This window comes from Siphateles boraxobius, unplaced genomic scaffold, assembly GCF_051911475.1.
Source record: "Siphateles boraxobius isolate OS27281-9 unplaced genomic scaffold, OSU_SipBor_1 33, whole genome shotgun sequence".
Taxonomy (NCBI): Eukaryota; Metazoa; Chordata; class Actinopteri; order Cypriniformes; family Leuciscidae; genus Siphateles; species Siphateles boraxobius.
This window is the reverse complement of record NW_027508953.1, coordinates 2104697-2248875: the sequence shown is the minus strand read 5'-3', so window position 1 is coordinate 2248875 and position 144179 is coordinate 2104697. Positions and strand designations below refer to the sequence as shown.

Sequence of the window (144179 nt, the reverse complement as noted above, 5' to 3'; positions counted from 1 at the left end):
GTATTGCGTTAGCTGCCGTGCTTGTGCTTGGTTAGTTCGCTTCAGTCGTTTTAACCTAAAGAACTCTCATGACGGGGTGCCCAATATATAGCTCTTGCCCACGCCCATCTTGGCGCGCTCTGGCGCGCGCGGGCGCGAGGCGCGCTCATTGGTCGCGCATTCAGAGTCGCCCCGTCATTGGTTCGAGCAAGTTGCCGCAGCACAGCCAATGACCGAGCTCCTTCGCTCATTGCTGTCTGCTGTGCAGCTGCAATGCGTTTTACATAAAGACTTCAATATTCTCGAGAAAAGGAGTTTTCCCATAACGTGAGCTACTTACGCAATACTCGTTCCCTCCTCTCAGGGAACCGAGGTTACGTTAGTAACCGAGTCGTTCCGTCAATCAAACGGTTGTACCACCCCCCCCCCCCCCCAGCGCGCGTGACCCCCTTCGTGCGCATACTCAAAGCTCGTGATGCATGCGCATCTCGTCAGTAAAGCCGGTTCCATGATAGTAAATCGTCATTGCAATCTCTCGCGCATCTGAGTTTTCGCTCGTGCATGATTGCGCGTCCATGTTCTTCGAATGGGTGGAGTCAGAGCCAGCGTTGGAGGAAAGCAAGTAGGACCATTTGAATTGTGTATTTTCAAAATCTGCCGGTAGTTTTCCAAATCACATACCTCACCTTTAATGTAAACATATTTTGCTATGAGTTATTGATCACATTTTTCTCCAGTGTAGCTACTTCATTGTAATGAAATTGTGTTTTCCTCTTTTGTGCAGTTTTAATACACCAACACTTTACCTGTTCCCAAGAAAGTGGTGGCTGAAACGTGCAGTAAGTGGACTTTTTATAACTTTTCACATCAAAAGGGAAGACTGTGCAACACTTTGTAATACCCATTTGTAAGCCTGTTTATTGGTCCAATGAGGGTTTCCAATAATACAGGTGAAGGTCTTTGCGTGTTACTGTCTTTTCTCGTGGCAAAGTATTTCTGGTTAAATGCAATACATTTTCTCATATGTATTTACTCGTTACTTCATCTGACTCCATAAATGAAAGGTTTTAATAATATCTGTGCCTCACTAAAAGTGAGCGAATGTTTGACTATTCCGTTTAACTCTTCAATGAAAACAATGTCAGAGTCAGTTAAAATAATCAAATGTAACAATTTATTATGTCAGGTAAATGTATCATGCCAATTTCATAATCAATTCAAAGATAATCGATACAAAACATCAAATGCTCTGGAATAGAGAGAAGATGCAAACCCGACTTTAAGAAATACATGAGGCTGAGAGGTCTTCCTCTCAGCCTCACGGACCGATCTGAAGTACAGAAAAGGCCCCGAGCTCTCGCTGCGTTTCATTATATACCCAGACCTCATTTCAGATCTAAACATCATTCACAGTGGAATTTTACCTGCTAGTAACCATTTGCTAACAGTGAGACATTTGCATTCAGAGGTAGCACCTCTGGGTGTAGGGAGACCCTTTGTCTAGAGGCCAACACCTCCTTGTGTGCTAGTTATCCATAAAATCTCAAAAACCTTATTACCCTTTGTTTTACTTATTTGGAAATAGGACATTTGTACCAGTCGCACTGTGACATTTTAAATGATACTAAACATGAAAATACTCTGTGATAATCATTCACATTAAAACTACATTTTCTTGGGTGCATTCAGGTGGGGGTGAGGGGAGATGTAGATGAAGTTGGTTCGGAGGTGAGACTTTCGTCTCAATGGTGCATGAAGGCCAGTTCAAATGGTAATCTCCAGAGAGGTCCTTTTGTCCTCTCAGTGTCTGGTCACCCCCGAAACAGACTGTCTGGAATTTCCTAATTTATCAATTCTTACACATTTGTTTCCATTGCACAGGACGGTGAAGAAACCCTCTCAGATTATTGTCCTTTGGAGAAAGTATCTGTAAGTGCATAATAACTTCACTTGATTTACACTTGTGTGCCAATTATTTCTGACTGCAATATGAGTTACAGGAGTTCACATCTACTGAAAGGCCTACAGAAGAGTCTGCACATAGAAGTGATACAGAGGTGGGCAGTGTTGTACTTTTCCTTTTTATTTTATTTTATGAGGCAGGTGTTGACAGGTGTCGACAGGTGTCACAACTTAGGCTATGTTCTGTTAGATGTGTTTTGACTACTTTTTGTTTAATTATATCTCTAGGTAATGAAGATATAGCCTATTAACAAAAATAAATCTTATATATAATAAATTATATAAAAAAACGTATAGGCCTTTGGCCAACATGGCTTGGTTGAATTCTAATGTAGAATGCTAAGTATAACACACCGCCATGAAAAACAGAGCGTTGCTATGGACGCAGGATTACAGAGACAGAACGGACTATTTTCTTTAGCGGAAGCAATACAATCGTTTTTAAATCAATAAACTCCTTTTTAAATCAATATGTTGTGCAGCTCTGCCCAAGGTTATTATAGTTTTGCTTTTTTAAATTAGTTTTTATTTTAATATCGTTTTCAAATTTGCTTTAAATTTCAGTTTAGTTTTAGTTAGTTTTATTAATGGTTTTGTTAGTTTTAGTTTAGTTTTTATTTTGCAAACACATTTCTATTTAGCTTTTATTTTATTTAGTTTCAGTTTTAGTTTTAGTAATTATAGTTTAGCAGAGCAAACAGAACACTTGCAGTGTAGACCAAAGCGAGACGCTTAATTTCAGCAAAGTTTAATGTTTGCCCAGATTACAGTTAGCCTAACTCTTGTAGGCTACATCTTCACATCTTAATAATAAAAATAAAATAATGGTTTGAGATTGAACAAATCACCAAATAAATGGAACTTAAAAGTATACAAGAAAAAAATATGAAAAATTCAGACAAAATAATTCATATTAAAGATGAAATCTTGTTAAACGTGCCTAATTTACTCATTTTCAGCTGTAAATGTGGCAGAGTGACCACTGGTACATAAAAAAAAAAAACCCAGCTCAATTCATCTGACTACAGCCAACACAACCTGCTGTGAAGCCAGTGTGATTAAATAATGAAGTATCTATGCAGTGTGTGAGTGTGTATATGTTTTTCTATCCTGGTGGGGACTTAAACCTGAATACACACAGACTCATGGTGACTCGTGTCACTGTGGAGACCCACATTGAGGTACACAAGGCTATAAATCATACAAAATTAGTTTTTTGTAAAAGTAAAAATGCAGAAAGTTGTGTGATGGGTAGGTTTAGGGGTCAGGTTAGTGTAAGAAGACAGAATAGTTTGTGCAGTATAAAAACCATTACGTCTATGAAGAGTCCCCACAAAGATAGTGCACCAGTGTGTGTGTGTGTGTGTGTGTGTGTGTGTGTGTGTGTGTGTGTGTGTGTGTGTGTGTGTGTGTGTGTGTGTGTGTGTGTGTGTGTGTGTGTGTGTGTGTGTGTGTGTGTGTGTGTGTGTGTGTGTGTGTGTGGCCTGGTAAACCCTACATTATGGGGACAAAATGTCCCCATAAGGATGGCAATATCTGAAATCCTTGTTCGTGTGGGGACATTTTTTCATCCCCATGAGGAAAACAGCTTATAAATCATACTAAGTGATGTTTTTTGAAAATGTAAAAATGCAGAAAGTTTTCTGTGATGGGTAGGTTTAGGGGTAGGGTTAGTGTAAGGGAATAGAATATACAGTTTGCACAGTATAAAAATCATTATGTCTATGGAAAGTCCCCATAAAATATGGAAACACTACACTAGATAGTGCACCAGTGTGTGTGTGTGTGTGTGTGTGTGTGTGTGTGTGTGTGTGTGTGTGTGTGTGTGTGTGTGTGTGTGTGTGTGTGTGTGTGTGTGTGTGTGTGTGTGTGTGTGTGTGTGTGTGTGTGTGTGTGTGTGTGTGTGTGTCCTGGTATTCCATACATTGCGGGGAAATGTATCCACGTGGATATTATTAGCAGTTAATGTTTTATAAAAACAAAGATAATAACAGCACCTTTCAGCGAGTCAACCTCCATGCAAACATGACATCTCACACATAGTAGCCTAGAACATTAAAGGTTTTTTGTGCTTGACGAACTTGTTTTGCTGTTGCACCCGCGTCTCGCAAATGAAACGGCATTCTAAAAATGCTGCGCTCAAGTTAAAAGAAGTCCAACTTGCCTCTTATTACCTTGTGTTATTTCCCATTCCACTGCAACAGACGCATCCTTTATGAACAGCGCTCAGCACTAGCCATGTGTTCTACGTTACGGTCCTTCATTGAACGCGTCACAGCAGGACAGCGGTTAATCGCCTAACTTCACGCGTATGAAGCGCCATATCAGGCACAGGTCAGATTTTCCGCCAAAGTAAAGAGCTTAATAACGAAAACTATTATTTATTTTTGCTAATTATTATTTTATTTCAGTTAGTTTTTCAGTAACTGTTGTTAGTTTCGTTTAGTTTTAGTTTTTCATTTATTATGAATTTTTAATTTTATTTCAGTTTACGAAAATGTTTTTTGACCAATAGTTTTAGTCTTAGTTTCAGTTTTCGTTTACGAAAATAACCTTGGCTCTGCCACTAGGTTGGTCCAAGGTCGTCATCAGGCTGGAGGTCATCAAAATCAGGCTAGAGGTCATAATCAGGCTAGGGTTCATCATCATCAGGCTGGAGGTCATAATCATCAGGCTGGAGGTCATAATCATCAGGCTGGAGGTCATCATAATAAGGCTGGAGGTCATCATCATCAGGCTGGAGGTCATCATAATAAGGCTGGAGGTCATCATCATCAGGCTGGAGGTCATCATAATAAGGCTGGAGGTCATCATCATCAGGCTGGTCGTCATCATAATAAGGCTGGAGGTCATCATCATCAGGCTGGAGGTCATCATAATCAGACTGGAGGTCATCATCATCAGGCTGGAGGTCATCATCAGGCTGAGTCACATCCACTGAGAAAACAGAGAATATAAATCACAACTTCACAATACAGATATTCAATAATGATGTTTGTAATATTTAATCAGTGTTTAATCATACTGTAGGTCAGTGATGAAGCTGTGAGTATGTGAATGTAATATAGTGTAAGTCAGACAGCACACTGTACCTGCGTACTGCTGTATCCTCTTCACATCTGTAGAGACACACGTTTATGTGTGGAATTACAGATGAGATTTAAGGTTATATTTAAAGAATTGTGTACAACAAATTTTTTTATCTAATCAATGTGTGTGTGTTTTCAGCGCTTTTTAGAGCTTCAGGCCTGATATTTCACACACATCCCTCTTCTCGTAAAGAACAAATCTGCCTCTTAAACACATGATGTCTATTCATTTTATTTTCTGCTTTTGTGGTTTTGGTGAAACATTTAAAATGATTCTCTGCTAAATTGATTTGCAAAATGTATTTATGTACAACTGTTTATGAAAAACCCTTAGTAAATATATTCAAATATATTGATGGAACAACAGAAAGGACAAACAATCTCAGAGTTAACTAAATATTAATGTTCGTCTCTACAGTTTCCCCTCTATACAGTTTTATATGTTTTCTGAAATCAGAGCTGAAAATGACCTGAAGAACTGTGAGCTGATGATAATAATGTGACCATTGAGTTTGGGACACAGAGATATTGAATTATTTGTATATATTTTTTTTTTTATCTAAGTATGTCTATTTATATTTATGCATGTACATAAGTGTTTTAATTACTTAAATGTCTTATAATGAGTTCCCTTTCGAGGGAACTCGTGATGCGTCAACGACGCTTTGGGAACGCCCCCAGCGTGAATGCGTCTGAAGCATCTATGTCAACTAGTCCAATGGAAAGAATGATCGTCACGGGCGGGTAACGTCATGACCAGGAAGAGATAAAAGCACATCCGGTGAAAGCCGGCATTAGCTTCTGTTGCCTCAGCAATCGATCTGTGTTTCTGTCCGTTATATTTATTGTTGTCTGTTATATATATACAGTATAAATTTGGAAAGATGGAGAAACAACTATAAAAGCTCTATGCTTCTCCCTGCCCACGTTATTTAACGGGTGGTGACACACACAAGCTTTGTGTGCGGTATCAGCCAGAGCAATTGGGCGGTCTATGGCAGCCCTGGTGGCCACTGAGAGGCACCTCTGGTTAAATCTTGCGGAGATAAAAGAGAAAGATAGAGCTTTTCTGGTCTCCTTCTGGTCTCTTCGGCAATGCAGTAAATACGGTCGTCGAGAGATTCCAGGAGGTTAAGCAACAATCTTAAAAATTTCTCCCTCGCCATGTCCAACCCCCTGGGGCTGCTATGGCGTGAGCAGCCTCAGCCGTCCAGCTCCTCATATCGTGCACAGCAGAAAGAGAGTGTTTCGTCTCGTGCACCTCCACAAAAACACTGGAAGCAGAAGCAACACTCTCAGCCGAAGCCTTCGAAGTCGAAGCCGGATTTGAGGACCATTCTTCAGGCTAAGAAGGCTTCGGCGCAAAAGAAAAGGTCCTGTGAGGGCAGCCCCAACCGGGGTGGAGCGGTGTACACCTCATAATATGGTGCCCGTTCCACCTCGGTGTCCTCAGGGGACCATTCTGCCAACCCCGCCACCCTTGGTGCTTCGGGGCACAGTGGTCTCCAGCGAACGTCTGGTGCAATGTCAACTCGAAATTGCATCAGACATATGAACCCTCTGAGGGGGGTTCAAAAACAGTCAGTTCGGGTAGTTCCTGCCGGTATGTTTCAGGTCCCCGAGCTGAGTGTCTCAATTACACCAGAGGCCAGCCTCGAGAGCAAGAGGTGAAAGAGGTGAAAGCTCTGTTAGCAAAGGAAACTATAGAGCAGGTGTATCCACCCGACAGGGAATCGGGTTTTTACAGCCATTATTTCATTGTTCCAAAGAAGGATGGAGGGTTGCGTCCCATTTTAGATCTTCGTCTGTTGAATCATACAGTTCAGAAACTCAAGTTCAAGATGCTGACACTCAAACAGATCGTGACTCAAATCAGATCCGAGGACTGGTTTGTCACGATAGATCTGAAAGACGCATACTTCCATGTCTCCATCCTTCCTCAGCACAGGAGGTTCCTGAGGTTTTCTTTCGGGGGCAAAGAATACCAGTATCGGGTACTTCCATTCGGTCTAGCTTTATCACCCTGCACATTCACGAAGTGCGTAGATGCAGCTCTGGCCCCGCTCAGGCTGCAGGGCATACGTATTCTGAATTACATAGATGCCTGGCTGATTCTAGCAGAATCAGAATAGTTGGCGGTTCGGCATCGAGGTGTCATCCTCGCACATATGCAGAAATTGGGGTTGAGGCTCAACGCCAAGAAGAGTGTGCTTTCTCCATTACAGAGGACCACTTTTCTTGGTGTGGTATGGGATTTAGTCACGATGCGAGCCGTTCTATCGCCCGCTCGTGTAGCTGCTATCTTGACAGCCACAAAAGAGCTAAAGCTAGGCCAGTCACGCACTGTGAAACAGTTCGAGAGACTGTTAGGCCTCATGGCAGCGGTGTCCAATGTGATAACCTTTGGCCTGCTGTACATGAGACCTTTGCAGTGGTGGCTCTGGACCAGAGGGTTCTCCCCGAGGGGAAACCCACTTCGTATGATCAAGATCATGCGGCGGTGTCTCCGCGCCTTGGTTATATGGAGGATACATTGGTTCCTGTCCCAGGGTCCGGTGTTGGGAGCTCTTTGTCATCGAGTTGTGATCTTGACAGATGCTTCTCTCACCGGCTGGGGAGGGGTAATGGAAGGCCGTTCAGCTCAGGGTCTGTGGAGGAGTCATCATCTCTCTTGTCACATAAATTGCCTGGAGATGATGGATGTCTTCAATGCATTGAGACATTTCCTCCCAGACCTGAGGGACCACCATGTGCTTGTCCGGACAGACAACACATCGGTGGTCTCTTATTTAAATCGTCAGGGGGGTCTGGGGTCACGTCCACTGTGCAAGTTGGTGCACCAGATCTTCCTATGGTCCCTGGGGAAGATACTCTCTCTGAGGGCAGTGTATATTCCAGGGGGGCAGAATATGGGAGCAGAAGTCCTGTCGAGGCAGGAGCTGAGGCCAGGGGACTGGAGACTCCACCCCGAGGCGGTGGAGAAAATATTGGAGTTTTACGGCCAAGCAGAAGTGGATCTATTTGCGTCTCAGCATACGACGCACTGTCCAATTTGGTTCTCCCTTACTCACCCAGCCCCCCTGGGGCTGGATGCTATGGTGCAGACGTGGCCGGGGCTGCGTCTGTACGCATTTCCCCCTGTTGCTTTGCTCCCAGGAGTTCTGGAGCGAGTCCGCCAGGACTGAATAAGCCTACTACTAGTAGCACCACGCTGGCCAAGCCGAATTTGGTTTGCGGCCCTCATTCATCTTCTCGACGGGCCCCCCTTGGAGATCCCGATCAGGAGAGACCTTCTGTCTCAGGCAGGGGGCACAATATTTCACCCCCGGCCAGAGATTTGGAAACTATGGGTTTGACCTCTGAGGGGCTCAACTCATAGAGAGTGGTCTCTCAACCGAGGTTGTGGAGACCATTCTAAGCTCCAGAGCTCCTGCTACGAGGAAACTTTATTCAATAAAATGGAAAGTTTTCACTTCTTGGTGACACCAGCACCAGTGGGATCCGGTTAACTGCTCAGTAAACAGAGTACTCGAGTTTCTGCAAGAGCGTTTGCATGAGGTCTATGTCCTTCCATGTTCAAGGTTTACGTGGCGGCCATTGCGGGTTTCCACGCCCTGGTGGGTGGTACATCTCTGGGTATCCTGATTACGCATTTCCTTCGTGGCACTTTGAAGCTGAGACCTACAACTCGCACTAGGGCGCCGGCTTGGCTTCAGGCCCTTTTGGTTTCCCCCACCTGCCTTGAGTTCGCACTGGGGATGGTCAAGGCATTCTTATATCCTCAACATGGTTATGTTCCTAAGGTAACTACCATTATTCCAAGGCCTATTGTGCTACAGGCTTTCTGTCCTCCTCCGTTTACTTCTCCGGACCAGGAAAGGTTGAACCTCTTGTGCCCAGTGTGAGCACTGGACACATACGTTCATCAAACTTCTCTGTTTAGGAAATCTGAACAACTATTGGTCTGCTTTGGATTACCCAAGAAAGGTCTTCCTGCTTCTAAGCAGACAGTGAGCAAGTGGATAGTCAAGGCTATTTCTCTTGCATATGAGTCCTCTGATCAACCTTGCCCTTTGGTGGTCAGGGCTCATTCTACTAGGACTATGGCGGCTTCTAAAGCTCTAGTATCTGGAGTTTCTCTACAAGACGTTTGCAATGCGGCGGGCTGGTCCTCACCGCTCACATTTGTCAGGTTTAATAGCCTGGACCTGGATGCTGCCCCAGGGTCTCAGGTGCTTAGTGCTTATTGTGGTGTGACAATAGGCTGACACTCTGGCATTTGAAAGTCTGGCGATTTGGGTATTCTCGTTCCCAATCGTCGTTGACACATCGCGAGTTCCCTCGAAAGGGAATGTCTCAGGTTAAGACTGTAACCATAGTCCCCGGAGAAAGGAAACGAGACGATGCGTCGCCCTGCCATACTTCCTGCATCCCTGTGATCGGCTTGTTTCAGCTATTTCGAAGCTAATGCCGGCTTTCACCGGATGTGCTTTTATCTCTTCCTGGTCATGACGTCAGCCCCATGACGATCATTCTTTCCATTGGACTAGTTGACATAGATGCTACAGACGCATTCACGCTGGGGGCGTTCCAAAACCATCGTTGACGCATCTTCTCGTTCCCTTTCTCAGGGAACTATGGTTACAGTCGTAACCTGAGATGTTTGCATTGAACAGTTGAGCTGCATTATCTAGATTCTGGGTGGCAGTCGAGAGAGAAGAGTTACCATGACAACTGCAGAAACCTAAAACTAAAGCCCCGTTCACACTACATAGACAAAGCGACATGATACCATTCATTTCAATGGGGAGCAGGCGATTTCCGACAGCGACCGTTGGCGACCGGATGGGACGTGTCTGGCGACGCGACAAAGTTGAGATCTGTTTAACTTTATGCAAATGAAGAGCGACTTTCGGGAGTGACAACCAATACGCTTATTTCACGCAGCCGTTATTTTGAAATCGAAAGCGAGGCTCCGGTGGGAAGAACCCCGGAAGTAAAGATAAACAACAATGTCTTGGACTACCAACCTGAAGCTGCTGCCGCGATTTACACTATTGGATGTTAATATCCAATATAGGATATGTATATAGTTCGTTCCTGCTTCTTTTTTTACTTTCTGAAAAAAATGTTTTATTTATAAATGAATTTCTCTGTATATAGTCTAAAGTATGAAAGAAATGTATGTACATTTTTAGAATAACTAATTTCTACATTAAACACAACAATACGCCATCGCGTTCACGATCTCCTGTGATTAAAGGCGACACTGCCGGTTTTCTTCCCACCGGAGCCTCGCTTTCAAATTTCAAAATAACGGCTGCGTGAAATAAGCGTATAGGAGTGGAGCGCGTGTGATCCTTCTCCGCTCATTGGATGTCATTCATAAATATTACTAGGCAACCAGTAGTGGGAACGCCCACTAGCGACCTCATCGCCAGCCACTGGCAACATGCAGCGACAAAGTCGCTTGTAGTGTAAACGGGGCTTAAAGGGATAGTTCACCCAACAATGAAAATTCTGTCAGTATTTACTCACCCTCATGTTGTTCCAACCCCGTAAGACCTCTGTTCATCTTCGGAACACGAATTAAGATATTTTTGATGAAATCTGAGAGCTGGATCACTCCTCCATACTCCTCCATAGGCTTCTTCAGGGATTGAAACATGCCAGCCCCGAAAAGTCATTAAAGACGACTCATTAAGTGACTACAGTGGCTCAATCTTAAGTTTATCAAGCAGCGAGAATACTTTTTGTGCGCAAAAACAAACAAAAATAATGACTTTATTTCAACTATTCATTTCCTTCTCTGTTGGCCTCTAGTCTGTTAACTTAGTGTATAGCGTAGAGCTACGTCACAAGTAGGCTCACTATTGGCCAACGCTGGTAATGTGGGTGATGCATGTGACGTACAACAACAGTAGCTTACGCTATATCACTAGTGAACTGACTCGAGGCCCACAGAGAAGGAAATGAATAGTTGAAATAAAGCCGTTATTTTTATTTTTTTGCGCACAAAAAGTATTCTCATCGCTTGATAAACTTAAGATTGAGCCACTGTAGTCACTTGAACTATTTTAACGATGTCTGTAATAACTTTTCGGGGCCTGCAAGTTCAATCCCTCAAGAAGCCTATGGAGGAGTGATCCAGCGCTCAGATTTCATCAAAAATATCTTAATTCGTGTTCCGAAGATGAACGAAGGTCTTACGGGGTTGAAACAACATGAGGGTGAGTAAATTCTGACAGAATTTTCATTTTTGGGTGAACTCCCTTTAACACTCGTCTCTCTCTCTCGTTTATTGTTAAACTTAGTTAAAATCACAACATTTCATATCACGCTGTAATTTATATACTTTAATCTCCAATTAATTTGTTTCAGTTGATAAACTATTTTATTAATATTTTCTTGCTTATGTCATAAAGAAGTCCATTAGAGTACCACTTACCCGAGTCATTTACCTGAGATAATTACCTGAGTTCAGCCAGTTGTGTGAAAGAATTAAAGCATTTGTGCATATTGTTAGGTTTTCTTTCTCTATTTATTTACTTATTAATTGTGATTTGTTTTAAGCATTTAAATGTATTATTTATATGTATTCATATTTGTTTCAATGCATTTATCAATACTGTGATTTAAAGTCTTAAAGACTCTGAAATAAAATATTTATCCTCAGAAAACACAGATGAACAATTGAGTAACTACTAACTCATCTACTAACTACTAACTCGTCTCTCTCTCATTTATTGTTAAGTTTTCCACTGCTTACAGTCCCTGTAACACACATGATAATACACTTCTCTTATTTCAGCTTGATCAGACTCATTCTTCATTACTGATGCTGTTTACAAAAAACACTGCAGCAACTTTTGAGTTCAGCTTGGAGTGAGAATTGGGGGGAGCGATTCAATTTCAATCTCAATCTAATATCGATATATACATGGATATATAGTCCATGTTAATTTTATATACAAGTAAAGTTATATAAAAATAAAAATATAATTATTAATTAATATGTAATACAGTGCTTTTTTAATCCTCTCTGGAGTACATTTTCTTGCCGGCTATAGTTTATGGACAATGAATGGCTTTTCGGAGGTAAATATTATGTGACATTATTTGATTGAGCGATTACATGAGACGAGACATTTCAGTAAGTTGTACTGGTTCTTTCAACACCCTCTGATGTTCATTCATATATATTTTGCACTGAAACTACTGTAGTATTAAAGAGGAAGAGATGATCGGTTCATGTGCCGCTTGAACTGAGGCTACAGCAATATGTCACGTCATTTTATACAAAATGGTATTTATTGTTTGAATTTCGTAATAAAACGTACACAATTTGAAAGCTAAGACTTTGTTTCATATAAAAAAGTAACCTGCTCTGTCTTGTGTCTGTGTCCTCTCTGCTCCACAATGGGTTTTTTTTTTCACTGTGTGAGAATATGGATGTGTGCGTGAGAACAGAGTCAATTGCGTGAGACTCAATCTGAATGCCTGAGAGTTGTCAGCCCTGACAAAAAGAAGATAAATATATGCATCTGTACGGTGTATTTGATATTGCTGTACCAGTTAGCGTGAGTTTCTCCTGTAGAGAGTCCTGCAATTTAGTCAGAGCTCTCCTCAGAGTCTCCTGACTCTCATCAGTCTTCACACTGATCTCAGACCAGTTCCTGGTGTTTCTAGAGCTGCACAGAGATGAGTAAATCTACAGCAGGAGAGAGGAGAAATCCTTCAGCATGGGGAGTGTTATGGTGTCATATACTGCATTATCATTGATCAGAGAGATGTTGACAGACCTTCAGGAGGTGGAGGTGATCTTCAGTGTGTGAGAGCTGCTCCAGCTCGGTGTTTCTCATCTTTAACTCAGTGATCTCCTGCTCCAGCTCTTCAATGAGCTCTTCCTCCTGTTTTTCTGCTGCTTCCTGCTGCTCCTCCATCATCTCCAGCAGTTCAGTCTGACATCTCTCAATGGAGCGGATGAGATCAGTGAAGAGCTCCACACGGGCTGCTTTCTCCTTCTCTGTGTTTCTCTGATCAATCAGGACAATCAACACATTATTAGTTGTGTTTGTTAAGAGAACAATCACTGTTATTATTTCTCATACTCTCAAACTACGGTTTTCAAAATCCCTCATTCTGCACCATTTGCACTGAATTATTCCTCAAATCGTGTGTCTTGTTGAGGAGAGATGTGTTATTACTTTACTAAGTGATCAGGGAATCACAGACGTGTCGATATTCAGACCAGCAGAGCGACCGTGAGTGTGAAACTGCTTTTATACAACAATTTAATAAACAATTCAAACAACAATTCAATAAACAATAATAGGTATTTAAATTAATTTAATTATATTATTTTGAACTCACTTTTCTGACTTCTGCTGAGTGTTTGACGTCTTGAATCTTCTTGATTCTGTCCTGGATCTTCTGCTGTGTGTCTTTCTGTGTCTTCATCAGTTGAGTCTATAGACAGAGAACAACACACAATATGTTTTCATAACCGATTTATTTATTAATGAACATATGATTCCTCATGATAAGAGCCCTTTAAAATCAGTTTGTCAGTAACTTCTACCTTCTTCTCTTCACTCTCCTCTTCTAAAGAAACAGTGTTGTGGTTCTTGTGCTCTGCACGTCACACATCGGACACACACACGTCTGATCATCTCTACAGAACAGCTCCAGAGGTCTCTCATGTTTCTGACATATATAGTCCTCCAGATTACTCACAGGATTGATCAGTTTGTGTTTCTTTAAACCTGCCACTCTCAGATGAGGCTCCAGGTGAGTTTCACAGTAAGAGATCTGACAAACCAGACACGACTTCAGGGCTTTCAGCTTTCTTTCCTCACAGACGTCACACAGAACTTCATGGTTTTTTAGAACTTCAGGTTTTTTCTCAGGACTTTTCTTTTTATAGTGATCTACAATCTCTCGGAGTGTGGTATTAATCTTGAGATCAGGTCTGTGCTTGAATGTTTCTTGACAATATGGACAGTTGCAGGTCTGGCTGTTGTCCCAGCACTTATTCAGACAGGTCTTGCAGAAGTTGTGTCCACATGGAGTGCTGACTGGATCAGTGAACACGTCCAGACATATAGAGCACTGAAGCTCCTCAGTCAGTGGACCGCTGGAGGAAGACATCGCTGGAGAGAGAAATGATGAAGATAAATCTACTAGTCTAAAGTTTGGACACACATTTGACTTTTTTATTAGAATGGCTTTTGCTTGAAGGACTGAAATAACAATTATTATTATTATTATTATTATTATTATAAATGGATGAGTGGACAGTGAAGGAAAAGACTCAACAACCCTCCTGTAAACTCATTTAATAATGTTTATAAATAATCTCATGATGCACCTCATGAAGTTGGTTGAATGTAAAGAATGTCTAGAGATAAAGAGTGACGACTTTGAAGAAACTCAAATATATGAGAGATCATGTACAGTCAGCTGGTCATTACTGCAAAATGAACCCAGAGAAAGTGATCAGGCCCTAATGTGAAGCTCATTACTCGAACACTTACTGTGCCAAATAAATAAATACACAGAGCAATATTGATTTGAAATCTTAATTTTAAATGATTTTATTATCTGCTACTGTTCACTCCTGAACTGTACATATGTAATAGTATATGAGAAGACTGTAAGTCAATCATGCACTAATTCATTCTTTTTCTGTTTTATTTATTTATTTGTATTTACTTACATGGACGTATATCCTCAATACTCTGTCTCCTGTTTTTTCTTGCTTTTGTTGATGTTGGTGAAGATTCTGCCATTGTTCTTCCCTCTTCGTTTTCAAGAATAGAAATGTTATTGAATGATCAAAGATAGAAACATCTAATGTGTATTTGGTCACTGAGTTTTAAATGAAATCTTACCTCGAGTCCAATTTAGTGTTATTTATTCATCATAATATTATTTCAAGTCAAATTTATATCAAATTGGTTAAAATGAATGTAAGAATTCATAGTGAGGGAAACACAATCATTCATTTTAAATTCAGTAAGAAACTCATAGACCTGGTGTTTAGATTAACTAAAGTATAAGTGATATATTTTCCAACAAAACTACATATCTATGTATGTACAGTATTTTTAAATTAAAATAGATACATCTCTCCACAAAATACATTATATAGTCAATTGTAGTTTTGGTCTAGTTTATTATAAATGTGATTTTCATCTGCAGTTTAGATGGTTTGTGTTCAGTGAATCTGCAGCTCATTTACTTCCTGTTTCTTTAGTCTTTCTGTCCTGTGACAAAATGACATAAACCCCAAACTTTGCTTTACAACCAATCAAAATGACACACTTATAATACACTTCTGATACCATTTCAGTGCAGTAAACAACTAAAGTAGTTGAGTATTTGATATTCTTAAACCTGATTCTGTTCATCGTATTCCAGTTCAACATAAACCTACTAAACCAGATCACTTCCATTAGAAACCTGTTCAGCACAATCTCTCTTATATGTTTTCTCTTACCTGTGAGGATCAGATGTGTCCACAACACTCTTTGAACGGATCAGTAAATTCTGTTGTTTAAAGAGGTTGATAGTTTCAGGCGTCCATATTGTTGTAGATCAATTTAGTTTCACTTTCTCTGAATCTCTCTGAACTACAGTGATGTCAGAGCTCCTCCTGTATTCACACATTTACATCCGTCCCTTTATTCTGTGTGTTTGGTTCAGGTGTGTCTGTTTGTATTGGGACTGGTGTTTCTATCAGGTCCTAAAGAGGAAAAATAGCAGACTTACAAAAGCTTGATTGTTTGGTGATATCTGTGAAGAGATTCCAAGACAAATGCTGCTCAACCTATAGATGTTTCATAAAGTCTGATAAATTAATAAATGTAATGTAAATGTAAATGAAGTCATAAGGATCGTTAGTCAATCGGTTGCTTTCATGTCTGATATTTTATGGGACAGGTATGACCCTCTCGTAGAGGCAGGGTTCAGTCGATCTACACTGAGAAACACTGCCATGATTTCACAAAATCCAACTTAAAAGGTTCACAATGTCTCAAAGAAAAGAAAGCAGCAGTAAAACGAGTTTCTCAACATGAAGATTATCTCAGAGTTTGAACTAGTATTAATAGTTTTAATAACATTCATCAAGATGCTTACAGTCCAAATTATTTTTAATTCAAGAATTGGCCATCAAACAACACATCATTGTCTTATTTCAGTTTTATTCAAAACAAGAGGGTAAAAAACAAAACAAAAAATAATGTCATGACCAACTTTTTACATTAGCTACACAAGTTTAACAAAAAAAGTGATGGATATCCAAAAGCAGGAGGGAAAGGTTTGGATCCACTGATGCATCATCCATGTAACATCATAAATAAAAAGATTCCAGCTTTATGAGCAGTTCTGGAACCTCATGTTTGCAATACATATCATGCAATAACAGGATCTGAATCCATCAGACTACAAATCGCATGAGAGCTTCACTACGGTCAGGGAATAAGCAAACACAAGTGGAGAAATGCAGGAGAAGATCCAGATGTTCTGGAGCGGAGAGAATCAGGATTGAAGAGGTTTGGTTTGTGTGAATGTCTGTGAGTGAGACTGAAGGGATCCGTTAGGCCGAGTAATCCTGCAGAATAACACAAATCTATTAAACTATTACACGGGAAAAAAGATGAGCTAATATGTGTCAAAGCTTCTACAATTCAAATGTACATTATTTTATTAAGAAAAGATTTCTCAATATATTAAAAGCAGCAGGATAACATCAGAATGTGCAAATACTGTCGTGTCATCACCGATTGGTCTGAAGTGACATCATCTGGCACATTCCAACATATTAATCAGCAAATTTTTAAGTTATTTACATGTGTACGAGAGAAGTACATCTGAACTTACCGCTCTGGGTTTCTTGTTCATCTTCATGTCAAATCTGTGAGGAGAAAACAAATTAACTCCATCATGGCCAGACAAACTAATGAACACATTTAAAACCCTGCATGCAACTAACTAAAAAACCCAACATGTCTATGAACTCCGCAAGCATGCAGCTGAAAAATAAATGCAAAACCTAAACAAAACTGCAGCAACATCTGTGAATGACGAGGCAGAAGCAAGCAGCACAGCATTCATCCACGCGACGTGGACGGCCCTACGCAGCCAACGGACAGAAGACATGGGACTGAGAAACAGGAAGTAAAATTGAGACTTACTCAAAGTCATAATCAAACATGCCAGAGGGGCTGAAGGGGGCAGCATTAGGAAGGAAGAGCATCAGAGGTTAGTGCACTACACCGACCAGCACATCAATCCCACAGTGGACTAGATAGGGTGTCAACACCTGGGTTTATAAAGCATCCTCTATAGGGCATCAGTGAATATCAGACCCTAACTAGTGCTCATCTTATATAATGGGAAATGATCCTGGATGCAAACATTATCTGCTCCAAGGCAAACCACACATGACAAAATCAAGATTTGCCATCATTTGTGTGGCTTTATGACAGAATTATACAGTAAATTTAGTTCTGGAGTTTACTTTGTACAACAATAAAGAAAATTTCAAAAGGGTCTGAATAGTTCATATATCATATTGAACATTTAAAAATATATATATAATTCTACAGGCCAACGGACAAGATTTACCCATGAAAGTCACATTTGAGGTTCATTTTAAACCCAGTTAATATCAAACCTTCCAAAAAATATCTATAAATACAGTACAAAAATGGGCTGTATATACTCGTTGAAAACTAGCTTCTCGAAATCTTCCTTCTGTCCATCTAATACAAACACAGCTTCAAACAGTGAAATTTGAGTGTTTCATTCTCTAATCAAACCGGCCGCTTATACGTCTGAACTGGGGACCAAAACAGCATTAGATAAACATTAAGACAGAGTAAGAGTCAAATCCATAAGAGAGGAAAGAACAAAAGTAAAAGAAAGGAAAGAACAAAAATGAAACCCCTCCCATTTGGGAAAAGAGGCGTGGCTATCATAATCACTGTGAATATGTCAATTTATAACTGCTACCACATCCAATCAGAGGAGTCCATAAGACATTACATCAAACATTTCACAGCCTGTTCTGAAATAGCACTGGACAGACGAAATGAGGTCATAAATAAATAACCATCTTATATCCTGGACCCCAAGGGCATGCTGGAGATCAGGTACCTGTGTCTGTTCTTGTTCTTGCGTTTCTTGTGGCTGTTGTGGTGGCTTCCAGAGGAGGACGAAGCGGCTTTCTGGGGTTTCAGGTCCTGTAGGGCTCCGTCTGCCTCCTCTGTGTCTTCCTGACTGGGTTCGTTTTCCTGGTTCTGGAGGTCCGGGGACGTGTCACTCTCTGTTCCGCTGCCTGGCTCGCCTATAGGAGCAGAAGAAAAGGAAAGTTTACAAACATAAAGTGATTGACACATCAGGCCACTAAATACACTGAATCAAAGTGACTTACAAATCATGCAAAACAATCGTCAAATTGGCTGTTTCTCTTAAAGGCACACTATGTAACTTCCTTCTTCCTTCATCATCAATCCATCTTCCAAAAAGTGTTTTTGTCTTACTCTATTAAGCATATTGTAAGTGTTTATATTTTAGACCTGAAGGGAATGGATTCGTGGTAAATTTCGTACATTAGTCACTCTCCCGTCATATCTCCCGTCAGAGGTTAGATTTTCGCAACGAGCGGGAAAGGTTGACATGGAACAGCGAAATCCCAAACCTCTGAGAGCCAGCTAGTAAAAAGACAATATGACAAAGCTCGTAATAAAACAAGAATCCACATTTGCTTGGCTTTTTGGAGATGGTGATAACTGATTTGAAATGTAAAGGTGTTTGTATTACTTAACAGGTGAGTAGGTATTTTATTGAACAGACAAAATGTCATATGTAGCTCTCTAACAGAGTTCATTGTAAAGCCTTATCTATGGTGAAGGGTCACTTCATTATGGTTGTTGTAGCGCTGTGCTGTAATTTATTTTCAAGGAAGTACCGTGTCTATTAATGGATAAAGCTACAGTAACGTCTTCTAGTCAGCTTGAGATCCTTTCCTTCTAAACTGGTTATATCTCTTAAGACTAGTAGTTAGGGCTGCACAATTAATCGAATTTCTAATTGCGATTACGATTACGGATGCCACGATTACGTAATCGTTCAAAGCCGCGATTACAAAAGAATCTCTTTGCACACTCTGCGTGTGTGTGTTTAGAGCATAAATATGTTATGAGAGGCGAATCACGAGCCGAAAGGGGAATTGCTACAACAGAAACTAACCCCTACCTTTCATTATGCACATTACTCAAAACAGCCGTGCAGATTCACACACTTGCCTGAAGTGGCGCTGTGCAGATCGATCGGTGTATGACATAAAAATACTGCGAGAGCGTTTCGAAAGCAAGTCGAACACACCTTTTAACTTTTTGGACTTCACGTGCACATTCTGAATGTTCATTTGACGATACCCATGATCACTGCTAATACACAAAAATGCTGCCTAGGTAGACGATGAGCCTATGAGGGAGGGTAATCCCTACACACACAGCTAGGGCTGTCACTTTACGTTCGAAAATCGATTGCACAATCGATCGGACCAACCAACACAAGTTTCGAAAACGAAAATAGGGAATCGATTTTAACTGCCTTTTTTAACCAAAAATGTGTTTTAGGTGGACAGATCAATACAGTACACAGAACATGTAGGATATTGGGAAATAACAATGTCTTTTCTGTTAACCAAATGCTTTTTAAATATTCGCCATTACTTCAGTGCAAGTGAACAAGCGCGCCGTTATTTGTTGCTTAGTGATGTGTGTTAAAGCAAGCCAGAAATGCGCAGATTCTGCCCAATACGCTGTATTTAATATATCATGAGGACTCACGAGTTGCGTATTTGCGCTAAATCCACGCAGATTTGGCTTACACAAACTTTCCCAGCAAAGTGAGTAAACATAGAAACATGCCAAATTGGCTCGTGATATGACAGCGTTACCCGCCAAAGTTCATTTTTATCCGAATTTGGCGGGTGTTCATTTCAATCCTTGAATGTTGCACTCCTGTTTGTCATTGTGCAAAAAACTTCACGCCAATAAATCATCAGAAATATTGCTGACTTGTGCGCGTCTCGAGCGCCCTCTTTAAATTTGTCCTAATGCCTGTTAGTTGTCTGTGGATTTGCCAATATTTGGTGTTGAAAATGGAAACGTCTTTAGACATGGAAAAATCGATTTTACAATCAATTTAATGAACACATATGTCTCAAAAATCGAACAGGATTTTTTCATAAAAGTGACAGCCCTACACACAGCTCACTAGGTTTGAAAACACAGTCCATTTAACAATAAATGAAGATACACGACTGATTGAAATTTCTTGCAGACACAAGAAGCACGAGATTCTACTCACGTTTTTCACTCATATGATCAGGAATCCCACCAAGAGCACAAACAGCCTGTGTAAGACAATCCACAAATAAATAATGAATTTAGATAATTTGTTATTATTTGTTAATATTTCTTTAATATATATTTCTAAAATACTGACCGCCACTGATGTGACAGAGGACTTGCTGAAAAGACGCTCCGCTTCCTTGAACTTCCTGTTCCTCCGATCAGTCTTGCTGTTGGAATTCCTAAAGCAGAAGAAAGCAGATGCTGACCTGTACGCCTTTAAGATTTATACATCATTAAACCACATGAATTCACATCACACTTACTTTTGATTGGTCAGATATCTGTCCCATCCTCGAATGATGTTCCCGTACATCTGAGTGTCCTCCAGGTAACTGCCTTCAAATGCATAAATCTGTCTTTCCAGATTCACCAGAGTCTCCTGAGAAAAATACATGCAAAATCTTTAGAGTGTGTATTTATATATATATATATATATATATATATATATATATATATATATATATATATATATATATATATATTCTGTACATACTGCTCTAAGCTACAAACAAAATCAAGCTAAATTGCCGTTAAAAATTATTTTAGCTGCAGCTGTCAATCATACATGACCTAACAGTTACATATGATCACATCGTAATAATATTAACTTCACTGTGCAGTTATACGTTCTTCGCTCATTGTTGAAACTATACAAAATAAACCTCAAGCTATGCACAAGTGACATGTCTTTAATGTTGTATATCTGCAGTATGTTGTGCATCAGGAGGCGCCATAACAAAAGCGGCTAATACAATTAACGTTAGCATGTTCACATAAATATACAAGCTATACAGCAATTATGTAATTACAAAATGGAATAGTCTTTTTGATATATGAAGTACAAATATGATAATCTAGGACTATCTGATTATTAAATACAAACACACATGCAATAAATAATGCATCTGTACAAGTCTATTTTAGTCTCGCGTTAGCATCCTTTTCACAGATACGGGTATTCCAGTCAATATACGCATTATTTGGTACCGGATCAAGATCAATTTTGGTATTTTGGATATTTAGAAACGTGTATAATTACTGCAAGCTCTTGTTTTCTCTTGACCAGCTCGGAAAGCTCGCGGCGGGTATCGGGGATCTGCGGTGGAGTCGCTTTGGCGTGCATCATCGCCATGATGGAACTGAACTGCTCAATGACCGAGAAGAGCTGATGCGGATCCATCTAACTGCAGTACTTCACATATCCTCCAGTCCGACAGGGGACGCTCGCTCCCCTCCAGAGCAGAATTCGACTCAAATAAAATGAGCAAAACCTGCAGCAGTTCCTCCAGGATTTTCATATTAGATTTTTTAAAAATAGCAGTTTTCGATTAAATCACAAGGTATGTGATTAACTATGACTGAAGAGGTTTGTTTACCGTTGGCATCCCTCTAAATGTAAGTTCTTTAGGCCTTTTGGGTTGGGTATGATCAGTTTTATGCCAGGGAAATATAATAATAATATCCTGACAGTGTGCTTATACAATTGAATCGCTAATAATAATGTCAATTATAATGTCTAAGAAATATAACATGTATCATATGTCATACTCATTGAGAATACATACAGCTACATCCTTTCCATGTGACGTATTCTCTTTGACCAATGAAACACAGACACTAACGGGTAAGCCACGCCTTCGTGATATTTTCTTTTTGCGTTCTTTTACTTTCTAGGCAATAGGAAATTTCTACGCCTTTAGCTAAATAACATTGAGCTCGCGTGCTCGCCCCGCACAAGATCTCGCTCTTTCTCCCGCTTTTTGACGTTCCCGTCATTTTACACACAAGTATATCCAGTAGCCACCAAGCGGCGACAGAGTGTTTGTTATAAAAGCAACTAGCCTTGCATTTACCATAGACAGTTAAAGAAAGGCATTTACAAATGTAAAAGCCTGCCTTTAGTATAAGATTTAGGGAGGACAATGCAACGAAAATAAGAAAAACTAGCATATTAATAAAATATTTAATTCATATGAATATAATTTTATACCTAATGGGGGCGTAAAATTGTAGAATTTTATAAATCATTTAAAATAGTTTATTTTTAGATAGTTTTGAGTATTTTTATGTTTGTTTGTTAAGCGTTTGGGAATTTTTTTTTGAACCCACAGCGTGACGTTTACACGTTGCCATGGCAACAAAGACTAAATCCGACACGAACTCTTGAGCGAGTTCATCTACAACATGAAAACAAGAGCACAGGCTTTTCTCTCGATGTTTAAACCGACTGGTGATAATTAAATAAAGACTTTTTTCTGTTTGAGAACTGCATGATCAGGGAAAGGAAGGCATGGGTAAATTACACAAAGGACTGAATGAACGTGAGTGATTTATCTCTAGTTTCCTTAAATCTGCTAAAGAGTTTTTTTATTTTTTTACTGTATTCTTATTCAGAGTAATGTATCCGTTTCTATAGTAGGTCAGGGATGTCGTTCATCCATTCCCACCAAGTACCAGACAGTCATCATCAGTAATGAAGAGAAGAAAGGCTTTTCCTCACAAACAAAGAGGTTTCAGGATCACCTGGTGAGTTTCATAAATAATCCAACTCTCCCACATTCAATTAAAAATAAAAATCAAATTCAATTAAAATATCACTATCTATCTATCTATCTATCTATCTATCTATCTATCTATCTATCTATCTATCTGTCTGTCTGTCTGTCTGTCTGTCTGTCTGTCTGTCTGTCTGTCTGTCTATCATTTCAGAATGAGAATCCAGGTCCTGGTTCATATGTGTCAGACGCAGCGGCTGAGGGATGCAGTCCTTCATTCTCTAAGAGAGGAACAGGCAGCTTTGCATCAAAAGTGAGACCCTGATCATCAGACAATTTAATTACTGACTTTTCTTAAATTAATCAATGCACACAGAGTCTGTTTAATCATTGTGTAAGGTCTTAAGTCTTAAACATTCAAAATATACTTTCATTTTTTAGACATTAGGCATTGTATATTGTTTAATAGGTTAATTCCTTGCAACTCTTTGAAATAAGATATAATGAATTTACTGAATGATATCACTGGCTGTTTTTGCTTCTCAAGGCTGGTCGTGTGCCCCGCAGCTTCCCGAGGATACGCCCAGGACCTGATGCTTATAACCTCCAGACGTCTCTACTTCACAAGCACGATTTTAACAGAGGAGAATCCAGAACGTTCCGTCTGCCTCTCGCAGTAAAGAGGGAAACGCAAAAAAGTGAAAATCCTGCACCAAATCAATATGATGTATGTATGTATGTAGTATCATTGATTATAGTGTCACATGATCCTTCAGAAATCATTCTAATATGCTGATTTACTGCTCAAGAAACACTCATTATTATTAATGTTAAAAAACAGTTGTGCTGATTCATATTTTTGTGGGAACCATGGTGCATTTTTTTTCAGGATTCTTTAATGAATAGAAAGTTCAAAAGAACATCATTTATTTGGAATAGTAACTTTCAAAACGTCTTTGCAGTGACTTTTGATCGATTTAATGCGTCCTTGCTAAATAGAAATAATAAATTATTTAAAATATGTTTCTGTCTCTAAACTTTTGAATGGAATTTTTTTTTTTTTTTTTTGCTCTCAGGTGTTTTATAGTGTCGTGAACAGAAATTCAACCGTTTCGGCTCAATGTGCATTTCGCTCCAAAACCAGACGTAGTGCAATTTTAACGGACAACTTTAAAGGACCTTCTCCCTGTGAGTAACTCCGTTTTAGATGAGAATAATTAAGTTAAAGGTGCAATCCAAACTGTTTTCAATCCAAATTGTCAACACTTCAGTAATTAAATTTGAGGTTAAAAACAACATTATATTTGAAAGCATATGAATATTAATGAGTGTTGTCAGCTTTTCAAGGGTTTGAATGTTCCTTTGCATGTGCATGTAATTACAGCCACTGTACAGCTGGAATTATGGGTTGTATTTTAAATTCAGTAGTGAAATGCGGTATAGTATTCATTTGAAAAGATGAGATATGCCCTGCTGTAATCACAATCAAATATTGTAATGCTATTACAGTAATCTAGTTATTCATATGTTCATGTTTAAAGCTATCTACTGTCAAACAACTGTAAGATATTACAGATTATGAATCTTTCTATCTCTATCCTTCTTCTGAAGGCCACTACAAAGTGAGTGAGGTTTTGGTCCAGAAGTCTCCTCTAGTTCCTATCTCCTGTTTTAAATCCACCACTGCCCGGATCCAGCCGCCAGTGAGAAACAACATCCCCGGTCCCGGGACCTACAACCCCTATCAGCCACCAGAACCCGTGAAGAGAACCGTTCTTCCGTAAGTGTTCAGTTACACCCGGACTGTATTAAACTTAAACAAATCAAATACATTTTATTTTATGCTCTTAAAGGGACAGATCACCCAAAAATGAAAATTCTGTCATTTACTCACCCTCATTTTTTTCCAACCTGTGTAAATTTCTTTCTTCTACTGAACACAATAAAAGATATTTGCTAACACTTTAGTATGGGGAACACATATTCACTATTAACTATGACTTTTGCCTCAATAAACTCCTAATTTACTGCTTATTAATTGTTAGTAAGGAAGTTTTTGTAGCATTCAAGTTTAGGTATTGAGTCGGATTAAGGGATGTAGAATATGGTGACGCAGAATAAGGCATTAATATGTGCTTTATAATTTCTAATAAACAGTCAATATCCTAGTAACATGCACGCTAATAAGCAACTAATAAATAGTGATAATTGAACCCTAAAATAAAGTGTTACCAGATATTTTGAAAAAATTAAGTAACCAAACAGTTGATGGACCCCATTGACTTCCATAGTATTTTTTTCCCCAAACTATGAAAGTCAATGGGGTCTATCAACTGTTTAGTTACTGACATTCTTCAAAATATCTTTTGTGTTCAACAGAAGAAAGAAATTCATACAGGTTTAGAACAACTTGAGTATGAGTAAATGATGAGAGAATTTTCATTTTTGGGTGAACTATCCCTTTAAGAGCAATAATGCACTGGTGGAACGTCTACTATAATAGAATGACTTTTTGGCCATTTAAATAATGCTTGCAAAGAATTTCATTAGAATACACAGCTACTTTTGAATATATCTGACATAAAACAGCTGCTTTTATCATTAACTAGTTTTCAAAAGCCATATAAAGATAATCATGATATCTCAGATGGCTCATTCTTCACACTGGATTAAGCTTTTTTATGTTTGTCACATAAAATGATCAAAGTTGTATCGCTGTGCAGAAGGAGACACTACTTAGGATTATCAGCGCCACCTCTGATACCCGCCAAAGACCCACCCTTCCCCGGCCCGGGACACTACGACATAATGAACAACAATCCTCCAGCCAAACACCTCGTGTCCAGCGCCGCCTTCCTGTCGGGAACATGCAGGTGGATACAGGAGGACAAAGGACAGGACATACCTGGTCCAGGTAACACTTACATCATCTCTGCTTCATTGAAAAATCAGGCTTTTACTTGTTGGCTAAAAAGTCATGGAACTGAATATCCTAAATTTCCTTCTCCCAGGTTTCTATGAACCCACAGTCCTTTCAAAGGCATCGTTCTTGTACAATCCTGCAAAAATATGGATTCCTGCTTAAACAGCCTTAGTAAAGAATTTACTTATGGATTTGAAGTATTTATGTGCTCTTATTTCATAAAATGTCAGCCCCAGTAAGATTACTATTTCTCTTTTTCCTTATTATTAATTATTATATCACATTTTTACTATGACAGGTTAAGGGCTTTTCTAGATGTGTATCACTTTAATAAAACCATGTCTAGTAGCTTTTGAACTTCTAGCAGCGAGTCTGCGGTGATGTGAACGAATCAAAGCGTTCTCAGAAGCGTAGATCAGCTCTCTCGGTCTGATCACGTCTGAACAGCTGAAAGACAGTCAGAGCACACACAGCTGAGCTCCAAACCCTTGATCCCTCAGGAGCTGATCCTGGACCTGCTGGACGGGGAACATGATGCTGTGAGGGATGTGCTTCAGCTGATCCTGGGTCAGTGGTGTAATGAGCAGCTGTTGTGGGACTAGAGGAGGGTGTGGAGGTCTGTGCTCATCTGAACAATGCCAAAATCTATGTGGGGATTTCATACGCTCGTGACTTGAAAATGTCCTCTGTAGCTTCAGGAATGACCTCTGCACAAGGTCAACATGATGCATAGAAAGATTCATCAGGGATGTTTATTTTCTGTTTGATATCTTTTTTAGATTATGATGTCACAGTTTATAAGAATATTCGATTATGATTTTGCTATGTATAATTGGCAACATGCTAATATACACTAAGACTTTCAATGTTTTTGAAAGGTCTCGTCTGCTCACCAAGGCTGCAATTATTTATACATACAGTAAAAACAGTAATATTATGAAATATTATTACAATTTAAAGGAAGTGTTTTCTAAGTTAATAAATTGTAAAATGTAATTTATTCCTTTGATCAAAGCTGAATTTTCAACATCATTTCTCCTGTCTTCAGAGTCACATGATCCTTCAGAAATCACACTAATATGATGATTTCTTGTTTTTATCAATGTTAAAAGCTGCGTAATATTTTTGTGAAAACCGAGATCATTTTTTCAGGATTCTTTGATGAATAGAAAGTATATAAAAAAATAGCATTTATTTGAAACAGATATTTTTTGTAACATTATAAATGTCTTTACTGTAACCTTTATCAATTTTAATGTGTCCTTGCTGAATAAAAGCATTAATTTCTTAAAAAAAAAACTAATCTTATTGACCTCAAACTTTTGAATGATAGTCTATATGCGTATGATTTTTTTAATGATAATTATGAATACATATACTCACTATAAATCTTCCATTTTGGAAGCTTTAAAATAAAATCTACAGAACTGAGGTCTTTTTAACTGTGTTGAATTGTGTGTTTTTTCCCTGTACATATTTGTTATAGGTGGTTGCCAGGTCATTGCTATGCGGTTGCTAATGTGTTCTGAGTGATGTTGAGTGTGATGCTCTTCAGTTGCTAGATGGTAAAGAGCCATCCTCAAGTCTGACTCCAGTCCCACTCTTAATGTAAGATGAAGAACCAGTTTCTCACTGAATTTTAATTCTTAGGGTTACTGGTTTTTCATATGCTTTCAGTCTTTAACAATACCATATGAGTACAGGGGCCAGTTGTATAAACAATTATGTTAAGACTGTCCAACTAGAGGTTAGTCAAGGGACAGTCAGTCTAACTTTTTAGTATTAAATTAGACCAATCTACGTTTTTCTGTAACTGACTTAAAACAGTTATGAGCAGTCTTAGAAAAAATGTGATGACTTGAAAGACTAGTCTTAGCAGTTTATGCAACGGGCCCCAGATGTTATCCCATTTGAAAGCCTTTAAATAAGAATTTGCTTTTATAGAACTTCGCTTCATTCGTACTGGATCTAGCTGTTGAAATATTTGTAGTTATAAGAGTTCAGAAATGCAGAATGTTGTCCACCCATCCCGTATGTCGCCTGTTGGTGATATCTCAAACCCCGCAGCTGTTCGGACCACCCCCGTCAGCAGCTGTGAATATGTTCAAATGCTGACCTCACCATTGTCCGATACAGCTTCTCTTTATTATCTGCATGCAGATTTCATAAACTGATCATAGCTGATAATGTGATGAGGTGTTTTTGAGATGAACAATATTGACCAACATATTCTAAAAGGTCATACATCACTTGTGAGGAGGGATCAGCTGTGATGAGGTTTCATTAATACAATAGTTCAACTTTAAATTAAAAACATCTACTTACAATCTGCTCAACCTTATGATGAACCTATAGGTTTTTGTTCGCTGAACATAAAAAGATGATTGCACATGAACGTGGAATTTGACCAGTTTTCCTAAAAAGTACCTTTAAAGTAGTCCATCTATGGACAATATCCCAAAATATATGTCGTTACTTACATTTATGTACGTTCAAATTTGGCATTTAAAACAAAAAATATATATATATTTTTGAACTGCTTGGTTTTAGTTCACCCAAAAATGTTAATCCTGTCATCATTTACTGGTTCCAAACCTGCATGAGTTTCTTTCCTCTGTTGAACACAAAAGAAGATATTTTGAAGAATGTCGGTAACCAGACAGTTGACAGTAGCCATTGACTTCCATTGTTTAATTATTAATTTATTTTCTTACAATGGCTACCGTCAACTGTCTGTTTACCAACATTTTTTAAAATGTTGAAGAATCTCGAAATCCCTGAGCCTTGGGGCCTCTGTAGACTTTCATCCGCCCGTGTAGATGACACGGACACATCTAAACAATGCAAAATGCATTTGATTGAAGTGCTGTGAAGGTGTTTTGAAGGAGACGTCAACAGCTTCTTTAAATTGGGCTTCTTCAAAAGCACATCCAAAAACTCCATTATACTCCAAGGCAAGGCAAGTTTATTTATATAGCACATTTCATACACATGGGTAATTCAAAGTGCTTTACATAGAAGACATTAAAACAATCAAAAGAAATCAGAATAATTAAAGAATAATATTTACTAATAATAAGTACTCCAGATGCATCCCAATTCACACACACAATGCCATTTTGTAGACTAAAATAGTGTGTGTTCACAATGAAAATTCAAACAATTAAGTGCACTTCATATAGCCTACTACCTAGATGATGCATTTATTTAACCAGAAAAACAAAGTGAGGAATGTTCGACCCTTCGTGCACTTGTGCACCATTTTAATTCGGCAGAGGGGGAGGCGCTATCAAACTGTCTAAATGTATACTAGTAGAGTAGCCTATATAGTGCATGTAATTTGGGAGACAACATCAGATTTGCCCTTCTTATTAGTGACGATGGTGCATGTTAGTTGTTGAGTAGATAACAAAATACCTCCGATTTTGTCTAACCTCTTCACTATCTGTAGATCTGCCTCTCTTACTAGCAGACCACATTAGAAGAGAATTTTACAAAGCACTGCACATATTATATAGAACCCATCAGTATCTACTCATAAACAAACTTGATTTATGTATTTGAGATGAATCACATTTGTAAGTTTCTTAGTGTCAGCTAAATGAATCTGATTTCTGGTTTGGAGGTGTCCAGTAAAGACTAACCTGACCGCATTCTCACCTGATGACTCAACAGAGCCTCTTTTATCACATATGTGCTGTTCTCCATAGTAGCGAGACATAGCAGATGATTTTAGGAAGGGTACGCAATGAGTGCGCGATGACGCCGGATACACATCCCCAGGGTTCTGCGCTCTACAGATCTCAATTGTTTAACTCATGACTGATTGGATCTACATGTATCTCAAAATAGCAAGCATGGACTGAAAGCAGTCTGAGAAACCTCTCTGCATGCGGTTTTTGACCTCTGTGTTATTTTTTATGTCTGCTTTGTCTGCATTCTGGTGTCTGCGTGTCTTTTTTATACATTTGACCGTTTTTGTTTTGTAAATGTTGCTGACTCACACAAATGTAAGTGGTTTAATGCAGGTCTGCTCCACTAGTTTAGTGCTGGTCTTGTTGGCTGGGTTATATCAGTGGTACCAGATGGCTGATTTACTCCATGCTGCTATAATGGCCTGATTTCAACTCTTAAATGCTCTAGTTAAAGTATTAAATAAGACAAGCCTCACATTTGCTTACACATGACCCAATCCAGTGGGAACCGTAATAACATTTCCAGCAGTCTCAGATTGTTGTGGTCTCGGTAAGAAGGGTCTGGGGGTCTTTGATTGCTGCTGTATTAAGTATTATAATTTATGTATTGGATATGGTTCACTTAAGTGCATCTTTAACTGTAGTTCTAGTTGCAAATTATTTTTTTAAATGAAATCTAATTTAATGTAATGTTTAATGTTTTTTTAAGAGAAATAATAATGTTATCAGTTTGCTACGACTAGTTTCAAGGCAGACCTGGTACTTGATTAAATAAATGCAATATTAATGTATTAGTTGGTTTGAGATATAAGGCAACCTGCTTTTATTTAATTAAGAGCAATCTTCGTTGTTGTTTTTGGAGAACTTTATAAAAACTGACCTGTAGCCTTTGTGTAAAAGAACACATTTATTATATATGCATATATCATAATCCCTTTTGAAACTAATGCCTTATACACTGCCAACTCGCTCAACAACCTGCCAACATCTATCCATCCAAAATTACCTATATTTTATATTATTATTATAAGTTGCTACTTATAGTTAAAATAGTATTCATTTTATGGAACAATTGTTCAGCTAAATGCGCAAGTTTATTATCTTTTTTTAATCATTCTTCAAATCAAATACATTGCGTTTTCAGGCCCACCAGGTCATAGGATGACGATAGGATCATTGGATGACTTCTAAAATATGGGATCCACCTCAGTTTTCCAGTGGGATGCATTAAAGGACATGTGTGCCTCCATCCTTCTACCGCAGATCCAGCGTTTAGAAACCAGGGGGAGCCATGTTGAAAAAAACTTCAAACCTACCTTTTCTTTACAACACACGAGAAGACTCCAGTATTTTCCTTCGCCTATTGAAGCAAATTAGACATATAAAACTAAAAATTGTCTGTATAAACATGAGTAGCCTTTTTAAACGTGTTAACTGTGTGTCAGTGTCCCCCATGCAGGTCAATGGTGCGGTCCAGTGGACAGGCAGAGACCGTCCCGCATAGAGGGGCTGTATTCGGCGAGCGGCTGCTATGTGATGGGCAGGGCCCCGGACCTGGGCCCCCCTCTTCTTCTGTCTTCAGTTTTCACAGCTGAGATCACACAAATCAGTGGGAATAACGAATTTAATCAATTATCGATCGTTTTTCTCTTTTAATAGAGCGCAACTGTTTTTACTGATCAGATTTAAAGGGCTACTGCATTCGGGTGTGTTGAAAACTGGGAGTTCCTCTTTTTACGCGTCTCTTTTGGACCCTGTAATGGAATGACTGACCACAAACCATGAACAAAATGGAGAACAAGGCTCTAGAGAGCAGCTTTGAAGAAAAACTGACGCTGTCAGACAAAGGTATGTAGCCTACAACTAGAATTAAGAAATACGTACAAAATGTCCACGAAACCCTAGACAAACGCACGGGTTGTCAAAGGACGCTGAATATTTCAGGGGAGTCTTCATATCTACGCATAATTTCTGTCGTTTTATATTGTTTTTTTACTGTATGCCTCTATTTATATGTTAAAGGTGGAGGTTTCTGTGCCTCCTGTCATTAAGAAAACGATAAAAGTAGCGGCTGAGTTGCGCGTGACCTGGAATCTGGATAGTGGTTATTCACATTTCTGTCAGGAAAATCTGTCGTGTTATGTCAACGCTGTTAATTTGTTGTACCTAACATGATTCGAACAATATATATAACGTTTTGTTCATTTGATCATCACTATATTTCCAGGAGAAAACCATCATTGCGTTTATATAGAGGTTTCATATGTTTAAGCGCAGTACCGCTGTGCGCAAAAACAACCACGCGCACGACTGTTTACCCGCCTGTCTATTACAGTAATTATCCAGCACCATATGAAAGCTCACGGGTTTTTCTTAGTTGCCATAATTATTAACCCTCATGCTCATCATACAGCACTCAGTGTGATCCTGCAATTAACGACTACCAGTTCTTAATCAGTATTTTTATATTGTTTGCCTAAAAATCCTTAAAACAAGATTAAGGTATTTGCCAATGTAACGTTTGTACCGTCTTATATCTATCATTTTGCTTCTCAAATAAATTGCAAATTATATATATACTATTCATATTATAATTAGGCCTAATATCTTTTAATAAGAAGACAAAGATACTGATGGAGAAAATTGTAGTTTATGATGTTTATTAGAGTCTATGTCAAGTGACACCCCCAACTTGCATTTCATGCAGATACATTTGGACTAAATTTCTTTTAAGTGAAATAGAGAAATTAGTTTATAATTGTGCATTGGATCATATTTCAAATGGATTGTGTATAATTTTTATCTGTGGGTTTAAACTCAGAGGCTGCAGGTTCAAATTCCATTAGGTGTAATTTGTGAACTACAGCTATTGTGTCCTTCAGCAAATCATTTAACCTCAGGTTCTTGTCATAATGCACAGTAAGCTGCTATGAATGAAAGTGTCGTTTGATGTAATAGGATGTAATCCATTAAGTTTTACTAGAGTCCTCTCATAAATCACCTTTAAAGGCAAGGTCAGAGCTTCCAGATGTGTGCTTGCAGGTAGACTAATGCAAGTATCAGTGTGTGTTACGCTAAGGAAACATCGTAGTCATTATCTCACAAAATCTTAGTTTGAGTAGCACATTCTTGTCTCTTGGTATTCGCCTTGTGGATTTAAAATTGGAAATTCCAAAAAGGCCGTTCTGAGCTGGCATACCACACGTTCACTTGTGCGGCCCTATATTATAATAATGCGCAAAAGAGGAGGAATCTCAGTAGTGTAAATGCATTCCTATGGGATGACTGTGTTAAAAACAGACCTCATTCTCTTCATTTTTGTCCAATAAACTTCAGCCTATGATGAATTCTACATTGTAAAGCTCCTCTACTGTAATATGCCATTCTTGTAGCTCTTTAATAACCTCATTCCTTCTTTTTAAAGGACCATTCCGTTCTGATCTGGTTCCTCCCACATGTTGTTCTGGTATCCGTTATTCACATCCTGTGAATGTAAAGCTGATTCTAGATCAGTGGCAGCAGTATATCTCTCACCTTGGGCTATTTGAGTCACAGACAGCAGTGTGGCATTATTATTATCAGCTCTAAAAGAGGCCTTGTCCTGCAGTCAGAGAGAGAGAGAGAGAGAGAGAGAGAGAGAGAGAGGTCAGAGAATCCAGAAACATTGATATGCTTTGTAGTGACTGTTTAGGGCTCTGGACTAAGACTCTTCAAGACTGAACTTGTTCAAAGGGACACTGTTTCCCCATCACAGATGAGACGGTATGACTCTCTTTACAAAGACTGTCAGGTTTTCTCTCTCACACATTGGAAAGAATTTTCTGTACTGCACACGGAACTTTATTTCGTACTATATATTTTATCTCTGCTGTCTTGCTATAAAAACCAAGAAGATTTGCCGTATGCCATACAAGAATGCAATTCAACAATGCAAATGCAATTTTAACAAAATAGCTATGTTTGTAAGCAAACGTTATTTTGGTGGCGTATTTAAATCAGCAGAATTTGCAATAAAAATGTTCATCCACATATATTTAATTTTGAGAGGAATACGCACATTCACAAAACCTCCAAAGAACCATATAGAAACTCAAGTACACTGTACAGCCGAACGGTCTCTTGAGAAAGTACAGAAACACTAAAGAATCTTTATTTTTAAGAGTAAGCCCAGTTGAGAACATTTGTGAGGTTTATTTCCTGTGGGATGGAGTTGCTGTTCGAGCTGAAGACTTTTGTCTGTGTTAGTAATGTATGACGTGGACGTTCTCATTCTCAGACACTCAGAGCCAATGACGAATTATTTCCTGCTTTTTTTCCCCAAGAGGTCTTGGAGGATTGGAAATTTCAATATCTGGCCAAAGTGGCCAGCTCAGCAAACTGCACTGTATCCTTGCAACAGGTTTAATAGAATTTCATAATAATATTACCCAAAAATACTGCTATAACAAATAAAGGCATGCTTTAAAATAATTGTCTACAGCAAAAGTCACATTTTAAATAACCTGAAAAGCTTACATTCATTTGAAATGTATTTTAATAATCTAAATTCCCAAATCATACCAATTGATGTCATAACTAACATTTGCCATGATAAATATAGATTCAAGAAACCCACTTCTTACTTCTGCTTTCAGTGGAAAATATGAATTTGAGTTTGTGGCATCACCCTATTTTGTACAGTTGTATGTTAGATACATCATGGCAGTCAGTGTCGCATTTAGACTGTTTTCCAACATAATTTTGTTATATACAAGACCAAGTAAATAGGGGATGACTTCTATTTCTGGAGGGATTTTTGGCAAGAGCTGCGTGTCATAACCGTGTGGGAAGACGGAAAAGGAAAGGGAGGAGGAAGGAATAGAGAGAGGAGGGAAGCAGCAGCATGGAAGGATTTCATTTGAATGTGAGATGTTTGTTTTTCAGAGGCCTGAATCTGAAGTTTTATGTGGGCGGAAGAGCAACAAGATGAGACAAAAAAAGACGAGAACTAGAGAGAGTTATAAAATCTGCCTGGAAACAGCTTATAGGACAGTGTATGTTTTCTAATATTATTTATTTGCTTAAATAATATCAGAGATTAAATTTGCAAGACTTTTATGAGATAGCAACCACTCAGACCATCTTGCCAAACAGAAACGCAATGTTATTATCCTCAGTCTTTTAAAAAAATCCAGTTTATATGAGATTTTTACTGTATATGGATGACCTGGATGTCCTTCTTTCCTCTTAGAACATCAATAACAGATTTTTTACTGTATAGTCTTCTTGTGCTGCCAATAGGGATGCTCCGATTGATCGGACGCCGATCATGATCGGCCGATATTGGCTAAAAATAGATTGATCGGCGAACCCCAAAAGCGCCGATCAAAAAAGCCGATCACGTGACGTAATTTACTCGCGCAACTTTTTCCCACCTGCATGCGTGGCGCACGGGCACACAACAGCAGAGTGGAGCTTGGCAGTGGCAACATGAGTTCCCCTTCACCGGAACGAATGGGGAGTCTCCCAACGGATTGAAGTGCTTGTCCGAGTGGAGACCGTGCACCGCGCGAGCCACAACAGAACGCGGTATCTGAGCCACTGATCGCTGCGGCAACGAGCACTTTGATCACTTGATAAAAAAAAAAACATTTCAGCGCTAGATCGCCTCTTATTTAACAAATGAACAAAATGAATGCTCTGAGTTAACTGGAGATGTTTTTATTTATTTGTATTGGTACATTCGTGCCACGAGATGTTTCAAAAGTGTTGGTGGTATTTTATTTTTTTTGATCTGACGTAGTTGGTTCCTCAACTACATCAGATTCAGATTATTTTATTTAATGCCATGTCAGCATTCAAATTTATTTTCATGGCAAAAATTCAATTATAAAAATACAAATATCATATAAATACAATAAAACAAAACAAAACAAGAAGTAATTTTATACAATATATATTTTTAAATGAACATATGATAAAAAATCCAAAACCTTTTCAGGCATAATCTCATTAAATATGTCCTTTAATGAAGTAACTTCATAAAAAGAGCATTCTGCTCAACTACATCAGACGTTCATAATAATAACAGAAAAAAACTTGCCATAGTTTTGTCCTTTTATCAGTAGCCAGTTTTGGTGTAACAAGTTGTACATTTTGTTGCCAATTAGTAAATGTAGTGGGTGTATTAAGAGGCTACAATTTCCAAATATGCCTAAGTGTAACTTGATCTCCTCCAATTAGGCTGATCTGATGTGTGTTGGTCTGCCTGACCCCTCTTTGTTTGGAATAATTTAATGTTACTCTGCCTTATTTGGGAAAGCTGGCCTACAGTAGCCTTAAGACATCTCCTTTTCTAAATACAATTAAATAAACACATTTTGACAAATGGTGCAAACTCTGCTAGATTATAGATAAAAGATTCCCATTCCCCTGCCATTCTGTGATCGGCAGTGATCGCCAATCGGCAGATCATGATTTTGGTGATCGGTAATCGGTGATCTCTAGCTGCCAAATTGATAAAATATGGTTCCCTTTCGTTGTCACTCCGAGTTACGTCGGATGACGACGAATGGGGTTTCGCTTAGAACACCTATCGACTTCGAGTATTACAAAACGAGCCAATGGCAAGGAAATGCCATGGGTCTGCGGGATTTGCATGGCGTAACTCCGTCCCACCTCGTGGGTATAAAGGGAGGACGCCGGCAACAGGCAGATATGTTTTCGCTTCGGAGCCAGGAGCATTTCTTCACTCCACAGTCATCTCTGACTTCGCTCTACGAGACGAGCTTCTCTCTCCGGTGTTGGTGTGACGGCGATCTGCAGCGAGCTCACAGTGCCTGCTGATCTGTGCAGTAATCTGCCAGTGTGTGTGTGTCTCCCTGTGCGCTTCAACATCGCGGAGTTTTTTCTCTCCTCTCATAAAAGAGCTCGCACGCGGCACGTCTTTTTAAAGACGGCTCGCCCGTGCATTTCTGGTTGCAGCGGACTGGTATCGGACTCTGATGGGCACGAGCGCTGTCTAGTGTGTTTGATCATGCTTGAACAGCGCTCGTGGGTGACTCATGTTCTCGCAAGGGAACGTGATCATCGCGTCATAAATAGGTCGAGACTCGGTGAACTCGCAAGAGTGAGAGTCCCCTCATCCACCCCCCGATCTTCGGCGGGTGGCCAGGGTGACCTGAGGGTTACGGTCTGGAACAAGGCGCCGACTATGTGTCCGTGACCCCAGCCCCCCTCTTCAATGACGGTGCCCGCTAGTGAACTGCTGATTCCCGCGAGTCTACCCTCTGGTGGCCCGCGTGTTTCAGTTGAAGCTACAGAGGAAGATGCCATGTCTGTTGCAGCATCACTAGGTGGGCTTGAGTCTTCTGGAAGTGAGGGCTCGTCACAGCTGCCACCTTCCGGTGTGCATACGGCTGTGCCTGAGTCTGATCCGGAGAGGACGGCCATGCTTTCCTGGGACGATTGGTTTTGGGTAAGGCCGCCGACCCTCGTCCGTGGCAAACCCCAATACCTCTCTTCCCGGACGTGCATGATGAGATCTCGAAGTCCTAGAAGACCCCCTTGTCTTCTCAGGACCGCTCGCTGATCTCATCCGCCTTTCCTCCCCTCGATGGGGCCGCTGCCCTTGGGTACACTGGGGTCCCCCCGGCTGAACGCTCTGTTGCGATGCTATGTGTCCTCAGAGTGCTTCTTCTCGGCGCAATCCTAAGCACCCGCCCGTGGCCTGTAGTTTTTCGTCTACGCTTGTGGCGAGATCCTATAGCGCCACGGGACTGGCAGCCGCCTCACTGCATGCCATGGTCATTCTGCTGGTCCCTGACCCAGATGCTCATGGACCTGCACGAGGGCGGGACTGACCCAGGGCTCTTCACTGAGCTGCGCGCCGCCACTGACCTTGCTCTCTGAGCGACGAAAGTGGCCGTACGCTCCCTGGGTCAGGTGATGCTCACCAGTCTGTGGCTGAACCTGTCTGATGTGCTGGATGTCGCGCGGACCCGTCTGTCCGACATTCCCATATCCCAGGTCGGCCTCTTCGGCGGTGCGGTTGAGGGCTTGCCCAACAGCTCTCAGCCGCCCATGAGCAGAGTGAGGTTGATTCTGTCCCGACGGCCCCGCCGTCCGCTCAGATCCCTCGTCTGCCCACCGCCGAAGGCGCCCTCCCGCGGCTCCCACCGCCCGCGGCTCCCACCTCCCGTTCACGGGCCGGCTCTGGGGGCCGCGGGCGGACGCCACAGCCCTCTCCAGCCCCGCCCCCCGCTACACGCCGGGTTAAGTGGCGCTCGTGAGACGGGCACCTCGGCGGTGGAGCAGACTGAGGTTGATTCTGTCCCGACGGCCCCGCTGTCCGCTCAGATCCCTCGGTCTGCCCACTGCCGAGGGCGCCCCCCCGCGGCTCCCACCCCGCCCGTTCACGGGCCGGCTCTGGGGGCCGCGGGCGGACGCCACAGTCCTCTCCAGCCCCGCACCCCGCTACACGCCGGGTTAAGCGGCGCTCTTGAGTTGGGCTCCTCAGAGATGGGACTCAGTTCTTTCCAGGAGTTGGTAGCAGGACCACTCTTTTCCCCGGGGAGGGCCGGGGAAGAATCCTTATTCTCCAAAGAGCTGATTCTCCCGTCTCTGAGCACAGAGTTCTCGGACGTCACAGAGCGCCGCCCACAAGCCGTGCTCTCCTCGTCCCCCTCTGTCCCAGAGGTGGTTGACATGGCGTGCCGTCCACGGACCGCTTCGCCCCTGTCCCCCTCTGTCGCCAGACCCCTGGCAGAGCAGGCCCCCGCGGGACGACCAGCCTGGTCCTCCCCTGGCCCCTCTGCCAGGGCGCGGTTGCTAACTGTGCCCCCACATCGGGCCGCTATGCCGTCCACGTCTGGGCCAGTTACTCCGCTTCGCTGCCCCTCCGGGGGGACGCCTGTGGTCGCATGATCCCGCTGGTTCAGTTCCTGGGAGCCTGGTTAGAGCTTCCCCGTCTGTCCCGCTGGGTCGCGCGGACTATCAGGCTCGGCTATGCGATTCAGTTCGCACGGTCTCCTCCCCACTTGGGGAGTCCGCTCCACTTTTGTCGGTGGCTATGCCCCCTTCAGGAGAGCAGAGATTGCCACCCTGCTGGCGAAGGGCGCAATCGAGACTGTCCCTCCAGCCGAGATGAGGTCCAGCCGGCTTCTCAGCCCCTACTTCATTGTCCCCAATAAAACCGGTGGGTTACGGCCAATCCTGGACTTGCGCGTGCTGAACCGCTCTCTTCACAGGATGCCGTTCAAGATGCTCAAACGCGTTTTCGAATGCATACGGCCCAGGATTGGTTTGCAGCGATCGACCTGAAGGACGCCTACTTCGGACAGACCGTTCCTTCGGTTTTCTTTCAGGGGCAGGCATCCAGTACGCGGTTTTCCCTTTCGGGCTAGCCCTGTCTCCTCGCATCTTCACGAAGGTCGTCGAGGCTGCCCTTGTTCCCCTTCGGGAACACGGGGTTCGCATCCTGAGTTATATCGACGACTGGCTGATCATAGCTCACTCTCGAGTTCAGGTTGCGAACACAGGGACCTAGTGCTTCGGCACCTAGCTCGTCTGGGCCTTCGGGTCAACTGGGAGAAGAGCAAACTTTGCCCCGTGCAGAGGATCTCTTTTCTCGGTATGGATATCGACTCGGTCGCCATGTCCGCGCAGCTTACGAGCTAGCGCGCGCGCAGTCACTGCTGACTTGCCTGAGACAGTTCGAGGGCAAGAGTGCGGTTCCACTGAAACTTTTTCAGAGGCTCCTGGGCATATGGCTTCTGCAGCCGCGGCAACGCCGCTCGGATTGCTTCATATGAGACCGCTTCAGCTTTGGCTTCGCGACCGAGTCCCGAGGTGGGCATGGCAACACGGCACCCTCCGAGTAACAGTTACTCCGACCTGCCGTCAGACCTTCACCCCGTGGTCGAACCTCAGTTTTCTACGGGCCGGAGTGCCCCTGGAACGAGCTTCGCGGCATGTTGTTGTAACGACAGATGCCTCCTCCACGGGCTGGGGTGCCATGTGCAATGGACGTGCTGCCGCGGGCTCCTGGACAGGACCCCGTCGCCTCTGGCATGTCAATTGCCTCGAGTTGCTGGCCGTACGTCTTGCTTTGCGCCGCTTCCGGGCCGTGCTCAAGAACCAACACGTACTAGTCCGCTCAGACAATACCGCCACTGTAGCGTACATCAACCATCAAGGTGGTCTACGCTCCTGCCGTTTGTCGCAACTCGCTCGCCACCTCCCCATATGGAGTCAGAAGCATCTGAGGTCGCTTCATGCCATTTATTTCCACCGGAGCCCTGAACTGTGCAGCCTACGAGCTCTCACGGCTTCAGCCACTCCCTGGAGAATGGCGACTCCATCCCCAGTCGGTCCAGCTGATTTGGGACCAGTTCGGGGACGCACAGATAGATCTGTTTGCCTCCCACGACTCGACCCATTGCGCCCAGTCTTATTCCCTGTCCGAGGGCACGCTCGGCACGGATGCTCTGGCGCACAGCTGGCCGCAGGGCCGCAAGTATGCGTTTCCCCCAGTGAGCCTTCTTGCGCAGACCTTGCGCTACGTCAGGGAGGACGAGGAGCAGGTCATTCTGGTCGCGCCGTACTGGCCCGCCCGGACCTGGTTCTCCGAACTAGTACTCCTCGCGACAGTACCTCCTTGGCCGATTCCCCTGACGAAGGACCTCCTTTCTCAGGGACGGGGCACCCTATGGCACCCTCGTCCCGATCCTTGGAACCTCCACGTGTGGCTCCTGGACGGGACGAAGCAGGTTTGAGTACCCTTCCACCTACGGTGGCGGCTACCATCACTTCCGCTAGAGCGTCGCCCACGAGACACGTCTACGCGTTGAAGTGGAACCTCTTCGTCAACTGGTGCTCTTCTCACCGAGAAGACCCCCGGAGATGTTCGATTAGTGTCGTGCTTTCCTTCCTTCAAGATAGGCTGGAGCGAAGGCTGTCTCCCTCCACCCTGAAAGTCTATGTTGCCGCTATTGCCGCACACCATGACCCAGTCGAAGGTAAGTCTGTTGGAAGGTACGACCTGATCTTCAGGTTCCTGAGAGGAGCGAGGAGACTGAATCCTCCTCGCCCTCCTCTCGTTCCCTCTTGGGACCTCTCAGTGGTTCTAACTGCCCTGCGGAGTGCTCCCTTTGAGCCTTTGCAATCAGTGGAGCTTAAGTTCCTGTCTATGAAGACAGCGCTCCTGGTTGCATTGGCCTCCATCAAGAGGGTGGGGGACTTGCATGCATTCTCCGTTGACGAAGCGTGCCTGGAATTTGGGCCGGCTTACTCTCACGTGATCCTGAGACCCCGGCCTGGATATGTGCCCAAGGTTCCTACCACTCCCTTCCGGGACCAGGTGGTGAACCTGCAAGCGCTGCCCCCGGAGGAGGCAGACCCAGCCTTGGCACTGCTCTGTCCAGTACGCGCCCTCCGCGCCTATGTAGACAGGACGCAGTGTTTCAGGACCTCTGACCAGCTCTTTGTCTGTTATGGTGGGAAGCTGAAGGGAAAGGCTCTCTCCAAGCAAAGGTTGTCTCACTGGATAGTGGACGCCATTGCCTTGGCATACCAGCAGCAAGGTCGACCGTGCCCCCTTGGTGTGACCGCCCACTCCACCCGGAGTGTGGCATCCTCTTGGGCTCTAGCGCATGGCGCCTCGCTAACAGACAATCTGCAGAGCTGCAGGCTGGGCGACACCTAACACATTCGCCAGATTCTACAATCTCCGAGTGGAGCCAGTGTCCTCTCATGTACTCGCTTCAACCAGCTAGTACTGGACCCGCTCAGGTGTCTTCGCTTGCTCGCCATTCCACTCCACGGACTGGATACGTGCGATATTCTCCTCAGGTGAGCTTCCCCGAAAAGCCCTGAGTTCCTCCAGCACTCCTGACGTTGGCGCCAGTGTCTATTGCCTGTGCGTCGGCTAGGTGCCTCCCGTGTGCATGGTCCCTCCTCTGAGCGACCCCCACATGTGTATTTCCACTGTAAGCCTCTCTGAGCGTGTGTCTTTCCCTTGGCAAGCCACCTTGCCACCCCTGGGGTTGAAATATTCCACCTGCGGCTGGACACCCCAGTGTTCTCCATGTCTCCTTCGGGTCACATGTGTATTCTCTAAGTCCCCCCCTCTGGGTTGGCAGTAATTGCATATTTCCCCTGAACTTGGGATATGCTCCCCAGTGTACCTTGGTATTCCTGTGCTAAATAGGAGTCCTTCGTCCGTGCCAGTCTCACGACAGGGATCTCAGATTTACGCAGGGCACTGGAAGACAGCTGAGAAGGTGGCGTGATTAGACTGGTAACCCCATTCGTCGTCATCCGACGTAACTCGGAGTGACAACGAAAGGGAACGTCTCGGTTACGTATTTAACCCTCGTTCCCTGAGTAGGGAACGGAGACGTTACGTCTGCCTGCCACTTTCCGCTGTACCGCGGGGATCGCCTGAGCTCAGTCTTGGCTCCTCAGCGAAGAAACATATCTGCCTGTTGCCGGCGTCCTCCCTTTATACCCACGAGGTGGGACGGAGTTACGCCATGCAAATCCCGCAGACCCATGGCATTTCCTTGCCATTGGCTCGTTTTGTAATACTCGAAGTCGATAGGTGTTCTAAGCGAAACCCCATTCGTCGTCATCCGACGTAACGTCTCCGTTCCCTACTCAGGGAACGAGGGTTACATACGTAACCGAGACGTTTTTCATTATAAGTTCTGCAGATCAGTATTTTGGTTTCTGGTTTCTTATAGTCACCATTTATAAAGCGCTTTTAACAGTATGGATTGTTTCAAAGCAGCTTTACACAGATAATAGAAATTACCAAAACAGATTGTTTGGGCTTTACCACAGACAAAGATATTGTCCAGCTAAAGTCTTGACTGATTCACTTCAGTTGCGAAGATCATAGTTATTAACTTATGGGCCGCACTGGTGTCTCGAGAACGCACTCCCTCAAATAGGTTCGAAGGTGAAAACGATTATCCGTTTTCTCTGTACAAACCTCTAAAACGCAAACCTGCGAAAACGCAGACGACACGCACATGCGCATCACGTGTTCAGTCGATAGTTATGCGTGTTTGAATATATATGTGCGCATGCGTGTAGTCCTTCTTCACAAATCAACTCTCAACAAACTACTTGTCTGGCCTTAAAAATTTACATACATTTTTCTTTGCACTAGTTTATTAGTGCATTCTTCAATGCAGTAGTATATAGATCAACACATTTTCAGTATTTTGTACAATATTTCATGGTTAAAAAGTTAGTTCACCCATAAATGAAAATTCTGTCATCAATTGTTCACCCCAGTGTCGGTCCTAGACTTCTGGGGGCCCTAAGCAAACCTTTAAGGGGCCCGTATCAGTGCATTAAAATAAACCCTAAAATGACCCCCAACCTCTTGATCGAGTTTTCTTTTTTTTTTCAGAGCAGGTTAAACAGTAACGCAATAAAAAAGAAGAAAATTACAAACAATAGGACGAATACAATATAAAAAAGATACAAGAAAAACGACTCTAAAAATAATAGTTTACAATACAGAAATTTAAAAAAAGTCATCATATGTAAAAAAGAAACCACTGCATAGTCTTCACAGTATTATTTAAATATTCATTGATTCCTATTAAAGTTATTCAGTGAAGAGCAGTGAATAATTCTCTCTTTTTCTTTTTGTTGTTTTATTAATAATAAATGACAGACACCAGCAGTAAGATCCACAGATTTAACATAGCTATTGACAAGCATTCAATTTAGACATAACTAAATGTGTTTAAGTGAAAACTCCCCAAGATGAACAATCTAACATATGTTTGTGTGTTTTTGATTTCAACTATTTTTTTTTATTTTTTTTTAGTATCGAGCATGTCCGACAGGAGACTGTATATTACGATAGTCACGTTACATGTTTGTATGATGCTTTGTATATCACGTAGCAAGGCTTTAAAAAAAAAGGAACGGAATGCGGCATAATGTTTTAATAATCATTGGAAGCCAAAATCAAAAACGAAACTAAAATGATATTAATCACAAGGGGCAATAACTAGCATAATTTGCATACTTTGCGTATAGGGAGGACCTTCATTTGTGTTCCAAAAATGAAAAAAAAAAAAGTCTTACGAGTTTGGAACGACATGAGGGTGAGTAAATTATGACAGAATTTTCATTTTTGGGTGAACTATCCCTTTAATTAGAAGTTATCCATATAGTTAACCTCAGAGATCCACAAAGATTTGAGTTGTCAAACAAGAGAGCTGTTTCTCCATTCAAATTTTTGCTTTCTGCTTTAGTTTTATACAACCGTAGGAAGTTTAGGAAATGCACATCCGGCTCTACTTGGACTTGGATATCTGGATGACCTGGATGTCCTTCTTTCCTCTTAGAACATCAATAACAGATTTTTCAGTGACCTCTTAATAACCTTAAGCAGCAATAGCCAGACAGTGAAGTCATGGACTTAACATGGAGAAACACCATCATTTGGCAGTTCTTTCCACTCCGCGATCTGTTTACCTAAACGCTCATAATGACGTTTTAGATCAGAACTATTCCTTTTTAAAAACTGACTGTTTGCACTATGAAATTAGAGATTAATCATCTTAATAATGTGCAGTTCTGCTTCAATGATGAGGTGTGGCGTCTGCAGAGTCGTGGAAGTCACGATCGTGTTTTTGTTGGCAAAGTTGTTTTGTCGCAGCAGCCGAAATGTAAACAAAGTGAGAATTTGTGTGATTAGATCAAGTCTTCACTGTTGCATAATGACTTCTCTTGGCGGCAGGAAAACAGTGGAAATCTGTCTATGTCTTACGTAAGCTGGGCGTGCGAATTGAATTCCTCAGAACATGAGAAAACAGGATCTCCTCAAGGACAGAAGATTTGAAATGAACCGGAATGAATGTGTGTTTACCAACACAGAGATCTGAAAATGAGGTCAAACTTTGAATAATTTCTGAATAATGCATTTCATTGTTGGTGTGCTGAGAGAATGTTTGTAAACGGTGGTTATTTATGCTAATTTATGCAGAAATGCAGTAATTTTTTTCTGTAATTAGAAACAATGTTACATGCCCAGAGTCTAGTTTCCATTATATTCAAGCTTGTGGCATTCTAGCAAACTTTACTGAGCACTTTCAGTATATACATTGGTTGGATTTATTTCATCCTTTCAGAGCAAAAGGGATTTTCAGACTTCTGTAAGCACATTATGCGATGTCCTAAAGTTCTACAGAATAGTTGAGAATTTAAAAGTCTTCCTGTTTTCAAAGCTTTCTTTTGCTCTATAAATCCTGACATAGTGTTTTCTTTTGTTGAAATGAACTTTTAGAGTTTACTCCAATGGTCCGTGGGCTCTGTTTATTTTTTTACGCCTTGTCTACAGGGTTGGTGGTCTCTATGTAGAATCAACAAAGTGTGGTTGTTGAGACTCTGGTGTGCCTGGAGTCCTGGACTATAAAACATTTCAAAATTAAAATATTTAGTAGTTTTTCTGATTATAGTGTCCAACAGTATTTTACTGTAATAAAACAATAAGCCATTACAGGTTGTGCTTAAATGGTGATTTTACCAGAGTTAAGCTTTGTTTAGAAAAGCACAATGCCCCCTTAGCTGTGGGAATATCGAATGTATTTAATATTGTAATATTGGATTAATTTTATATATATAATGATCTATTTCACATCCTTTAATGGCTTATTGCTTTTATCAAACATTTGTACAAGCCTACTGTGTATTATTTACAGATGCTATTCCATTGTGATGTTTATTTTATTCATTCTAAGTAACAGCCATAATTGTTCAGATTGACAATTTATTTGCATTATCTAAATATAAAGTATTTAATGCAAATGAAGCGACATTCAGTGTGTTCTACACTCTACACTACACTTTTTTTAGTGACATCAATGGTTCCATGAAGAACCTTTTACATCCACTGAACCTTTCTATTCTGCAAAAGGCTCTTTAAAGTGTAAAAAGGTTCTTTAGATTATTATGATATTCTTCACACTAAGAAAAAAAAAAGGTTATTTCAAGAAATGTTCACCGAAAGGTTCTTTGATGAACCAAAAATTGTTCTTTTACTGCATTGCTGCAATAAAAAAAGCTGCAATAAAAGCCTCTGAAAAAAAAGGTTTATTTCTGGCCCTGGTTTGTATATGTTGAACACAGTGTGTGTAAGTGTCAGATGCTGTTGTTTAGTGTATGTTAAGGCTGTTGGCATGAACTTTGTGTGGTGCACATATGAAGTCTCAACTGGTTCACCAGCAGCTGTAGCCATCAGTGCGTCGTTGACGAGAGACATGAGTGTTTAAGAAAGAGAAAACAGTCGTTAGCATGTGCTTGTGTGTGTTCACACACCCCGTCCGTCGCCCGTCCAGTGTGGTCACAGAACTGGCCTACTAATATTAGCGCCGCAGCTGCACAAGTGCGTTTGTACCCCTTTGCTCATCATTATTGCCACATAACACTGATCTAGAAACAGCATTGCCACACCTTAAAGTGTTTCAGCAGTCGTAATATAATCTAAAACAGATGCTCTATGCAATTGGTGGAGAAATATGTATTATGATGTGGTGGGAGAGAGTCTGCAGCATGTGTCGTGATCTCAGAAGGCGTCTCCTGCTGGGAATGAGTCACATGACTCAGAATTTCTTGGGTTCTTTCCCTGATGTTCTCACATCTGCTTCTGGTGACCTTCAAAACGGTTCTTGTGTCGCCACAGCTTGTGCTGCAGGAAATCTGATTAACACTTTCCCCCAAGTGTGTCTGAGACACGTAGGTATTTATAGACACGGTCATATGAGGAATGTAATATTAGCTGCTCTTCACAGAACGCTGCCTGATCTTCTATTTGTGTGTTTTAAATATCGAGTCATGGAGGCTTGGGTAGCCGCCGGTGTCATTTCCGCTTTCATCTTGGCTTGGAAGAGACAGGTTATCCGTCCTCCATTAAATGACCTCAGCATCAAGTAGCTCCTAATGGAAGGAGCGTGAAGGGAATTACAAGGGCATTTCCTCCTTAACACTTCGCTTTTTGCTCTGTTTGGCTGCATTTAGACAATTGCTTTTTATTTAGCAGGTACTTTACTCTAAAAGCAGATTACAGTACAGAATCAAAACACCTGACGTCCAGAGATCTAACCGTCTGATTCACTGTCCTTTCCACTGGTTTTCATAATTATGACTTTCAAAAGCCATTTTATACTGATATGTCAGAGAGCATGTACTCCTGACACTTTTGCCAGGATCGACTGTTATGACAGGCTGTATCAGTTTGCTCTGTTTTACATATTTATATCTGTTCTCTTCTGCTACAGTGCATAGAGACAGCTAGACATGACATGGACAATCCCATATACCTTCTCTACACACCTGTCATACGGTTTCACTGTTTTTTTGGGGGGTTTTTTTGCATGAATTTAAACACGCACAGTGTATGATTTGGGGCACGATTTTGCTCTCTGGTAAATTTCAGGTAGGAATTTTGTCGTTTGGGCAAATTCTGCAGTACAAAAATGATAATAGCTTGTATAAAGCTAGTATCGCATAATATTTGGTTTGTATATTTTATTATTTCCTTCATTTTTTTATTATCATTAAAATGTAAATGATACAGGTTTTTTATTATCTTTTTGAATACACTACTCTTCAAAAGTTTGATTTGTAAAATTTATTATTTTGTTCAGCAAGGATGCATTAAATCGATCAAAAGTCACAGTAAAGACATTTATAGTGTTACTTAATATTTCTTTTTTTCAATAAATGCTGTTCTATTGAGGTTTCTATTTATCAAAGAATCATCACGGTTTCCACAAAAATATTAAGAAGCACAACTGTTTTCAACATTGAAAATATTAATAAATGTTTCTTGAGCAGCAAATCAGCATATTAGAATGATTTCTAAGATTTCTAAAGGATCAATCGACACTGAAGTCTAGAGTAATGGTGCTGGAAATTTATTTTAAACTCTAATGCTATTTCACAATTTTACTGTATTTTTGATCAAATAAATGCAGCCTTGGTGAGTTTTATTTTTTTTGTTGTAAATTTTTACTCCTCAGTGGATTGTGATTCCATGACACCTTTCAGAAATGATTATCTTCAATTCTTTTACGTTCGGCCATGACATGGGTTGGCCAAAGCTGAGAGTAATGCACTCTTATTGTTAGCAGAAAACATTGAATTAGCCAAAAGATTCTGAGGAAATGTGTTGAGCTTTTGGTGGAATTGGTTGTGTGTGGGCCTGGATAGTTTTGTGCACAGCTCTTTAAAATTATCCTGAACTCTTGCGCATGGGATTTTTAAGGGGTCATTATCTATCCCTTTTATTTCTCAGAAATCCACTTGGAATTTGAGTGTAGGTTTACTTATTATTGTATATATATATATATATATATATATATATATATATATATATATATATATATATATATATATATATATATATATATATATATTATGTTGCACAAACAAAATTACAAAGACAGGTCAGACTTATGTGTGATAACATACACTGATAAATGATGCTTGTAGCCTTCCTGCAGCTCAAACAGTAGAGCATGGCACTAGCAATGCCAAGGTTATGGGTTTGATTCCCAATGGAATGCATGAATTGAAAAAAATAAATTTCTTAAATGCAATGTAAGTAACTTTGGATAAAAGTGTCTGCCAAATGCATATATTTAAATAAGCAGTAAGTTCAGAAACATGTATTAAGAAAGTAAACCCGTTGAAATTTCATGGCTATGTTACTGAAGGCAGCTGCCAAAACATGTGGATGGATAGATGTGGGTCACTGCTCATATAAACACAGTCCCTGTGCTGACATCCTTCACCTCCACACACACATAAACGCACGGTTTAAGCATGCATATATACATTTCGATGCTCTTTCCATTAGACCACTCAAGGGCAGCTTTAATATAGAAGGATAAAAATCACTTAAAGCGGCTTATCTTATTTTTACTGATCTGAGGTCAAAGGCTTTAAAAAAAACGGCATTAAAAAACACAAACAACTATTGAAAAATGTCATATTCTGACTTATAAAATACAATATCTTTTGAGTATCATTGTGCCCTGAATGAGTTGAAGTGTTTATTGATGCTGATTATTTCTAGATGATTGATCTTGATAATCACTCACCAAACAAGCACGAGGTATCTCAGTTGGAGACCAATTAGCAATTGATGCAATACTACGCTTACGGGTGTCGTGGTTTAAAGCGCTCGGCGTTGTTCTGTTTGTTGTGTCTGTAATCGGGGCAACCGTTCAGGCCATGTTGTTCTTGATGTTGGATTGAGGATTTTGTTTTGTGCCATGAGCTGTCTAGTTTGAAGAACACCTTTTAGCCGTGAAGTCAGTCTTGCCCTACAATCTCACAGTCATATATCAAGATATAGGCAGTTACTGAGTTTCCATTTGTGAAAGTGTCTGACTTCACTGAGGGGGAGATGCAGAGGGTGCTCAAATATTAATAGTGTTTGGATGATTCCAGCACTCCTCTGTGTGTGTGTGTGTGTGTGTGTGTGTGTGTGTGTGTGTGTGTGTGTGTGTGTGTGTGTGTGTGTGTGTGTGTGTGTGTGTGTGTGTGTGTGTGTGTGTGTGTGTGTGTGTGTGTGTGTGTGTGCAGATGTGGGTAACCCAGTTTATCCGTCATGTTGATCTGCGAGACAGATTGTTGCCACTCCACTGGATGCTTCAGAAGAACCCCAAGAGAAACATTTAATTCTGTTGCTGTTCATTTTTCTGTTTTGGATTTCTAGTGCTGTGAATGTTTTTACTTGCATTGCTTGTGAAGTTATCTTTGATTTTGGACTTAGCCACGTCTCTTGTCTTGACAAAAACAATATAACAACACAGATGTACAGTATTAGACATGTAGAAACAGGTGTTATTGTTTAGGTAGCAGTGATGTACTGCAGAGTTTCTTTATTTTAAAGTAGACGGTCTGTTTTTGAGATCTTTATCACTTTATCATGTCATATTCCAGCTTTGTTTGGAACATCAAATATACTCCTTTTCTGTTGTTTATTCCTACCGTATCAGAAGTATAACTGGGTCTTTCTCGGGAAATGATGATAATTATTTCTGAAATTCTCAGGAAGATTATTCATAAACTGTTCTTAAACATTCGCCAGTAATTTCTTAGTATTCAATTAGGTGATAAAGCTTGTAATTTGAATAGATTATGGAGTAAATTCTGGTAGTATCACTTGTAGCATTGTTGTAATTGAAAAATATTTATTACACTACCCTTCAAATATTAGGGTTTTGTAAGATTTTTGTAATTTAAAGAAGTCTCTTCAGCTCACCAAGGCTGCATTTATTTGATAAAAAGTACAGTAAAACAGTAATATTGTGAAATATTATTGCAATTTAAAATAACTGTTTTCTATTTGAATATATGTCATTTATTCCTGTGATCAGAGCTGAATGTTCAGCATCAGTGTCACATGATCCTTCAGAAATCATTCTAATGATAACTGTTTTAATATTTCTGATTACTAATGTTGAAAACAGTTGTGGTGCTTCATATTTTTTTGTGGAAACGGTGATTCAAATGTTTTTTTCAGGATTCTTTGATGAATAGAAAGTTCAAATGAACAGCATTTATTTGATATAGAAATCTTTTGTAGCATTATGTCTTTACTGTCACTTTTAATCAAATATATGCATCCATTCTGAGTAAAAGTATTAATTTCTTTAAAAAAATTAAAACCAATGTATATAATTTTTGTCTCCAAACATGCTTACATGCATGACTGAAGGTCATGCTAAATAGTTAATAATAACCTAGCAAATATTATCACATTTTTCACAGTCAATATTTTTGTTCTTTGTCCCCAAAAAAAGATGTAGTCTAACTTTTGAGTCTAACAGGGCAGAAGCTTTTATTTATTTTATTTCTTTGGCATTATTTTCTAATCAGTACTAAATTTGTCAAATAGTGTGACTTAGTTCAGCATCTCATCAATTAGATCAGCATTAAAGGTATTGTAGGTAGAAATCCCCAAAAATATTTTTTTCCAATTTTTTTCAAACTGTCTTTATATATCAATGCATAATTAAAATGTAAGTACTCTGGAAAATAAATTATAAAAATCGAGTGTCTGTAGTTCTCTCAGGACTGTAATAAACACAGCTCATTATTCCATTCGGGACGAAAGAAATGATTGGCTGGGGCGACTGTCACTCTCCCTCGCTACCATGGATACCACCTCTGCTGATACAGGAGGAGCCCAAATGCGCGCACCCGTTTGAAAAGGAACGGAAGCTAGTAATAACAAACAATTATGGCAGAGAAAGAACAGTCACAATTCTCAGTAACGTTACCTGCATATAGAGGCAGCGAAGTCAAACGAGTTAAAAAAAGGAAGACAGTATTTGAAAAGGCTATGAACAAAAAGTCTTTGGATAAATAAAGAAATCATAAGAGAGTCGGCGTGGCTTTCCAGCGTCGGCTACTACTGAGTGATCTCAAGGGGCTGAAAGTGACTCCATGATGGCTTTATTTCTGCTGGACAGGTAATCTTGCTGTTTTCATTTTGATGGCATTTATTTTTTCATGAAGCATGTATCACTAGCACACCTAACTACCTAATATTAGCTACCTAACGTTACGTAGCATAACTAACGGTACTGGCTTAGCTATGACAGTGTAACTTTGGTGTCGACTAGTATAACGTTACTGTTAGTGAGCCAGGGTTGAGACGATAAATAAGCAATAGGCCTATCTGCAGTCGAAAGCTGTTTTATTTAATTTCGCCGAATCTAACTTTAGGTTAAAAAGTTTAGGGGATCTATTTTTATACCTAGCTTTACCCTCTGCCTAAACTGTGTTCCTATTTTCACCGTGAACTCTACCTACTCCGTTTTTTCACGTTTGGTTTGTTGTTATATGCTCTACATATGTTTACATATGTCTTTATGTTGTATCTGTATGTGCTATACAATATATGTTGTGTGTGTGTGTGTGTTATATTATCTTGGGTCTGCAATGCAGTTGTGAGAAGGTGTTTGAGTGTATGTAATTCAGTTTATCTGTAAACAATCTTATGTTATGAATCTTACAAATTCACCTTCATCACAGTGTAACTGATAGTAACGGCAAACGTGTATCAATGAAGCTATTTATAGCTTTGCCTTATATTGAGTTTGATTCCGTTACGAGCTAGTAAAATATTTTAAACTTTACAAGTATCGTTATGCAAGCTGGATAGTGAGTACTAACAGCCATGTTAATTGTTTATATTCATACTGATAAAGTTAGTTATTTTATTACTTGTGATTCTGACATGATGTCACTACATCTGGTAAAGCTGGTAAACACGTCCGACTCTTCCAGCTGAGCGAATGGCCGGGATCGCGCGTTCATTTGTTTTGGGGGCGTGGCTTTGGAAGGAGCCGAGTAGGGAGGGAGTGGGAGATAATGGGATAATGAGCTGTGTTTATTGTAGTCCTAAGAGGACTACAGACACTCGATTTTTATCATTTCTTTTCCAGAGTACTTACATTTTAATTATGCATTGATATATAAAGACAGTTTAAACAAATTTTGACAAAAAGTATTTTTGTGGATTTCTACCTACTATACCTTTAAGTCACTGTGACACAAATGACAAAGGCAAAAATGACAGCGTTTCCTGAGAATGATCCATGTGGAAAGATTGAAATGAAGTTTATCAGCTGCAGGACACTTACAATTAAATTATTAGCAACAAGTCTTTTGTGGCATTCTCAAGTGTAAACAGTAGAAGAAATATTCTCAGTGTCTCTCTGTCCTTGTTTAGCTCGCCGCTGCGCTCTGACGGTCGAGTGCCATGTTGTGTTCTGTTGCCATCCACACAGACTGTAGAGACGCATGCCACACATGCCTGAGGTCCGACTGACCCAGATCCCCCGAGCCTTGTGCTCTTCCCTCTGCCACGGACGGGCCGCTGACCCACTTCACACCATTGTGTCTGTAAAGCCCTTCACACTAGTTCAAAAAACACAGAACTGAGTGCTTTTACAGCTGTGTATTTACAGCGTCAGGGTTTTCAGAGATAACCACGTGTAGGAAAGGAAAAAAACACGAATAGGATCTTGTTAATGTGTTGATTTTTTCCTCTAGATAGGAGTGAGATTAAATGGAGATCAAATGGATGTGTCTTCACTAGAGTTTCTGAAGGGATCTCAAATTGTACCCAGTTTTAATTGATTTTATGATCGCAAACATTTTTCATAAATTTAAAGCATTTTAAAGCCCTATGCTGTTCCTGTATTTAATTAGTTGTCTAATTTAAATTTTTATTCTCCTATGGAATTTTAGGAGAAACGTCTCACGAAACTGACAGAACCAAAGATAACTCTTTGAATTCTTGCACCTAGGAACAATAGTGAACACTAATATGTCAAAAACGTTTACTAAGAAGTATTTTGTGGTGCCTGTTTAGAAAATGTCTGCTTTTAGTTTTCAGACTTGTGCTTTTTGTCTGGTGGAATAAAATCGACGGACAATGAAGGAGGGACCTTAGCCATATATTATTGTTTTTATTAATACTTTGCATTATCTTTTATTTTTATATTTTCATTTTTTTTTTGATATGTAGTAATTTTGTTATGTGCTTTTGTCCTTATTAGATTTTCTATTATTGTTATCGTTTGATAATAATTTTTAAATATATCTTTTTTATTTAAAATTTTTATTTGAGTTCTTATTTTGATTTCAGTTCAGCTTCATTATTTATTTCCATTTAGTAATTTTAGTACTGCAACTTAATTTTGTTCAGTTGAACTTTTCTCCATTATAATTTATTTTATTTCAGCTTTATTTAACTTAACAAAAATGGTTTTAGCAGTTTTATAGTTAACAATAATAACCTTGCCACCTACTTATAGCAACACACAACCAATCTAATTTAGCAACAACTTAGCAACTGCATAGCAACACCCTGGCAACCACCCACAACACCCTATCATGGTGGTGAGTTTGCATGAACAGTTTTCATCTCATTGCATTTGCTTGTTTACTATATATTTTTTATATTTTAGAAAGTTTTAGCTCCTTTTATGGCTGATGAGGGATTGTGGCGTCTATTTTTACTGTGAGCTAGAGGTGAAACTCGATCGGGCTGCAGTGGACCTGACAGATCAGTGTCTGCCTGTCACGTGAACTTTTATACTCATACGCAGGTGTGTGTGTGTGTGTTTAGCTCACTGCGGTCAGGTCTGCTGAGGCAGTGATGCCCTCTGCTGTGACTAAGAATCACATTATCACATTATCGTCCTTCTGGCCTTTTCTCTGAAACACTAAATGTATTCCAACACAAAGCCAGTTAGGTCAGTGAGATCTTTCTCTTTTTTGCCACAAATGCCAGACCTCTCGTCACTGTAATGAGGTTTTCCTTTGCTGCATCTCAGATGATCTGCCCAGACACGTCCTAAACCCTCTGTATGCTTTAGTCTCGGGTTTTACTGCTGTTTTTATCTCTTTGTCCCTTTGCCCAAACATTGTCTCATCTCTGGATCACATGCAATGTTTTTCTTTCTTTTTCAAGCTCACAAAACTTTGGTATCAACCTCTTTCCTGCATTTTCCTCCAGTGCATCTTGTGAAGTTTCGTATTTGTTACTGTTGCTATGCTGGGTGAATAAGCCAACCATTAACCATTATAATTAGCACATTATAATCATTATACCACAGTGCTGTTGAACTGCCATCGCCACCTCAGGTTGTGCATTAAGTTTTCAATAATTCAGTTTTCAATAATAAGGCTTTTATATATATATATAAAAATTCATATATATTTTTTCAAATAATATCATATCCCAACTTTTACTATCCTATCAAATCCCAATCAAAATTATTTCCCAATGTATATTGAGCCATTTCACTCATTTCCACAAGGGTGTAGCACAAAGGATTTGACGCGTGAATCCATAACTTGTCTTGTAAACTTTACTTTTTCGTTGTCAGGTTACATTTTAAGAGAAATCAAACACCTAAAAAGATTATACACTTATTCACATTCCAATAACATGAATTCGATCCTTTTCACGGTCAAAAGACTGTCTAGCACCAACCCTTGCTTCTTCCTTATTCTTCTTCAAATTATTACATGTATTACATATTACACGTAGCATGTAAAACTAGTCAAAATCTCGCGATATAATTCAAATAACACAAAATATGCATTTATCAAAAAACATAATCACTCTTAATATAATGAAAAATATTACAAAATTATTAATGTAGTTATGGCTCTAACATTACCCACTATGTGCACTTTAAATATATGGTAGGTAATTGCGCTCATTTTGTGTAAGTCTAGCAGGTCTAAACGCATCATTGGAAATCATAACTAAAGAGGCTGCACTTGTTTTCATGAGGAAGATTTGAAAGATTGACTTTGGCGATCAGTAGGCATCCTGAACATTTCCTGATACATTATATCTCCGTCCGTGTTTTTCTGATAACAAATCAGTGTCTGCTTATAGTATCTCATATCTAACATGGTTTATGTACCAGCCTAATTGTTTCTGTGAAGTACTAATTAATTCCATCTCCAAATTAGAGTAATTTAGCATCTGATTAGTGTGAGCGTATCTGTTTCTAAGCAGAAGAAAAATGGCACACTTTCTGTGTCTTTCCCGGGACAGATGGGGTTTCTTTGTTAACGCAGACAGTTTGTCCCCCTGGTCTCGATGGTGAGACGTTGCCCTGCTGCTAACCTTTACAGACTGAACATGGGAACTTGACTCCCTCTAAAAAGAGCACGGAGGGGAAGCCGGCACTTATCCTTGGACTTTGATGTGTGGCTAAATGTTTGTAAAGTGTCGAATTGCTGACGCTGCACTTTATTTTATGGCATATGTTTTACTCTGAGTTATTTACAGAAGCAAAGCTCAGCGATTGTCTCTTTCCACTTCTAAACAGCAGTTGCTTCTGTACGCAGTCGAGCTTTGTGTCTTCCTGTCATGAGGTCTGCCCTAATAAGACGACAGCTGCACAAAGACGCAAAACTCATCCACCTCAGAAACAACTGGAGAAACACAGACGTGTCCTCAAATCGAAACAGGATGTTTAGATCCTCTCTGACCTCATGTTTACCCTGTGAGGTCAGAGGTCAAGATGCTAGTCAACTGTTTAACATTTAAATAATGATTTTGGACTTGGTGTGACACAATAGATATGATTGACACAAGATCAGCGGTAAATTTTTAAATTAGTTATTTCATTTTTTTGTGTGTTTTTGGGATAGGACAATATAAAATAGAATATAAGTAGGAGAGAGAAGGGATGGGTTCAGCAGATGCCCATAAACCAGTACTTGAACTTGGGACGCCTGAAGCTTGTCTGAGTGTTGCCCACAAGACTATCGGCTTTGACTACAATACATTTTTTTCATTTAGTAAATTTTTATTTGCTTATCTAAGTCTTTCATTTAATTTGCATAATTAATATTTCAAGTTATTTTATTTATATATATTTTTTGTGAACGATTCCTGATCAGTTCTGGTTTTCAATGTTTACTTTTTATGATCCAACATTTTTTCTTGTTGAATATCCATTTTCACTTAGAAATATGTCACAAAAATGGTTCTACTTGCTACTTGCAGTTCTTCCTCATGGAAAACCCTGATATAAGCTATTATTTTGGTGCAGCTCAAAAATTAGACATTGAACATGATCAGTATTGGGGAAAGCTACCTCTAAAAGTAATGCATTACTGTCACAAGAACTGGACGGAAGCAAATGCAAGTTGACTCTTTTATTAATGGTCAGAAGACACAAAGACAATCACGAGGAACACTGCAGATGGTGGCGCAGGGACTCAGTGGTCAGCGTGCAGGTGGTGGTGATACCGGTGCGGGTGATGGTGAATCCAGTGCAGATGGACATCCAGACGAGACAGGACACGAAGACACCGAACAGGAACTCAACTGGAACAGACTGCGACAGGAACACGAAGCACGACACAGAGAACACCAAACCAACGATCTGACAAAGAGAGGAGAGTGTGTTGAGTCTTTATAGGTGAGTGAATTGGCAGCAGCTGGTGCAGGGAACGAGATCAGCTGGCACGCTGATCAGTGGCACGAGCGGCCACGCCCACTCACACACACACAACAACAATGACACGAGACATGAAGAAAACAGCGAACTCATGAATCGTGACAGTACCCCCCCTCCTAGGGACGCCTCCTGGCGTCCCCAGACTCCCTTACCTGTCGATTGTAATCATCAATAAGGGAGTGATCCAGAATGTCTCTAGCAGGCACCCAACTTCTCTCCTCCGGACCGTAACCCTCCCAGTCCACCAAGTACTGGAACCCGCGTCCCCTCCGCCTTGAGTCCAGAATACGATAAACCGAATATGTGGTCTCCCCGTCTACGAGTCGCGGCGGTGGGGGAACCGGGACAGGCGGATTAATACGAGAACGAAAAACGGGCTTAATTTTGGATACATGAAACACGGGATGAATTCTCCTGTACACTGGAGGAAGATTGAGGCGGACTGCCACCGGACTAATGATTTTGGTGACAGTAAACGGACCAATGAATTTGGGAGCAAGCTTATTCGAGACGGAGCGGAGAGGAATGTTCTTGGTAGAAAGCCACACTTTGGAACCGACGACGTATACGGGAGGCCTCCGCCGGTGGCGATCAGCCTTGGCCTTGGTGCGCGCTCCCACTTGGAGTAGAGTCTCTCGGGCTCTAGTCCAAGTGCGATGACACCTCTGGACAAAGGCGTGAGCGGAGGGAACCGCGACCTCGGGTTCCAGACTAGGAAAAATTGGTGGCTGGTACCCTATGCTACACTCAAACGGAGATAGGCCCGTGGATGATACTGGTAATGAATTGTGGGCGTACTCCACCATAGACAGTTGTTGGCTCCATGAGGAAGGATTCTTGGAAACCATACATCGCAACGTTCTCTCCAAATCTTGGTTGGCTCTCTCAGTTTGGCCATTGCTCTGGGGATGAAACCCTGAGGACAAACTAACAGTCGCACCCAGTAATCTACAAAATTCTTGCCAAAATTTGGACACAAATTGGGGACCTCTGTCGGAAACCACGTCTGTCGGGAGGCCATGTAACCGAAAGACGTGGTTAACGACTGTTACCGCTGTTTCCTTGGCTGAGGGCAATTTGGGCAAGGGAATAAAGTGGGCCGCCTTCGAGAACCGGTCCACCACGGTTAAAACTACCGTGTTACCCTGAGAGGGTGGGAGGGCGGTGACGAAATCTAGAGCGATGTGGGACCAGGGTCTCGAAGGAACCGGCAGCGGTTGAAGGAGCCCATCTGGGGGTCGATTGGAAGTCTTACCAGTGGCACAAACTGAGCAAGCCAAAACAAAACTGTGAACGTCGCGAGCCATACGAGGCCACCAAAATCGTTGCTTGACTAAAGATGTAGTGCGGCTAACTCCTGGATGACAAGCCACATTGGAACAATGCCCCCACTGAACAACGTCGGACCGTAATTCCTCTGGCACAAATAAACGGTTCGGTGGGCAACCGACCGGAGGCGTTACCCCTTGTAAGGCCGTCTTGACCTTCGATTCGACCTCCCATGTGAGAGTAGAGATAATTAGAGTCTCTGGAAAAATGCTCTCGGGAGTAGACGGGCGATCGGAACGGTCAAAAATGCGCGATAAAGAATCGGGCTTGATGTTTTTGGAGCCCGGGCGGTACGAGAGAGAAAAGTCAAAACGTCCGAAAAAAAGTGCCCACCGAGCCTGCCTAGAGTTCAATCTTTTAGCAGTTCTGATATATTCCAAATTCTTATGGTCTGTCCAGACGACAAAAGGTACCCCCGACCCTTCTAACCAGTGGCGCCATTCCTCCAATGCCAATTTGACTGCCAACAACTCTCTATTACCAATATCATAGTTACGTTCGGCAGGGGATAATCGATGGGACAAAAACGCGCATGGGTGCATCTTGTCGTCTGTGAGAGAGCGTTGGGATAGTACTGCACCTACCCCCACCTCTGACGCATCGACCTCCACCACAAACTGACGTGATGAATCAGGGGTAACCAGGATGGGGGCTGAAACAAAGCGGCCTTTCAGTTTGGCAAACGCAGCTTCCGCTGCGTCTGACCACCTGAACGCCGTTCTGGGAGAGGTCAAGGCGGTCAGAGGCGAGGCTAGTTGGCTGAAATTGCGAATAAATCGTCGGTAAAAATTGGCGAACCCCAAAAACCTCTGTAGGGCCTTACGGGAATCTGGACTTGGCCAATCTACCACAGCCTTAACCTTCTCAGGATCCATACGCACTCCCTCAGACGACACAATGTACCCAAGGAAAGGAACAGACTGTGCATGAAAAGCGCATTTCTCCGCCTTGACAAAAAGCCCATTCTCTAGCAGTCTCTGAAGCACTCGTCGAACGTGCTGCACGTGTTCCTGGAGAGAAGAAGAAAAAATCAATATGTCATCCAGGTAGACATATATGAATTGGTCGACCATATCTCGCAGCACGTCATTGACGAGTGCCTGGAAGACCGCTGGGGAGTTGGACAAGCCGAAAGGCATGACCAAGTATTCAAAGTGCCCCCTGGGGGTATTAAAAGCAGTCTTCCATTCATCCCCCCTCCTGATGCGGACCAAATGATAGGCATTACGTAAATCCAACCTTGTGAAGATAGATGCTCCTTGCAACCTCTCGAAGGCTGAAGACATCAACGGCAAAGGATAAGTATTCTTTACCGTGATGTTGTTCAGCCCCCGGTAGTCAATACAAGGTCGCAAAGACCCATCCTTCTTCCCCACAAAAAAGAACCCCGCCCCCGCTGGAGAAGAGGAGGGACGGATGAACCCCGCTGCTAGAGAATCAGAAATATATTTCTCCATAGCCTCCCTCTCTGGGACAGAAAGTGAATATAACTTGCCTTTAGGCGGAGACGTACCTGGCAATAACTCTATAGCACAGTCATAGGGACGATGCGGAGGGAGAGAAGCAGCACGAGACTTACTGAACACCTCCTTCAGGTCTAGGTACTCCGTGGGCACGCTTGACAAGTCCGCTGCTTCCTCCTGAAACGTACAAACAGAAACAGACGGACAAGCAGACACAAGACAGGACTCATGACATTTATTGCTCCATTCAGACACTGATCTCTGCTGCCAGTCTATTTTGGGATTGTGTTTGAGGAGCCAGGGATGACCTAAAACAATGGGTGCCAGGGGGGAGTCCAAGATATAAAAAGAGATGGTTTCGGAATGGTTGCCGGATACGCTGAGTGTGAGGGGTCCAGAGGTATAAGAGATGGTAGGGAGTGTTTGTCCGTTAATCGCGTGCACTGCGATGGTGTGACTGAGGGGTAGAAGGGGAACCTGAATCCTGAGTGCAAAAGTGTGGTCCATGAAGTTACCTTCAGCCCCAGAGTCCAGTAGTGCTTGACAGTCGTGAGAGTGAACGGACCACCTGAGTCTTACCGGGAGGAGCGTTGATGTTGATGAGGTCTTCTCGGCGGAGATCCCACCCGACAGTAGCCTCAGGTTTACTGCCGGGCTTGGCCTTTTACCGGGCAGTTGAAAGCAAAATGTCCTGCTGCACCACAGTAAAGGCAAAGGCCCTGGGACCTCCGCCTCTCCTTCTCCTCCCGGGAAAGCCGAGCTCGCCCGACCTGCATGGGCTCGTGATCGTAGACGGGGCTGACCGCGTCCCCGCCGCTGGCTCGCGAAGTCTCCGCCGCTCCAGATACCCGTGCGGGTAACCTCCGAGATTCGACTCTGGAGAGTCGGGAGTCCACACGGAGTGCCAACTCGATCAGCCCATTGAGGGTAGTAGGTAAGTCCAGGGCATAAATCTCTCTCTGGACGCGGTCAGCCAGCCCATGCAGGAACATATCCCACTGCGCCTCCTCGTTCCACTGACACTCTGCCGCCAAGGTCCGGAACTCGATAGAGTAATCAGATACAGATCCTTCACCTTGCTTGAGGTCTGCTAGAATCCGGGCCGCCTCTCTTCCCGCGACCGCACGGTCAAAAACTCTTCTCATCTCGGCGGCGAGTGTCTGGAACGAGTTACAGCACGAGTCTTGGTTCTCCCACACCGCCGTTCCCCATAGCGCTGCCTTCCCAGTCAGAAGAGTGAGCACGAACGCGACCTTACTGCGTTCACTGGCAAAGGTCCTGGGCTGCAAAGAGAAGTGCATCGAACAGCGAGTTAGGAATGCTCTGCAAAAGTTCGGCTCACCGTTGTAGGACTCAGGAACAGGTAAGCGGGGCTCTGACTGGGAGGCGCTCTCTGGTGGTACGAGAGGAACGGCTGGTGTGGGTGGCGCAGTGGGAGCTTGCATCAGTTGGAATCGCTGGGTGAGCTCGGACACCTGCGCCACAAGAGCTTGAATAGCTCGACCCGATTCATTAGTATTCCTCTCCTGGGAATCCATCCGCGCCATGCAGGTCTTGATGAAGTCTTCCAAGGAAGAGGCTGTTTCCCCTGCTGCTTCCACTGTAGGTCAGATCGTTCTGTCACAAGAACTGGACGGAAGCAAATGCAAGTTGACTCTTTTATTAATGGTCAGAAGACACAAAGACAATCACGAGGAACACTGCAGATGGTGGCGCAGGGACTCAGTGGTCAGCGTGCAGGTGGTGGTGATACCGGTGCGGGTGATGGTGAATCCAGTGCAGATGGACATCCAGACGAGACAGGACACGAAGACACCGAACAGGAACTCAACTGGAACAGACTGCGACAGGAACACGAAGCACGACACAGAGAACACCAAACCAACGATCTGACAAAGAGAGGAGAGTGTGTTGAGTCTTTATAGGTGAGTGAATTGGCAGCAGCTGGTGCAGGGAACGAGATCAGCTGGCACGCTGATCAGTGGCACGAGCGGCCACGCCCACTCACACACACACAACAACAATGACACGAGACATGAAGAAAACAGCGAACTCATGAATCGTGACAATTACAGTATTCCATTACTACCTAGAAAAGTAACTAACTGTGTTACTTAGTTACTTTTATGAATGCGTTACGTAACTTTTACGTTACTTTTCTCCCCTGGACTGGGTTTGTGCAAATTCACGTCTGTACAGTAGAGGACGCAGCTCGAACAAACCATTCTGGATGGCCGAAGAATAGTTTTTGTGCGAGTGAGATGAGTAAATGCGTGCTCACTCTCACACCTCTCAACATGGGGAAAGGATATGTGTCAGTCAATAAATGGGAAAACAAAAAACTGATATTTTGTTGTAAATTTAAAAGTAATGCGTTACTTTAAGTTATTTGAAAAAAGCAATCTGATTATGTAACTCACATTACTTTTAATGCTCTACCCCCAATACTGATCATGATATAGAAGCGTTTGATGCTTTTTAAAATGGTTTCTTCATGTACCCATCATTCAGCCGTGTAACAAATGAAAATGACTTTTTAGCAATTCCTTTTATGTTACATATACTGTCTGTTTGAAACCGAGATGAAGCTGTTGACTCGAGACCGCCAGCTCTTTAATTGCCCTTCAAATATCCTCTCCAGAGGGTCTCACTACACCAGCGGACCTTCAATGTGTCTGAAGCTCTTTTCTGCATCTGACATTAAGACAATAAACATATTTAGTCAGCTGTTATATGAGCAGTCACTACTGATCCTGTTATTTAATTACATTCATGTTACGATTATGCAAACTCATCTGAGCTGCAGTCGTGTATTTCTACAGTATAGCATTCGGTTAATCCTCCAGAAGCCACTAAATCCATTATGGTGCGGATGGGGGAGGGTTTAAGACTTGCTTTTAACTAATGAAATCACTATGTTGAAAGGTGTAGCCTCGAGGTTAAAGACCCTATGAAGTGGCTTGGCTAGTGCATGTTGATAATGCTGATATTGACATTAGTGTAGCGAGTGATTCCTCTAGGTCTCATCCACACCTTTATATTCAGAGAAAAGAGATACACAAGAGGCTAATGATTCTCTGCTGTGTTTCTCCTGTGAAAATCCTGTGGGAGGGAGATCACAGCTTATTTTACGTATGAGTAAAGTGTGAACTGGATGTTAATGCCCAATTAATGGAGTTGAAGTGTTTTATTAGCGAGAAAGCAGAGATCATTTCTGCACAGTGAATCTAGGTGAAATCTGATACTGTCTGCATGCTGGACACATACAAAATACTGTATTAACATTCCTGCAAATTCTTTGTTGATACACACAAGTCCTTAAAATTGCTCTGTAGTCGTCAGGGAATTATGCTCAAAATCATGACGTTCTATAATATATATCCTGATGATGGTAACCATAGTTTCAGCATCTGCATGATTACTGCTTTGCACAGTTTGTAGATGATGTAACATCTAACAACGTCTCACGGAGATTTAAGGAGGGACACAAGAGAGGTGGGTGGTGATGGTGCAGTGGATAAGGCACATGCCTTTGGTGTGAGAGACCCGTGTTCGAATCCACTGTGGGACACCAATGTGTCCCTGAGCAAGACACTTAACCCCTAGTTGCTCCAGAGGCTTGCGACCTCTGACATATATAGCAATTGTAAGTCGCTTTGGATAAAAGCGTCAGCTAAATGAATAAATGTAAATGTAAAGAGACCAAAATATCAGGGAGGGCTTTTTTGACTTGGCTAGTAAGAAACCACCTAGCACCTACCGGCCATTAATTCTATCAAACACCCAGAATACCCAGCAACACACAAAAACAATAATTCATTTGGGTCTTTCTTTATTCTAAAGCATTAACAAAAAGCTTAGTAAATTTGCTAAAATATTTTTTTCCCTTTCCGTCATTTTTCAAGAAATTGAAAAAAATTAATATTATTACGGTACATAAAAATGTTAATATCAATAATAAAATAATGTAATAATAATTATACATAAATAAATAAATATATATATATATATATATATATATATATATATATTATTGTTTTTATGATAATGATGATAGTCAAGTCACATTTATATAGCGCTTTATGCAATACTGATTGTTTCAAAGCAGCTTCACTGTAATAAACAGGAAAATAAAAGTGTTAATATTGCAAATTTTGATTATAAAAACGTCTTTAGATTCAGCTGTAATGCGGCTCTAAGACAATAGTGTCATTATTCAGCTCAACTTAGTTCAATGTTGGTTTAGTTCAGTTCATTAACAGTGTCAATTTTTCAAAGTTCATCAATTATTAAACCAATTCAGTTAAGTTATAAAGCAGCTAGAAGACAACAGTGATATTATTAAATTAAATTAAATTCAATAACAGTGTCAAGGTTGAAAAGTGCATCAATTATGATGGAAACTATTGTTACCCTGGTAGATCTTTAGTTAATTTTTAAAGCATGATTGTAGTTTTAATTCCTTTCAGAATTAATTCCTTTAATTCCTTTTGAAGTTCTTGCTGAAGTTCTTGTATTCAGACTGTCTGATATCAGGCTAAGATTAGCTGAAAGTGCATTGTTTCCAGCTAATTCTGTTTTACATCTTCATTGTAAATAATTTTCTTTTTTTCTCTTTCTCTCAGTTCTCACATCTCCTCCAGAGACGAGTGGCACTCTTCAGAATGAGAATGAGCTGGACAGTGAGATCCTGAAAGCTGACGACACAACGGTCACAGACTCATCCTTCATAACAGACCCTCCTTCAAAAACAGAACCAATCAGATCTGATGCAAGAGTCAGCTCACCCGGATCCAGTCCCAACCCACCGGCAAAAAAAGGTACTGAGAAGGTGTCTCAAACACTGTGTTTCATTAGCTATCTGGTATTGGTTTATTGGATATGTCCACACATATCCGATTCATATGCATTACGGTCTTGTGGACTTACAATGGTCGCCACGTGTGGGTGATTGTGAATGGGACAGTTCACCCAAAAATGAAAACTCTGTCATTAATTGCCCTCATGTCGTTCCAAACCCATAAGACTTTCCTTCATATTCAAAACACAAATTAAGATCTTTTTGATGAAATCTGAGAGCTTTCTGTCCCTCAATTGACAGTCTACGCAACTACCACTTTGACTCATTTATTTACAAAAATCATATAGTAGAAGGATGAACAGAAGAATAAAAGAGAAAACGTATTCGAGGAACCCATCTATACATTCTCAGCATTGTAGACCTCACGCGTGTGAACATCCATCAGACTGACTTTAAAAAGACCCTTCTAATTTCGTCCTAATCAGACGGTCGTGGCATCAAGCCAAGTCATTGTTTGTGAAGAGGGCGAGACGTGGAAACCCGGCATGGCCGTGCATCAAAGTAGGGAGCGAACCTTGGGGTGTGTGTTAGTTTGGGGAAGGTTCGCTGAGTGTTCTCGAACAGTCTCGAGTGTATAAGCCTTAGTAAAGTCCTTTTGATGGTGAGCGGGGGGGCAGACCGGTTGCCATAGCAACAGTCCGATTCACTGGGAAAGAGTTGCATATATATTTAATTACAAGGAGGACGTGCTTAACAAGAAGAATGCATCGATGAAACACTGTTGTATGCGTCTTAATTGAATTGAGCATCCTTTACCTGAGACTCAGTGACTCGGCACATTTCTCTTCAATGCTGTAAACCATCTCTGCTGTTAAAGACCCAGAGTCACTCTTATCTTGATTGAATCAGCTCACTCCTGAGGCCAGGAAGAAAATGGAAAATGTCAGTTACAAGCCTCTAATTTACCAGGAAAGAGAAATGAAGAAGAGAGGGGAGATTGACAGACCAAATACTCAGCATATGTCTTAGGTATCGTGTCGACCAGCTCTCATCAGATTAAAAGCACCATACTTTACACTTTTTGAAGCATTTTACTCAAAAAAAGTTTACTTAGAATGTCGTCATTTATGCTACTTCTTCAATCTTCTCTCTAATCATTAGAATCACACAGGTTTTCGTTACTGTACCTTTATATGGCCATTTATCAATAAAATAAAATTCAGCTAATTTAAATTACAGGTCTGCTTTCCTGCCAAATGTGACAACACTGTGTCAGCATTAATATATGATATCTAACAATCAAGCAAAGATTAAAGATATTTCACATATTATATATGTGAATGTTTACTTGAATAATTGATGCACTATTTACCTAAATTGTATGTTAATTTATTTTATTGAAGTTGCCTCTCATATCATATTTACATACAATGCAAGAGCAAAAGTCCTAGGTCCCCCCCCCCCCCCCTAACCAGCAGCAGTTTAGAATACTTATATCCATACGTTAAAAAAACACACACACATACAAACACACACACACACACACACACACACACACACACACACACACACACACACACACACACACACACACACACACACACACACACACACACACACACACACACACCTCAGCAACAACAACAATACATTTTAAAAACTGCTCACAATAATTAGAATACAGTACATTATTGTGGTAAGTAAATAAAAGTATATCTACTGTTAAGAAGCCTAATAGCTTGATGAAAAAATTAGTCTCTAAGTCTGCAAGTTTTTGCTCTCAGACTGCAGTAGCGCTTGCCAGAGGGAAGTCGCTGGCAAAGGTTGCTGTTAGGGTGGCTGGGGTCATTGACAATCCTTTGGGCCTTCTTCTTGCACCTCTCCTGATATAGGTCTGCTATAGGTGCAAGCTTACAGCCGCATATTTTCTGAGCAGTTTTGACCACTCTTTGTATTGCTCTGCAGCTGTTTATTGTCCAGTTGCCATACCAGGAGGTGATGGCCCCTGTGAGGACACTCTCAATTGTGCCTCGATAAAAAACACAGAGAACATTGGGGCCCATGCCAAATTTCCTCAGACGCCTAAGGTGGAACAGGCGTTGCTGGGCCTTCCCCACTATTCCTGTGGTGTGTAGGTCCCAGGTGAGGTTATTGGTGATGTTGATCCCAAGGAACTTAAAACAGCTCACCCTTTCCACAGCATTCCCATGAATCATCAGCGGAATCAGTTCAGCTTTCTTCTTCTTCCTGAAGTCCACCACCATCTCTTTCGTTTTTGCCACATTTATTGACAAATTGTTATCCTGACCATTGTACCAGATTCTCCACTTCCTCCCTGTTCAACAACTCGTTATCACCTCTAATCAGGCCCACTGCCATGGTATCATCAGCGTACTTGATAATGAGGTTTGACGAGTGTAATGGTGTACAATCATATGTGTATAGTGAGTAAAGAAGAGGACTAAGCACATAGCCTTGGGGTGCTTTAGAGGAGCAGAGGTGATGGACCCCATCCTAACCACCTAACGCCGGTTACTTAGGAAGTCCAGGATGAGATTGCAGAGGTCTGATGGAAAACCTAGGCTGCTGAGTTTTGTGACCAGTCTAGATGGGATTATTGTATTAAATGCCGAACTATAGTCAATAAAAAGTATTCTGACATATGAGTTTTCATTTTCCAGGTGGGTAAGTGTGTTGTGGAGTACTGTGGATATAGCATCCTCTGTGGATCTATTTTCTCGATAGGCAAACTGATGGTGATCCAAAGTTTTTGGAACAAGAGTGCAGATGTAATCTCTTATAAGGCGTTCAAAGCATTTGCTCACTATCGGAGTGAGGGCAACAGGCCGCCAATCATTTAGACACATGATTTTAGTCTTCTTGGGAATTGGCACTATTGCAGATGATTTAAAGCAAGAGGGAAATACAGAGAGACCGACAACGATTGAAAATGTCCAAAAACACACCTGCAAGTTGTGATGCGCAAGTTCTAATCACTCGGCCAGGAATCCCATCCGGCCCAGCCGCTTTTCGGATGTTCACTCGTTCAAATACACGTCGCACATCACCCTCTGTGATGTAGAATGTCCTTAGTGTGTTATTGGGAGTGTTTGCACTGCTGGCGGGACTACTCTGGGGGGTCGTGTTGGTGGTTTCAAACCGGGCATAAAAAAGATTCAGCTCATCGGTCAGTGTAGGCAAGACATTAGTTGTACTACTAGGTCTTGCCTTAAGGTCCGATATGGAATGTATACCCTGCCATACCCTGCGTGAATCGTTTTCACTCAGCTGTTTCTCAATTTTTTCCTTATATTGCCTCTTAGCCAGCTTAATTGCCTTACGCAGGTTGTATTGAGCTATTTTCTTCTCCTCCGAGTTCCCAGAAGAAAAGGCTTTGTCTCTTACAGTGAGGGCTAGTCTTACAGAGTGATCAAGCCATGCTTTTGGATTGGGAAAAACATGGACTGATTGCATAGGGACAATGTCTTCAAAACACTTTAGTATAAAGCACATCACCACGTCGGGATATTCATGAATATCAGCAGTCGCCTTCCAACACACTTCCCAATCCACAGTCTCAAAACAGTCCTGGAGCTCAGCATCCGATTGGTCGGACCAACGGGGAATTGACCTCATGATGGGCGCTGTCTGCTGTAACTTATGCTTATAGGCTGGCAGCAGCAAAATAGAGGCGTGTTCCGACTTCCCGAACGATGGCCGGAGGAGGGGTTTGTAAGCATTGCGTAAGGGAGAATAGCAGTGATCTAAAGTTTTACTTCCGCGAGTTTTGAAATGAATATGCTGCAAATATTTTGCCAGTACCTTACTCAAGGAAGCTTGATTAAAATCTCCGAGCAGGATGGAAGCTGCCTCAGGATATTTGTCTTCAACGTTAGCGATGGAGTTATACAGTTCTTTCAGTGCGCTCTCCGTATTTGCCTGTGGTTGAATATAGACTGCTGTTAAAACGATGGCCGTAAACTCCCTCGGCAGCCAGAATGGTCTACACAGCAGCATTAAGTATTCCACGTCAGGTGAGCAAAATTGTTTTATGGGATGTATACTATCCGGATTACACCACGCATTGGTGGTAAGGAAACAGACACCACCGCCTTTCCTCTTCCCCGAGAGGTCAGCTGATCTGTCCGCCCGAAACACGGAGAATTCGTGGGCTTATCCAGAGACTGAACATTTGCCAGCAATATACTGGGGAGTGGAGGTCGGGTTGCTCGCCGCCTAAGTCTCACAAGTATCCCTGCCCTGCGTCCTCTTTTTCAACGTTTGTTGCGTCTTTTCCTTGGTCTCGCCGCTGAGTTGGTATATGGGTATTCCTCTGTTAATGCAACCAGTGGGTCAATATAAATATACTCCTGAATGGGGCGGTTGATCGTTGAGTCTCGAATTTCTAATAAAGTATCTCTGTCACAAGCTAGCAGGCTAACAACTTTACATACATATGTTAAGAAAAAGTATAATAAAATAACTAAAAAGCTGCGTGGTTGTGGAGGCGCGAGAGACACGGCAGCCATACTCGGCGCCATGTGTGCTCAGTTGTTCTATCGTTTATAACTTTGAAAAAAAAAATCATTACTTTTTGATATATATAATAATATAAGAATATTGTATGTTTCAAATATTATATTTATAATATACATTTATAATATGTACAATATTTAACATTTTAAACAAAGAGTTTTTTTTTTACCCCAAACCTCATGGGTATTGACACTTGAAAATTTTGTATCTCTACAACTATTTGCACACGATTTTCTTATGTCATTGTCCAATTTAATGTAATTTGAAAGCTATGAAAAGTACATTTTAAAGCTTAATCTACCTTTTTCTCAACAGATGGGATGAGTTCGGAGCAACGACAGAAACAGGCCAAAAAGCGTCGAGAGGAACGGGCCAAATATCTGGGTGAGGCTTTATAAACACAACTTCTGTCCTGCCCTTTAGATCTAATGATGTGGTTATACCACACAAAACATCTATCTAGTAGTGATTGAAGTACATCAAAATATATATAATTAGAGACATTTGAGACTACAGAGGGAAGCCAAATAATAGTTAACTCAATTATACACTATTCCCATGTGAAACAGTTTAGCTGCCAATACAAAGCCAACTGGTTTCTAATGATGTTCGGTGAAGTCAGCAGCATCATGTAAAGTACAAACTGATGTGACTGACAGATGTGCTTGTGATTTGTGTTTACTGCTGCAGACCAGCGAACCCAGGAGCAAGGTAAGATACGTCACAGGATCAATTATTTGATTAAGTGGATCGTTTCCATTCATTTCATGTCCTGTGCTCTTTGAGTCTGTGCTTTTTGTTTTTCTCATTTGGTTGTGTCCAATTTTCTTTGTCCACAATTTCATAAATCATTATGGTTAAGGAATAGTATATTAAATATACATCATATGCACAATAATACTTTGCTTATCTTTTTTCCCTGTTGTTATGTTCTTCCTATTGTTTTCCTATTGTTGTGTTTCCCCTGTTTCTTATGATTATGCATTTAACAGAGTTTATGCTCAGTTACAAGAAACTACCCATTATTTTTAACATCTATAGCAGTAGCTCAAGAACATAAGCCATCCCGTGCTACAAATGATTATGAATACGTGTATATTTCATCATTCCCATGCGCAGCAGCTTTCATAAATCAACGCATGTGTCTCGTATTCTCCAATTTTAACTATCTGATGGATCCCTGCAGGCACAGGGTGAAAAATGTGCCATCATTACAGTTCATTTAGCCATGCGCCTCTCTCTCAGATTAGCTGTAATTACTTTTGCTGTTAGCATGATTAGCCTGCTTGGCTATCAGCTCACTTTCAGCTGGAGAGACTCAGATAAACCTCAAGCCAGCTGTTTATCGGGTCGACAAGTCATGCACCACAGCTGTAGGCTTTACATAAAGGGTTTATTATAGTTTGGGACGAAACATCTTAGCTTGACATATGCTGTGTATACAAAGATATAAACCTGTAGCTTAGCTGTTAGAATGAAGCAGGCGTTGTAATGCCGGATTGTTGCTTCATTGAATTGCACTGAGAATAAAATCTATTTTTCTGTGCAGTCGCACTGTCACATTGCATATATGAAACTAATAGGATTAGTGAGTGTGCTTAGCTCGCTAGCGGTTCACTGCAGCTGAGACCAGTGGTTTAAAGTGAAGGCTGAGATCATCTTATTTTGAAGGATATAAAACAGAATTGTTATATCATTTATAAAGGACTGAAGGGTTTTATTTAATTGGATTTAGAGTAAGTCTACTTATTCGGAGCACAAACCACATCTCTGCCACACAGTTTTAAATAGTCTGCATAAGAGACTGTTATTTAATGTTAAAATAAATTTGTGAATCTGAAATTTGTGATACTATATTTTTATGTAGTAATAAAAGCAATATAAATAAATAAGGTAATGCGAATAAATGTGTATCTATCTATCTATCTATCTATCTATCTATCTATCTATCTATCTATCTATCTATCTATCTATCTATCTATCTATCTATCTATCTATCTATCTATCTATCTATCTATCTATCTATCTATCTGTCTGTCTGTCTGTCTGTCTGTCTGTCTGTCAAAAAAGGCATTACCAAAGTACCCTGTGCAAACAGCTAACTGACACATTACCATGGTACTTCTTTTACTTTACCTGTCTAAAAAGATGTTAATCAACAAAATACAGACACATGTTCAGATTTTTTGTCATGTTTGTGTACAATCAAATTGTGTTCTTCAGTGCTTCTCATTCACATATAGCTTTTGTGTGAATCACAGCTCATCTCATTACTGAGTCACTGCATTTCCTGTGGTAAAAAGCGGACGTGCTTTTGAAATGAAACAGGGTAAAGTAAATACAGTGGGTCGCCCCACATGGATCTAAAGCAATGTTGTGAATGGAAGCAGTTCCCTTGTGTTTGTATTCCTCAACTCAAATCCCATCTGGACTGCTGTGTGTGTGTAGACTTAGTTATGGTTGAGGGACTGAAAAACAGGAAATTCCACAGTGTGATGTCTCGTGTGTTCCTTAAATCGGGCCTGTGAGCAGAATGCATCCAGCTGCCGCTCAGCGTGCTTGGGGTTTTAAATAAGGAGCTTTGATTGGTTTTTAATTGTTTTGAAGTCAAACTGCTGAACACACAGAGAAAAAGGCTGTTTTATTAGCAGTTTTTTTTTTCCCTTAAGCACTGATTTAAAAATATAAAAAGTATTCAGTGGTGATTAAATCAACAGCTATGGGTGAAATGTGAACACTTGTGAATGATTATTAATGTTAAATGAACGTAAAACAATCAGTTCTGATTTCCAAATAACCATAGATAAGATATTCACATATGAGATATTTATCATATTTAACTAATTTCTACTAGACACTAATGAGATGTTTGATAAATTAAGACCTTTGCTGAAGCAAAAATTATGTTCTAAGAACAATTACTAATGTTCCCATTAAGTAAAAAAAAATATCGGTTAAATGAACATTAAGAGAACATTTTATTATTTCACAAACATTATGGGAATGTTACACATAAATGTTCATGTAGAAACGAACATCCAACTAAAACGTTTCAAGAAAAAGGTTCATTAACATAAACAATGTTTTTTGCTAATGTTTTTAGAACATTATTAAAGACCAGATAACATTGAACAGACGTTCTTTTACTGTAACGTAACTTAAATGATGTTTGTCCGTATTTGTGAAAGAACCTCACCAGAACGTTAGCCAAAGATCTGAGAACTTTCGCTGTTAAAATGATTCTTAATTGACATGTAATTGTTAACTCTGACAGAAATTGACATAAGAAGCAATAGTCAGCATCACCCAAAAACTCTCTCTCTTCTCTTTGTCAGCGGCGAAGAAAGCTCAGTGGCTGGAGAAGGAGGAGAAGGCACGGCGTTTGCGCGAGAGCCAGTTGGAAGAGCGGAGGAGGAAGTTGGAGGAACAACGACTGAAGACAGAGAAACGAAGAGCTCTGCTGGAGGAGAAACAGAGGCAGAAACTGGAGAAGAATAAGGTGTGGAGACGCCATGTGCTCAGGAAGGGAGGGCTGTGGGAGGACAAACCAGCTGCAAACATAATGCTCAATGCAAAGCTTGTTAGGTCTCAAATTCAAAAGTCGATAGTTCAAATTTGATGAACTACCGAATTAATTTCTGTACCAGGTATATAAGTGATTCAGATTCTTATTAGGTGAAAAAAGTAACCAAAATAGGGTTCATCCTTGTGATCATCTTTTTCCCCGCAGGAAAGGTATGAATCCGCCATAAAGAGGTCAACCAAAAAAACGTGGGCTGAGATCCGTCAGCAGAGGTGGTCATGGGCCGGCGGATTGAACCAGACCTCCCGCAGAGAGAGTAAGTGTTGTTAGTTAAACTTCGCAGTCTCATACAACTTAAGAAGACAAACTAGAGTCATTATATCCATCTAAAACAATACTCAGGAAGTAGAAGAGAACCTGATATGAACTTATGTTGACACAATATTGTTTTTGACTTCAGCAGTGTTTGTTCTGTGTCAGTCAGTTTGAGTGCTGAGATTTTACTGCGGTAGATGGTTAATAGGCGTCACCATCTGGTTATGATTTTGTTGATCCATTTTAAGTTCAAATAGACATCAAAAAGTGAGGGAGGAAAATCATCTTATGATGGTTTCACCGACAAAAACTTGCTAGTCATTGGCATCAACATCATTTTTATGGTTTATTTTTATTTTACTATGGTTTTTGTATGGTTTATATTCTTTAAAACCATTTTTCTGGTGTTGTCGTTGCTGTGATGGATGTATGTAGGCAAATGACTGTGATATCATCTCTTTCTTTTGCTAAGATGTGATTTTCTCCATATTATTAGACCAAAGAGGTTAAAAGAGATGTTAGTGTGGGATTTTAACATCACATTGATGGGCGTTGATGTGTCTACTGTATGAATGACATTGTGTGATTATAACAAATGATAAGAAGTCTATTCTTTTTCCTCGTATTAAATGTTGAAGTGTCGTCAGTGACCAGTGTGTTGGATCATGTTGGATCACTTTCTACAGTTCTACCCTGTTGAAAAGACCAGATCAGACTTATAAATTTCAAGTATGCTGGTTGGAGTTGGTAATGATGGATGACCAACATGTTTTTTATGGTTAAGCTGGTTGTGGACACCAGGATGCCATGGTAGAAAACATCATCCATAAAAAACACTTATTGGTGATAATGCTGGTCTTATCAGTAGGATAGTGCTGATTTACCTGGATAGTCTGGTTTACACTACTGTTAAAGAGTTTGGGCTCGGTAAGAATTTTAAAGAAAGGTTGCATTAAATTGATTTAAAAAAAGTGACAAAATGTTACAAAAGATTCTATTTCAAATAAATGCTGTTTATTGAACTTTCTATTAAACAAAATAAGTATCAAGGTTTCCAGAAAAATATTAATCAGCACAACTGTTTTCCAGATTGATAATATTCATAAATGTTTCTTGAGCAGCAAATCATCATATTAGAATGATTTCTGAAGAATCATGTGACAATGAAGACTGGAGTAATGATGCTGAAAATTCAGCTTTGCATCACAGGAATAAATTACATTTTAAAATATGTTTTATTTTAAAATTAAAAAAATAATAATAATAAAATTAAATGATTATTTTAAATTGTAATTTTTTTTTATTTTACAAAATTACTATTTTGACTGTATTTTACTATCAAATAGATGCAGCCTTGGTGAGCATAACAGACTTCTTACAAAAACAAAAAAATCTTACCGACCCAAACTTTTGAACAGTAGTTTATCTAAATATTTAACTACATTGGTCAGCATTCATATGCCTAAAACTTAGTCACCCTATAAGAATGGTTGTTAGCATTGTATGGAATTGAATGTACATCTTAAATGTACGGTCATCTTACTTGATCAGAAGTTGATGCAAGAGTGCCCCGCCTCCTCCAGCTCTCCCTCCTGCAGTCTGCATGTCCCATCAAGAGCTCCAGCTGTGCGCCCCGTCCCGCTGTCACTCACGGGGTCAGTATGAACGCTCTGCTGTCTGTGTTGCGTTCTGCAGGCAGATGCTCGGCCTCCACGGTCAACCTGCCGCGGCAGACGGAGCCTGTGATTAACAACAGGCTGTCCAAGTCCTCGGCCACGCTCTGGAACTCGCCCTGCAGAAGTAAGAACGGAGCGGCTCCCGCGTTTCACCTCCCTCCAAACCCTCCGTCTGGTTTTTTTTTTGGTTCTTCAGTTGTGTTTTGTCATGAACTACTTTTGATTTGCTCATTTCTGGCGGCCTGCTTGCCTGTGCCTGTGCCTGGTGATCGATGGTCATTCTCACACCTTTCTTATTCACTTCCCCACCCCACAACCCCTCGTTCTTGTGTTGCATCGTGGGTAATCTCTACTGCCGTGCACTTTTTTGATCAGCGCTCACATTGTTGCATCATAGTCTGTGATGGTTATTTATCTGTGGTCCAGTAAGTGGTGGAAATATCTATTTGTATTTCATTTCTTTCTTATTTTTGTGTTGCAGTCATCATTTTCAGTCTGTGGTGTGGGTCGTGGTGCTGGTGGTGGGTTTTTTAACCTGAGTGTGTGATTTGAAAGGCTGATTATTTATCAGTGTTCATAAAACAGTGGTCTGGTAACTAAGTTAGGATACATAATATAGTATGTGCCACTTTAATTGACTAATCTGATTTTAATCAGTTCAATGGATCGATCGATTCATATAAATAAGATATGCTATGCAATAGTTAAGTATACGTAAAATGTATCTGGCTGTGTTCAGATTATAATACTTGCGTACTGCTTACTGGACACTGCTCATTATACACTGTATACTAAGGATTGGAATGTAACAGAATTTATTGCTCATTCCAAATCCACTTAACGCTCCTCGCTCTTATGGTGTGTGTGTGTGTGTGTGCGTGCAATAATTGGGGTGAGTTCAAAAATTACTACATTACTGTTCAAAGTCTGGGGTCAGGCAGATTGTTTAAAATTTGTTTAAAAGAAGTCTCTTATGTATGGAGCCAAACATAACATACGGGGGGGGGGGTGACTATATTGTGGCCTCAAATTAAACAAAATGTTCCACAACTCACTAATACGTGAGAACGTTTTACTATAGCAATGAAACAGTATAGCATTATGCAATTCTAAAAACTCACAAACAGTAGTATGCTACATTTTATCAGTATGTTTATGTAACAGATATTTTCCACATTTTTAGTCCACTCTTGTTGGTCCAATTAAATTAAAGACTTAGGTTAAAGAAGGTTAAAAATCATAACACTCATCATTCTGCAAATGGAAGGTCAGTTTAAGCACATTTCATTATATACACAGCTAAAGTAGTATTCTATCTTGATATTCTATGCAAATGGATAATAGCATACTATGCACAGTATAAATGCTAGAACCTGCAGAGATAGTAGTGGTAGTATGGTAGTTATTCTGAACATACCCTTATTTTAAGTTTCTCTCCAGGGAAATAATGGGTTTTCTAGAATGCTGACATCCACATACAGCAGAAAGTACCAGTGATAAGTCAGCAAAACTGTAGCTATGCAGATGTGTATAAATCAACATAATAACAGCATTGTACACCGCATGGCAACTGTGTAGCTCATGGTCTGCTCTTTTTTTCCCTGTCATTAGGGATGACCACTCAAAGTGCACTTTTTGCTGAGATATAATATGTAATATGTAGGTTATGTTATATTTAGCCGCAGTCTTGTGAGGATTTTTTGACCATTGAGGTTTTTTTTTTTTTTGCAACAAGCTTCCTGGAAATACTGCTAAATATTGTTTTCATAACATATAGAATTAATATAGTTTAGAAGCAGGAGTTTATATCCTAGATCGTGATCAGACCTTCTGTTACAGTAGTTCAGGCAACAGCGCGGTTTGCCGCAGTGGGGGAGAAAAAAGGGAGCTGTTGCCTAGCAACGGCCAGTGACCAGCCGTCACGAAGTGTTGTAAATTTTCTCGTATTGCTAAAGTGACACCACCTCGTTGCTACATTGAGAACAAGGGTCTGTTTTGAGACACAGTATTGTTTTAATGCTACGTGTTTGCTGCATTCGGACTCTGAGTGTTTCTGCCTGTTTGTGCCCAAGTGTGTGTGTTTGTAGCAAAGGAGCATGGGAGAAAACGAGTGTTATTGAGACCACAGATTCATTTCTTCGTCACTTCACTTGTTTTTCTCATTTCTGTACTGAACTGTCATTCATCTCTGTGACAGCCCAAACCTCATTTTAATGTGCTCTTAGAATATTAACACTGCAGCATCCCATAATTCCCAGAATAAAACCAGTTTTAACCCGAGTGTGAACATATGAATACTCGAATTATTCTGCTTTTAGAGCGCTGTTCGTCTAGACATGCAGTTAAACCATGCAGAAAATTCACAAATGAAATCTCTTAAATATTGCAAATGTTTCTCCTAGATAATAATGAGATTAAATGGAAAGCAAAATATGACTCCTGAGAAAAAGAGTCATATTCGTCTCTTCTAGAGGTTGAGAAAAGATTTCAATGATGTCTTAAACTGTGCTCAGACTTGCAGAAAATACTAAAGTTTGCAATCAAAAGATCTCAATATGAACTCAAACTTGTCTCATCATATTTTTGTAAGACTAAATAATCTGAGTGATTTACACAACCGTTCAAAGGTTCAAAGTCGGTAAGATTTTTTAATGTTTTTGAAAGTAGTCTCTTATACACATCAAGGCTGCATTTATTCAATCAAAATTACAGTAATATTATGAAATTCTATTTTAATACATTAATTTATTCCTGTGATCAAATCAACGCTGAATTTTAAGCATCATTACTTCACTCTTCTGTTTTCAGTGTCACATGATCCTTCATAAATCATTCTAATATGATGATTTGCTGCTTAAAACATTTCTTATTATTATCAATGTTGATTTTTTTTAAATATTTTTACATTATACATTTACAAGGATTCTTTTAATTTCTTTACAAGGAAATTGTTAATTTCTTTAGAAAAAATCTTGCTGAACATTAACTTTTCAATGGTAATATATATAAATTATCGCTCTTTACTTTTAATATGATAACAATTGACTCATTTGTGTCCACTTTTAGTTCTTACTAGACATTTTAAGAGAAAAATCTTAAATGAAAGATGTATTAGAGCTCCATTTTGTCTCCTGATTTATGAAAGAGAAAACTTTGAGCAATAAAGCATCAGTCTTAACATACTTAAACTTTAGTTACTGTATCGTTGATTTAACCAGCATGAGTAAGATTTCTGGTTAAATGCACTAATGAAGTTGAAACTTCAATTCCCTTGAAGTTACAATGAGCCGATAAACAAATAAAGTGTGTGAAAAGAAGTACAGCAATCACAATATTCACATTATTGTAGATTCTGTGTCTTGCAGGAGTCGAGATCAAGACATCACTGTTAGTGTTCACTCAATGAAGGGCTTGAGAATTTCACTTCCAGTAACAGCCTCTCTGATTGGCCAGGCTCCTCGTTACTGGATGTTACAGCCAGCCGATTGGCTGAACGGAACGCTTGCTTCGGCCCTTTGTGGAGTGACCTGCGTTATGTTGTGCACATGTGCCGATGCTAACAGCTCCCTCTTGTGTCAGCCCGCAGCTTGCGTCTGAGCCCGTGGGAGAGCCGGATCGTGGAGCGGTTGATGACGCCCACTCTTTCCTTTCTGGCTCGCAGCCGGAGCGTCGCCACCCTCCAGAACAGCAGCGACCCCCGTGAGTTACACAACACACGTACACTTAACATGTCAGGAGCTTAAGGTAATGGTTATACTCACCACATACTACAGGCACACACCCATGTAATGAGTAAAACACACATCACAAACAGGCCTCATTGAGTGCAAACAAGCAATTGCTCTTATTTGCTGAAATCAAACAAGAGAAATTAACGTCTTGCTTCCAATGTAAATATTATTAACCTTAGATCAATGTAAAGCAGTTTTCATTTCTAAACGGTAACTATTTCTTCTGTTTGAGCTTAGTATTTGTTTGTCTAATGCATACATCAAAATGTATATGTTTGCATCTGATGGAATTGCATGTTTGTTTTTATCTTTAAGATCTCAAATGTATACTATACATTTATACATAGTACATACTGTATTGCACAGTTTATCCTATTGTAAATTTTGTTGAATTTACATAAAACTGTACGCACTTTTACGTTGAGTATACATTTTGAACAGAAGTTCCTTATTACCTGCGTATTTAATTCAGCAAGTGATGTCCAATTGTCACTGCAGAAATAAAAATGTTTATTTTTAATATTTTTCATCCAATTTTGTGTCAAAATGGCTATCCATTTAAAAATCATAGTTTATTTTTTTGATTGGAATGCAAAGTCAAGTTGAGTGCATTGCATTGTGGGATTTAATACCCTGTGCTTTGTGTATATACTCCATATTTAGGAATCTTACCAACCCTAAACGTTTGAACAGTAGTGTATTATCTCAATTAAGTATGTAATGTTTTGAGCATAATAAAGTGACGGTCTGTAAACATCTCTGTGTGTGATCTCAGATCAGTGTTCCCGCTCTGCATCCGTGTCTCCTCTGACGCCCTGTTCCCATCATCATCCTCACCAGCACAGCGCTGAACGCTGGAGGGTCTCGGCCAGCACTCCTGACATCACACAGCGCACGCACAGACGCAACTCCACTCCGGTAAAACAGAGTAACACAAACAATGCAGAGATATTCAGATAAAAACGCTAATATACACTACAGTTCAAAAGTTTGAGGACTGTATCTTTGTAAGATTTTTTTATTTTTTTGACTGAAGTCTCTAATTCTCACCAAAGTTGCATTTATTTAATTTAAAATACATGAATATTGTAAAATGTTATTACAATTTAAAATAACTGATTATATTTTAATGTGTTAAATTGATATATTTTGAAAAGTCATTTATTCCTGTGATCAAAGCTGAATTTTCAGCATCATTGCTCCAGTCTTCAGTCTTCACATGAACCTTCAGAAATCATTCTAATATGATGATTTGCTCCTCAAGAAACATTTATGATTATTATCAGTGTTAAAAACAGTTGTGCTGCTTAATATTTTCATAGAAATTTGTTTGGTTTTTTTCAGGATTATTTGACTTTCGATTAACTTAATATATCTTGACTTATTAATTTACCTTTTAAAATATCTTAATGATTTTAATAATATTATAATATTTCTCAAGAATAAGTCCTGGTTTTCATGATTTGACTCCTTTAAAATGATTCATCAATGTTTTCCTCTAGTTTGAGAAGAAGAAGAAAGAAAAGAAAGACAAGGAACGAGAGAACGAAAAGGAGAAGTGCGCTCTTTCTAAAGAAAAAGTGGAGAAGAAGAGAAAATCCCAATCCATAACCAGAACAAAAACAGAAGCCAGGTGACTCTCTCTCTCTCTCTCTCTCTCTCTCTCTCTCTCTCTCACACACACACACACACACACACACGCTCTGTCTCTGAGCTCTGAGCTGCTGCAGGTTAAATCCTGTGCGCTCGCGAGCCGAAGAGAGGCTCTGATGTGATGCAGCCCAGCGGGCGTCTGGCAGGCTGTTTGTTTTTATATAGGCCTTTGTGTTCAGTTGCTTTGTGGAAAAGTGATAAAGTAGCCATTAAAGGATTAAAGTTGTACTCTTATAATGGCTGTCCATGTCCTGCCTGATTATTTACACTGAGTCCAAACCAGGTGCCAAGGTCTCAGTGTAATTTGTTTCCTCACTGAAAGTAACAAAATCCACATTATTGGTGATACTTGCTAAGGCACGCATCACTTTTATTATTGTTCACACTTAGGGTTAGTGTGTGTGTGTGCGTGCGTGCGTAATTTAGGTAATTTTAATTTCCTAAAATTACTAACTAGATATAATAAAAACGAAATCTAAAACTTAAAAAATAGACCTAAATACAATTATCAAAAAATGACAAAAGCACGTAACAAAATTACAAAAAAATGTAATTAAATGAAAATGTAAAATATCAAAAGAATGTAATTGAAATCAGAATCAAAATACAAAGTTAGAAATTATTTTTTTATTGTGGTTGTTTTGATGTTGGGATGTGTTCTTAACTTTTTTTTAGCCCAAATATCAAAGCTAAAAACAGAGCTTCATCACCTGCGACGCCCAGGAGTCGCCCCCTCTCCCCTAATCCAGCGCTGTCCTCCAAACCACCCTCATCTTCGGGCCGAACTCCTCCCGGCACCAAGCACCGGCCTAAACGGGCTCAGACTCCCGCCCGCATACAGGCCCCCACCGTCGCTGCTGTCGCCGTGGAAACCAAGGAGCCCCGTCAGGCTGACCCTCCCAAGGACACAAAGAGTGAGTGTGATCATCATGACGACCGAAGCTCTCAGATAAATCTGCATGACGGCTCAATGGTTTTCAAGGAGCCCAGGGCGACTTTTATAGCTTTAATATGTATGAACGAAACGCAAGTGCTTTTAAGGATTTTACTCTTCTTGATGGACTGTTTTTTTCCTGTTTAGCTGCTCCTAGTGTTCCTGACATCACTGTCTCGTCTGCTCCGGCCACGCCCCTCACTACCTCTGCACCAATCACAATAGCTCCTCAGACACCAGAGGTGGCCCATGCGGCCGCCACTCCTTCTCAATCGCTCTCTCCTGAGCCCGGCCCTCCGACCGCCAAGCCCACAGCTGGGACCAATGATCCAGAAGAGGCGGCCAGGGTTTTGGCGGAAAAGAGACGTCAGGCACGTGAGCAGAGAGAGAAGGAGGAGCAAGAGAGACGAGAACAGGAGCAGAAGAGCAGGTTAGTTGATTATAGACCGAGTGGAGACTGTCAGTCTTGCATACCAAGCATAAAGTCCGGCCCACTTTTCAAAGAAACGCTCATTTAGATTGACTGACATTTACAGTGATCACAGCAGAATTATTTTATACTTTATATTTATACTAAAATAACCCTGGTTGACAGGGTTTCTGTTGCTTTTAATGGTGAATTTCCAGGACTTTTCCTTTTCTTGATTATTGGAAAAAAAATGGAATTTCTTTTTTTTTGAGATTGCATTCACAAAGAGCAAATTCAGAAATATTTTAGAGCTGATCATAACAGAATACATTTTGTATTATATATATATTTACATTTAGATTGAATAATTTATCAGACTGTGATTTACATGATTTTGTAAAAGATTTTATTAATTTCAGTTACTTACACATTTGATTTATTTATAAATCATCAGACGGCCCATGCACAATCCATAGGTGTTCCTATGATCTAAGGTCTTAACACTGTTATTTTAGTATTATTGATACACTATTCATATTTAGTCTATTCATATTGTCCATTTTTATTTTCCATTTCATGCTTGAGTAATTTAAATGTTTCTTATTTGTATTATTTTTTTATATGTCTATATAGTTTTATTTATTTATTATTAGTTATTTTAGTACATTATGTTAAAATAAAGGAAAATGAGAACTGAAGTGATAGCAGTTTTTTTTTTACATTTTATATTATTTTCAGTGAATGATTTTTTTTAATGATTAATTATTTTATTTAAATGAGCTGGGCTGAGTTTAGCTCCTCCTAAATGGCACAAGGCAGGCCCAGCTCAAAGGAGGAAGCTGGTAGTCAACGAGGTGCGAAAGCAGGAGGAGAGGATGAGATGTATAAAGGCCATTTCCCAGGCCAAGCAGGGAGAGTGGATGAGATGGGAGAGTGTGGAACAACGCAAAATGGGCTGGCAAGACCTTTGGTCAATGGAAGAGAGTAGGATCAGTTTCCTTATTAGGTCAACATATGATGTTCTCCCATCACCGCAGAACCTAAACCTCTGGGTAGGAGAGGATCCCTCTTGTCCTTTGTGTTCATCACCTGCCACATTAAGGCACATTTTGACAGGATGTAAGGTGGCTCTTAGCCAGGGTCGGTTTACTTGGCGCCATGACCAAGTATTGCGATGTTTGGGTTTAGCATTAGAAGGCAAGTGTAGTATGACCAATAAGTTGCCGCCTGTTCTAGCAAAACATTACACGCAGAAGACAATATTCCTCCGCCCAGGCGAGCAACCACCAAGAAAAGGTGCTAACACCTATTCTCGCCCAGGGCAACTGGAAGCTGCTAGGGACTGGAAGATGCTGGCTGATCTTGATCAACGGCTTATTTTTCCACCTGAGATTGCCACCACTAATCTACGACCAGATATTGTTTTGTGGTCTGGATCAGCACGCATTGTTCAACTGATAGAGTTAACAGTACCATGGGAGGATGCGGTAGATGAGGCATATGAGAGGAAGAAACTGCGGTATAATCATCTGGCCACTGAAGCAGAACAGCGAGGATGGAGAGTCCAGGTTTATCCAGTGGAAGTGGGTTAGCGAGGTTTTGTGGCACACTCTACAACCCGGTTCCTCAGAGGCGTCGGATTCAGTGGCCAAGAGTTGCGTCGCATAGTAAATAACTTATCTGAAGCAGCAGAAAGGAGCAGCAACTGGCTGTGGTTGAGACGGAAAGATTCTAGATGGCTGTGTACAGGCCACCATGCTACGGTTTCGTAGAATTCTTGAAACTTGAAGAGTCTGTTGGTTTATTTGTATAGGTTGTATAGTATTTACAGTCATTACGTTCCTGTGTATATTGCGTGAATGACGGGTGGTTGGGCAGATATTGTGTTTTGCGGTAGGTGGTATGCCATACGGAACCGTTGCCACTGAAACTGCATATTAATGCACCAGTGGGGCTCGACAGCCTTAGTCAAACGGGTTGGCGTGTATGGTTGGGTTGCGGAGAGATTGTGAGATTGTGGTTAGGTCTCAGCAGCAACTGTTGGTTTATTTGTATAGGTTGTATAGTATTTACAGTCATTACGTTCCTGTGTATATTGAGTGAATGACGGGTGGTTGGGCAGATATTGTGTTTTGCGGTAGGTGGTATGCCATACGGAACCGTTGCCACTGAAACTGCATATTAACGCACCAGTGGGGCTCGACAGCCTTAGTCAAACGGGTTGGTGCGTATGGTTGGGTTGCGGAGAGATTGTGAGATTGTGGTTAGGTCTCAGCAGCAAGAGGGAAGTAGAGGTCAGTAAGCTGGGCTGAGTTGAGTGGGGGACGGAGGGGGGTGACTCTGGGACGCCAGAGTCACTGTCGAGCCCTCTTGAGGTGTCGTGGGCTAGTCGACGAAACACTGAGAACGGAAGGTGCCCACTTGAAGACCCTAGAGATGTTCCTTACTCAGCTCAATCCAGAGGGTTGTTATGGGGGACCGCACTGTGGTTGCAGCCGTTGTGTGTGCTGACGCACAATACACTGCAGCTATTAACACCAGACAGAAGGAGATTCACGTCACCAGATGGAAAGAAGCGTAAATGGATGGAGAAGCATAGGTTACTTTAAAGCTACGTCTTAGTTGGTGATTATCTTGGCGAAAGCCGAGTCCAAATCAGCATGAAGTTTTTTAACACCTACTCTCGTGTAATGGAAATCATTTCAAATAATCACAATGTTTTTTTTTATGGGTTCAGTTTTAGTTAACTATAATAACCCAGCTTCTGAGGTGTTGACTAAGAGTATCAAGTAGTGAGTCTCTAGATGCTAAGCCTGCCTCATCTTCATTCAGAGCGCTGCGCGAGGAGCACGCCAGACGTGAGGACGAGGAGAGGAGGCGCAGGGAAGAGGAGGCGCGCTTCATGGCAGAGCAGCAGCGTCTGCAGGAGGAGAAGGCGGCGCAGGAGAGAGCGAGAGCCGAGCACGAGGAAAACCTGCGTCTGCAGAGACAGGTGAGCAGTGCATCATGGGTAATGGCTAACATTTCAAGTCAAATCCAAATAATGTGCATTGTGGGCTTTTATAGGGCCAATGACAATGATGAAATTTAGAAAGCAGATGGACAATGTGTTGCTGAATCAGAATCTACAAATTTGCTCAAATCGGCTTTGTTTCTTCTTTTCAAACATTCATTCCAAAATCTTTTAAAATCCATCTGCAGTCTTCTGTAAAATAATTTAAATACAAAAGACCTTTAAGGCATCAACGTGACCGAAGCACAGGCAGACAGAAGGGCATTAATGTGAGTGCTTTCATACGAAGGCCTCAGCTTGAGTCTCCCGCAGTGCAATAGCAGCCGTTTAGACCCGTACACACACGAGAAGACAGTACACAAGCCTCCGGGCGACTCTCATCTGCTACCCTTCACACTCGGCGTCAGGTCTCGCAGAGCCCCTCTGACATGAAGTCTGCGTGTGTTCTGGTTTGATCTGATCATGCAGGACAGGCCTAATGACTCTGTTTGTGGCTCTCTGGACGTACAAAGGACAGCTGTGGTGTCTGAGCAGCTTCAAAAAGGATTTTTTCAAGATCTAAACTGTGACAAGGGTGCAGATATGCATAATCAGATTAAACTCGATGCCACATCTGGATCTGGCAATAAGATTAAGCTAAATAATTTTTTGCAGTGTACTTTAATGCATTTATGTCTTTAAATTGTGTCTAATCCATTTTTTTAATGCAGTTTTCAGATACTGTGTCTAGGTCAATGTTATTGTAGTATTATTTTTATACTATTATAGTTTTTGTTAAATTGTTATATATATAATTTGTTTAATTTTAGTCATTTTTGTTTGTCACTGTGTTTTTTAAAATAATTTTATAGAGATTACATTCACAAAGAGCAAATTCTGCAATATTTTAGAGCAGATCATATCCGCATAAATTGTGTATTAATATAAATTTACATTTAGATTGAATAATTTATCAGACTGTGATTTACATGATTTTGTAAAGATTTTTTTCATTTCAGTTACTTACATATTTGATTAATAATAAATAATCAGACGGCCCATAAACAATCCATAGGTGTTCCCTCTTAACACTGGTATTTTAGTATTATTGAGATACTAATATAGTTTTTATTCATATTTTCAATTTCATTTTTCAGGGACAAACTGAACTACACAAACCAGCCAAACCTTGAGTCATGTCATAGGGCTTATGGGAAATTTAGAGATGTGTGATGGTTTTATGGGTAATGAAGTTTTATTCGTGTCTTTGATAGCGAGAGGAAGCCGAATCCAAAGCCCGAGAGGAAGCGGAGAAACAGAAGATAGAAAGAGAGAAACACTTCCAGAAGGAGGAACAGGAGCGCCTGGAGAGAAAGAAGGTAAAATGGGAGACTCTTAAAATGCTTTTATTGAAATAAAATGAATCTCATTGCTCTCTAAGAGAAACAATTGAGTGGTTTCCCTTTTCTGTGGATTCGACTAACATCCATGTTCACCTTTCTAGCGTCTGGAAGAAATCATGAAAAGGACTCGTAAGAGTGACGCAGGGGTACAGGTGGGACACGTCTGTTTCATTACGCCTGAATTAATCTCACACACAGAGTAAACAGAGAATGAACCTGCTTTATTTGTTTCTTTGCAGAAAGACGTTAAGACTCCAGCTCAAGTGAATGGCAGAGTCTCTGACAAAGGTAAAAATCGATTTGAAAAAATGAAAAAATAACCTTTGAAAAAATAACTCTTTTCTCTTTTACAAATATTTTAAATGAGTTTAAAGGACAAATATATAGCTGTTAAGTCTCTTGTCTTGCAGTAATCCAGAAAATTCCTTCAGAAACTCTCCATAGTGGTGCGACAAATTTCAACCAATCACAAGGAGACGTAAAAATGAGGTAAACAAGAAGTTGCACGATTAATTGCATAATTTGAAATGTACTAAATACAGTATTTTGAGATCATATCTAATAGAAATACGAGAATTACACCCATGTTTCGTTATCAGCTCCGTGTCCTGGGACGCAGCTCCCATCATTAATGGTGTCCAGCCCACCAAACATCAGAATGGACTGTCCTCCAATGGAGAGGCAGCAGACTTTGAGGAGATCATCAAGCTGTCCAATCACACTGGCAGTGGAAACAGTGGGCAGGGTCAACCTGCTGACCCAATCATGGCCTTTGAGGGAGGGGAACCGTTTATGATGAAGGCGGGACCTATGAAACCTCAACATGTTGCAGGTAAGATTAGATATTTTTAGATTAGATAAGACATTTTATTTAATTAATGTCTTGACTAATTACCACATTACTGTGTAGAATGGTGAAATTCATTGAAAGTCTTCATGTGCTGGAGGAGATTTTACAGACTGCTGGACTCTTGCATTGTCAATGCAAGATCTTGGCCAAAAATGTATGCACCTCTTGAAGGAAATAACATCACAACATTTATTTTTCATGCTCCCTCCCAACCATTCTCTCGACGTTCGAGTCTAATAAATCTTGACATTGTCATCCTGGAATCCTGGAATATATCTTGATACTGGTATTATGACAAAATAAGTTAGTTAATACCATATAAAACATGCCTGTTACAAGAATTTCAAAGCATGTTTATGAAAGTGTAAAATTTAAATTTACTGCTGTTAGTTTCATCTATAATATATTATTGAATGATTATTTATGTGAATGGGATAGTTCACCTAAAAACAATTCTGTCATTATTGAACTCCTGTTGATACAAACCAAACTGACTTTTTTCCACTGAACATAAAAGAAGATTTTTGGAGCTTTTCAGTTGGGGTCTATATGACCCCCAATCGAAGTTTCCGCAGTAAAAAAAATGGTTCCCTTCATCTCAGTGGAATAAGATTTGGTAGCTTTTCCTACATTATCTATCTATACACACACAAAAAACTGTGCTTGATTCGGTGGTTCTATAGGTACGTAAAATATTTTTTTTACACTTCTGGTCTTCGGGGTCAACATGACCCCACATTGAAATGAATTGGAAAATCGAAAAAAATGTGTTTTTTATTTTTCATTTGTCAAAAAAAATCAATAAATCCAGAATAAATGTGAAAATTTCCATACCGCAATGAAGTCCTGGTACTAGAGCACAAATGCAATGTGGAACGAACATGATCACTTGCACACACACGTGTACACGCACACAAACACACATAAACGTATGACTCCAATAGAAAGCATTTTTATTGAAATTGGCAAATAAAATCAATAATTCCTGCATAAATTGGAAAATTCTCACACATAAATGAAGGCCTGGTACTAGATCACTAATGCAATGTGGAATGAACATTAACACACACACATGTGTGCCCACACAGACACAGACACAAATACACACACAGATAGAGAGAGGTGTGACTGGAATAGAGAGCATCTTTATAGAAATTGGGAAATAAAATCAATAATTTCTGCATAAATCTAAAAATTTTCACACACAAATGAAGGTATGATATGAGAGCACAAATGTAACATGGAAAGAATGTGACTGCACACACATAACATTCACACAGAGAGACACACAAACAAACAAACAGGTGTGACAGCAAAAGAGAGCATTTTTATAGAAATTGGGAAATAAAATCAATAATTCCAGCATGAATCTAAAAATGTTCACACATAAATGAAGGCCAGGCATTAGAGAAAAAAACAATGTGGAATGAGCATGATTACACACACACACACACACACACACGCACGTGTGCACACACAAACACACACAGACACAGGTGTTTATTCTTCGCTCCTGTTCATATCCGCCTATAGCTGTTTGTTTTTTGTTTTTATTTCCTTTTGAAAATTAATTTCTGATTCTAAAGTTAATCATTTTATACATTTCGATAATTGAAATAATATGAAATTGCAATCAAGTATTTTCTTTTAGTTGTAACTTGTGGCATTATTGCAAATTTATTTGGCATTACTGCTAAATTTATATAGCATTATTGCAATAACAAGATACTTCAAAAGACCTCAAACAACAACAAAAATAATTCTAAACTTTGACAAAATACTGATTTAATGTATTTTAAGCGTTTAAATATATATATTCATAAAAAAAAGCTGTTATAAGAGCAGTAAGTCACATCCAGAAAAATGAATGGATCTCTATGGGGCCTCTGCTGGACGTATATGGTAATTACACTTTAAGGCTAAAAACATATTATATACAAAAAAACATCTAACCAGCAGATGGCAGAATTATGCATCTAACACCTAGACCAATATCCAGAAACAATTCCCATTTAAATTTGATCATCATTAATGTGTTTTTTCATAAAAAATTAATATTTCATATGTATGCTAATGGTGTAGTGGAGGAATTCTGCAGTAATTAGGTAAAAAAGTACTTCATATCTCCCAAAACACAGCATTAATGAATAGATTAGAAGTAAACAAAAAAAAAGATATATTATTTGTATGAATAAAAATGTATATTTTTTGTACAATTACTCTATCAATTGTTGGGGTCATATAGACCCCAAAGCCCTGATTTGTAAACAGGAAATGAAGACCTTTTGAGGGTTAAATTGGAAAAAAACAGCCTGGACATTTTGCAAACCATCTCTGTTTGAGTTGCAGGTTACGACATGAGGGTTCTGGGTGAACAAACCTTTAAAGACTTAATTAAACTTTTGTTTTGTATCTTTTGTTTCTCTCTGCAGAGGTCCTATGAGAGAGCAGAGCCTTCGGTGAGAGAAGAGAAGCCTTACGCTACCACTGCTTTCACCCCTGACGTGTGCCAAACCAACAAAAAGACTGCTTTAACTTTAGAAACACAGCAAGACAGAACCCGTCGATTTCTGTGGAAGCACTTTGAGAAAGTGGAGGAGAACCTTAAAAAGACACTTCTATACATATACAACGTTTGCAAAAAGTCTCTGTCTATTTCACTGTGTGTCATGGTGCAAAGTTTCTTTAAAAAGTTACCTGCCGATTGTGTGGTGCACCTTAAAAGAGTCACTATATAATGAATTTTAGAAAATACAACTTGGAAATACACGATGTTTGGCTATCATTATGATATTAATTGTTGTTGTTGTTGTTGTTGTTGTTATGATGTATTGTTATTGTTCTTTTAAGTAGAAAACCGTGTGTGTCTTGAATTATTGCGTTATTTAACGTGTGGAGCATCAGAAGAGGGCGATATTCTGTATGTTAATGTATATTTGCCTGATTATGACAGACCTGTGGAATAAATCTTTATGAAAGGGACTGTGTGTTAAGTCAGTGCTTAAGGTGATATACTTACACATAAAGACAAGTTTTTGTTTCCACAGTTTGTGTTGTGGCATGAAATCTGTTTGCAGCGACTCCACACGAGTGTAACTGAGAGTCAGAAAGATCTAGACAGTAACAGACACTGTCTTGGAGCGAGCTGTGGAACACAGAGTCCAATATGCTGAGCTTTACTATCAGAGCCACATATGATGTCCGGCTTTCTCCAACCAACCTATCTCTGGTTTGGAGAGGATCCAGCCTGTCTCCAGTGTCTGAAACACATCCTACTGGGCTGCAAGACCAGCCTTTTGCAAGGTAGATAAACCTGGCGCCACAACCAAGTGCTGAAGTGCCTGGCTGCTACACTGGAGAGTAAGAGGGTAAACGGAAGTCCAGACTACCTTCCGGCAACCAACATCTTTCGCCCGGGAACGGGAGAAATAGTCGACCAATCGATCGCCTCCAGACTCTCTGCCCACTGAACGCAGCCCGGGACTGGGAAATGCGGGTAGACTTAAAGCAGCACTATGCAGTTTTTTTTAGCTTAACTGAACAGCTTCAGAGTTATTGGAATGGTTATATGACTCTTTTCGGGTTGAATGGTGGTCTTCTCGCCCCCCTCTGGTGCCTGTGAGTGGAAAAACCGCACTTGCAAGTTTGGGCCGCCGGTCCACCGGACTCAGCGTCAGGAAGTAACGCGTGATTTCAGCTCTTGCGATGTAATGAATTGCTTTACGGCACTGCACACATTACACGCATAAACGCCCCCATCCAGATCCGGCTAGCTATTAGAACAACTATCGTCATGGCTAAACCGGCATATAAGAAGCAGAAAGATAGGAAAGCATTGTCGGAGGAACAGAGAAAGAGGAAACGGCAGACTGACCGAGCGAGGTGTCAGAACGAGAAAATATCGGACCTGCGTTTTCAGAATGGAGAAACAAATGAAGAAAGCGCTGTCGGAAGAGTCTAGAAAAAGGTAACAAGAATCTGACAGCGCGAGGAACCGGACAAGAGTCCCACTCAGTCAGGCTTTCACTGTAAAAGTTGATTCCTGCGATTATCAATATCAATATCTCACATAAATCAGGAAATAAACAAGCCTACACGTTGTAAATAGTGTAAAAGAGTGGAATTTTATAGAATTGCAAATTGTTAAATTATGATAAATTGCAATAATCATGTCTAACAACATAATAACGGACATTGTTATGAAATAATGCGACGTACATGATGTAACTTTAGTTCCATAAAGTTAATCTGTAATCTTGCATTTAGGCTCAGGTTAGCCTAACGCGATAGGCTACTTTATTATTTTAAAGTGCAGAGGCCGTGAGTGCAGATCATAGACTGTCACGCTCTGCGTGAGTTGTATTTACGATTACGACAGTAACTTTAAATAGAATTACTCTACAGCGACTCTAGGGGTCGCTGTTTGACAAAAACGGAAATCCTGCATAGTGCCTCTTTAAGTCTACCAGGGGCCTGTTTCAGAAAGGAGGTTAAGTTAAAACTCTGAGTCTTTATAGTAGAACTGATAGTCCAATGGGAGGAAGTCATCGATGAGGCATTTGAAAGGAAAAGGTTGCGATACACAGATTTGCAGTAGGGGTTCAATCTTCAGCTGGCTGGCAGGAGCTGCCACTGGCATGTCACATGACCTGTCAGTGGCTGGCTGGCAGCTGCCAGTCTGATTCTAGCATGTCACGTGACCTGTCAGTGGCTGGCTAGTTGTCTGGCAGTCTGCCTTTGGTAAGTTTCAGAAACCATTGATTTTTGACAGTTTTTGTGTTTTGTGTTCCTCACTTTCTAGCTCATTTATAATGCCTCTGTTGATATGATTATGTTCTTTAGTATGGTCACGTGACATGCTAGAATCAGACTGGCAGCTGCCAGCCAGCCAGTGCCGGCGGTATGGGGGGGCATTAGGGGGCAATGCCCCCCCAAATGTCTTTTATGCCCCCCCTAATTGAATTATGATATAATTTACAAAATAATATCAGTTTAATTTAATTCACATTTCAGTGAGAAATAATAAAAATATATATCTACAAACTGCTCATTAGCTGAAATTATAATAAAGCCGACCTAAAACCACAGTGTGGCGCTGTGAGAAAACCCACCTGCCGCCCCCCCAATCACTTGCACGTTAATACATGAATGAAATGACTTTCAGTTGGCGCGAGATTCCTGACTGCATTCAAAACAAAGCAAACAGATGAAAACTGATAAACTTTTTTGATAAAGGTAACTACATTATGCTTTTTTAATAGTAGGCTACTGTAAACGCTTATGTTAGAGCAAAGCAGAATAAAGATGTGTAGCTTTTTTTCTCTCTTCCGCCAGTGAGATAGCAGTTAAACTACTATCCTGTCAGTGAGAGACTGTGTGCATGTTCGTTAGCTTTGTTTATAATAAAGCTGTGGTCAGAGTCGGTCTTGCAATTTTTTTGTATAGGCCTATTTAACCCTTATTTAATCAAATTTCTTAAGAGTTGCACGTCTTGCAACAATGTGTAATGGTTTATGTGTTTATTGTATGGGTTGTATCACTTCATGGTAATAGCTAACAGAAAAGGCAGTAGCAATAATAAATATAGGATATCTGATATCCAATAAAAAGTCCCCATACCTAGTGCCCACCCATTGAAAATAAATGCCCCCCTGCTGAGCGCAGTCTGAAGCCGGCTCTGCAGCCAGCCACTGATAGGTCACATGACATGCCAGTGGCGGCTCCTGCCGACCGGGCTGGAAGGAAAACACCCTGTCGCCCGTTTGTAGTTTGTTCCTCCTCAGATCACTGTTGGTATTCTCAGCACTGCTGACCCGGAGCAACACACAAGCCTTGCCGTTTCAGAGATACTCTGATCCAGTCGCATTGCCACAACAATCTGGCGCTTGTCAAAGTCACTGAGATCTTTATTCATGTCTGTTTCTCCTGCATCCAACACACTGATTACGAGAACTGAGGGTTTGCTTACCATCTAATCTACCCAGACCTTAATATGTGGCCTTGTTAGGAGATGATCAATAATATTTGATTCACCTGTGACTGGTCAAAATTTTTGGGAAATTGCACTTTTTACATTTCGAGTAGTATTACACTAACTTGGGACGTTTTCAGACTTGTAGATCGTTTGCTTTGTTTCAAAACAGGAAAAAAATGTTACGGTTGATACTTTTTCAAAACTAAAGTACAATTAAATGTGGGAAACTTTTTACTTTCAATCAAGCATATTTTAAAGCTAAACACGTCAACTTTAAATCAAATCATTTTTTGACAGTGACATAGCCAACTTATATCATTTCTGGTGCTGTGAATAATTTCAGCCAGTGGAGGGCAACACAATCCTTCAGCTCCGAATATAAACTCAACCTTCCAGCCATTTTGCTCATGTATGCAGAACAATCCAATTTATGATGTGCACTTACTAGTGTACAGTACACTTGCATTCATCTTGCTCCATACCTATGCATGGTTTTATTTGGGCTGTTTACAAATTAGGCTTTATCTTCTCGTTCTTCAGTGAGAGTCTGTGCATGTTTTGACACCCAGTTCCTCAGAACGAAATTAATGCACATATGAAGAAAACACAATGACAGAAAGCTAATATTATATAGTGTATTATTTACAGGGAGAAAAAACATTGTGGTTATCCTTAAATCACATTTTTCCAACTCCGAAGTTTCACCACCACACACACCAACTGACATGGTGTTGGCCCTGATAGTCCGATGGTCATCTCAAGCACTGTATTTTTAGATGGATGATAACAGATACAAAGTGAGTTATGACTAAGGTGGGCACTGCCAGCTGGGTTTTAATTCATTTGGCATGACAGGAATGAACTGGACCTTAATGAGTGACAGAACACGTCATCTGAGTCCACAAAAAATGCTCTCAGGTTTGCATTTGATTTGAACATCCCTTAGGAAAATACTGTTGGTCTTTCAGAGTTTGGGAGACTTTTCAATTCATGCATCAACTTTGTCTTAGATGTTTCTCCTAAAACTGTTGGGGGAAGTAAAAATAGACACAAATACAGCTTAAAATCAGATCATTTTCTCTAGGAAGATGAGAAATGTTTGAGTTCATGCTGAAATCTATTAATTTTAAAGCAGATTTTGGTTTGTTGGAATATCTGAGCAAAGTTTGAGACTTTTTTAGATCACTTTTTAATATCCAGATGAGACACTTGAGAATATGGGTTGAGAACATTATTTCCTATGTTCCTATATGTTTCCCATACGCTTTAATTTTAAGAGGGTTAAACTCCAAAGTTGTAAAGCACAAAATTCTGATGCCATTTATTTGATCAATGTTGTTATTTTACCTACATTCCAAACTTTTACTATTAAAAATAGTTTTCGTTCATTGAAATAAAAATGAAATGAAAAACTTACAATTAAAAAACTTGAAATGCTGCCTTGGCAAGTAACTGAAATACTAAATACTAAACTATATCAAAATATTAAAATAGTATATAAAATAATAATCTTACAACACAATTTTGCATTGAAAATTGACTACGATGGCTGTCAGAGCTCTGAATCCAAAGTTCATATTTGTCTCTAACCTTTGACCTTTAAAGGCCTGTTAAACAGTATGCTGTGCCACAAAACCTTGGCGCACAAGATGGACAATATAAAGCCTCACTGGAGTCACTGCAAGGTGTGAATACAACTGAGAATTCACAGTCTGTTTGTTGTGGGGCTGTTTTGGTTACTGTTGATAAGTGTGTGTGTGTGTGTGTGTGTGTGTGTGTGTGTGTGTGTGTGTGTGTGTGTGTGTGTGTGTGTGTGTGTGTGTGTGTGTGTGTGTGTGTGTGTGTGTGTGTGTGTGTGTGTGTGTGAATGAGTGTGTAAATGTGGGTATGTGTGTGTGTGTGCTCTGCATGTATTTGCATCTAAACACACTCTACATCTTATATTTTCAACCTCTCTATTTAAATGTGGTCTTGCAACATGTTTCCGCCAACCACACATTTGCTTCACACAATCGAAGTTGCTTTGTGTTATGCCTTTATATACCAGCTGCACTGTGAAATATTCGTTCCAGCAAGAGCGATAAAGTGTCCAGCGTATCTCTTCCTTTGGGTTTTAGAATAGAGGTTCCTAAATACACAGAGTCCTGTTTACACATTCTATTGGCCAGTTTGGTTACTAGTGGATTGTATTTTGATTATTGGGCTGATGTCATAGATAGTAATGTGAGCCAGATTGAGAAAACATGCAGAGCAAAACCAATGTGTCGGACAAACTGTATGAAACAGAATATAGAACAGTGAATTATTATTGAAAACTTCACTAAAGAAAAACAGCAAACGCCACAACTTGTTATTCATAAAAAATAGGTTAAAATAATATGATTTTATTTGATTTAACAACATGAATCAAATCCAGTTCACTTTGAGTCATTAGCCTCAAGGGATTCACATTTTCCCATCTTGCACTGTAAAATGTTTACAGTTCAATCAAGACAATATGTATTTTTTTGTTTTGATTTTAAGATTTTGTTGGCTGTTTGATGTAGCTGAAAGTCTAATTAAATTGACTTACTTTTTTTTTGGCTGCAGCCGAATTGTTTACATATCAGTGTTATTTTAGTATTGTTTTATATACTGTAGTATTTATTAATATTTTTAGCTTTTTTTTCATTGTAATTTTATTTGATGCTTCAGTCATTTTGTTATTTGTTAATATAGTTTTTGAAATATTTCTATTTAGCTTTCATTTTTTATTAACTTAAACTTATTTCAATTAGTTTCCAAGGCAATTTTAAGTTTTTCATCTAATTTTATATTTTATTCAAATTCACCTTTTATTCAAATACTTTGGCTGTTGTTGTTTTAAGTTACTAGTGACAACACTGTTCTAAATATACAATATATTTCTGCTTATCCCTCACGAGCTTGGTGACAGTCAGAAGCTCTAATAATAATGTTCTACTCATGGAAGGACCAATAATAAACACTTTGTGTAGTTGGTTCTTTTAATAAACTTCGTATAGGCTGAATGCATCTGGCCTACAAGAAATGACTTAGCATTTAGCTTCGTCCATCAAATACAGGAAGTTCTTTGTTCACTGCATATACGCTGCATTTACTTTTGCTTTCTTGTATATTCCTTTCACTCCTGGACACTAGAGGTGAGGCTGCTCTCTTTGTTTTGTTCATATTTCTCTTGTGCATGTTTTTAAGGATAATTTAATGTGGTAATTGTTGAAATGAAAATATATGCACTCATGCGGCTTAATTGTAAAGGCCTGGGAAATGGACAACCTAAACACCCTACAAGTAAAGCACAACATTGAGAAAATGTCTCAAAAGTTTTTTATTTTTTTGCTAGCTTGCCCTAAATCGTTTTAAGTGGACGTGGTGTTGTTTATGTAATCCTCTTCTCTTTCAAATGGTGGCATAACATGTTATTAGTTCTTTATTGCTGAAACCCTCAATGTCAAACCACTTTCATTTCCAGTATATAGAGAACAAATGCATTCGAAGTAGAAACCTGAAAGAGAAATATTGCTTTAAAAGACATTGCTTCTGAACAGAGTGGAGAGAAACAGCACAGGTTTTAGAATGGAAAAATAGTTCTTAACTGAACTCAAAACCACAAGACGAAGTTTCCACTGAATGCGCTATAATCTTTTGAAATGAATAACTCATAGCATGAACACAGGAACTCACTCTAAATTTGGTTGTGGTGCACATAGATATTTAATTGTGTTTTGTCACATTGAAAAGCTTTCTCTAGCTTATGCTTTGCTTCATCACACACTTTCTGCTTTGCATGTGTTCAGGTTTGAGCATCCAGGGACATTCCGTTTTTCTTTGTGTTCATCTAGCCTTTATTGAAGATGAATTAAGCTAACATCAAACTGTCTGGATGTAGTTACCCTCCTAGATCAGTTTGGGAATGTAAACAGTTTGCCAAAATGACAGGCAGGATTGCAGTCGTGCTGTGCAGCGATCTTTCATTTATTTAGAACGTGACACTCACTGATAACATTACAGGACTCCAGTGTTCAGGCCATTTGAGTGACAGAATAGAGTTCAAATTGGTCAGTTTTTATTTATTTATACTTTTTTTGTGACATAATTGATATCATACACCACTTGGGTAAGACCTCTGGTGATTTAAATACAGAGCTGAAATTGGATCCAAGTATATAGCTCTCAGCTTTATGATTCCATATATAATAATTATCAACCTGAATCTCCTTTGCAGATTCAGCCAGTCATCAAGTCATCATTTGAGATATATGAACCTGAATGCAAAAGCTTTTAATTAAATATTTTTTCTAAAGGTATTGTTTATATATTATAAACAATAAATATATATATATATATATATATATATATATATATATATATATATATATATATATATATATAGGCTATATATATTTAAAGACATGATAATATACATTTTTTAAAAAATGGTTTTTAGTTGTGACACACACTGCAGATCTTCATCAGAAACGTTCTCTGGCCCTTTTGCGGATGACTCTTTTTGTGATAGCAGCTGCCAGCAGTCTTAGAGAAGAATGTTTATCTCTCTGTTTTTAAATATGATTATTGGAAGCCATCATCAATGGCATAATGTAGCACCATGCATAGTGCACTGTATAAGACTATGCTAAGAATAACTTTTAGTTGAGCTTCTCAACCTAGTACCGGTAATTCAAAATCGGTGTAGCTGCAGTGTAACAAATGTGAGGGGGGAAAAGAAGAAAGCAAATGAACCATCTAAAAAAGAAAAGTGAGATTAGCATATAGCTAACAATGTTTAAAACTGTATCCAACTTCCTGAAACAGATTCAGGAAACAGTTGCACACGTTGGAGGGCGAGATCTATACAATACATTCATTCATATATATTTTCTAACAATTTATATATATATCCCCAATATATTTTTTAAGGAACCCAGAAAAGGCCAGTATCTTGCCTTAGAGAAACATATGCATCAGTAATAGTATTTTTGCAGACATATATAGATGTGTTATAGATTGGCTCATGTAGGCTGACTCTCTGTTGTGTTTCCTCTCTCTGTGAAATACTGCCTTGTGCTGGACAGATTTCTCCGAACTGGCTCAGCGGCCTGTCATTTCAGCTGTCAGTATGAGAAGCTTTCAACAGGTGTCTGAAATAGAGGCGCTGTGTCTGTTTTACCATGTGTAGATGCTGCAGTTGTGCTCAGAGGAAAGGAAATAACCATATATTATATTAACATGCAGGTCTTGTTTGAAAATTAATTAAAGAGAGAGAAAAGTAATTGAGTTAAAATGTAAGGAATTCTCTGCAATTCGAAAGAGACTGAAGAATGTGTAAACGTAAACTATCAGGCCCATAAAAACCTTCATACTTTAATTTTTTTTAAAGTATTTTAATTTTTAATTTTAAGTTTTAATTTTTCAATTCAACATCCATAGGTTTTTTAAGAAAATGAGAACATACGTATTAAATTAAAAAAAGAAGAATACAAAAAAAGGGGCGTGTATAATCCTCTGCGTACGCGCGAGTGCGCGCATTCCCTGCGTTGATCAGGATTCAGGAAGCTGTAACTGCCTCGGAACGAACCTTTTGCGTTTCCTGAGGCGACCAAATGGACACTTCTCATTTTCATTACTCCGAAACCGTTAACAACTGAACCCCTTTAGGTTAGAAGGGCAAAATAGAGCAGAATAAATCACACCAGACGTACATTGATCCGCATACGACGCATAATACACGTTATTCCTCCGTCGCGTGCTCGCAGCGCCTCAGCTCGTGAGCTCGCGCTAATCACATCTGACTAGCCTCTCAGGTGAGTCTATTTATACACATTTTAACACTATGTCGCTATTTTCTCAATATTCCCTGCTAGTGTTTCTCCTTAAAATGTTGTTTCAAGTTATTTTGTTGATATTGTGTCTGGTTTTGCGCGATATATGCCGTTTCAGTTTAGCAAAGGGGCTAATGCTAGCATAGCGGCTAACAGCAGAAATGTAATATGACTTGTAATATTCTGTATTTTGGTAACATAAAAAGGGCGACATAATGTGATTGAGTTATTTAACTTGTAAAACACCTATACAATGCATTTTATTGTTCGTCCAGATTATGTTTTTGATAACGTTGTTCTGATCACGTTATGGTTGATGCATTTTATTTCTGTTAATATCCTTTATTTTGTTATTAAAACACACCTGAACGAGGATGGCTGCAGATGATCGTGTCTTAGTAATGTGTTGCATTAGTAATGTGATTGTATTATCCTAATCTCATTACTTTTCACCTTTAACATGAAAGAAGTGAAAACGAAAGTGTTTTGAAATACGTTACGCCTTAAAAATGAAGTTTTTTCGCTGTTTATATAGGCTTTTGCATTGCGATATTACCATATAAACGGATCTGAAGAATAATAGTGTTTTCCACAATTTCTCTATATAGTGAGCTGCCTATCTAGACAGCAAAACGATACCTAGTCTGTATTCACTTGTTTGGAGGTTTATATAAGCATCTATGGACCTAAATATAATTTTGGGATCTCAAAACCTTGTAAAATGTCTATTGAACTTCCCATGTGGTGCCTATGGAGTCTAAAGTGTCTAGGTAGACTGCTCAATATGTTTTGAGACTCAGCCAGTGAATGTGCTCTGTACTGATGATTGCATCAATGCAAATGCTTTTTTTTTTTTACAAGTATTTCCTGACTCGATTAGAATATAGCTACACTTGTTGAGCTGGACTCTCTTACACTAAAGGACTGGGTGCTCATTTTTTGGCTCCAGCTTTTCCTGTTCTGCTTTGACTGCCGATGCAAATACATAGACATATGCACACAAGTCTTTCATACTAGAAGACACACCTTGTTGTGTATCCCACACTGAAGAATGTTGTGCATCAATTAGCTTGGGCTACTCATGTTACAAGATAAATGCAACACAGGAAACTTTGTGACTTTAACCACTCAGAGTAATTGTTTGACCAGCTTATGCAAGCAATTTTGCTATATATTCTTTTCAGAAACGGTTCAGTCCGTTGTATCTTTTGCAAATGTACTGGCTTATATTCACTTTTTTTATTGCAAATGACTTCTGTAAAATTTGCATAATATTAAAAGGAAGTGTGATTGTTTTGAATGTTTAAAGATCTTAAACTATTTCACCCATACTTTCCAGCTCGTTCAATCTGTTTGGTTTTTATCTTTGTCCTTGTCTGCTGCATAGTTTCAGGGGTTTTTTTTGTTGTTGTTGTTAATATTTGATTTATCTGGTCAACACACAGAATAAATTCGTAGTGGGTCAAGGTAAAAAAAAAACACTGACCGTAAATGTTGATCAGTTAGGAAATCATGTGCAGATGTTTGAAGATAAATAGTGTGTTTTAGTTACCGTAAACGGGAATTATTTTGGGCAGGTGACCGTGTTCAATACTACTGTAGTATACTGGAGAGATAACAGTAATCATTGTCAGCAAGGCCTATACATATTACTGTTGGAAAAAATAAAAAACATTAGACAATGCCCAAAACAAAGATGTAAATACATTTACAACCATTTAGATCTCAGAATGATTTTGATAAGAATCTGCTGTCATTGCTGTCCTTAATGTTTTTCTTTTAATATAAAGGATAGTCATCGTTCTCATAAATGTATATAAATGCATGACCTGAAGGGTTTAATTATGGTAAATTTTGCTACATTTTCAAATATAATTTTTTTGCTACTGCAAAGTCACTCATCAATTAAAAAATAAAAAACATTCCATTGATTGCAGCCCTATTGCATATGGCATAAATAACAGCAATTGTAATTATAATTATTTCATTGTTGTTGAAGTGTAATGATTTAGTTTGTCAAAAAGGCAAAAAAATATTTTAAAAATTAAAAGTTCTACATATCAGTTATCGATCACTGTTTTGCACAACAAAATGATAGAGATGTTGTAATGCCTTTGTTCAACTAAATTTTTTTTATAGTCTTCTTTTTTTTTGGCTTTTAATTGTTTTTTTTATTTTTAGGGGACTTTTTCTCCATAGTCCTACATTTGTTTTATAATGGTATACTGTGCGAGTGTGATAGCCTTGTGTTTATGTGATTCTCTTTTCAGGTCTAAAGATACTGTGAGAACAGCGATGTCCAAGCCCCCGAATTCTGCTTCTCGGTCCCGTTCGAGGTCTAGGACTAGATCACGGTCCTACTCACGATCTCACTCGAGGACTCGCTCCCGCTCAAGATCCAGAAAGCGTCGCTACAGGTAGGCAAATTTAATAGATTTCAGCCACTTCCTTGCAACAAATTGATGATTGAATGGCATTTTAAATGAGAAGTCTGATTTTAAGCTGTCATAACTCAGTTTAAAAACAGCTGCATTAGAGTGATATATCCTGCTCTTGAAATAGTCATTTATTATTAAAATAGCACTGAGATGAGAGACCATATTTTTCCTGAAGGTTGTTTTTCCTTTTCTAAGTGTTTCTCCTCTAACAGCCCACCCTTTTTCGTTGTTTTTTACGTGTCCATTAAGAGTTAGTTTAAAAACGGTTTTCTTTTGTCTGGCGTGTGTACCTCTTTGCACTGCATGTGGATTAGCATGTCTCTTCCACAATCGGGGGCTTGCTATGCTGGTCGATAAACGTTATTCTTAATAATCAAAAAGTGGTAAGGCATTTTCCTGTTAGTGGATGTTTGGTTTAGTCAGTGGTAAATTTGGACCACAGTAAAGCTTGAAAAATTTCTTAATGTATTGCCAGGTTTACGTAATGAATTCAAGTTGCAGTTCCATTTTTAGGAAATTTTCATAAGCAACTTTAGAAGATGTGATGAAGGCATGCATTTAGGCGTGTTATTTTTTATTCAGTGATAAAAGATGTTGTAAGAATTGTATCAGTTGTGAAATTTACCAGGAAGTGATTTAACAATTTTTTTTAAACATTTTGCTCATTGCAAAAACCCAAAAAGTAAATTGTGCCATTTGTGTGAATTTTGATTCTGTAGCGCCATCAAGTGGTCAAGAATCATAACTGCATCTTTCTCTTTTTTCTCTAATTTTGCTCTAATCCTCTTTCTGTGCTTTGCATTTTCCTCTTTTCTTTTAGTTCTAGATCAAGATCCCGTTCGCACAGCAGGGAGAGGAACTATCCTTCTAGAGATTTCCAGGGCAATCGTGGTTATAACCGTGGATATAACCGTGGTTACCGGAGGCCCTTTCAGTACAACCGGGGCAGAGGGCGTGGCTACTACCCACGAGGTAACTATTATCGAGGTGGGAGCAACTATGGTTACCGTTCTAACCATGGTTCCAACTGGCACGGCCATAGAGATCAGCAACAGCCATATGACCACTCGTACAGCCCTAGGAGGGGGCGCTCGCGTTCCCACACCCCACGGAAAAGATCACCAAGCCGAAGCCATTCCCGTCATTCCGGTAAATCTTCCTCGGGGCGTTCCAGACGTTCCAGCTCGTCCTCCCGCTCCTCATCCCCACGACGACGCAACTCAAGTGCGGGACGACCTCATGCCAAAGAAGCCAAAGGAAGGGCTTCACCGGGTGAGAACAAGGGAGCCAGCAAGGAAGCATCCAAGCCTACAGGAAGCAGCCCAGAGGAACCCAGTAGTAAGTGGGAAGGCCTATCTGACTACGATGGCAGTCCCAAACGCAACGCTGCATCTGGTGGGAGTCAGTCAGAGGTTAAAGTGTCCCTTTCTGGAGGTTCCGGCAATGGTGGTCCACTGTGGCGAAGCATTGGCCCTGCCAATAAAAGTCCACCAGCAAAGACGTCAAGTTCGTCAACACCAACTGGCTTTGGGTTCTTCACAAAGGAAGACTTGAAGACAGAAGACAAATCGGCCTCCATCTCAACTGCGTTCAAAAAGTATGTTTTTGATTTTGGCTTTTGGATGTTTTCCCTCTCTTTCTTTTGTCCTTCAGACAGTTTTTAATCAATCATCATTCTCTCAAATGTGTTTAGTCCTTGTACAGCAACAAAGATCCTTGGAAGAATAGAGCTTATAATGGAAACCAGCTAATTTCAAAGTCAAATGTCACAAATGGGCCTTTACCTGTGCTATGAGGTTGTTTGCAATCCCATAATTTAGGAGATAAAGTTTTATTGATGTAAGTATGGAAATAAAAACTCCATCTTGGTTAGTCGTGTCTGCATTGCTGAAAAGTTGAACCATAAGTGTGCGCATGTCTTAATTGTTGTTGTTGTTGTAAGTCGGCTTTCTTATTTTACTGTGTAAAGGTTAGTGCCAACTGGTTTGAAAATGTAAATGTTTTCTAATAGAGTCTGCTCCTTAATAATGATTAACACGTGATCGTCCACCTCAGGTTTTTGGCAGAAAAGAAAAAGCCGTTATCAGACAGGGATAACGGAAGGGGTGAGGCTTTAAGCTTGGGCGACGCTGACAGCGAAAAGAGCGGCAGTAAGTCTAGGAGCATGTTCGAAGCATCCGAGTCTGGCTACGACGGCTCAAAGACTGACAAAGGACTTCCTTTCCTGGATGCCGAGGAAGAGGAGTATCGCCAGGAAATGAAAGAAAGGAAGACTGAGGAAGAATCCAAGTATAAAGAAAAAACCATTGTCACGATGCGGGGCTTAACCGAAGAGCGTTTCGGGAAATGGGACGACAGCATCTATCTGTCCAACAAAGATGTTGAAGAGGATCTGGATGAGGAACTTTATCGCAGTCGGAAGCATGCTTCTAGAAAAGAAGAGAAGGCCTCCAAGAAGAAAGAAAAGAAAAAAAGCAGGATCAGTCCATCCGCTCCATCTCCATCTGGTGTGCCAGAGAATAGAGGCAGGCCACTGTTTCCAGCTGGAAGAGAGGCCTCGCCCTCGGCTAAATCTTCAGGGAAGAAAGACCCACACTTTAATTTCAGTATAAAGGCATTCACTGATGGTGGAGAAAGGTATACATTTTAAAATCATGATTTATAATTATTTTTATGTATGACAACTGGATACATGTGTATGACTCCACTGCTTTCCCTCAGCTCATCAGGTCCATTAGCTAAAGAAAGACATTTGTCACGGGATCTGGTGCACCCTGGTAAAAAAGATCATGATGAGTTTCGCTCGATCTTCCAGCATATTCAGTCTGCTCAGCTTCGCAGGAGCCCTTCAGAGCTATTTGCTCAACACATAGTCACCATAGTACATCATATTAAAGGTAATACCAGTCCAATCTAGTGGTTATGTGCAATTTTACATTTTAATTCTGCACTTTGTGCTTTGAGGTGCCTCAAGGTGCAATTTTTCTTTTCAAAATATACAGATTTTTTACATTTATTAATATGGTGGCATGTAAGAATTTTTTTTCTAATCTCTTGTAGCTCAACATTTCAAGTCATCCGGGATGACTCTGAATGAGAGATTTGGAATATACCAAAGAAAAGCTGCAGAGATGGAAATGATGAAGCCCAGAAAGAGTCCTGAGATCCACAGGTAGGTGTATGTGCACTCGTTCATGTGTCTTATGGTTTAGATGCCTTGTTCCTCGTCCTTTCTTAATATTTTTTTTTTTTTGCATGTTCTTTCACAGGCGAATCGATGTGTCTCCCAGTGCTTTTAAGAAGCACTCTCACCTGTTTGAGGATTTCGAAGAGAGCAGCTACAAGGTGACACAGCGTTTTCAAATCTGAAATTCCTGCCCAAATGTGTACCAACTGAAACAGCAGAAATGTGCTATGAGGTGTAAAATGCTAATGCACAAGAGCCCCAATCTCAATCTTGTATTACTGAGCGTTACGCTCTCACCCTCCAGAGTTTGTCGTATGATTAATCGTGGGTACATACTTGCCCAAACAAAATGGCTAAACAAAAGGAAGTGAAAATTGATCCTGTGTCCAAGCCTTTCACTGGACCGCTAACCAATGCAATAGTAAGTATATCTCCTCAAAAATGTGTTTATGAAAAAAAGTGAGGCTCAGTACTAATCAGTATTGGGAAAGCATGGAGCATGCTGCTTTCCCATGAGATCTGTGCGTTTTTATTTATTGTTCGTTTTTTTGTCACGTCTTGACATCCGTCACATTTTCAGTGGGTGTCGAATATATTATGTTCACATTATTTATTAAAATTGCACATATTTCATTGGTTTCATCACAACTTGGCCAAAATCAGCCAACACTTGTAAAGTCATTGAGGGTGACTAAAAATGAGGATTGATTTTGAGGTTATTCCTAAAGATGGCCAATAGAGGGAGTTTTTCAGCTGGGTTTTGACTGTCATTGTTATAAGCATCTGCCATTTCAGTATGAGACAAATGTTCTCAATCTCTTCTTGTGTTTAGGTTAATCCAAAATTAATAATATATTACTTCAAACAATGTTAAAGGGTTAGTTCACACAAAAAATGATTTTATCTTTCAAATCTTATATTTCAGATTCTCCCACATGCTCTTTCTTTGCAATGAAAGTGAATACGGATAAATGCTGTGTCAAGTTGCAGCAATCGCATGAAAATAGTCCAAACAAAGTTGTCAACCTTCACTTCCATTGTTTGGAATAGAGCATGCTGGAGATTCTGCTAAACATCATCATCTGTGAAAAAGAAAGTTATGGCTTTGTAATGACTTAAATTAATAAAATGTTATTTTTGGACTGAACTATCCTTTTAAACTTTTAGTTCAGTTGAAATCATATAGTTGGAAACTTGTACATTTAGTTGTTTACACTATTGATTCAGAAATCAAATGTGTTAATTATTATGGACATTATTGTGTCTCCACAGGATCATGGTAAAAAACATGAGGGCGAATCTTTGGACCTTCGTTTGGCTATTGAGCGCCGTAAAAAGGATCCTAAACGAGAGGGGGGAAAGAGTTCAGCTGGCTCACGCACGCCCAGTCATGAACTCTCCCCTGACAGATCCTCCAAACCCAAGAAATCAAAGTATGTTAAAGATGTCCTTTTCTTTCTGATCAATAATATTTGAATAGTACTTGATTTCTGAGCCATACTGTCTTGTGCTTGTTTACTGGACTGTAATGATTTGTGACTGAATGTTAATTTAACTTGTCAGTTTCATTTATAGTGGAACACTTTATTCATATCTAAAGCCATGTTTGGAGTAGGCTTGGGCGGTATCCAAATTTTGATACCGTCAAACCTCCTCCCTATTTTACCGGGGTATACGGTATTACCGTGACTAATTAAAAATTATGACATAAGGCTCAGACAGCGTCACCAAACTGTTGGCTTGTGCCTACACCGTTCAGAAACTGAATACCAGATCGGGCACAAAAAAAAAAAAAAAAATCAAGGCCAACCCGTGCACGTTGTGTCTGATCCCGGCTGACGGTATTAAATGTAATAAGAGCCGGAGCCCTATTTAGACTCGACTATTTTTAATACGTGGGCCTAAATAATATGGTTGCGCCAAATAATTTTTTAACCCAGGTGCTGAGGGGGTTGTAGATAAAAATACTATTTATAAATGAGCAAAAATGGGACACTTAATAATATTTAATTATTTTAATTATGACAATTGTATTCATTTTATTAATTAATTTAAATTAAATTAACAAGCAACAAGCAAGAAGTGCATTTGTAAATCCGGTTACACGCGTCCATTGATTTTTATTAATACAACTTTTCTGTCAGTGCTGCAAAGATTAAGTTGCGATCGCCATCACCTAGTGAACACGCATATATAGAGAGAAATGCAAATCATGGATTACATAATCAGAAGGTATAGGCTAGCCTTTTTCTTTTCGTTTTGAATTGTTTCGTTTAAAGAAACTTACGATTGATATCTCCGTAGTGAACGCGCCTATAGAGAGAAATGGACATCCTGGATTAATCAGAGAGTATGCTGCCTATATTTCTTTTCCTTTTGAATTGTTTCGTTTAAAGAAATTGACGAATCGCCATCTCCATAGTGAACGATAGAGAGAAATGCACATCATGGATTACATAATCAGAGAGTAGGCTAGCCTATTTCTTTTCGTTTTGAATAGTTTCGTTTAATTTGATGATCGCCATTTCCGTATGAACGCGCATAGAGAGAAATGCACATCATGGATTAAATAATCAGCGAGTGGCCTATTTCTTTTTGTTTTGAATTGTTTCGTTTAATGAAATTTCAAGCTTTATTTAGATATCGGCCTATCTGTCACGTCTGAGACATACACTGAGTTTCTGTTAATTTATGATGAGATTTCAATGCAAGTGACCGCGGCGCGTCAGCGCACGATCATGTCATGATTATGTTGTCTGCTATATTTAATTCTTTTTTATTAAATCCATGCAATTGGTTGATAAAATAAAGATTAAAATTAAGATACAATTTATACAAAACGAAATTCACTTTAAAGAAAGGCCTTTTACAAAATGAAACTTAATTATGTGGTCAATGTCTGACTCCAGATGCATCCCATCTTACTCGTGCTGTTCAGTTTTCATTATCAACGTAAAAAAAAAAACATTTATAATATTTTAACAAACATAAACTAATGCGCTTATTTAATGAACTCGGGGGGAAATGCATCCTCGCAGCAGTGAGTGGGTGGTTGTTTCGGAGATGCAACATTAGGTTAGAGGTGTTTCCATCTCTCGCGGTCACCTTTTTTATTGCAACTAGGGCTGCAACAACTAATCGATAAAATCGATTATAATCGATTATGAAAATCGTTGTCAACGAATGACATTATCGATTAGTTGGTCTGCTTACGTCACGGGGAGCGTTTACTGGTACGCACACACACGCAAGGTCTCTCTTATGGCGTTATTATCCTGTCAAATGTCGAGAGGGCATTATTGTAGCGCGAAAGTACATTAATATTATGCGCGAGCGTGAATCTCTCTGCTCGCGCGCGGAATATGATGTGCCGAGCGTGAATCCCTCTGCTCGCGCGCGGAATATGATATGCCCAGCGCGAATCTCTCTGCTCGCGCGCGGGAACTGGGCACGCGCTCTCAGATACACTTCTCTTGTAAGAATTCTCTCTCTGGGCTGAGTGGGCTCGCTGCCTCGCTCAGAGAATATGCCTGCACTTAAAACGTGTTCAGTGCAATTGCGAATTGCTCCTCTTCCCCAGCTAACAATTTTAGGTTATAAGAACGTTTTCATAACGTTCCCATTAAGTTATTAAAACGTTATTTCTGAATGTTCTAGGGAATTTCAAAAAGTCCAGTTTTTTAGACGTTGTATTAACGTTATTTCTTGGTTATAAGACCGTTCAATTCTCCCGTTATGTAAACGTTGTATTAATGTTATTTCCTGGTTATAATAACGTTAGAACGTTCAATTCTCCCTTTATATAAACGTTGTATTAACGTTCTTGCTTGGTTATAAGAAGTTATTCAAACGTTCAATTCTCCCATTATATAAACCTTCTCTTAATGTTTTTCTAAGATAATGAAAAATGTTTCATTCATAACAAGGTAGCCTATATAATAGGCTTATATGAAGAACCTAAAACAAGAACTTTCAGATTTTAAAATTAAGACGTAAATAAATAAAAAAGACCCATGAATCATGTCTATAATATGTGTAATGTAGTCCACTGAAGTAGAGTTGAATTGAACCCAAGTAGGCCTATATTTTTTCCAATAAACCGATTTGGGTTGAAGTGACCATATGAAATTAACATGAACATAAACTTGGAAATTGTTGTAAAAATGAGCTATATAAATTAAATTAACTTTAACTTGTGAATGTCATTGGTTGTTTTTGGTCATAATCCTTGTCCTTGTGTTCCCATTGTCTCTTGTCTAGCTTTGTTCCCTGTACCATTGTTGGTGATTCTATGTTTAGTCCAAGTTTATGTTCATGTTAATTTCATATGGTCACTTCAACCCGGTTCAATTCAACTCGACTTCAGTGGACTACATTACACATATTATAGACATGATTCATGGGTCTTTTTTAAAAATTTTAGGTTCTTCATATAGGCTAGGCCTATTATATAGGCTACCTTGTTATATAAAAAACATTAAGAAAGGTTTTAATAATTATTAAAACATTTCTTAATGTTTTTTTATTGAATGAAACGTTTTTCATTATCTTAGAAAAACATTAAGAGAAGGTTTATATAATGGGAGAATTGAACGTTTGAATAACGTTCTTATAACCAAACAAGAACGTTAATACAACGTTTATATAAAGGGAGAATTGAACGTTCTAACGTTATTATAACCAGGAAATAACATTAATATGTTAATGTTCCCGTTTACATAACGGGAGAATTGAACTTTCTTATAACCAAGAAATAACGTTAATACAACGTCTAAAAAACTGGACTTTTTGAAATTCCCTAGAACATTCAGAAATAACGTTTTTATAACTTAATGGGAACGTTATGAAAACGTTCTTATAACCTAAAATTGTTAGCTGGGGAAGAGGAGCAATTCGCGATTGCACTGAACACGTTTTAAGTGCAGGCATATTCTCTGAGCAAGGCAGAGAGATTCACGCTCGGCACATCATATTAATGTACTTTCGCGCTACAATAATGCGCTCTCGACATTTGATAGGATAATAACGCCATACTCTCTCCCTCAGGCGCTCTGCCGAGCGCGCGCTACACGGTTTGGAGCAGTCTCTTCTGTCTCGCATGCGCGCTCTTGCTTGCGCGCTCTAGATTTCGGGAGTTTGAACTAATTCGCGGGCATCAGGGAGCCGCAATCAATATGCGGGAGACTCCCGGGACTTCCGGGATGTCTGTATTTTGTCTCGAGCATCAGGTTGTGCAATCAGTTCGCTCGCAACGTAAGTGATGGATTAAAATAGCGCTACCGCAGAAATAGGTTAAATTAAAACGGTGTTTACAAAGTGAAGCATTAAATACAAAGGCAGTTAATAACAGCAGCAGTAAAATATTGTTTTTTAGTCACTGTACTCAGTGGTTTTCAGCGAATGCTTGTGCACTAATGCATAATTTCTCCTGTCCTTTACTCAAGCCTGTTAGCTTGCTGGGTAACTTTACCTCCATTCCGTTCTCTTTTTATAGCATTTGTCTACTAAGTTTTAATTGTTTTTCAAACGCGATCTACTGCGGCTCTACATTCACACAATTGTTTTCAGTCTTTCTATATTTATTTAATCAATTTATCCTTATATTATATTCTTTTATATATTATATATATAATATATATTATATTCTTTATCCTTATATTCCTTATATATAATTAATTTTAAATAAAAATTAAATGAATTATATATTTTAGATGTTTTTAGTTTGTTTTTAGTTCAGATATTCACATCTGAACAACATGTCTGTGTAAATTTGTTTTAACAAAAATTGTGTTAAAACATAATATGTTGGATATCATTTTTTTAACAATAATCATGTTTGTCAACTTGCCATCAGCAATTATCATTAAAAACAATGCAAATATTGATATTAGTAAAACTCAATGTGTGGCTTTTGCACTTTTTAAAGTACACTTTTACACATAAATACCCTGATTTACGGTTTTATTTAGTTATAATAAAAAAAAATCTAATTTAATTTCTATCCGATTAATCGATTAATCGAAAAAATAATCGTCCGATTAATCGATTATCAAAATAATCGTTAGTTGCAGCCCTAATTGCAACATTTACAAATTGCCTCGACAGTATTTACCGCCTCTCCCTTCTCTCTCTCTCTCTCTTTCTCCTCCACACTGTCACTTGATGACAACTACATAAGCATTTTTAGGCATTGAATAAATTATATTTATATATTATATATAAGTGCCGGTAATGACGGTATTGAAACTGATACCGTTGCTATTTTAAGACCCCGCGGTAAATGATGTTACCGAAATACTGCCCAACCCTAGTTTGGAGGGAAGCACTGTATTCTTCAAACTTTCTATTTTGAATGTTCTATATTGTAATTCTCTAGTTCTAATGTTCTAATTCAGCTAAATGTATAGACTCACTTTAAATTTTGTAGACAGTTTCAGCCTTACATGTTGTAGACAGTTTCATCCTTACATGTAAGTGTGTTTGTCTATATATATATAGGTGTGCGGGGTCTGTCCGTCATGGAGATAATGAAAATATTTTAAGACTTTCAAAAATTAATGTTGACAAATAAAAACACGAAAATTAATGTTGACAAATAAAAAAAAAAAGATAATGAAAATATTTTAAGACTGTTTTGAAAATTAATGTTGACAAATAAAAATAAATTGATGCATCATAATATAGTCATTGTTATTATTTTCTAGTCATATGTTCATGTCTATGAAAACATGTGACTAGAAAAAATAACACTGCTAGATTATGATGCCTCAATGTTTTTGAAAAAGAAACTGACCGTCTCTGCATTTGAGCTGAAACTCTGAATAAACATCACCCTGCTGCGATTTGCTAGTGTTAATAAACTTAAGGCGAGACACGGGAGGCAAAAACAGCGTGTTTTTTTTCACTGGTCCGAAAAAAAAAGTCTGAAATACACATTTAGGTCTTTATTTTACTACACTTTGTCTGTTTGCGTGTGTAGATTTCTCATAAATTCATCAAAAGTTGTCGTTATAAATCATCCCTCTGCTCCGCGATCGCACTCTGTCATCATACACACCGTTAGAAAGCTCTCTCTCGTTTACAATATTGTCGGATCCAAATATGGTCATTTCCTTTTTATCAGCAACCAATCGTGAAAGTAAAACGGGGATTTAACTCTAAATGCGTAATCTCATTGGCTGATTCTAAATCTTTAAAGCCCGTTTTCTCAAAATGACTTTTCTCTCATACTCCAAGTCCGAAATCTCCACTTCAATAGCACCTATATACACCAAACTTTCCATTCTTGTACCTAGTTATATTATGAAGACATTTACAGAGGGATTTGTAAATATATTATTCCTAGCCTGATTACATTTTATTCCAAAAAACATGGCGAAAATCATTTTTTTAAGGCTATTGGCAGTATATTCTGATTTACAGTATAGCAAAAATAGATATCCATAAATCCCTCTGTAATTTTTCCCCATCTAATATGTGAAAACAATGAAAAAATAATTTTGAACCTGGCTTTATCCAATACTCGGATTTCGTTTTTTAAAATATATGCAAATTAGCGCATATTTAATTAGATAATGCCTCATTTGCATAGTTAAAAAAATTACCCTATTCACCTGTAGTGTCTCGCCTTAAAGGTGCAGTGTGTAATTTTAGCAGCATCTAGTGGTGAGGTTACGAATTGCAACCGACAAAAGTTACGTTGGCCGACAGGAAAATGTCATCATCTGAGACAGCCAGTTCAGCAATGAGGTTTCTTTACAAGGATAAATTAAGAAATTATGTTTACTTAATTATTCAGTAAAACTGTATGTTATTGCGAATATTATTGTTACTTGTTCATCATTGTGTCAGTGTTTTATTAGCTGAACTAAGCTTGCTTCCTTGCACGAAGAGCAACAGTAACGAAACTCGTTTTTCCGTTTAGGGCCTCTGTAGAAACAAGTCGGCGCATTTCAATGTAAGGGAACCCGTGGTTTATGTAGATAGACACTGCTCATTCTAAGGTAATACAAATATAACGGTTCATTAAGTAAGGTTTTTATACACCACTGAAAACTTTTTCAAGGTAGTGATGAAAAGCGCTCTGTAGCGCTGTTTGTTCGCTGTCGGCTACGATAGAAACATGACGAGACAATATGTCGACCTCCATAGAAGGGGGAGCCCGCGGTTATGTAGATATAAATGTATCATTCTAAGGTAATAAAAACATAGTGGTTGTTTATGTAAGGTCTTTATACACCACTGAAAACATAGTTATGGATCTTATATTGCATTTCTGTCAATAGATCCTCAGAAATATTACACATTGCACCTTTAACCAAACACATCCTATATTAGATAAATCTGATATATAGCCTACCACCTATTACAACTTACATCTGCACAAAAGGACATGAATGCACACTTGACCGTGCTAGCTTGAAAGGGTAACTTGATCCCGTTGTGGATTCGCTCTTGCCTTAACAACAATGCTGATACACGGGCACCTAAGGGTGCTTACACACTAGGCTCGTTTGCTGCGGTCCGAACACGAGCGCGATTATTCCCGGCACCCCCAGCATTGTCGGTCTGGTTTCACACTTAACTTATTTCTGTCGAACCCTGGCAGGTTTACTGTGTGTGTGTGTGTGTGTCGCTAGGGATGGGATAAACGATTATTTTTTAAATGATTAATCTAACGATTAATTTTTTCGGTTCGATTTAGATTATCTCCGCATTAATTGACTAATAGCAATTTATACATGTTGATTTACATATCTGAATGGAAAAAAAACATGAATTCCTTAACATTGCAATATATGTTTATTGCTCTTAAAATTCCAAAATAAAAGGCTATACAAGTGCAAAGTAATGCATTCTTAGTCAGAGGTAGCATTCAATAAAACCTTGAAACCTTGAAAACACATAGGCCTAGCTTACTGAAAAAAAGTGCAATCTGTCACGACACATTAAAGAGCCACAAAATATCCGGGCCTTTTTATGGTTTAATTTTCTTTGACTGACCAAATTTGAAAGTTGAGACTTTATTAAATGTTACCTTCTTGGTCCTGTCTGTCAGCGCGTTGTCAGTGTCCTCTATGTATTTTTCACGACATTAATAGCTGTAAGCGCATATACTTGCTGCAGTCTCGCACACGTTTAGAGCTCGTGTGAATTGCACGTATAAAATGAAGTTAAGGAACAACCTCGATCCATCAGGAAATGCCACATAGGTCGCTGCATTTCATTTGCGTTTCGTGACATTTTTTCCTTTTGCGCGAAGAAGCCGTTCGCCGGAGATGTGTTAAAAGAGAGCGGAGTGCATTCATGATTATTAGGCTGCTGGTATAATAATTATCCTGGCGCCGGGTCTGAGTTCTCTTGTTCTCTTTATAATGCCATGTATACATGGCAGATTGCATGTCTTGCACTTAATACAGGAAGTATTTGAACAATGAACAATAAAGTTTATGATCAAAGTGATTAGTCATCACTGCGTGTTTTTGAACCCATAATGAGAAACAACTTTAAATAAAACAGGTCTACTGTAAAAAAAAATATGATTACAAAATAACACTGCTGCATTTTATCATCAATGATTTTGAAAAAGAAACAGCCTATCTAAAAAAGAATATGAATGTCTCAAATAACCCATAGTCAATGTCGGGCATCGCATTTGAGCTGAAACTGAAGAGTGAATGAACACCGTCGGTCGGTACTGCCGCGCTTTGCTAGCTGGTTAATATACTCAACCAAACACGTCCTATATGAGATTAATCAGATAGACTAAATAAAAGTAAATCTTACAACTTACATTTGCACAAAAGGGCACGAATGCGCACATGAACTTGACCATGCTTGTCTGATGTATAACTGTTGTTGTGGATTCCCTTAACAGCCCGCTGATACGGGCAACTAAAGCACAAAGAATTTACAACAATCTAATCTATTACAATTGTTTTCTCATTATAATGTTATGTAAATGATAGATTGGTGCTGCACATCTTGCACTAACTGCATTTCATAATCAAAATGATTCCAGGCATCACTGCTTTTCAAATCCAGTTTCACTTTATTCCACTGGTCTGGAAGGCGTGCTCTAACCAGTCAGACCTCAGGTACCGCCCAAAATGCTGCGATAACCAATCAGAAATAAAGACACATTTACATATTCTTTTAGTCAGGGCAATCGTCGTTTCATGATCGATCGTTGCTGTCACGCTAGAGTACTCGTGCCCATCCCTAATATATATATATATATATATATGTGTATGTCTGTATATATAAACAATGCATTTTTCTTAAATTATGAAGCTACCATGACAATGTTTTGGCATACTGATTTGTCATTTTATTGCATTTAATTGAATACTTAATTGCAATTTGTTTTTTTCTTCTATTTAACTTTATAGTGCAAAGATGGTGTCATGTTGTGTGTTTATTGTCATACTCTTCCAACAGATGGCAAAGCAGCTCTGATGTGGTTTTTAATTTACATCGAATCATAGCCTAAAACTTTAGTCTAAGTTTAACACTTGTTCTTTTGCTGCCTTTCAAGCACTAATATCTCTTTTGGGAAATTCAAAATATGTCATCTTTATCCTCATATTCACCTCAGTGAACCTACTGATCATCATTGTTGTAGAATCGTTTCTATTACAGCGTTAGCTTAGGCTGTCCCCACGGTCTGGACTTTTAACAGTAAAAGATTTTAAATTACAGCTCTTTGCTATTCTATCATTTCAAAACATGCATTAATCACAGAATCATTTCGCAGTCACTCAATAGACTATTTTTAACTCTGTTGTCCCTCATTCTAAAGGAAAAGCAAGAAGAAGCGTGAGCGCTCACCCTCCTCATCATCGTCTTCCTCCTCCTCTCCCTCTCCTCATCCATACAGAGGAAAAGAGTACCATCCGGAGGAGCACATGGAAGGAGGGGGTTTTAACAAGTCCCGTCTGGGGTCAAGGGAGTTTCCCGGGCCCATGGAGCGCGGCCCTCGGGACTATGAGGGCCACATGGACAGGGGTTATGAGAGGGGAAGAGGAGGATACGACCGAGGAGGATATGACAGGGGTCGTGGGGGTTACGATCGAGGATTTGTAAGTATTCTATAGTTCTTGTGACACTGATATGACTTATTGATCATTGAGTTACAGATGGAATTTGTATATGCAGTTATCACTGCTTAATGTCCAGCTTCATTCTCAATCCTGAGTGTTGTAATTTTCAGAGAAAGAGTCTGATGCTAGCATGTTGCTAAGATATCATAAATAAGCCTAATCTGAAATGTTGTCTTGGGAGGTAGCTCAATAGTTTAGGATGAAATCAATTAATTTTTGTTCCAAATTCTCTTTTGTTAATTTGGTTTTAATGGAATATGTTTTAATAAAGTTTTTAATAAAAAGCATGTCTAATTAATTGAATTTATAACCATTTAATTTTTTATTAAAACTAACAATAAGAGTGACCAATGAAATTTAAAGTCATTTTTTCAGAATTTTGTTCCGTTTTAATTTTTTTGGTTTCTTTTTCATGATTTAATAAAAATATATTATCAAAAATGGTGGTAATCAAATGAATGCATACAAATTATATAATCTTTTAAATTGTAATCAAATTTTTTTGGCAAACAAAGTTCTGCACTACAGAAGTTTACTGTTTAAATTAAATCATGGATGAAAATCATGGTTTTGTATTTGTGGCACAATAATCCTGAAGTCGTTTTCTCTTTCATCTTAGACATATCAGTTGATCTGTGCTTCTCTTGTATTTGCAGCCCAGAATGAGAGGAAGAGGATGGAACCGAGGTAATTACCCTGGCAACAACACCAATAACAACCCTCCAATTATGGGCGGCCCTTCACGCCCCCCGGAGGAAGAGTGGGACCCTGAATACACCCCCAAGAGTCGGAAGTACTTCCAGGTGTGATTACTAGCTTAGATCTCAGATACACGCGCCCCCCCTAAACTTTACGCTAAAAACAAAAACTGGTGGTTGGTTGCTTCGCATGTCACTCAGACAGTCTCTTCCTGTATAAGTGCGCAATTTTGGGACAGAATAAGCTGCATGGTGGCCAATAGGAGAGTTTCAATTTACTTCTCTCTCGTCTAACTGCAGCATGACGACCGGGACAAGGAAGGGGAGATGAAGTGGGTGGACACTCGGGGGCGCGGCAGAGGCAATTTCCCCCGCAGCAGGGGCACCTTCATTATTCGCAAAGGCGGCGGCAGCCCCAAGTGGACCCACGACATGTTCCAGGGCAACGCTGAAGAGGGAGAATTGGAAGATGGCAGCACAGAGCACAAAGATGACGAAAAGTCTGGGGAAAGCACTGCTTCCAAGCCATAGACGGATCAGCAACCATTTGTGTCTGTTCTCCTCTACCGTCTCTAACTCAACGAGAGCCCTCGTGAGAAATGCATCCTCGTGTGTTCAGGTGTTGGACTGTGAAGCCCCATACGGTAGAGCCATGTCGTTTATAGCATCACACAATCTGCTACTTTTTTTCAGTTTTTGACGTTGTTTTCGAGGTTGTGGGGGGTGATGATTTGAAGGAAAAATTCAGTCATTCATTATTGATTTTCATTTAAAAAGTGCAATCAAAAATCTGTGCACTTGTGCCTTAGATTTAACTGTAGTTTTATGATTCCTTTTTTTTTTTTTTACTTCAATTTTTGATAATTTCTGCCAGTAGATTTTCCCCTCTATGTTTTGGAATTGCATGTACATTAATTCATTTATACTTCTCCCCTTTTTATTTTATAATGTCATTGGTCTACGGTTCAGTCTTATTGGAGCATATCCTTTGCGGACTAATACACTGTGTACTGGGCTGATTTCATCCAGAAAATTGTCTGTTAAAAATGTACAGATTCAGATTGTCCTTGTCCTAACAAATGAGTTTTCAACTATATTTAATGTCCAATTTAGTTCTTCCCTTAAATGATGCCACTAATGACTTTAAAAAAAATAGTCAAATTACTTTGTGAAGTAAAAAAAAATACATTTTTTTTCTATTTTGAGCAAAAAAATCTTGTCAGTTTTAGATCATTCATCTGATTTTAAATTGTAGATAACAATAGAACATGCAAGACGAAGCTTGTAATGATGCATTTATTGGATTGTGTTTAAACTATCAACCAAAATGTAAACTAGTTCATGCTGCATGTGTTTAGATCATGTGGTGTTGTAAGGATACTCTGGGGGACTCGACTGCTTTCTTTAATCCTGCTTTGTGATGACATTATACTGTAACGCTGTGATGTTCTGTTAACCTTTACAAACTGCTAATTCAGTACTTTCAGTCTCCATGGTGAATTTGAAATAAAACCCGTCCTTTGTTTTACACGTAATCTTTTCTTTCGAGTTGCCTTGGTCTTGTAAGACACATCGGTTATAACAGCTGCTCTCGACAGCTGTTGCCTTTTAGTGAAGAGCCTTTATGATGAGGTTCAGCTGTAGTACTAGATATGCAATGTCATGTGACCATTTGGTGATTAAAAGCTCATGTTGCAGTGCAATACAGTTACTTTTTTTGTTTTTTAAAACATTTTAATTGACAGGGTGTCCATTCATGCTCCTGCAGAGTTTAGCTGTAACCTGCTCGAACACATCTGCCTGGAAGTTAATTAGCTCGTTCAGGTGTGGTTGATTGGGATTGGAGCTGATAGGGTTAGGGTTAAGCAACACCCCTGATTTACAGCAAGTATATTGCATTTAAAGGAATAGTTCACCCAAAAATGAAAATTCTGTCATTTACTAGCCCTAAAGTCGTTCCAAACCCATAAGAATTTCATTCATCTTCGGAACACAAATGAAGATCTTTTTGATGAAACCTGAGAGATTTCTGTCCCCGCAACTAGCACTTTGACGCTTCAAAAAGTTTGTACAAGAAAAAAACCTCATTGGTTCTTGCAGCAGCTCAAACGTGCTGCGTAACACGAGAATGAACCTCATTGGTTCTTGCTGAAGCTCAAACGTGCTGCGCAACACGAAAATGAACCTCATTGGTTCTTGCGGAAGCTCAAACGTGCTGCGTAACACGAGAATGAACCTCATTGGTTCTTGCTGAAGCTCAAACGTGCTGCGCAACACAAGAATGAACCTCATTGGTTCTTGCTGAAGCTCAAACGTGCTGCGCAACATGAGAATGAACCTAATTGGTTCTTACTGAAGCTCAAATGTGCTGCGCAACACGAGAATGAACCTCATTGGTTCTTGCGGAAGCTCAAACGTGCTGCGCAACACGAGAATGAACCTCATTGGTTCTTGCGGAAGCTCAAACGTGCTGCGCAACACGAGAATGAACCTCATTGGTTCTTGCAGCAGCTCAAACGTGCTGCGTAACACGAGAATGAACCTCATTGGTTGTTGCTGAAGCTCAATCGTGCTGCGCAACACGAGAATGAACCTCATTGGTTCTTGCTGAAGCTCAATCGTGCTGCGTAACACGAGAATGAACCTCATTGGTTCTTGCTGAAGCTCAAACGTGCTGCGCAACACGAAAATGAACCTCATTGGTTCTTGCGGAAGCTCAAACATGCTGCGCAACTCGAGAATGAACCTCATTGGTTCTTTCGGAAGCTCAAACGTGCTGCGCAACATGAGAATGAACCTAATTGGTTCTTGCTGAAGCTCAAACGTGCTGCGCAACACGAGAATGAACCTCATTGGTTCTTGCTGAAGCTCAAATGTGCTGCGCAACACGAGAATGAACCTCATTGGTTCTTGCTGAAGCTCAAACGTGCTGCGCAACACGAGAATGAACCTCATTGGTTCTTGCTGAAGCTCAATCGTGCTGCGTAACACGAGGATGAACCTCATTGGTTCTTGCGGAAGCTCAAACGTGCTGCGCAACACGAGAATGAACCTCATTGGTTCTTGCTGAAGCTCAAACGTGCTGCGTAACACGAGAATGAACCTCATTGGTTCTTGCGGAATCTCAAACTTGCTGCGCAACACGAGAATGAACCTCATTGGTTCTTGCTGAAGCTCGAACGTGCTCCGTAACACGAGAATGAACCTCATTGGTTCTTGCGGAATCTCAAACTTGCTGTGTAACACGAGAATCAACCTCATTGGTTCTTGCTGAAGCTCGAACGTGCTCCGTAACACGAGAATGAACCTCATTGGTTCTTGCTGAAGCTCAATCGTGCTGCGTAACACGAGAATGAACCTCATTGGTTCTTGCTGAAGCTCGAACGTGCTCCGTAACACGAGAATGAACCTCATTGGTTCTTGCTGAAGCTCAAATGTGCTGCGCAACACGAGAATGAACCTCATTGGTTGTTGCTGAAGCTCAAACGTGCTGCGCAACACGAGAATGAACCTCATTGGTTCTTGCTGAAGCTCAAACGTGCTGCGCAACACGAGAATGAACCTCATTGGTTCTTGCGTAAGCTCAAACGTGCTGCGCAACACGAGAATGAACCTCATTGGTTCTTGCTGAAGCTCGAACGTGCTCCGTAACACGAGAATGAACCTCATTGGTTCTTGCGGAAGCTCAAATGTGCTGCGTAACACGAGAATGAACCTCATTGGTTCTTGCGGAAGCTCAAACGTGCTGCGCAACACGAGAATGAACCTCATTGGTTCTTGCTGAAGCTCAAACGTGCTGCGTAACACGAGAATCAACCTCATCGGTTCTTGCGGAATCTCAAACGTGCTGCGTAACACGAGAATGAACCTCATTGGTTCTTGCTGAAGCTCAATCGTGCTGCGTAACACGAGAATGAACCTCATTGGTTCTTGCTGAAGCTCGAACGTGCTCCGTAACACGAGAATGAACCTCATTGGTTCTTGCTGAAGCTCAAATGTGCTGCGCAACACGAGAATGAACCTCATTGGTTGTTGCTGAAGCTCAAACGTGCTGCGCAACACGAGAATGAACCTCATTGGTTCTTGCTGAAGCTCAAACGTGCTGCGCAACACGAGAATGAACCTCATTGGTTCTTGCGTAAGCTCAAACGTGCTGCGCAACACGAGAATGAACCTCATTGGTTCTTGCTGAAGCTCGAACGTGCTCCGTAACACGAGAATGAACCTCATTGGTTCTTGCTGAAGCTCAAATGTGCTGCGCAACACGAGAATGAACCTCATTGGTTCTTGCGGAAGCTCAAACGTGCTGCGCAACACGAGAATGAACCTCATTGGTTCTTGCTGAAGCTCAAACGTGCTGCGCAACACGAGAATGAACCTCAATGGTTCTTGCGGAATCTCAAACTTGCTGTGTAACACGAGAATCAACCTCATCGGTTCTTACGGAATCTCAAACGTGCTGCGTAACACGAGAATGAACCTCATTGGTTCTTGCTGAAGCTCGAACGTGCTCCGTAACACGAGAATGAACCTCATTGGTTCTTGCGGAAGCTCAAATGTGCTGCGTAACACGAGAATGAACCTCATTGGTTCTTGCGGTAGCTCAAACGTGCTGTGCAACACGAGAATGAACCTCATTGGTTCTTGCTGAAGCTCGAACGTGCTCCGTAACACGAGAATGAACCTCATTGGTTCTTGCTGAAGCTCAAATGTGCTGCGCAACACGAGAATGAACCTCATTGGTTCTTGCTGAAGCTCAAACGTGCTGCGCAACACGAGAATGAACCTCAATGGTTCTTGCGGAATCTCAAACTTGCTGTGTAACACGAGAATCAACCTCATTGGTTCTTGCTGAAGCTCGAACGTGCTCCGTAACACGAGAATGAACCTCATTGGTTCTTGCGGAATCTCAAACTTGCTGTGTAACACGAGAATCAACCTCATTGGTTCTTGCTGAAGCTCGAACGTGCTCCGTAACACGAGAATGAACCTCATTGGTTCTTGCTGAAGCTCAAACGTGCTGCGCAACACGAGAATGAACCTCAATGGTTCTTGCGGAATCTCAAACGTGCTGCGTAACACGAGAATGAACCTCATTGGTTCTTGCTGAAGCTCAAACGTGCTGCGCAACACGAGAATGAACCTCATTGGTTCTTGCTGAAGCTCGAACGTGCTGCGTAACACGAGAATGAACCTCATCGGTTCTTGCGGAATCTCAAACGTGCTGCGTAACACGAGAATGAACCTCATTGGTTCTTGCTGAAGCTCGAACGTGCTGCGTAACACGAGAATGAACCTCATTGGTTCTTGCGGAAACTCAAACGTGCTGCGTAACACGAGAATGAACCTCATTGGTTCTTGCGGAGGCTCAAACGTGCGGCGCAACACGAGAATGAACCTCATTGGTTCTTGCTGAAGCTCAAATGTGCTGCGTAACACGAGAATGAACCTCATTGGTTCTCATTCACTCATAGGTGAAGGGTGCATCTTCCACCATGTGTGAAGATTGGGTGAAAATATTTGGTTTTGTTTTTATTTAAAAAAAATACATAAAGTATATACACACAAACATTTAAGTTTTGATATGTATTTATAGATATTTTAAAAAAAATGCAAAAGAAAATTGATCCATCAAAACTTCCAATGATCATTCAGAAGACAAATGCTTGTGAAACCAACCTCAAAATAGACGTATGCAAATCAAACTCTCAAAGGTATATTACACCTAAATCTGTTGCACAGATAAATGTCCTGTTGCATTTAATATTTGCATGTGGTGATGGAAAAAACTCTGAGATGGGAGGAAAATTTTTATTTCAAATTCAATGCGTTCTCTAGCAAAAGTATTGTGTTCCCCTGAGAAACTTTTGAGTTTGCTTACAAAACCACTGAAAAATAGTTTTTCTTCTCACCTCATATTATTTCCATCACAAGTTTCGCAGCAGAACGCGAAGTTTCTCAAGAGAATACAAACGTTTTGCCCGAGAAAAAGCATTGAAATATAATTTTTCCTCCCATCTAATTTTTTTGGAACATCACCATGTAGGGTTCTCTGTGCATGAAACAACTGCGTCCTGAAGGTAAAACCCGCTACTAGTGATAGTGAACTCGACCCAGTGTTCCTGTTCCGGTGAGGAGTATATCCGGCTGTCCGTTCCTCCAGATCTCCCTGACGATTCGTTCTCTCTCCTCCAGTCTTCTGGCTCTCTCCAGCTCTTCTGCTGAAGCGAACACGTTCACGCTGTTTATGGTCTGATCGCTCAAGGGACTCACGGTGAGCACTGGGACTTCTAGATCCTCGTCGTCTCCTGCCTCACTTTCCTCCTCTTCCTCATCCTCGCTGGACTCTTTTAGTTGCCTCTTGTCCGGTGTGGAGGGTGTCTTTGTCTTTGAGTGCGATCGGCAGGTGATGCCCAGCATGAGGAGGACCAGAGCCAGAAGAAGACCTGAACACACACCCAACATGAAGTACAGCGCGAAGCTCTCCATGTTCACTGTATTAAACACGGGAGGGAAATTGTCAAGAACACGCTTGATTCATAAGTGAGCTCAAACTCAAAATAAAGAAGAATTTATATTAAACATAATATTCTAAACCACTGTTCAGAAGTTTAATTTACATAAACCACTGTTCAGAAGTTTGAGGTTGGTGTGTTTATGAAAGAAGTCTCTTATGCTTAAGGCTGCATTTATTTGATCAAACGCAGCTGCGTTAAAATGTCTTCTCTTTAAATATATCCTTCAGAATTCATTCTAACATGCATATGATTAAGAGTAAAGTTCTTGTAATGTGGTTTGTAAATTTACTTGATTGACATGACACTAAAGAAAACTTTTAAACCCCCGAGAAAAAGAGAAAGAAGACTTTACGAACATTTAAGCCGTGTCTCACGAAGTCAAAGGTGTGAAGCCAAATCAAACAGAACACTAAAGTCCATGGAATGGCTTGTTATTTTGTTCTTGAGGTCAGAAGTGCGATGGGGGATAAAGTTTAGTAAAACCGATCCAAATCTTTGTTTAGCCAGGTGCCTTTCAGCACTTGAGTTCTTAACCTGGGCATTAATGATCCATTTGTGTTGCTCTTTTACCTTTTATATGTGCGTAAGTGGCCATGCTGTTACTCAGCAGCTCCATGTCTTTCCTTATGGGGTTCATGATGGCTTCTTTTTCTTTCCTTTTCTGCTTTCTTCTCTACTTTATCACTCCTCGACCTTCAGCCACTGTGTTGGGGAAAAAATAGATATGCTTAAGAGAGAGTAGACATGCATTTAATTGTTGGGTAGGCAATTTTTATTCATTAACACTTTTCGTTATACTTGTTAAAACTCTTCACATCCTGATAGCAATCAATAATAGAAGTGGTCTAAATATTAAAGCATGTACATTTATCTTCTGTGTAAGTCTCAGGACCAAAACAATTTTGTCCGATCATTACATGCAGTTCAAATGCTGATACAAGGTCCTACCTGCCTGTCAACATATGTATTTCCATATCTCCATGCACTCAGGATATGAAGAGTTGTAGACAGTCACAAACACACAACAGCCACCTTTTACAGTTCCTCCTGAACCAAAACAACAAGCTTAAACTGTGTTCACGCCATGTCATAACCGTAATTACGAGATGGCAACCTGTGACGTTCTACTCGCAGCGGTTCACGTCCTCAGTGACATGCGTTTCAAAGTCAGCAATACCATTGGCGAAATGAATCTGAAGCAGTCAGTGCTCTTTAAGTTGTTTACATTTCATTATTATCGTATTTGCTTTAAACATGAGGTAATATAACACCATCTCTCATGAGTCATGACTTATGTGTTTTGAAGGAGGCATGGCTGCTCTGAAAGAAGGGTGGGATCTTTTAAAGCTAGCTCGCTATTGCCAGCCTCTCTGAAATTGCCTACCAATTGAAGAAAGAACCCTATTCAAACTTATGGGTGTTGTGGCTGGTTTGCCTACATGTTGCTATTCTGTTTCTATGGTTTTGTGGGTTGTTCCTGTGACATTCTTGAGTTGTTTCCAGCGTGTTTTGAGTGGCTATGATGATTTTAGGTTTCCAATCATTCGGGTTAGTAGCCCAAAAAATGTTGAGTTGCGTGCAAAGGTTTACTTTTGGCTATGGTTTTTGAATTAAATCAATTGTAATACTTATACTTACTTGCTTTAGTATCACAAGGACAACTGAAACAACATGGCCTGCCATGCTTAATAAGAAAAATACTCCCTAACTTGTTTATTTTGGCCGCTGAGGATGAAATTGCACATTAAGGAGTGCTATTAAGGAGCATTATATCATCTTTCCACACAGGCCAATTATTACTGCTGTTGTTCTTGCATTGACCCAGGACTCACTCTTTGCTCCCAGACAGACTTTCCAAATTTTCCCACAGGAACCAAGATTTTACGAAGACGTTCACATGCTGCTCGGGGTCTGCGTGGGACTCTTCCCTGGGAAACTGGGATGGATCCAGTTTGTGTCACTCTCTCCAAGAAGGGGAAGAGGAGGAGGGGGAGTCTTAAAGCTAAACATCTGGATTTCCCAAGCCGTCATGTGCCTGGAGCCACACGGATGTGTGCTTGGCAAAAAAGTCCTCCGGCCCAAGCGAGGAAGCGATAAAAAGCATCAGACTATAAATGCGGTGACTCCCTGTGTGCGTCGTCACCATAAAACCCGCAGTCGCTGAGACCATGCCGAGATCACGGAAGAGGTGCCATGTTATTGTCTTCCTGTTTGATTCCTCTTGGGGCCTGTAATTACAGCAAACTGTAATCTACGCCATCAAGGCCCAAAGTCTCAGCCGCCCCGATCCCTATCTGCCACGCTCTTGGCAGAACGAGGGCACAAAGTACACTAGAGCGAAGCACATTATGTTGACTGAGGTTGTTTGTCTTTTTTGTAGCTTTCTATTGGTCAAAATGCTCTACTTTTCTCCTGAAAGATGCCTAAAGAAATGTTTTCTTTGCTTTTTTATAGCTCATGAGATTTAATGAAGATCTAATTTTTTGTGTAATAAATTATTATCTCAGATGTTAGTAATAATAAAAAGACACAAATAAGAACATCTTTATGCTTAAGAAATCACAGACTAAATATCAAAATATGATCACAACATGAACTCACTTTTCTCATTCAATTTTTAATCCAAAACCAAATTATAATAATTGTCAAATTATCATGATAATTGTTTTTTAAATTTTTATGTTTTATTAAATATGATATGATTACGTAAATATTATTGAATATAATAATTATTGTTGTTGTTGTTATACCATATTATTCAATACAATAATGATGATAATGATAATTATATTTATAATTAATGTCTATTATAATTATACAATATTATTGAATATAATAGTAATAATAATTAGTAGTATATTGTATTTTACATAATTATATTAAATTAATCAAATATATTAAGAATAATAACAGTATTATTGTTATCATTATTATTAATACATTTAAAATAATTGTACTATATTATAATATATATTAAAATGATTATGATTTGTATACTGTTAGTTATATATAATATATATATATGTGTGTGTGTATTTTTTTATTATAATTCTACAATAATAATGATAATATTGTTAATGATTCTTAAAATTATGTAATATATTATTATTATTATTATATATTAATATTTATTATTAACACAATAATATTTATATAATAGTAATAATAAAAAATAGTAGTGGTAGTATATTGAATATTACATAATTATATTAAATAAATAAAACATAATAAGGATGATAATAACGACACTATTATAAATAATACATTTAATATAATTATAACAGTCAATATAATATTTATAATATTGTTTATGCTTGTTATAATTATATATATATATATATATATATATATATATATATATATAATAATTTTATCATAAGTATTCAATAATATTATGTAATAATAATGTTAATGATTCTTGTAATTATATAATATAATATTATTATTAATATATATATATATATATATATATATATATATATATAATTTTAAAACCATTATTGTTATAATAATGGTAATAATAATACTTTACTAACTTTACTAATACTTTATATAAACATAAGGAACAGAAATTTTATTGAGCACTGAAAGAGCAAATTTTTAACAATAAATTGGTTTGAGAGACTAAACTTTCAGTAGTGAAATATTTAAATGCAGAGATTCTTGTCTTTGTGTCGCTCTGCAATCCTGTAAAGCCCCTCCAGTGGGTTCAGAAACACAAACTACATCCCCACAAATAAACAAATGACAAACACGAACTAGGATACCAGAAATATAAGATTACACTAAAAGCTTGTAAACATTGTCAAGTTCTGCTCCAACTGCCAATTAGCGTGGGACGTATGCCACAAGCTCCAAAAATACTCACACAGCATACCAGACAGAGGCTCACTGGCCTGAGTGAATCACCAGCACAAGACGAAACAGCTCTCAAACACACACATACCTTCCCCAGAAGAGCAAACCTGCAGAAGGGCATGTAGCAGCAGATGTCTGAGAAGCTGCCGAGCTCATACTCTCTATTCTCCAATCAGCAAACTGCCACAGCATCTTTTGTTTGGTTTTTTCAATGTCACAAGAAATATGTTTTTCATTGTCACATTATTAAAAACATTAGCAATCAGACAAAAACTAATTTGTTCAAAAAGTTTATTTATAATTTAAAGTTGAAAAACGTAAGAAATTTAGAAGAAAAAAAAAATTCAACAATCTTTATGTTCTAAACTCATGCATCTATCGAAGCTTGTTTCTGCACACGGAATATAAAAATGAAAAAAGTAATTGCGACTTTTTATTTCACAGACTTTTGAGACTTTTTTCTCGCAATTCTTACTTTTTTTTTTTTTTTTTAGGAATTGAGTGATATAAAGTTGCAATTGCGAATCATAATCTCTGAATTCTGAGAAATAAAAGTCAGTCTTTTTTTCCCCTAAGAACTGGACTTTATAACTCGCAATTGCGACTTTATATCACGCAATTCCAAAAGGACGAATTCAGAAAAAAAAGTCAAGACTGTGAGATAAAAAGTCACAATTACCTTTTTATTTGATTTTTATTTAGTGGCGTTAACAAGCTTCCATACGCCTCACATGATTTATATGTAATCAAAACAAAGCAAACAAACAATCAAACTAGATTTTTGTATTTTCTGAACAAAATGCGAGTGGTACTAGGATGCTAGGAAGTTGTTATGCAGTTGCTAGGGTGTTGTGGATGGTTGTTATGTATTTGCTATGCAGTTGCAAGGGAATTGCTATGCACTTTGTTGTAAACAAGTTGTTGTGGGTGGTTGCTATGCAGTTGCTAATGTGTTACTATACAATTTCTAGGGTGTTGTGGATGGCTGCTTGGGCATTGCTATGTTGTTGCTAGGATGTTGTGCACCTAGTGTATTTTATTTCAGGGTGTTCTGGGTAGTTTTGAGTGTTGTGGTTGCTGTGCTGTTGATCCAAGTCAGGAGAGTCAGCCCGTACGTACCTGTGATACTCTGGTCTGACATGACTAGATATATATTTTTCAGCAGACAAAAATAGTTTAAAATTAATGGCAAGCTCTTTTAAAGTATACTAATCCACCCATGTCACATTTTAGCTTAATTTAAAGTCAACTAGTTTTGATGTTTAATCCCTTTAACAAAAATGAAGTATATTTAATTTCTTACCTTTTCTAACGAACCATCATTTCTATCCAGAATGTCCCAGCGGAGGAAAGATGAGTCCCGTATCCAGAGTCGGTGTGACCTCAGCACACTGGAAGATAGAGCGGGATTACGACAGTGTAGATGTGTCCCGTCTACACATACATGTCTGTGCCTGACATCAGCAGAAGCAGCCCTCTGCGGTCACACACACACACACGCATACACACAGCGTCTCTCACTGGGACCAGACATAGAAAAGCAGTTTGGGTGAAGGGAGGTGTTTCCTGTCAGAGGGGAAAATAGAGTCAGGGAGGGGCGCGCGACAGGAGAGTTTACACCCTCAGGATGGCAGTGAGATCCAGGCCACATTTCACACCCGCTGGTCCACAGATCATTGTTAACCTCTTCTTCACGTCCACACATGTATATTTGAATGTGTGTGTGGAAACCACAGTAAAACACACAACTTCTTTTCTGTAATCTCAGACAGACTATCGATGCTTTCCTGAATGAAGTAAGTAAATGTATGGTCTTGTCGTTTATACACTTTTTCACTTGTCGTTTAAACCTCAAATAAGAAACGTTTTGATGCCAAGGACCTGAAATATGAAAATCCCCTCGTGAAAGGCAGTTATATAATTTAAGCCCCTAATAGAAAATAGGTAGTATGAAATTATAAAGACAACATAAATAAATATATATATATATATATATATATATATATATCATATATATATATAGTACTAAAGCCACAATCTATTTAAATATTTAGATGCTTTTCACAATAAATATTGGTCCAAATCAGTTTTACACAAATACCATAAAATCATGCATACCATTTATGGTATGCGTGATTTTATACTTATATAGTACTTATATACTACTATTTATTTGAAACAGAAATCTATTGTAACAATATAAACATTAAAAAAATAACCTCGAACTTGAAAGGTAGCAGTGAATATAATATTGTGATTTATAAAATCTAAATCATGTCTAAATCATTAGCATTACATTAAAATCACCAAAACACCAGCTGATTAAAAGACATTTTTCTTCAGAAAAGGTTCTTACAATATTAACATTTACAAAGGGAGCCAAAATAAATGTCCTACATATGCAACATGCAGAGCTCAAAAGAAATAGCCAATGTAAAACTTACATCAGCCTCTTTCTGTTTCTGTTTGTCTTTCAACATTCAAACACCGGGCTCGGGCACCTAATGATGACTCTTTCAGCCAGCGTGTGCAGGCTTGGATAAGGCCGATCGCCCAGCCTCTGGGACGGACCACCGCTAACATGAGTGAGTGAGTGAGTGAGAGAGAGAGAGAGAGAGAGAGAGATATCTGTCTGTTGAGGGTTAACCCTGTAGGGTGGAACAGAACAGGAAATGTAGTGAAATGCAGTGAGCACAGCGCCTCAGCTTCAGGCTAACGCAGGAATAAAAGAGCTCTTTGTGTTCCCTCCCGTCCTACGAGAGTTATGCATCTGAAGCCACTCTAACCCGTGCGTCGTCCCAGGCCTTGCAACAACCAATGAAAACCTTCGATCTTTCACGGTAAAATGAGCCATGCTCTTCAGATAAGTGTTTGTTGAATCTGACAGATATGAAATGATATACCCTAACCTTTCTGTCCCTCTGTTCACAGAACTACCAGTTTGACGCTTCAAAAAGTTTATAAAGAGATTGTAAAACTAATCCATATGACTTGAGTGGTATAGTCCAAATTTTCTGAAGAGACACGATCGCTTGATGAACAGATTAAATTTAGACTTTTATTCACATAAACATTCATCAATTCACACATCAGTTGTGGTAAAAGGAAGCTCAAGCAGTTCGCTTGACGTGCAAGAACCAATGAGGTTCATTCGTGTGTTACGCAGCACGTTTGAGTTTCCGCAAGAACCAATGAGGTTCATTCTCGTGTTACGCAGCACGTTTGAGTTTCCGCAAGAACCAATGAGGTTCATTCTCGTGTTACGCAGCACGTTTGAGTTTGCAAGAACCAATGAGGTTCATTCGTGTGTTACGCAGCACGTTTGAGTTTCCGCAAGAACCAATGAGGTTCATTCTCGTGTTACGCAGCACGTTTGAGTTTCCGCAAGAACCAATGAGGTTCATTCTCGTGTTACGCAGCACGTTTGAGTTTGCAAGAACCAATGAGGTTCATTCTCGTGTTACGCAGCACGTTTGAGTTTCCGCAAGAACCAATGAGGTTCATTCTCGTGTTACGCAGCACCTTTGAGTTTCCGCAAGAACCAATGAGGTTCATTCTCGTGTTACGCAGCACGTTTGAGTTTCCGCAAGAACCAATGAGGTTCATTCTCGTGTTATGCAGCCACTTTTCCTATCATAAAGGAGAAGGGTCACTTTTTACTGTTTAAAATACTGCAAACAAGCTTTATTTTATAGTCAAACAACGCATAAAAATCAATACCTTAAAAAGAATGTTTCTCTAATTGGATTCAAATTTCATAATGGGCAACATGTAATTTTTTATGTTGTGTAATGTTTTTGTTTACCAGAATACTCCTGTTTTCCTGTGACTTATGTCCAAACAGGAATGAGGTTTATGAGTCATTTCAAAGATCATGATTATGTGGTCACCGAAAAATTCCTGCATCCTCATACGCAATGGCAAAATGTATTCTAGAAGCAAAATAAGATTGTTTCAAGATAAGATTTAAAACCTCTCGCCACATTGACCTCAAGCTGAGACAAAAACAGAAGAATGAGGAAACTTAGGAGACAAAAGCTTTCCTTCTGTTTTTAGTCTGATCTAAAGGCTCAAATTGATTTGATTGCTCCTTTTACACAACTTTACATAAAAGTACATTTACTTTTCCAATAGCTTTCCAAGTTAGATGAAGTCCCATCAATGACTATGTTCTATTAGTTATACTTTTGATCTTATTAAAAATCCTAATAATTTTCCAAATCCAAATTTAAAAAAAGTTCAGAAACATTCATTATACTGCAAACAGTGTTTTGAATTGGGCTTAAAAGTACCAATATTTGCATATGTAAACTCTATAAACGTACTTTTTAGTAAAGAGATATTGACATCAGCATTAAGAACAAGAACACATTAATCAGAGGCGTTGTCTAATCAAACACAACGTCAAGTTAAAGAACTCATCAATCAATGGTTATTTAATCACATTCATCCGTTTATTGAATTTTCAAACCACCAGAGCAGTGCAAAGTAAACAGAAATCACTTTTCCCACACTGTTCCTTGGGAACACATACAAAACTTTTTTCAGTTACTTACTAGGAACAATCTATGCAATACTTTTTTTGCTCCATGACAGCAATACTTAAAAATAATAGTGCGCATTCCAAAAACCATACATTTGCAAGACAAACATTAATCTCACACATAAACTATTTTTTCTTTGAGTATTCTTTCCGTCCACCACCTGCTCCAAAGTTTCGCACGCGGTGTATTTTGGCGAGCTGGGACTCTATTGTCTCTCTAATGTTCATGTGGTCTGGGATGTGGACATAGCGTACGTTTCGGCCAGTGACAAACAGGTCGTCCATACTGGACATACGTCCACGTCTGTCCCTGTACAGAACCTTCTCCAGCCGGATGTTCATGAAAGCGTCCACATTAATAACGCGTCCCCTGGCCGTGCTCTCGTCTCGCAGGTCAACGGTGGTCACCTGACCATGCAGACCCTGCAGGAGAATCACCAGACTGTTCTCAGCGATGGTGCGTTCACGAATCGAATGGCTCACTTCCATGTTCAACTCTGCACAGAGAAATCATTAACAGTCAGACAATGGCATTTGTCTAGCAGTGTGAGCAATTTAAAAACGTTCTTTGTATTTTGTTTCTTTTTTTACTGTTCATGACAAGTATAAGCAGATAAATAAATACTGGTGATTCTCTGCCAATCAACTGTGAAACGGCAGCCCCGTTTAAATGTATGATTTGCATTATTACACCCCCAGACACACACTCAACATTTCTATTTTAATTTTTTTGAGCATGTGCACACATGCACATAATTAATGATAATTACAGGCTTCTGAGATGCTCTGCTGATAGACAAACCACAAAAAGCACCTTCTTAAACGTTTGATGGAAAATATCAAAATTAGCTTTGTTGTCAAGCAAGGTGAAATGCAGAATGAAAAAGTAAGTCAAATTCGGTAAACATTTAAATTATTTTAATTAATTAATTTTCTCAATTTTTTTCAGCCAGAAAAAATAAATGTATTTGCATTGCATAAATAAAATATCAAACAAAGTGTTATTTGTGTACACAAAATCTTGTTGAATTTTCATTTTGAGGTCTCACTTCTTCCAGATATATCAGTTACAAATATCTCACTATATATTTTATCACCAGTTTTAATTTTTACCACCAGTTTTAATGTTTATTACTTTAACTAGTATGCATTTATATGCTACAAAGGTTGATCTTTTTTTAAATTACTGTCAAGTATCTCAGTAGTGATCTACTACAAGATCCCCATTTGCGGTCTGATTATAGTAATAATGCAATAGTTTAGAAGAAGTATTGGAACAGTGACTAGTTGCAAAGACAAAGTAATAATGACTAACTGAATAGACTATTCACTATTCATTAGATACCATTAATATAAGTATCTAATGAAGAACCATTTAACGAATAGGTAGTAGTGAAATTGAAAACGACACTAGTCGCGAATCACGAAAAGACGTCTATTAAACTTTCCTGCAACTGTATTTAACTAAAGATATAGAATGCGATCAGAGAGGAAATATTTACTATTATCATTTAACTCTCACACAATCCAGGGTTACTCATAAATGTCTCTTGAAGTAAAAATATTCGTTTTATTACCTTACTTTATGTTGTCTAACATGCTCAAAAGATCATGTTTACATCCTAAAAGGTTTCGAGCTCCGCGCTTCGTCGCAGAGGAGAGTGACGTCATCAAGACGTACCGGTTGAAATCGTTCGTGCTCCCTCTAGCGACTAGAGTTGCTTGGATAAACATCTTAGGTGACGTGTTTTTCAGTGAATATTTATCTCGGTTTGTTCTTAAAGTTAAATCGGTTGTTTTCTCCGTTGATTTTCAAGAAAAAAAATACTATTAATTTAACACACTGACTGATGTTGCGGGGCATGTTGTCACAATGGACATATTCTGTATTAAAATACTGTCAAAAGTTAAAAAAGCACCCACAACATACTTGTATTTAACATGTATTAATTGCTGTGCATGCCACATTTGACTACAGCAATTATGAAAAGTAGCTAATTACTTAAAACACAACATTTAAAACTGTGACAAATAGCCCCGAACTAAAATCTAATCCTGAGAACACAATTCAACAATTAAATCAATTTTTTACGTCCTTGACAGTTGTCTAAATTTACGCATGTGTGGTTTTATTGTGTACTTTTGTTTACCCACAAGCTATATGGTTTTTCTATGGGTTTATTCTGTTATTTTAATCATGTCTTTATAGATTTTGTGATGCACATGTTGTAACCACCAATGAAACAGCACCAAAGTGCCCCCAAAAAACAAAACAACAACAAAAAAACAAAAAAAAACAGGTTACAATGAGATTTGATTGAATAACAGCAGAAAATCATAGTTTTTCTGTCAGCAGAATGAAACATGTTGTGTCCCATTTAAATTAAAAATTCTTGACTTTTGTTTTGCTGTAAAAAAATAGTTGACAGATGAATCAGTTATTGTGGGCGTAGAAGTCCAACGTCAGGAAGCGAACATCAATCAATTGAACTGACATTTTAGACGTTTTTTTTAAATGAGTAATTTCCCTGTTGAAGACGTCCCCAGAAGAGATTTTGTCAGATCTGCCAGTATCAGAAGAATTTTTTTCAACCAATTTGCCGTTAATGTAGCCTATAGTTAAAAACATTTGCAAGAACACATTGCATTATGTATTTTATTTTATTTAAGCTTAAATAAAATCAGAAACACAGTACAATTTTGTTTCCAGAATGTTCTTAATTATGTTTCTGAATGTATCTATTCCAGGCATTTTCAAATCTCCTATTTATTTTTGTGACCTCTATCAGACCTACCTCATGCTTCCTGACTCATAGCCTTCAGAGCTCATCCATCATGGCCAGCAAGTCGTCTCCTTTGTTCCCGGGTCCCTCTGTCTGGCTTCCCTCCTCATCAAATTCTCCTGCTATGCGTGCCAGCTCAGTACTGGCCAGCTGATCCTGGAATACAAAGGTAAACACTCAGGAATAAGTAAGAATAAGTAAGAACTGACTTTTTTTTTTTATTGATTTCTATTGTGCCATTTACTGAAGTTCAGTAATAATAAAATGATCGTATAGATGTGTCACTAATGTAAAAAAAACAAAAAAAACGTATTTTTAATTTGGTCTCTTTACAGTAGTATTGATGTGGTTGAAATGTTAAAATCAAATGTCAAAAAGCTCTCTAATGTAAACTTGCCCTGGAGCAACACTGGTGTTTATTAGAAAACGATAACAGATTTTACTAGAAGCAAAGGACATTGCCAGCCCTAGGCAACAAAATAAAGCAAAACAAGGGCATGAGCAGTTTTGTGAAGTGCATGACACATTACCTGTGTGACTTGTATGTTAATGACCCTAGATGACTGGTGCTCTGTTCCTTCAGAAATTCCACTGAAAAGTTTGAGAAAAGGTTAGAGTAACAAACATTTTAACCTGTTATTTTTAACCAGTCCACGTGTAAAATTATATTTGAAAACAACAGTTCACCTTTATTATTCTTTGCAACACAAAATTAGATGTTGAAAATGCTTTTATCCACACACACACACACACACACACACACACACACACACACACACACACACACACACACACACACACACACACACACACACACACACACACAAAAACAAACAAACACACACACACACACACTATATATATATAGGACAAAGTATCAACTATGCCTCTGAGGTTGTGTGTGGACGTGGCAGGATTATGTCTGGATTAGTAATGCTTACACGCCCTCCTCCTCCTCCTCCTGATGTAAGGGCCACAGGTTGACTCTGAAACCAGCGTCCACATTCAAGAGTTTCCGCACCTCCATTCCCCCCATCAGTTTAGCGAGTAGATTGAGTTCCTCTGTGGCCAGAGGATTGGGGGTTGTGTCTGCCTGTCCAGATATTCACACAAAAATACAATGACATCCAGAGAGCCATGTGTTGCAAAGATAACACTTCATATGTATGAAACATAAGCCTAATTTAGTTGAGGACATGAGCAGTACTGTGGAATGTCCTATGATGCCTGCAGTGAGGACGTACCTGCTTTAGTTTCCCTCTGCTGTTAGAGGTGCTTGATGGATCCATGTCTTCAGGTGAGGGTGGGCTGTACCTGTGCAGATGACATCAGACATTTACATGAGAATGAATTAAGAAATATGTTTTAGGATGATAAAACCACAAATATAATGTGTATTGATCAAAAATACAGAAAGTTCAAAAGAACAGCATTTATTTGAAATATATATATATTATATATATAAACAAATTTTTTTGACAATGTAAAAGTCTTCACGGTCACTTTTTGATTCATTTAATGTATCCTTGCAAAATAAAATTATTTATTTCTTTTTAAAAAAAAACGTACCCCAAACTTTTGAACAGTAGTGTATATATATTATTATTATTTTTAGTGTGTTATATTTATGATTATATTATACTCACACATATATTTGGTGTATAAACATACTTTTTTTAATATGAATTTGATATTTAAAAATATGAATTATTGCTGTTTATTTTAATATATATAATAATTATTGTGTATTATAATAAACAATTATCTCTATTAAATAACATTGTAAATAAATATTATTTTATTTATTTATATAATTTATTTAATATATAATATATAATAATATAATTTATTTAAATGTCTATAATATATAATAAAATATATTTATTATATTTTATTGTAATTACACACACACACATATATATATATATATATATATATATATATATATATATATATATATATATATTATTATTATTATTATTATTTACATTTTATTTTTTACATATGTTTACAAATCTTTTTAAAAAGCATTTATAATTCCTAATTATTAATTTTCCCATTTACATGTTGGTGCCCAGAAGTGTGACCCTGTCTCCAGAGAGGTCAACCGAGTCGTGGCGTCCAGCACTTGTGTAGCTTCCTCCACTGGGGAACCTTGATCTCCTCACCTCGCACCCTTTAGCATTAAACCGCCTGCAAGACAAGAATGCTTACTGGAATGCTGAAGGAACAAAATGAGTGTATGACTGTAAGGATGTGATAATATTCCCATGAAACTTCTGTGTTTTCCAGTCAAAAGCTACTGATGAAGAACTAAAGTAAAGAATATAAGGAGCCTGCCTGTGACCTTTGACCTTCTCCTGCCTTACCTGATTAAACCAGGAACCTCAAATCCGTGAGGCACCGGGCCTGAGGTCTGCAGCACAAAATGCCCGTTTGGATTCTGGATTTTTTCTTTCAAGAAAATTGAGATCTGTGAATGAAAAATGTCACAAATCTCATTAAATCAGTATGTGTGACTACACGTACATGACAAAATAACTATGCTTGAATGCTCTTACAAAAAAATGCCATGACATTAATGATTTGCATACAGTTATATGATCTGGCAGCAATCCATTTCACTTAATAAGCTTTCACATAAATAAATAGCTCACCCTGATTTGCATATCTTGAAAGAGAACCAGCAACGCATGCCGGATGAGTTGAAACTCACCATCCGATAAGGGTGTGTATACCTTAGAAAGAGGTGCTTTTTCATTTTCAAATATGCACTAGAAATAATAATCTTGGCACAGAAAAGCAACTTGATGTGCGATAGATTATAGATAGAATCACTTCACAACAACAACAGATTTAAAAGAGATCCATTTATATATTTTTTTACATAATGAAACTCGATGTTTACTCTGGCAGCTTGTTTCCAACACAGAATTTAAAAAAAGTAATTGCAACTTTATATCTTGCAATTATTACTTTTTTCACTCAGAATTGTGAGATATAATCTTACAATTGCAAGAAAAAAAAGTCAGAATTGTCAGATAAAAAGTCGCCTTTTTAATTTAATTTTATTTAATGGCAGAGAAACAAGCGTTCATAGTATACACCACATTTAGAAACTAAGTGCAAACTAGTTGTTGGTGGACACCAGTGCACATTTACCTCAATAAGCTGCCGCTGGGCTTCGTTGATCTGGTTAACGAGGCTGGGATTATCCTTAACCAGTTCCTTGACGGTGTCCGTGTGGTTGAAGGTGATGAGCAGTAAATCTTGTGGACGTGGACACAGAACGATCTGATACTTAAAGGCCATAGTCATCAAATCATACAGCTACAATAAAGAAAACAACACAAATTTAAACAGGTAATGAGTATTAAATATGAACTGTGCTATAAAATGTGTTTAAAATTATTTGGTATTATTCAAGTCAGAAATATTATTGAATGTGTAACACCATTCTACAGTTACATAACAGTGTAAACTGTTAATGGTTCATGGGTAATTTAAATAATGCTAAAACCTGTTTTTGTTTGTTTACTTAATATTCAGAAGTACAGTGTTCAGGAACATAAGTAAAGCCAAAATAAGGCATTTTGTCTACTTTTTTAAGATAAGCAGCGGAGTCGGATACTACAGGTTTTTTTTATTATCAAATGGACAGTTCTTATTTTTAATGGAACATTGCAGTGTTTATCATAAATAATTTATCCATGCACCATTATTTCTTTAAAATTCATATGCCCTCGTATTCTTTAATCGAAGTTACTTCCCCTCCCTCTTGCAGTGACATCTCTTCTCTTCTCTGATGTCATTTTACTGGCTCAACGGCCGGCAACCTGTCACTCAAATGAGATCGACCAATAGCAAAGCCCAAACTTCCAAACACTCCCCATGGACAAAATTAAGTCCCACCCTACATTTTTTCTTGTTCGAGAAGCCTTTTCACTCAGATACACACTCACTGGACACTGGTGATCGTCACAATAAAGAAGAAAAGACTATCCAACTTCAGTTTATTTGGTTTAATTAACAACTTTAATTTAGTTGCCTTTTTGGTCACATTTAGTAACCTGTTGATGATGGGATATTTTTAAGTCATGGCATATTGACATTTTAAGTTTAGTCAAGACATGTATTTGTTTTTGCGATGAGAGAGGTAATCCGGAGCCCATACCTTGTCCATGCTGGCTGGGTTAAGACGCATAATGGAGGTGTGTGCTATCCGTGTCAAAACTGTCCGCAGAGCTCGGTGGGAATACAGATCCTGCGGCCGCAAGAGCTCCTCTAGAAAAGCCTTATTGAACATAGTGGCCACTATATCATTCATAACTACAGAGACAGAATGATGACAATTGAGAAAAAGAGAAAGACTGAGGCAAGAGTGAAATCTCCAACATCACACACACCACAACCCCCCCCCCCCTCACCCTACCCCACCCCACCCCAAAAAAATAGAAAGAAGCTGCTGAAATTTGCATCATAAAATTATTTTTGTTAGTTTTTTTTATGGTACTAATTATGGTTAATCTCAATTTTTGATAATACTTTTTTTATTATTAATTATTATTTGGTGTGCTCAATGTGGCGTTTTACCGAAAACAGATTATTTCACACATGATTACGCTGCATGGCACATGTACGGCATATCAAATATTTGTAACAAATTTCAAACTTGTTGTAGTACCTCTTTTCCTGTCATCTTCTGTCCAACCACCTGCAAAAAAAGAAAAGAAAAAGAAATGAACCTGCGTTCAGACCAAAATCCTGTTACATTTGAGTGAGCTCATGCAGTAAGTTCTCCATGACTCTGCCTTTCGACAGGACGTGTAATTGAAGATTAGACATGGTTCATTAATATGTCAATTACACAAATTACCCTCTGACAACAGCTGAGATACCATTATCATGCATGTAAACAGGCCTGCAGTGCTTAGTCCTGATATTTCTATGAAAACTTTCATTATATTTACTGGTCAGAATAAAAATATTTCTCAACTGTGTTCTCATGGATCTCAACTGCTTTTGCTTCAGGGCACAGGTTTATTGTGTAAAGGTACAAACATGTTTAAAAACAAACTGATATTTCATCATCATCAACTTTATTTTCCAGACTCTTGGTCCATTTAGAAGCCACAGACATAACATGCACCATACATAAATCGGATACATGCATTTATTAGCCTACTATTGAATAGGTCCAATAATGTGCACAATTACTGACATCTAAATAGATTGAATAAGAAGATTAGCGATCAGTGAGACTTGTGGATGTGGCTTCAATGGTCAAAGTTTTAACCTATTATTTGCTTTATTTTATTTATTATTATTTGCATTTAACGATTTTCCCGTTTTGATGCACTAGTTTACTAAAGCAGGATTCGTTAGTTGAGCAGCTATCATGGGCTATGGGGTTGGTTGGTTGTTTGGTTGGTTTGTTACCTCTCTGAGTTTTATCATCGTTTTCATCCTGCGCTCGGAGGCGCTGATCCAGAATGTAGATCATTTCTCCACCGAGGTTTATGATGAGCAAAGGAAGAGTTCTTTGAGACATGCTGAAATGTGGTGTTAGCTGCTCACTTTCACTTGTTACTGCAGTTTGTCAAGTTCATTTTCTTCTGGTATAGTAGGCTACACGCCGCAATCCGCATATAAAAGACGAGAGCTTTTAGTGGGGCATTATGATGTCACGTAATACCACGCTGACCCGCTGCTCTTGCGCGCGCGCTCACACACCTCACAGACGCGCGCGGTGCATGGATTATAATAATTTGCATACTCCACTGTATTGTTTATGTTCATTTAATCAATCATTAGTTTATTCAGTTATATCTGTTAAATAATTGTAGAGACAGCTGGTAGCCTATAATTGTCTTTTTTTTTTACTGCATTAAGGATCTAACCGTTTAAATATTGCATTTTTTATACATAAATGTATAAGACTTAAAACACGTGACAACTTGCCCTAACTGTATAATTGTAACCTTTAACTTAAGATCTACTTTCCACATAGAACAATTCTGTGCCCTTATTTTAAAGATATCATAAATTCTGTTCATGGAATATGCTTCATTCACTATTCCTCTTAAATTCATCTGTCAGTTATAAAGTTTTTGATGATTTTCATACGTCGTCTGTGTATGGAGAATAAATGCAAACTATTTCAGGGCTCATTTTTCATTGACTGTTTAGGCAAATGTAGTCAAATGCTGTACAACTGCATCAGTTAAAGATGTAAAGTACATGGAAAAAGGAAAGAAGGCAAACATCACCCTTTACTTCGGTTTCTTGAGCTGTCTGATGCCAGTGTTCGAATTCAGTGTAAACCTATTCTAAAAACATTCTTTATTTCTACACACTTTGTAAGTATAAATATTCTGTGTTGTTGCTGTTTGAAAATCATTATATAACACATTCCTAAATATGAATTCCATGTGGTTAGGGTGACATGATGGCTAAATACAAATTACTTTTAACAGGGAAACTCTTGCACTTTTAACATGTGGAACTGTTGAAGTGTGGGTTTTACAGGTAATCTTTGCTGTCAAAAGGGCGAAACTAGCTTTTTATGATTGCACTTCTTGTTTTACAATAGCAATGTTCAATAATGTGATGAGTGATTTTAGCTCTCTTGAGACTAATGTTCAAAATCTTTATATAACTATATCATTATTTTTTTATCTATATATTTATAAACATTTTTTGCAGAAATTTGGTTGCAGAAGGAAGCTAAGAATAATGGGAAACTTTCAGTACCTCTCTGTGTTTATAGTGTAAGTTCCAATGTGGTGAGTAGCCTAATATGAATATGTAAGACATGAAAACATCTGTGATTAAAATATATAAGTGACACATATTGTGTGTATTACAATTTAGCTTTTTTACCTGCAGGGTGGCTATCTGTACGTGTGAGGGTATGAAACATGTCAGCACCTCTGAAACCTTCAGTGGCAAGTATCTCAAGCACAAGTGGATGAAGAAAATAGAAGATAACAAGCTTCTATCAGCTATATCAATCCCTGGAACACACCAAAGCACCAAAGGCTTGAAAACATCCACACCAATGTTTCAAGCATGGGGACTGCACAACCAACTGGATGCAGGCATACGCTTTTTTGAATTGCATGTGTCTTCCAAAAGCATCAAGGATGACAAGACTGGAAGCGTCCAGGAAACAGAGACCCTTTCTTATGTTCTGAAAACTCTGCAGACGTTTCTTGAAAAACAGAAGAAAGAAACCGTGTTGCTTAGAGTGACTCCAGATGAGGGTGCTGTTGCTCAAGTCACAACCTTTTTAAGTCGTGATAAATGGATTAAATCTTTGTGGAAAGACAACCAGATTCCAACAATGGGACAGGTGAGAAGGAAGATAGTCTTGATTCAGAGTTCAACATTACAATTAGGACTTCCTGTTCATATAACAGAATTGGATGCAGACAAGGATACAAAAGAAAAACAAATGAGGCAAAATATAAAGTTAGCTTCAGAAAAGTGTGATCGTGAGATGATGCTCACATACACCGGGGCCAAAGGAGAAAACGAGGACCCGCTAGAAATTGCAAAAACACTGAATAAACAAGTTGATGATTATCTCCTTGATCTTAAAGGGGACACCAATAGACCACACTGTGTAGGTATAATTGCTATGGATTTCCCTGGTCCAAAAGTCATCCAAACAATCATCAATTTCAATGGCAAATTAGGAGAGGGGTCAAATATAGTAGGTGACATGGGTAGCAATGGAGATGTTGTTTTACCTGATTCTGCTGATGGCAGTTTCGAGAATGATGGGAAAGAAAAAGAAAAAACAGAAGTATCCTCTTCAGACGAGAAACATCCTTCTCAACAAGAAGAATCTCAGTCTACAGACAAGGAGCATCCAGCAGAAGAACCTCATTCTGAAGATCATCCAGCAGAAGAACCTCATTCTGAAGATCATCCGGCAGAAGAACCTCATTCTGAAGATCATCCAGCAGAAGAACCTCATTCTGAAGATCATCCAGCAGAAGAACCTCATTCTGAGGATCATCCAGCAGAAGAACCTCATTCTGAAGATCATCCAGCAGAAGAACCTCATTCTGAAGATCATCCAGCAGAAGAACCTCATTCTGAAGATCATCCAGCAGAAGAACCTCATTCTGAAGATCATCCGGCAGAAGAACCTCATTCTGAAGATCACCCAGCAGAAGAACCTCATTCTGAAGATCATCCAGCAGAAGAACCTCATTCTGAAGATCATCCAGCAGAAGAACCTCATTCTGAAGATCATCCAGCAGAAGAACCTCATTCTGAAGATCACCCAGCAGAAGAACCTCATTCTGAAGATCATCCAGCAGAAGAACCTCATTCTGAAGATCACCCAGCAGAAGAACCTCATTCTGAAGATCATCCAGCAGAAGAACCTCATTCTGAGGATCATCCAGCAGAAGAACCTCATTCTGAAGATCATCCAGCAGAAGAACCTCATTCTGAAGATCACCCAGCAGAAGAACCTCATTCTGAAGATCATCCAGCAGAAGAACCTCATTCTGAAGATCATCCGGCAGAAGAACCTCATTCTGAAGATCATCCAGCAGAAGAACCTCATTCTGAAGATCACCCAGCAGAAGAACCTCATTCTGAAGATCATCCAGCAGAAGAACCTCATTCTGAAGATCACCCAGCAGAAGAACCTCATTCTGAAGATCATCCAGCAGAAGAACCTCATTCTGAAGATCATCCGGCAGAAGAACCTCATTCTGAAGATCATCCAGCAGAAGAACCTCATTCTGAAGATCATCCAGCAGAAGAACCTCATTCTGAAGATCATCCAGCAGAAGAACCTCATTCTGAAGATCATCCGGCAGAAGAACCTCATTCTGAAGATCACCCAGCAGAAGAACCTCATTCTGAAGATCATCCAGCAGCAGAACCTCATTCTGAAGATCACCCAGCAGAAGAACCTCATTCTGAAGATCACCCAGCAGAAGAACCTCATTCTGAAGATCACCCAGCAGAAGAACCTCATTCTGAAGATCATCCAGCAGAAGAACCTCATTCTGAAGATCATCCAGCAGAAGAACCTCATTCTGAAGATCACCCAGCAGAAGAACCTCATTCTGAAGATCATCCGGCAGAAGAACCTCATTCTGAAGATCATCCAGCAGAAGAACCTCATTCTGAAGATCATCCAGCAGAAGAACCTCATTCTGAAGATCATCCAGCAGAAGAACCTCATTCTGAAGATCACCCAGCAGAAGAACCTCATTCTGAAGATCATCCGGCAGAAGAACCTCATTCTGAAGATCATCCAGCAGAAGAACCTCATTCTGAAGATCATCCAGCAGAAGAACCTCATTCTGAAGATCATCCGGCAGAAGAACCTCATTCTGAAGATCATCCAGCAGAAGAACCTCATTCTGAAGATCATCCGGCAGAAGAACCTCATTCTGAAGATCACCCAGCAGAAGAACCTCATTCTGAAGATCACCCAGCAGAAGAACCTCATTCTGAAGATCACCCAGCAGAAGAACCTCATTCTGAAGATCATCCGGCAGAAGAACCTCATTCTGAAGATCACCCAGCAGAAGATGCCAAACATTCTCCATCAGAGGATGAATCTCATTCACAGCATGATGATCATCTTGCGACAACTATCATATCCAGAAAAATTATTAAAAAGGTAAAATGCAACAAAGTTCGTGCAAGACCCAAACCATCTCCTTTACTTCAAAAATTATAAGGGGAATCTTAGTCTTACTAGAATAAACATAATCACCACTTAAATCTTGAAAACTTCCACAATTTGATCTCTATAAACTACAGCATATGTATCATAAGCAGCAACACATCCAGTCAGTCAAATAAAATACACAAATAAACAATACATCACAGTATTTTGTCATTCATTGTGCTTGCCAAGAAAAGATTCTTGCTTTGTGGTGAAGGCAGGAGAGAGGATCTGCAATCTGCAACTGTGGTCTGAGTGAGTGTTCACTAGGGGCTTCCCTTTTTTTGCAAACCACAAAGGAAATTACTTTTAACACACACCAAAATGTTCATGATTCTGTAACAGTTATTCTCTTGACATTTATATTTCTTGACCTGAGGATAACATCAGACAGATGTGATATGTAGTATTTGGCTGATTTTGAGGAAATAATAACCGACAGAGTAATAATGAGAATTTACAAAAGCACCAGGAATTACACACTCACTTCTCACTGTCAAATGTTGTGTGTGTATATATATATATATAAATCTAGGGGAAGTAAAATTCACAAATGTAGACCATTTGTTTAAAAGATTAATTTAAAGAATCATACACATAAAAAAAAATGACATTAATAACATTACAGACTAGACCTACATCAAATACTGCTCCTTAATCTCCTTAATAATTATTAAGACTATGGAGTTTAAATGAAAATAGTTATTGATGTTTTTAGGCTATAGCTTTTTCAGATCATTATATTGGTTTATGGGTTCTGAGGTTTCTTGGAAATAAAAAGTGGAACTTAAAGTTCTCATATGACATCAGTTATCATGTGACATGTGAAACTTGATTCTAATGGCACGTTTCATTTTCAATAAATAGCTTATTTTTTACATAAAATGTGTAAAACATGGTTAAGATTTGTCATATGTATTTATCTCTATGAAATCAAATTCACAAGGAGCACAATACAACTTTTTTCTTTTTTTTACAAATATTAACACATTTTACTGCTTCTTATTTTTAATATATTTTATAGATTTTTTATCTTATTGTTAATATTGTGTTTAAATAACTTCTGCCTTTTGAAAACAAAGGATTATTTCACCCTTATTTACAACATTTAGCTAATAGAAATAACATGATAATTAAAAGATATTCCGCTTAGAATAAGATTTGTCATGAGTGGAAAACAAATATGAATAGCCTAAAACTTTTCCAAAATACAGTTGACAACTGGGCATGATAGGGGTTTTAATAAATGAACAGAAATCTAACCAAAAACAAGCCGAATGAGGACAACTCTAAAATAAATGAAATGTTTCTGCATAT

The 144179-nt window shown here is 39.2% G+C and overlaps 7 protein-coding genes and 1 pseudogene across 14 annotated transcripts in view; 3 read left to right on the top strand and 5 right to left on the bottom strand.

Annotated features, from left to right (window-relative positions):
* The window catches only part of LOC143701570 (E3 ubiquitin-protein ligase TRIM39-like), a 33463-nt pseudogene extending 17830 nt beyond the window's left edge, over positions 1–15633 (bottom strand). The window contains exons 1-7 of the transcript XR_013190129.1: positions 15532–15633; positions 14749–14832; positions 13612–14182; positions 13404–13499; positions 12833–13066; positions 12603–12741; positions 5034–5060 (exon numbers count right to left, since the gene is read on the bottom strand). The product of XR_013190129.1 is annotated as an E3 ubiquitin-protein ligase TRIM39-like (transcript). The remainder of the gene's footprint in view (positions 1–5033; positions 5061–12602; positions 12742–12832; positions 13067–13403; positions 13500–13611; positions 14183–14748; positions 14833–15531) is intronic.
* A 586-nt stretch (positions 15634–16219) lies between these two features.
* On the bottom strand, positions 16220–21630 carry meaf6 (MYST/Esa1-associated factor 6). 2 transcript variants are annotated; one of them, XM_077194966.1, is made up of 8 exons: positions 21504–21630; positions 20728–20843; positions 20556–20643; positions 20418–20463; positions 18195–18384; positions 17231–17260; positions 16917–16950; positions 16220–16647 (listed from the first exon to the last, which is right to left on the bottom strand). In XM_077194966.1, the coding sequence occupies exons 1-8, from the start codon at positions 21594–21596 to the stop codon at positions 16633–16635; spliced, it is 612 nt and encodes a 203-aa protein (XP_077051081.1). In that variant the 5' UTR covers positions 21597–21630; the 3' UTR covers positions 16220–16632. The 2 variants fall into 2 exon arrangements, with proteins under 2 accessions (XP_077051081.1, XP_077051082.1); XM_077194967.1 differs by lacking the exon at positions 17231–17260.
* Positions 21631–22616: 986 nt separating this feature from the next.
* On the top strand, positions 22617–27181 carry stpg1 (sperm-tail PG-rich repeat containing 1). Of its 2 annotated transcripts, none has more exons than XM_077195593.1 (8): positions 22617–22785; positions 22881–22990; positions 23174–23272; positions 23507–23686; positions 24036–24147; positions 24571–24739; positions 25683–25873; positions 25971–27181. In XM_077195593.1, exons 1-8 carry the CDS (start codon positions 22755–22757, stop codon positions 26042–26044), a joined length of 966 nt encoding a protein of 321 aa, XP_077051708.1. In that variant the 5' UTR covers positions 22617–22754; the 3' UTR covers positions 26045–27181. The 2 variants fall into 2 exon arrangements, with proteins under 2 accessions (XP_077051708.1, XP_077051709.1); XM_077195594.1 differs by having other exon boundaries at positions 22630–22785; positions 22884–22990.
* Positions 27182–30839: 3658 nt separating this feature from the next.
* LOC143701569 (uncharacterized) lies at positions 30840–89197 on the top strand. Of its 4 annotated transcripts, XM_077194958.1 has the most exons (19): positions 31051–31425; positions 64018–64212; positions 69045–69113; positions 69420–69440; positions 72065–72228; positions 72460–72568; positions 74263–74367; positions 77823–77942; positions 78750–78892; positions 79477–79607; positions 80303–80541; positions 80709–80991; positions 83803–83962; positions 85237–85341; positions 85467–85517; positions 85605–85653; positions 85776–85854; positions 85965–86197; positions 88648–89197. In XM_077194958.1, exons 1-19 carry the CDS (start codon positions 31359–31361, stop codon positions 88656–88658), a joined length of 2334 nt encoding a protein of 777 aa, XP_077051073.1. In that variant the 5' UTR covers positions 31051–31358; the 3' UTR covers positions 88659–89197. The 4 variants fall into 4 exon arrangements, with proteins under 4 accessions (XP_077051076.1, XP_077051073.1, XP_077051074.1 ...); XM_077194959.1 differs by lacking the exon at positions 69420–69440 and having other exon boundaries at positions 31060–31425; XM_077194960.1 differs by lacking the exon at positions 74263–74367 and having other exon boundaries at positions 31089–31425.
* An 8158-nt stretch (positions 89198–97355) lies between these two features.
* On the top strand, positions 97356–116982 carry thrap3b (thyroid hormone receptor associated protein 3b). Its single transcript, XM_077194916.1, has 11 exons — positions 97356–98011; positions 100300–100446; positions 101288–102064; positions 102523–103104; positions 103189–103364; positions 103528–103639; positions 103737–103812; positions 104927–105087; positions 114456–114735; positions 115413–115559; positions 115755–116982. The coding sequence occupies exons 2-11, from the start codon at positions 100325–100327 to the stop codon at positions 115983–115985; spliced, it is 2664 nt and encodes an 887-aa protein (XP_077051031.1). The 5' UTR covers positions 97356–98011; positions 100300–100324; the 3' UTR covers positions 115986–116982.
* A 4043-nt stretch (positions 116983–121025) lies between these two features.
* Positions 121026–127396, bottom strand: eva1bb (eva-1 homolog Bb (C. elegans)). 2 transcript variants are annotated; one of them, XM_077194917.1, is made up of 3 exons: positions 127134–127396; positions 122543–122674; positions 121026–121948 (listed from the first exon to the last, which is right to left on the bottom strand). In XM_077194917.1, exons 2-3 carry the CDS (start codon positions 122607–122609, stop codon positions 121548–121550), a joined length of 468 nt encoding a protein of 155 aa, XP_077051032.1. In that variant the 5' UTR covers positions 122610–122674; positions 127134–127396; the 3' UTR covers positions 121026–121547. The 2 variants fall into 2 exon arrangements, with proteins under 2 accessions (XP_077051032.1, XP_077051033.1); XM_077194918.1 differs by lacking the exon at positions 127134–127396 and having other exon boundaries at positions 122543–122739.
* A 2866-nt stretch (positions 127397–130262) lies between these two features.
* On the bottom strand, positions 130263–130862 carry lsm10 (LSM10, U7 small nuclear RNA associated). The gene has a single exon (XM_077194914.1). The coding sequence runs from the start codon at positions 130860–130862 to the stop codon at positions 130500–130502; it is 363 nt and encodes a 120-aa protein (XP_077051029.1). The 3' UTR covers positions 130263–130499.
* A 2316-nt stretch (positions 130863–133178) lies between these two features.
* On the bottom strand, positions 133179–138776 carry oscp1a (organic solute carrier partner 1a). Its single transcript, XM_077194915.1, has 11 exons — positions 138596–138776; positions 137841–137870; positions 137331–137485; positions 136319–136486; positions 135814–135894; positions 135526–135629; positions 135221–135349; positions 134401–134470; positions 134098–134249; positions 133687–133747; positions 133179–133312 (listed from the first exon to the last, which is right to left on the bottom strand). The coding sequence occupies exons 1-11, from the start codon at positions 138705–138707 to the stop codon at positions 133193–133195; spliced, it is 1182 nt and encodes a 393-aa protein (XP_077051030.1). The 5' UTR covers positions 138708–138776; the 3' UTR covers positions 133179–133192.
* Positions 138777–144179: the final 5403 nt, after the last annotated feature.

What these genes read in the sequence shown, in the direction of transcription:
- thrap3b (XM_077194916.1), top strand. Translation starts at nt 100,325, where the DNA reads ATGTCCAAGCCCCCGAATTCTGCTTCTCGGTCCCGTTCGAGGTCTAGG. An exon ending in TTCACTGATGGTGGAGAAAG is followed by an intron (nt 103,105 to 103,188) that starts GTATACATTTTA and finishes GCTTTCCCTCAG; the next exon opens with CTCATCAGGTCCATTAGCTA. An exon ending in TCCAAACCCAAGAAATCAAA is followed by an intron (nt 105,088 to 114,455) that starts GTATGTTAAAGA and finishes CTCATTCTAAAG; the next exon opens with GAAAAGCAAGAAGAAGCGTG.
- eva1bb (XM_077194917.1), bottom strand. Translation starts at nt 122,609, where the DNA reads ATGAACCCCATAAGGAAAGACATGGAGCTGCTGAGTAACAGCATGGCC. An exon ending in CACTTACGCACATATAAAAG is followed by an intron (nt 121,949 to 122,542) that starts GTAAAAGAGCAA and finishes TGTTTAATACAG; the next exon opens with TGAACATGGAGAGCTTCGCG.
- oscp1a (XM_077194915.1), bottom strand. Translation starts at nt 138,707, where the DNA reads ATGTCTCAAAGAACTCTTCCTTTGCTCATCATAAACCTCGGTGGAGAA. An exon ending in CGATGATAAAACTCAGAGAG is followed by an intron (nt 137,871 to 138,595) that starts GTAACAAACCAA and finishes CTTTTTTTGCAG; the next exon opens with GTGGTTGGACAGAAGATGAC. An exon ending in CCCAGCGGCAGCTTATTGAG is followed by an intron (nt 135,895 to 136,318) that starts GTAAATGTGCAC and finishes CCTCTTTCTAAG; the next exon opens with GTATACACACCCTTATCGGA.
- lsm10 (XM_077194914.1), bottom strand. Translation starts at nt 130,862, where the DNA reads ATGGAAGTGAGCCATTCGATTCGTGAACGCACCATCGCTGAGAACAGT.
- stpg1 (XM_077195593.1), top strand. Translation starts at nt 22,755, where the DNA reads ATGGGTAAATTACACAAAGGACTGAATGAAC. An exon ending in AGAGGTTTCAGGATCACCTG is followed by an intron (nt 22,991 to 23,173) that starts GTGAGTTTCATA and finishes CTATCATTTCAG; the next exon opens with AATGAGAATCCAGGTCCTGG. An exon ending in CTTTAAAGGACCTTCTCCCT is followed by an intron (nt 24,148 to 24,570) that starts GTGAGTAACTCC and finishes CTTCTTCTGAAG; the next exon opens with GCCACTACAAAGTGAGTGAG.
- LOC143701569 (XM_077194958.1), top strand. Translation starts at nt 31,359, where the DNA reads ATGAACAAAATGGAGAACAAGGCTCTAGAGAGCAGCTTTGAAGAAAAA. An exon ending in CAACCCACCGGCAAAAAAAG is followed by an intron (nt 64,213 to 69,044) that starts GTACTGAGAAGG and finishes TTTTCTCAACAG; the next exon opens with ATGGGATGAGTTCGGAGCAA. An exon ending in CAAGGAGACGTAAAAATGAG is followed by an intron (nt 85,855 to 85,964) that starts GTAAACAAGAAG and finishes TTTCGTTATCAG; the next exon opens with CTCCGTGTCCTGGGACGCAG.
- meaf6 (XM_077194966.1), bottom strand. Translation starts at nt 21,596, where the DNA reads ATGGCGATGATGCACGCCAAAGCGACTCCACCGCAGATCCCCGATACC. An exon ending in CCTCTGTCACATCAGTGGCG is followed by an intron (nt 20,464 to 20,555) that starts GTCAGTATTTTA and finishes TGTCTTACACAG; the next exon opens with GCTGTTTGTGCTCTTGGTGG. An exon ending in ATGTTTGATTATGACTTTGA is followed by an intron (nt 16,951 to 17,230) that starts GTAAGTCTCAAT and finishes TTCTCCTCACAG; the next exon opens with ATTTGACATGAAGATGAACA.